The 122,510-nt window shown below is 40.4% G+C and overlaps 1 protein-coding gene and 1 long non-coding RNA gene across 7 annotated transcripts; one reads left to right on the top strand and one right to left on the bottom strand.

Annotated features, from left to right (window-relative positions):
* Nucleotides 1-1,241: 1,241 nt before the first annotated feature.
* Nucleotides 1,242-78,459, bottom strand: LRRC8B (leucine rich repeat containing 8 VRAC subunit B). 6 transcript variants are annotated; one of them, XM_069597147.1, is made up of 6 exons: nt 78,264-78,432; nt 67,765-67,866; nt 25,841-25,895; nt 17,121-17,225; nt 12,447-14,613; nt 1,242-5,116 (listed from the first exon to the last, which is right to left on the bottom strand). In XM_069597147.1, the coding sequence occupies exons 5-6, from the start codon at nt 14,586-14,588 to the stop codon at nt 4,844-4,846; spliced, it is 2,415 nt and encodes an 804-aa protein (XP_069453248.1). In that variant the 5' UTR covers nt 14,589-14,613; nt 17,121-17,225; nt 25,841-25,895; nt 67,765-67,866; nt 78,264-78,432; the 3' UTR covers nt 1,242-4,843. The 6 variants fall into 6 exon arrangements, with proteins under 6 accessions (XP_069453248.1, XP_069453259.1, XP_069453267.1 ...); XM_069597158.1 differs by lacking the exon at nt 67,765-67,866 and adding an exon at nt 54,204-54,250; XM_069597166.1 differs by lacking the exon at nt 67,765-67,866 and adding an exon at nt 27,125-27,215 and having other exon boundaries at nt 78,264-78,380.
* On the top strand, nt 11,143-23,984 carry LOC138443933 (uncharacterized). The gene is made up of 3 exons (XR_011258372.1): nt 11,143-11,221; nt 22,470-22,534; nt 23,881-23,984. It is a non-coding gene; the product is annotated as an uncharacterized lncRNA (long non-coding RNA).
* Nucleotides 78,460-122,510: the final 44,051 nt, after the last annotated feature.

The raw sequence follows: 122,510 nt of genomic DNA, 5'->3' as shown, positions 1-122,510 counted from the left end.
TATTTTAAAAACAATAAAGTTCACTCAAAAGTACTAAATCTCAGGCAGAGGGGTTTAATACCAAAATCCAGATTTACATGGTAAACCTGAGGGCCAAAAGCATTCAGCTCACAACAAAATCTTACATTTTCTAATAATTCATTACCAGAAGCAAAAACCAATTATGTACATGTTTCAAAATATATGACAAAAACAAAGTAGCAAATGCTAGGATTCCCTGTGAAGCTAACTACACAAAATGTTTCTTCTCAGAACTGGCCCTTTATTTTGTTGAGTGTGAAACATTTGAAGAGCTTGAAAAATATTTAAGCATGAATATGTAGGTTTATACACAATACATATATGTGCAAACACACCCATTCTAATTCTATGCCCCTTTGAATTTTTTAAATTGCATCATCTCTGTTAAGAGATAACATGTAACATGCAGGAGGCATTCCTAATTGTTTTTCTCAGCCGGAGTGTATTATACAAGTCAAACGCAAAATTTAAATATGAATTCAGTTCAATCGGAAGCCACCTCAACTCAGTACTTTGGGTCTTATATTCTATGCTAATACTTTAGGTTTTGATGGAACTGTTCATATTTTTAAAAAGGTGAAGAAAATGTAGTTCATTACCAAAAGGTACTTAGTAGATAGGTCTCAGTGGATGTAGAAGTGATGGACCAGAGGCAGGAAGAAATCAGTTAAATTAGTTTCTTTTCACTGCTTCAGATTTCAGATACAGCTGAAGAAATTATTATATCCAGGGCATTTTGCAACAGTTATTAGTTTAGGCCATTTCATGTATATAATGTCTTCATAATTCAAACCAGGGTACAAAATAACTCCTCCCCAGACCAGACTTCCTCTTGTTTCTAGAAAGAAATAAACATAGATTCTGATGCAATATGCAGTTCCTGAAAACAAAGTGGATTTACAGTTATATTCTCATTCTCTCAGTTATATTGGTATGGATGAAGGATCACTGGATCAGCTCTGAACACTGCAAGGTTGGGTTGAGTAGAACAATTCAATTAGGCATAATTATAGGCTTTGGCTTCCCCCCAAATAAATACATGCTCCAGTAGTATTTCAAGTTCTCTAGCACAAATATATTCTGTTACTATATCAATTTAAGGAGGTGGGTGAGCAGAGAGGGAAAACAAAATAGCTTATGTGGATGGGACGTTACAAGAAAGTGAAGATGGAAAGAGTATTTGATTGAAAATGTAAGGAAATAAAACTAAACCCACAGAATAATTGTTTGATTATTTTAATGGTTTTGAACCCATCAATATTATGCAATATTTTAATTCAACATACAAAATTTAAATCATGAGACACCTGAAGAACGGAAACAAATATTTCCACTATCAAACAATAATTTTATACAGATAACAGCTCCCCATAGCACATACACTAGAGCTATGCCACAACGATGAGATCTTGGCATCTCTATTTACCCTGTTTAACACAAACGTTTGCTAAGTGACAGTGAAACATGGTGATATCAGGAGAAAATGGAGACGAAGGATGAAGAATGAGAACACCTTATCTGTGTGCCATAGAGATGGACCTTGATGTACACATTAGGGTCAAAACCACTTAGGTTGCTGACCAAGTCTGATCATTTGGTTTTAATAAGTATTCTTGGGCTTCCCTGGTGGCTCTGCTGGTAAAGAATCTGCCTGCAATTGGGAGACCTGGATTGATCCTTGGGTTGGGAAGATCCCTTGGAGAAGAGAATGGCTACTTGCTTCAGTTTTCTGGCATGGAGAATTCCATGGACTGTACAGACCATGGGGCTGGAAAGAGTCAGACACAACTGAGTGACTTTCACTTTCATTTTTTCACTTTAATATTATAGCTAAGAGAACAGAGCACTCCATTATTACAAGTAAGGAATAAAAAAGAATTAATATTTTAGCATTAACCTACAACCACTTGCAACTTTGGAAAAATATTACACATATTCAAAACGAATAAATTTTGTACACATAGGGATGTGCATGCAAGCTAATCATTGTGTATCTGTGTGTACGTAAATAAAAGGCATCTAGTCTAGCATAAGCTGTCAACTTTGTTCTGAATAACATCCATATTTATTTTTTGGAAAATGCACTACACATTCTTGGAAAGCAAGTGTCAATTAGTCTCACAATTATAATTGAATAAACTTCATTTGCTTCTTTGAAAATCCTCTTCCAAAATGAAGATCTGCTCCAATATAGCATAAAGTTGGCAAACACCACAGTTTTGCATGTTAAGTGGTGGTGTCAGAGTTCATAACATCTGTGTTACATCATTCCCAAAGCTACCTAACACTGGTGTGTGGGATTGAAATAAAAATGTCAGCTTGAAAGGAGCTTGCACTAGTAACTACATTCTTGTGTTTGGAAAGCAGCTTACAAAACTCATTATGATAGTAACTTGCTTCCAGAAATGTAGACAGGTGATAAGATTTAGCTAGTGCCTTTTGCAGGTGAACAGAACCTGGTGACTAGCCTGGAGGGGCTATAGACTGTCAGGGGAATGGTGTGTGCGTGCTTAGCCGCTCGGTTATGTCTGACTTTTTGCGACCCTATGGACTGTAGCCTGTTAGGTTCCTCTGTCATGGGCTTCTCCAGGCAAGAATACTGGAGTGGGTTGCCATTCTTCTCCTCCAGGAGAGTTTCCCAACCCAGGGATCGAACCCACGGCTCCTGCACTGACAGGCGATTCTTTACCACTGTGCCACCTGGGAAACCCCAGGGGAATGGTAGTAAATCTGAAATTTGTTTTGAAAACTTTTCCTTATCAAAAGGGATAGGATTTTTCACACACATTATGAGTAATTATATGACCCAAAATGAACATATTTCCATCTATCATATTCATGTTCCAAACATAAGATAATCCTATCCAACACTGGAACTGGTACACACGACAATTCTACTGTGCAACACAGATGGGAAACATTAAAATGACAATGATCTCACATTAAAAGATTGAAAATAACAAAAAAACCTAGATAGAGTCAGAATCTGTTTTCTGAAGTCTAGAAGAAAGTTTCATCAGTTATGCCTGGGTCCCTGAGAGCTTGAATGTTCTGACTAAAGGCAAGTTTTGGTAGGAATTGCATTTTTACATTGTTCCTTCTCATTCAGAATAAACAGCAGTGTTTTAGGCAGCTTTTGGTGTTTTATGTTTTTTATAGCTATTACTCAAATTTTATTTGATGTGAACCGTTCTTTTCTCTGAATGTCAGCTCAAAGGTATGTGGCAGGTGAGGGAAGCTACATTTGGCCATACTTCAAAAACTCATTTTCATCCTTCTGGAAGGGACAAAGCAAGGGAAAAAACATACCATACATCACAATTCCATGTTTACAGTACTCTTTACCCATAGTGTTTTCCAGTTTTGTCGAGGTGCAGTTAATAGATTATTTCATAGTTTGAAATGGCATCACAATGCCTAGACACAGAGAAAAACACATCGAAAATGTACATTTCCCCAAAATGAGTCAGTCGGCTTTATTCATTTTACAATACGCATGATAATAAAAAGCCCAACACAAAACTCTTTATTGAAAAAAAAGAGCAAAATGTATTCCAGAAAAGTCAGACAAAGACATGAGATGAATTTCAGTTAATTAAATCTATTTCTTTGTGAGCTTTGAGAACTCATATTAAACAATGAATAGAGGCTGAATGTTTCACATTACAGTCCTATCTAGAGATCATGCAGATGGAGAACACAGCATTTTGTTTAACTTTTACTTAATTTCTACAGAGTGTTTGAAAATCAGTTTTATAGATCCAAATCTGTACCTCTCCCCTCCATCACAGTTTTCGAAGTAATTAAGAATGGTTACCCGTACAATAGCACAGCAACTAGGGAAGAGAGAGGTAGATGATGTGGCCATCCTCTTGGAAGGAAACCCCCAAATATTTTAGGGCATGAAACACAAGGCTTTTGTTATCCAGAAATAATTAGCTGCAGACTACAAAAACATTTTGGAGCCAAGTGCGCACAAACGTGAGACTCGTAAGCAGCCGAAACCGTGTATATTAATAGTAAGTGCTTAAAGAAAAGGATGTGTTCTCTGTACCTTACAAAAACTATTCTCACAGATTCTGCATCCAAGATTACACAATATAAAATATTTATGTTTTACATTTGATATAAAAATTAGTAGCAAATAAAAAAGGCTCTGATGAGATACAAGAAGAAATTGCAGAGGATACATTAAAATTTCAGGATGGCCAGAGGATGACTTGTCCTAAATACCCTGCTCCTGTTCTGTGCAAAGGCCACAGGCAGGCACTTTCTCAGGGTTCATCACTGTTGTTAAGAGAAAACCAGATGAAGGAAGACTCAAACAAGCTGGGGCAGGAAGTAAAAATTAAGCCAAGGAGGAACTCTGCCAAGCCCAATGCATCCTGCCTAAAAGTATTTAAGAACATAAATCAAAGACAGTGCTGAGTGTACCTCAAGGGAATTTATGTTGATGAGTTTATGGCCTAGGTGATAAATATCAAAACAGGAAGTCAGTTAAAACAAGTATGCAAGTAAGTTATATCTCATCTTCAAAAGATAAAAACTGCAGTGTAGAGATTCAATAATTTCATGGCCCCATTCTACCCTCCAAGTGTACACTTCTCATATCTCCATAAGTTAAAGATCAATTATTCACAAAACTTTGTTTCAGTGTTAATACTTTTTACCTGTTTAATTTAGACACTGAGTTGCCTTATTATAATAAGACATTTGGTTATAGTTAGTGATAATTATCCATTGTTCATCTTTATAACTTAGGAAATTTTAGTTCTCATTTAAAGCCCTGGAATGTACTTTTAAAAATTATTCTCTCTTTAGGTCAACATTTATCCAGGCATGTTTGCAAACGTTCTGTTACAGGGGGAGGAAGAGTATTGAGCAAATTCTCCTCGACAATCAGACAGCTCCGTTTTAGGGACTGACACCCTTCCAGTTCAGGAGGAAGTGTTTCCAGGTAATTACCGATGAGCTCCAGATGAGTAAGGTTCGACAGCTCACCCACGTGAGGTGACAAGCTCATCAGGCTATTTTTCCCCAAGAGTAAACACTGCAGCTTTTTGCACTGAAACAGCCCATCTGGAAGCATCTCAATCTGGAAAGGGAGAAAAAAAGAACCCAGTGAAACTGGTTTTTGAGGGCCTATTATACTACAAGTATTTATTTATACCCCTACCTTTCCCCCAAAACATTTCCAGACATTTTAAATAGGTACATATAACATTGATGATACATTTAAAGTAGATGGGAAACTTACAGGAAAAATAAGGATGTTCTGAAATCAGGACTGAGGCCACCAAGAACTTCAAAACCCCTGCTGTATATGGGTGGGCAACAGATTAGCTCTAGCAAAGCAATTCTCAACTCTCAAAGGAAACCTATCAGTTACATATTCATTTACAAACCAGTAACTCAGGAGAAGCAAATCAATCTCAACAGTCCTCAAAAAGAGTTTACTGTGTGAGGTAATGAGCTGTACCCTCAAAAACAAGACACCAGGCTATTTCTTAGGGTTTCACAGTATAGACTGAAAACTTCCTTCTGGTTTAAAAAAACGCTGACAGAAGCAGAGACAAGAAGATGCGATCGTATAAACATGTACGTTTCATTCTCCTCTACACGCACACTCATGAGTATTAACTCTTCTTCTACCTGCTCCTGAGTTTTAAGTCATGTGAAACAGAGAAATCATTTGGAATATGATAAATAGCCTGTGACTAGGTCAACGCCTAGAAATGCTCAACTGAATTGCTCCTCTATCTGGTGAGAAGGTTGCATGTGAGTTTCTAAGGGAGCCACAGTGTGTATATGAAATGGGCTTATTGGGGAAAGACACCTAGAGAAAGGGTTAGCATACTCAATGTGCTCAGCTCTCATCCTGCCACTGAACTGCAAGTTTGCTCCAGGCCAAGCTGGACTGCACATACACCATCCTCTAATGCTTCACAAATTTATACAGGCCTGGACCAGGCAACTCTGCAACTATGAAACAATGCAGGCTTCCTAGTTCAAGAAGTTGCTTTGTTAGAAAGGGGGATGAAAGGGGCGCTCTAGAGTTCAACTTCCTCCTCTGATGACCTAGTACAACCCCACTGAGCCAGTTCTCTGCAGGAACTTCCAGAGCCTTCCAGAAATATCTCTTTAAAAAGATAAACATTCCCTATACAGTGTAAAAGATGGTCAGACTGCATTAAAAGGCTTATTATGTTGGAATCTGCCCCCTCCTCTATCACTCATACATACATTCAGTACTGGATATCCTTGAAAATAAATCTAATGATCACTGCTTCTAAGACTATCATGCAATATAACTCATCATTCTACACCAAAATACTAGGTGGTATAAGCAAAGGAAAATAGCTACCCTTTTATTTCATTCCTTAAGAAGGTAGATACAAAACCACAGATATGTCAATTTTGGCATAGATATGGCAGAAAAATGAGAGAAAAAAACGTAACCTCACTCTGATCAGACATTATCTGCAGCTCAAAAATAGGGTCAGTGACATACAAGTAGAGGGAATGATCAGCCCTGTGCAATGAATATGCTCAGGGTTGAGAGAGCCTGCTGGCATAAAAGGAATGACTTGGGCGAACAGGCTGAAAGGAGGGCAGGCTTGTCTCACCTGTATTCAGTGGATGCCTGCTGAGAGCCTTGTTTTGTGCCAGGCTCCCAACCAGGTGCTGGGGATAAAATGCTGAGCAAGACAGATGGGGCTTTAAGACCCATGCAGGGTCTCTCCACCCTGGCACTGCGGACATTTGGGGTGGGATAATTCTTTGTGTGAGGGTGCCCTGTGCATTCAGCAGCATCCCTGACTAGATGCCAGCGCCACTGCCCTCTCTAGTTGTGACAACTAAACATGTCTCCAGACAGATGTCTTCTGCAGGGTGAAACTGCCCCCCTTTGACAAGCACTGGTCTGCTGGGGAAGAGAAGTATTAAACAGTTATGGAGATCATTAGCCTACAGTGGCTGCTATGAAGAAGAGTGCCTTCACTAGGGCTGCATCAAAGAATCCCAATCTCTCTTCTTCAGTCACGCTTCCAGACTCCAGCACGTATCTTGCTTAATTGTACTGATTTCTTTTATTAGGTGAAGACCCTAAGCCATTGTCCTCTCTGGCTATCAGCACTACCATGTCTCACTCATCTTCTTTCAGATCTCTGAATTTGTGATTTTAGCTTCTTCTCAGCCCCCAGTACAGGTGAGGGATTTCACCAGGCAATGAGAGTGAGCCTCTGGGGTTGGCCCCTCAGCAGTGTCACTGTTGAGAAAGTGAGTGAAAGGCTGTGGACAATGGACACTTCCTGAGCGCTAAGTGTCCGTCTCAGCCAAATGTACTGAAGCCCTCAGAACATTCAAAGCAGGCTGGTTCTCTTCCTATATTCATGGCTGACACTGACAATTAAATATTTCACTGTTTCCCAGAGGCTGGGACCTCACTTCAGAATTCTTCTCAATGTCAGCTTTCCTATTTTTCTGGCCATTGACACATGCTATTTCAGAACATGCCAACCTAAATCCATAAAGCCCAATCATTTCAAGAGACAAAGCTGAATATTTCCATATTTAAGTGATAATGTAAAAAACCAACATGGAACATTGCCACGTAAATGATCTTTAGAGGGGATTTCTACACTATTCACCTTTGGGCTAAACGTCTGAGTTAATAAAATTCATTTAAATGCAGAAAGAGAAATTGGAAGACCGAGGTATAAGTTGGAGTCATTTTTAAGATTTGAGCAAAGTCATTAAATCCTCCTCCTTTCCTGTGCTTCTTGGTCACATCCAACACCATCATAATCCAACCACACTTTGGCACTGGAGAGAGCTGGAGGTTGCCTCTTCCTACCCCATCACCCGCACACACCACTGCTTCCCACGGAGCATCATTTGGACAGATGCATCTGAGCTGCAGGAGAAAGAGCACTGGAGGAGGAGCTGAAGAGAGGTTCCGGCCCAGATCCATCACTGGGAAACTCTGGACCCCAGGCAAATTGCTCTAAGCCTCAGTTTCAGTATCAATAAAGTGAAGGCAGTGTTTTAGAACAGAGGTTGGCAAAGATTTTCTCAAAAGGAGCAAGAGGGACCTCCCTGGGGAGTGGGTTAGACTTCACCTTTCAATGCAGGGGAGCTAAGACACCATATGTCTTTGGGAACTAAGATCTCAAAAACCCAAAACAAAAAAATAGAAGCAGTATTGTAACAAATTCAATAAAGACTTTAAAATGGTCCACATCAAAAAAAAAAAAAAAGTCTTAAAAAAAAAAAAGGAGCAGGATAGTAAATATCTTGAAGGTTCTGCAGGCCAAATGGCAAAACGGAAAATACTATGTAGGTAATTACAATAATAAAAGAAAAAATTTTCAAATGTTTCTAAGTGATATAATGAAAAATATAATAACAATTATAATTTTTTTTGCTAATATAGGCCCACTAGGGAGAACAATGGAATTTATTTATGGACACTAAAATTTGGATTTCCTATAATTTTCAAATATGAGGAAGTATTATTATTTGATTTTCTTCCCCCAATCACTTAAAAATTTAAAAACCATTCTTAGGTCAGGCTGTGAGTAGATTTGGCTCCGAGGCTGTACTTTGCTGACCTCAGGACCAATGATCCATAGTATTCCTTTCATACGTGAGTCTCTTTTTAATCTATATTCCTACTTCTAAATCATAACTGACTAAAACTTGCCATGGGGTTCTGTTTCTTGACTGTCCTCTTCCAACCTTGAGTATGCCACAACCAGTGCCTCCTCGGAGGCACCAATTTGGGTTATCTAGCACTGTCAGGCTCAAGCCTCACCTTAGTTACCACCCAATGACTCAAACTTGAACTAGCCTGGCAGAATTCAAGGCAGTCTCCATTCGGACCCCCTGTCTAAAGGCTCTCATCGCTTATTACATCTGGGCATGCCAGTGACAATCTTCTGGGCATGACTTCTATCCTTCCACATTTCCCCAATTAGTGTTCTCAGAACACTCCTCTCAAGAGTTACCATAAAAAAGAACGCCTTGCTCAAATACATGTGCCAAATGTTGCACACCCTATCCTCCTCTTGGAGAAGCACAATGCATGTTCATATGATAAAGGCTCTGAGGAATCCTGCCGCAAAAACATGCTAAAAACTGTTTCATGGTTTTCGTGAGAAGACCTATCACTATCCTGTGGAGTAAAGTCTGGAGTGTCCTCTCAGTGAATGTCTGTCATCTGGGGGCTGCCCAACATCTGCGGTGTCTGGAGAATTCTCTACCTCATCTTCATGCGGCTCTTGGTGGGAAGCAGTGCCCATTTCCCACAAGAGGACTGACAACGCCAGATTCTTCTGCTCCAGATCTCTTGCAGCGCGAGGGTGAGCATTCATGAGCATGAGCGTGTGCGTTTTCTCGGTTGTGTCTGACTCTGCGCTACCCCATGGACCACAGCCTGCCAGGCTCCTTTGTCCATGGGATTCTCCAGACAAGAATACTGGAGTGGGTTACCATTCCCTTCTCTAAGGGATCTTCCTGACTCAGGAATAAAACCAGTCTCCTGCATCTTCTGCACTGGCAGGCGGATGCTTCACCACTGAGCCACATGGGAAGCCTGTGAGCATTCACAGGCTCTACCAGTTGCTTAGACGTGGGGCTCAGGGCATAAGGCAGAAACCATGAAGAACTGATTTTGTGGGAGAGCAAGGGCCACAGCAACAGCAGCATCGTTTTCAGGGCAGCACTGGTGCTCAGTGCTGATATGGTCAGTGTCAGGGTACATCTTAATTTTACTTTTGTACCATGATTTTGGCTGCTTTTCTCTTGCTATCTAACTTTGTCCCTGTTTCCCAAGCCTGATTGTGTAGCCTTTTCAGCAATGAGACACATGACATCTTTTCAATAAACCCCAGGGTTAGCATTTGTTGCCTATGAACCTGACACACTGCCCAAGTCTTAAAAAAAGTGTTCTTTCTGCAATCTTTACCAACCTCCACTCCAGAGAGAGGAATCAACTCACATTTCTGAGTATAAGCATATCTAAATATTTACGCTGCAGGTTTGATGTTTTGTTTTCTAAGTTTTATAAATATTTTGGTCTACCTTATAGAGTCATGAGAACCTTAAGGTTTCAAGAAGAACCCTTCAAGTTGGTTAAATTCCTACATAAAACATGAATCCTCAGTTCCCTTTACCACTATTCCTACCAAGCAGCTGACAATTGATATCTGGACAGTTTTATTAAGAAAATCACTTCTCCCTTCTCAGATGTTCATTCAGTCTCTGGACAGCTTTCTTGGGAAAGATGAGAAGTCTTCTCTTGCTTGTCTGAGCTCTAACACCAACAACAACTCCCAACAGGCTTTCCTTCCTAAGTAGGGCTTCCGAATATTTGAAGACCAATAGTATGGACTATTCTGTTTCCTTTCTTCCTATCACTAGGCTACACTGTCCCACCAGAGAGGAACCTTTCATCTCTCTGGCTGCTGTCTTCCAATTTCACCACATCCTTAGTAGGTAAGTCTCTTCACAGTTCTGAGAAGAGTGTTTCTCACCCAGTCCAAGATTTGCAGTCATTACAACGGTTCTGAGGATGCTCACAACTGCTGTTATGACTTCTGAGACAACACAACCCAAGAGAGTATTGTTCTTGGGCCATAAACTATCTTAAGCATAAGAATTTTCATATGCTACCAAGTACCCTTTCCTTAGTCAAGACAAAATATGTCTGATACTAACACCTAGTCTCCCTTTCAGCCACAAAAGAAGTCAGTAAACTTAGTGTCAACAGTACCAACAATCTCACAGTTTCATGACATTAAACTAGAGAAAACCATTAACTTGCTTATACACTTAGATAATTATGGTTAGATGACAATTTAATCAGCTATGACTTTCAAAACTCCATGGAGTGATTTAATTGGACAACAACTTGGTGAAACCAGTACCTTTCAAAATAATTATTTATATTTTTCAGTACAGGTTTAACAATGGGAAAACTGTGACCAAAATGCTAATATTAGTCAACTTTATAATTAAGCAACACTAATGCTAAATCTCTAGACCTGTAGTTTTCAAAGTGTGGTCATTAGACCAGGAGCACCAGCTTCACCTGAGATTTTCAGCGCTATACACTCCTGGATCCTACACCAGACCTACTTACTGAATGAAAAACCCTGGGAGCGGAGCCATGAAATCTGTGTTTCAACAAGCCTTCCAGGTAATTCTAAGGTACACTGCTAACTTTTAAAGGAGTTTTAAAACCTCATAATCTTATAATGGGTTCTATCCTTCTACATATAGTGAAGCCACAGAGTTCTAAAAGTCAGCATAAATTCTGTTCTTTCCCCAGCTCTGGTATTGGTCCAACAAGCTATGGTTTCTAAAAACACTGTCTAGTGATCAATATGTTTATTGGCCAACTCTGTGCTCACTGATATATTTAGCATGAAATATAAACTATTAAAAAGTCTAGGAGTACATCTATGGCTAATTCATGTTGATGCATGGCAGAAATCAAATTAATATTGTAAAGCAATTATCTTTCAATTAAAAATAAATAAAAAAGTCTAGGAGATAATACCTTTTTGGGTGGGGTAGAAGAAAGTAGTTCCCATTTTAACTAAAGGGGAATCATTTTAATCTTTTGGCAGACCTGATTTCTGACAGGTTTTTTTCTTCTTCCCATATGGATATTACCATCACTCTCTTGCCCTTTCAGCCAACATGATTTTTGTCTTTTTCTTCCTTCTTTACATTTTAACCTAGGAAACTACTCATTTATTCTGTTTTTTCTTGTTTCAGCTAAGTTAAGTTCTCCTTAATTTGGCTTTACTGTTGCAAATTATGGTTCATTTTTAAAGCATGGATGCTGGAAAAAGCTTCTAAGAAGCCCTAGTGCTGCATTATAGAACCAGGCCTTTCATTTTGAATTGTCTTTCTAGACGTGCATGGAGATTTCAAGTCTTTCTTACTGCATCACAGAAAGAACTTATGAATAATTCACAGTCCCAGAATTTTTTACAAGAAGTTGTCCTCTGTCAGACTTGGAAAGCTGAAAAATTTTATGAAACTTTATAAATATTGTACTCAAGCCTTTTCTGAAACGAAAGTAAGCTCTGCCATAACTTTTGTGATTTTTATGTTAAAAAACAGGGAAAAAGGATAAAGAGAATATTTGGGTACCTACTACGTGCCAGAAACTGTGCCAAATGCTCATATATACTTTTTTCATGAAATCTCTATGACAACTTGTAAATTACATTAAAAACTGACTCTCAGTGTTTTGATAATTCGTCCACAGTCACATGTCTAATAAGTGGTAGTCAGGCCAAGCTCAAGATGCTTAGCATGACTTAAAGTCCATTATCTTTAGTGACATCACATACTGCAACAGCAGATGCTCAAATGACTGGCCAAAAAAGGGGAAGAATGGATCTACTTACGTTGTTATTGGTCACAGCAAAGTACTGCAAATTACTCAGATACTGGATTTCTTCTGGAATGAAGGTCAGGTGGTTATAGCTTAAATCCAAATAATGTAGTTTGGTGCATAGGAAAAGCTGCAGGGGCAGGTTCTCAATGTTATTATGGTCCAAAGAGAGCTGCTCTAGATTAGACAATGCCCCGATCTGGGCTGGAATATAAGCAATGTTATTGTGCCACAACTTTAAGCAGGACAGATTCTGGAGGTGCTGAAAGCTAATGATCTCTTCCACAGTTTTAAGGTTATTTTCTCTGAGGTCTAACTCATGCAAATTGTTCAGACTGAAAATGGAGTGTGGAATACGTTCCAGGTCGCAGCTGATCAGCTCCAGGCTTTTCAGATTGACCATCTTTTTCAGATTGTTCAATACAACCAGCTTGCTCCCCTCGTTATCGAGGGACAACTTCTGCAGCGAAGGCAGGAGGTCCGTGATAACTTGTGGGATCCGGGACAGGCTGCTCTTCAAGTAGAGGGTCCTCAGGTTTTTCAGATCCTGAAAGCCCTCCAGCTGCATGGTGCTTACCTGCTCAGGCAGCACACAGCCTGACAGGTAAAGCTCCTTGAGATTCTTCAGGTGAAACACCCAGCGCGGGATTTTCCCCATTTCAGTAAATTTCAGGCGGAGGATTTTTAAATTCTCCTCTAGAAAGGCCAGGGCAGGGTGGTCGACCACCAGGGACGAGTGGTACACGTGGAGCTCCTTGAGGCTGACCAGCTGCGAGATCGCAGAGGGGAGCTTGACCTCAGGGATCAGCTCCAGGCTTAGCACTTCGATTTCTGTCAGCTCGAAGACATTGTCGGGAAGACCGTTTAGCATGAAAAGGTGCAGTTCTACCTTGTCCTGGGCATTTTTCACAAGCTTGCTTTTTAGCTTCTCGACCGTCCATTCATTGTTGAGGTTGATCTGTTTCAGTTTGTTCTCACTGACCTCTGACAGGAATATGGAGAAGCGTTTGGAGTAAAGCGGGTCGTACTGATCAGCCAGATGGAGGATAAAGGCAAAGTCGTTCTTGACATCTGGAATGTCGCTGTAGTTGCTTTTTTCTCTCAGTGCCTCAAAGGAATATTGCTTCAGAGAGCTCCGCAGCATCCACCACAAGCTGTAAGACGAGGTGAGACCGTAAAGTATAACCAAAATGACGTAAAACGAAGCCAGGACCTTGAATATTTCTGCCAAGGAGTACACACACTGGTAGCGCTTGTATCCAGTAAAAGCCTGCACATCCACTGAACAGTCAATTTCCAGAGTGATGTAGGTTAGAAAATACGGAACGTAAGTTATGATGAGGACAAACAGAATGACTTTGACTATGATCTGCTTCAGGTACACTCGATAGATGATGTCCTTCTGCTCCACGTGCAGGCGGAACCTCTTCACTTTTTCAAAGATGGCTTTGGCCTGTTCGCCCTCCTTCTTGTCCAGGACGCTAGAGGTTGGGCTTTCTATGCCAGCTGACTCTAAGCCAGGCTGTGGGTAGGGCAATGACTGCTTGTTGGAATCCACGTCGCCGGCTGAGCACCCTGAGGACGAGAGCAGAACCTTGGATTTGGAGAGGGTCAGGGGCCTCACTGACTGCTCAGCCACTGTCTCTGACAGGGCGCGGGTGGTCCACGGAGAATCGAAGCACTTGTGCAGGATGGCCACAAAATGCTCAAGCCTGGAACTGGTGCTGGGGTAGTGAAGCCAGAAGTTGCTGCAGGCTGCAAAGATGAGCGTGTGCAAGAGCACCAGGTAGGGGAAGAACTTGGCGAACCAGTGGAGCTGCTTCTCGTAACAGACGGCGTCAATGTAGGAGTACTGCTGTCGGTGGAGGTCGTTCTGGATTCTGAGGGGCAGCGGAAGTGGCATCCCGGCATTGGAGGATGCGTTCACGCTGGCTTTCAGGAAGTCCCAAGACACGGCGCAGTGATTGTCAAATTCCACCTTACAGGGAAGACAGCACAGAACCCTGCTCTGTGTCAGCTGGAGGGCTCCAGCCAGCACGGCCACCAGCAGCATGATCAGGGTGATGTAATACCAAAAGACGTCCCACCATGGCTTCAGGATGTGGTAACACGACTGGGCGTCTGCTAGACATTTTAACTCTGTTAGTGTGATCATGGCTTCCCTTGTAGGAGGACAGAAACTGGAAGAGGAAGATAAAAGAAAAACCACTGAAGCAAGTACCCCAAGTAAGCTTAAACTCTAATGTCTGTACATATCCAAGTAGGATTTAGCTCAGGGGCGAAACCTGGCAGGCAGGGGTGATGATCAAAAAGTACCAGTCTCCTGGCTTCATTCGAAACCTTAGGCTATGCCAACTGAGAACTATAAAGTCCCTTAGATGAGAGACTATTTGGTGACCACCAGACTGGATCTCTGCAAAGGTATTTGGGGTAGGACGTGAAGCAACTATCTACCTTCCTCCTGCATCTCCACTTCATGCTAATCTATTAAAAACCAGAAACTGAATTTTCTTCAATCAACATTAGGAAAATCTGTTCCTGTGCTACTGATTTCTAACAACCACATGTTGTACCTTCTAAATGGTCCGAATAAGGTCTATTTCACATCCCACTTCCAAGGCTGGAGCATCGGTTACAGTCCAGGAGCTGTGTTTCAACCACTACAGGAACTTCCTTTGAGCGAGCACTACTTTATATAATTATCCCTTAGGATTAGCAGGATCTACCAATCCTATCTATGTTCAGAAAAATTATGATTTAATATACTATCTCCTTTTCCCCTAAGCTCTAACTTTGTAACTTAAATTCACACACAACTTAGAATACTTAAAAGCTGACACATAATGGTAATGGCTTAAAAAAATGGATGGGGAAGAAAGCCCTAGTTACAACACCCTACTATGGGGACTCTCTTGTATTTAGTGTTTTGACAGCAAAGTACTAATAGTACAAATGACTAAGGGCATATACTATTATTATTTTTGCCTTCAGAAACAACAAGGTGGGTTTTTCATTTTCATACTGAAAAGTATTCAGAGAATACTCCTTACAGAAATGACTTACATGGTGTTCAGCCTTACACAGACCAATTGTTTAAAAATTGCTAACTGGCAAAATCCAGACCACCTATATGATGGCACAGAGTAAAGACAGATAAAAGGAAATACGTGGATCTAATAACAATTCTGGTTAAAAAGAATCACAGTAGTATGGTCATCCTTGCTAGAGGTCCAGCTACAACCTCCGTCCAAGGACTTCTCTTGCACTTTTTTGAGTCTAAAATCTTACTGTCTTCCCTGGGTCTGAGTTTCTCTCTCTAGATACCCTAGTCCTGAGAGCATCACCAAGAAAAACTTTTTGCTCTCATTAGTCCTCCTCTGAGGGACTGGTATCCTGCCTTGAACCCTAAAATCCCATTACAGAGGCTCTGGTACCTATGAATAAGTGTCTTTTCTTTTGCTGGTCAGCCTTAATATATAACGGGCCATCTGACTCTGACCCTATGCCTTCATGCTCTCCCCCCTTGCTAGGGTGTCCCAGGGCCTCTGATTTTAACTATTTGCCTGCAGCACGAGTTTCCACCTGCATCCTTTCTAGGCAACATCATACTGTATGGGTTTTACTTCCTCTTAGGACCCATGACTTGATTAAATAACTCTCCAGGGCTTCCCTCCTTTACTCTGGTTTACTGGATCTCTTTCTAACTCTCAACTCCTCCCTTTCTGCCTCACTCCACTGCGGTTAATTATAACTGTGTCAAGACATGACAAAAACCCCAAACAAGAGGATTATAGGCAACAGATAGAAAGTCTGGACTTGGGCCCCAAAATACGATAAATATGATGGGAGGGAAGGATGGCAGAAGACACTGCTGGGTCAACATGGGAAAAATACCGAAGGATTTTAGTCGACATGAATACACGCTTTAAGCTAACTGTGTCATAGCTATTATGCAACATATAGCTATATTTATGCTCCATATAGCTATAATATGACTGTAATCTGTGGCCATATTAATTCACAAACTCAGATAAAGGGGTAACAGTCCTTCTGTGCCTGCCTGGTAAGATCACACCTGGAACCCAACATTGAGTCACAGGTTAAAGACTAATTGGACACTGAAATAATCAGGAGCTACTTGTCTATGAACTATTTCCCTTGGAGGAACACAGGAATTGATGATATTCAGCTGAGATAAAAGATGACTAGGGGAATCTAAGAATTCATCCTTACCTTTTTGAAGGACTACCTCTTGGATTAAAGAATAAGTAGATTTCTTCCAGAGGCAGAACTAAGAGGGTGCACATTTTAGAAAGTGATATTTTAATTTGTACTGGGACAGCCACAGAAATAGTTCTCTGAAATAGTTTAGGCCCTTCTCCCTACCAGGACTGAGCTAAATAAGATGACCATCTGTCAAGGATGTTGTGAAGGCATTTCTTGTAATGGATAAAGAAAGTGAAAGAGATCATCTCTAAGGGCTTTGCCAGCTCAAAGTTTATAGCTTTATTTGTCCTCTCAAAGATCCTCAGAGTTAAATTCATTAAAGCTATACAATAAACTATAGAATAATATAAACAGAAACAGCTTTAACAATAAGGGTATTTGACAGAGAGAAAATATTTATTCAACAAAGAATACAAGTCAACATTGCCCCAAACAATATACTTTAAATGTTTATACTTACTATAATGAAAAACAAAATGAATCCAGTAAGTTGACTGTACTTCAATCAGGAGGCCTACACCTTTTGAAATTTCTTAGACACACCATCTCTGTGATTGTCTTCATTCTAAGAGAAAGTATAGGCATCTTGAAATAGCTGTGATAATTCAAACAAAATTGGAGATACTGTCTTTAGAGACCCTCTCCATCATAAGACATGGCAAGTGGATTTTCATAGCTCAGTTTACTTTTCACACTGGAAGACATTCTGGCAAAGCTACTTATATAAGACCCCATCCACAGACCAGATCACATATGGCCTCTGACCTCCCTTAATTTATAGAGATGTTTCTACAGAAATTTACATGTTACTAATAACATATTTTAAAGTGCCATAGCTACAACAATTGGGTGAACACAGCTTTTTCCAGGCAGTCTACATACTCTAATTTTGCTCATTCAGTTGGTCTTATTTGCATTCATCAGATGGCCTGTCAAATCATATAATTTCTGCACTTTATCGCACATCTATCCAAATGAGATTCAGTGCTCTTAAAATTCAGCCTACTAATTCATTAAATATAGTTACAAGTTAATAACTTACACAGCTCAGAAATAAGACTGAACTTCTCTGAAATTATATTATTAAGTGTAGCTATCCTTTACATTAATAGGTTTTTGTTTTGTACATAGCAAGTTAATAAAAGCCATTCTTAGCATCTATTTCAATCATTTTCAATCATTTAAGTTACACACATATATATACTGATTTGTTTGAAATGTGAGAACATTTTAAAACATACAAATTTTTTTTAGTTGGGTGTGAAAACTGTATTTTTTAGTGCCTATGTTTCCTCTGAAAAGTTGCTGAGAAGGCTTATATATTTGCCTGGAATATACAATCCATTTTTTGGCTTATTAAGTACTCGAAATTCAGCTCAGAGTACTGACCCCAAATTATACTTAAGGTACTTTTAGCAATACTCTTGTAACCTTGTCATTTTCAAAGATCAAAAAGTTAGCATGTCTGAAATTTACTTTGGATTTACCAATCCATGTGTAAAAGCTTCTTTACAACTACTACTCAGGATCAAATTATTTTTTCAGGCCAGAAAGCACAGTTAGTGTGTGACAACCCAACTGTGTATTAACTCAAACTTAGCACCACTGGAGTATGAGTTTCTTATTCACAATTCATTTTTAAAAGTCTGACAACATATGATAGACAACTGCATTTATGTGCAGTAAGTGCGATAAAGACATTTGATGTGTGAAACATTTTACATATTGTTCCACTGCACTGCAGCTGTAACGCGCCAGGAGAGAATTTATTGCATAGTTCGAAAATGCTGCCCAGACATCACGATACTCACTAGACAACACAGTTTCCCTAAAGACTGCAAGTACATTTTCTACTTTAGACATAAGAAGAAAAAAACAGAATCACAAACTTCCAACTACAGTAATGGTTTTAAAATAATCAGAATGAGAGATTACTATAACTAACCTGTTAGAGGACCACAATTCACTACAAATTTGTGACATTTATTTGTAAATAATTTTTCCTGTTCAACTTTTTAAGAATTATAAACTTTTCCTCTAATCACCTAATTTAGACCTCCTTGGATAAGTTCCTCATCAATAAGAGAACAAATAAATATTTGTTATTAATATCGGTTTTCTTACTGTCAAAGCACTTTCACTTACATTAGTTTTATACCTACAACAAGCCATTATAATAAGTATGATTCATTACATTTTATAAACATGGAAAATAAGGCAGGCCCAAAGGTGTTATCTTGTCCAACATGACAAGAACAGTAAGAAATAGTTACAACTAGAACCTAGGTCCTCAGGATAAAATCTCAAGGCTCGTCCACACCAGACCACATTGTCTAGGCCACTCAATCCACTTAACTATGCCAATCTCAGTTCTTTCAAAAGCTAAGAAAATGTTGAATATTTAACTCTTTCCCCCACTACAATGGACTGAATATTTGTGTCCCTGAAAAATATGTATTTTGAAATCCTAATGCCCCAACATGACAGGATTAGGAGGTGGGACCTTGGGAGGTAGGTCATAAGGATGCTGCTTTAGCGAATGGATTTGGTGCCCTTACAAAGGGTCTCCAGAGAGCGCTCTCCCCTCCACTTTGTGAGGAAACAGAAAGAATGTAGCTATCTACTGGCTAGGAAGTGAGCTCTCATCAGACACTGAGTCTGCTGATCTTAGACTTTCCAGCCTCCAGAAACTTTGAGAAATAAATGTTTGTTGCGGTAGTTTGCTGTATGGCAGCCTGAGGGACTAAGACATCAACTTACACCAACAGCTGCACTGTAAGTGGGCTCCATTTTAATCTTTGAAAAGACCAGGCTATAAATGTATAGCTTTCTGCAATGTCTCCAGTTACATACTATATAATCTGCTTTCCCAGCTAAACTTTTTCTACTAAACATGTTCCACTGAACTATTTAAGACTTTATATAAATATATAGCATCTGCATTTAATGCTGTATGAAGTCTCAAGCATTCCTATATATTAAATGATGTTAATTTTTCTAATTGAAGTGCTTAACTGGAGAGTTAGAACATAGCTGTCCTTTGTCGTTACAAAGCTGAATACTGTTTGTGTGTCCAGGAAATTTTTTCCAGACCATATTTTTGCAAACAATGAGGATTCAATCCAAATCAGATCTCTATTTCTAATATACAAATGCACTAAATCAGTTCAAAGAAACAATGTAAAAAGTAAAGGATTTTATGGTCTTAATCCCATTCCTTCAGCTTTTAAACCTCATTAAAAAATCATAAAAGCTTTTCAAAGCACATGAATTCATTTGACAATCTCACCCCAAAGTCTCTAAGACTGGAACAACAACATTCAAGTTAGACAGACGGTCTTTACTTCCCACTAGTCCTAATTTTACTTTGAAAGCATTTCCAAAATAACCAGTGCAAAAATAAACAAATGATGATCAGATGGTATTTAGAGTCATTCTATGCTGAGAACTGGACGCTACTTCAAAGATCTCTGTCTCTGGCTCCAGGCAGGGACATAGCCAAACAAATCAAAATGGGGTTTCTGTACACTACTCTCACTGATTATTAACTTAAACAATCACTTTATAGTCTTTCAAAATACTTAGTCTCCATCTTCTCATCAAGATGTTTCTTGGGTCTAACATATCTTTAGCTGAAATATAAATTCACTCTGGGAAACAATGCATTAGTGTCCAGGACTCATTTGCTCCTTTGCTTTATACTACATAATCCTCTGAACCACTATTCAGAGGTCTGATGACAATTATTTAGCATTCCTCAAGCACTTGCACAATCACTAGTTTTGCGATCTAGAAGGGAACTATAGGATTCATCTAGTAAAGTGTTTCTCTAACACTAATGCTCATAAATCACTGGAGAGCTTGTGAAATCACGTGATAAACCCCACTCTCGGAGTTTCTGATTCATTAGGTCTGCAGTAGGCCCCAAGAATGTGTATTTTTAACAAATTCCTAAGTAATGTTGATGCTACTGGTACAAGACTACTTTTTGAGAATCACAAATCTAAGACAGTGGTTCTCAACTTTGGTTTCACATTAGAACTACCTGGAGCACTTTTATCAGAAACTTAAACCCAGATGCCACTCTTACAGTTGGTGGAAGTGAGGTTGAGGGGAGAGCTCACAAGATAGACTGGCAACAAAATAACCGGGGAAATTGCCTATCTTTTAAATCTTCCTGGAAGTTTCAGATGTCTAGAGTGCTCCCTCTCCCCAAAGACTACAAAGTAACAGCTACCGTCAACCACAGGAACCTTCAGGTGACAGGGGGGAACAATGAGTCATTGAGCTACAGAGATTTTCAGGATGGATTTAAGGTGGAGGGGTTAGAAACAGGGGGGCAGCTGAAAGGTTATTTCAATCATGTGGGCCAGAAATAGTACTGAAAACCTTTGCAATATATTTGAAAAGAAGCAGTGAATAAAATAGTCACTGTAAGTGAAAATTCAACACCACTTAGCAACATCAAATATCCTAAGAGAAGACCATGCAGAAGCAGGGTCAAAAGAATTCTGATTCTGATCCTATGGCATTATAGAATCTTCCACAGTTTCTAGCCCATGGTGTACAGTAAGTATTTGTACAATAAATAACTGAATGTACAAAAATGCATAGGGCAGAAGAGTATTATGTTCACATGTTAGGCAGGATGTATCTAAGGGATTAAGCCTCTCCTTGGAGAAGCAAGATCTTGGAAGCATATAGATGGGAAAGATTTTGGCTAGTTAGTCTGTACATTCCAAACCTTAGTGGCTTAAAAATAAGTTTATTTCTTGTGATTCTGTGGGTGGTTCTTTCACTTCCTGGAGTTGGCTGGCACAGAGATGGCTGGAAGGTCCAAAATGTCCTTATTCATCAGGCTGGTACTTGGTGCTGACTGGAACTTCATGTGAGATTTCCTGTGGTTGTTCGAGTGTCCTCACTCAGCATGGTGCCTGGGTTCCATGATGGTGCTTTCCAGAGAGGTGAAAACTGCAGTTCTTTTATGGCACAGCTTTCAAATCACGGTGTCTTGCCTAGCATATGCTATTGGCCAAAGGAGTCAAGTACCAGCCCAGATTTACTCGAGAATAAATGCCTCCTCTCAGTGGAAGGACGGCAAAGAATGTGCAGACATCAGTCTACTCTCTGCCCACAAATGATTTACATTCCTCTCACAGGAAAGCCTCGCCCTCTCCCAAGTTCTGCCCTCCATCTAAAGTTTTATTCCACTATGGCATCAAGTTCAGGCTTAAAGTCCAGGATCTTGTCATCTAAATCATGTTCGGAATACTATGGGACAACACCCTTAAGATTCTTAGAAGCCTTTCTATCTAGCTGAGAAGAGGCACTGCCTTAAATCTTTCTGAAGTCTTAGTACAGGGCCCTATACCTGTGCCCTGGCCTTTATTCCTACCTTAAGACCAAGTTTTACTGCACTAGCACTGCTCCGGATCTCATCTTTGAGTACCTTTTGCTCGGAAGAGAAGCTAGGAATAAGAACAGTTTTATTCATGATCCCAGAAAATTCTGAATTGGAAATATGTCCTACAAGTCTACTTAAAATCCAAACTGTTTCTTCTGTAATTAATCTCTCTCTTACTTTAGTCATAAATGTTTTTAAGAAGTCAATTAGTACTTTGAACATTCTGAAGGAAAATCTAAGCTAGATATACAAATCGATTAGGTTCATTTTCTATATTCCATGTTACTGTGTCAGTCTTGTCAAGTTTTCTGCCAATACATAACAAGGGTAGTTTTATATCCTCCAGTAGGAATTTCCTTTCTGCCCTTCCAGCCACCATTAATAATCTTCTTACTTCCCCTTCAGGTTCACTGCTACCTGGTCTCAAAGCCAATGACAGATGTTTTGTTGTGGCAACACCTCACTTCCAGGTACCAAGTTTTATTTTGGTTCTTTATTGCTATGTAACAAACCAGCCCAAAACTTAGCAGCTGAAATAACCATTCATCATTTCTGATGATTCTTTGGGATGAAGAGGCAGTTCTGTTTTGCATGGTGTTGGCTGGAACATGGGGATGGCTGGAAGGTCCAAGATGCCTCAGTCACAGGGCTGGTGTGCTGGCTGGCTGCTTGGCCTGGACCTCAGCTTCAGCTACTGACCAGAGCCCTTGCCACTCCTCCACATGGCTGTTTAGGCTTCCTCACAGTAAGGTGGCTGAGTTCTAACTAAGAAAATTATAAGCACACAAAAGCAGAAGTTACAAATTCCTTTAAGGCCCAGCCTTATCCCATACGATTTCTGCCACATGTGACAGGTCTGGAAAAATAACAGGGCCAGCCCAGATTTAAAAGGACAGGAAATGGACTCCATCTCTTGACGGGAAAAAAATCACAGAGTATTTGCAGCCATCTCTAACCCACCACAGGAAGTCCTGAGCATTTAAGCAGCAGATAGTGTCAAAGAAATGAATTGTTTGGAAGAATTTGGTGAAGTAAGGCTAGAATCTCTCCCTTCTTTGTAACGTATCAGATGAGGAAGGGCTAAGAGTAAAGGTGGGTCGAGAAGCAGGTCAAAGAGCAGCAGTGTTTCTGGAGCACAGAAATAAAAGGATCTGACATCATAGTCAAAACAGAGAAACCAAAGGAGAATAGTGACAGGTAACTGTCATTCTGCAGCTTCTTAACCAGAGCTGTAGAGTGGTCAGGGATCTGTGAAACAATCAAATCATATGCTAAATATTAGAAAAATTACCCTAATCATCTGAAGCCCCAGGAGAAAGTTCTGAATATGACAATTGAGAGCATGTGACCATCTCTCGAAATCCTAATTAAATCAGAGTTGCTGAACTTTAAGGAACATTGCTTCACTTCTTGTTTCTGATGGTTATGAAATACATCATGTATTTAATTTACATGGTGATTGTGCTTTCAGAAAAAGACCTCTCAGTTCTTTGATGCTTTAAGTAAGCTACCAAATCTTCTAGAATAAAAAGAAGAGAAACTGCAGCCCTATTACTATCTTATTAACAGTAGAGCATAAGCCACCAGTGGCTACACAATTCCTAGAATGTGTAAATAGACAACAACCTCAAACCCTTCTCTACCATCTTCATTGTTTATAAAACTGTTTTCCTGACCCCCTCTCATCATCCTAGGGTCAGCAAACCACGAAGCTGAGCCAAACTCATTCCCTGCACAGTCCCTGGGGAATCTCATATGGGCTTCTTTTAAATGACAACAGCAGTCATCAGCCGATTTCCTTCTAATTCTTCCACAGGTGACCTACCTTTCATAGGAGCAGAATCATACGGGCTATTTAACCCAAGAAGAAACCATAGAGATCGGAGTCTAACTCTTTACAAATAAAGAAACTAAATTTCAGAGGTGTTTAAGTAGCTTCTCTAGGGTCACAAAGTAGTACAACATGGGTTTATTGCCTAATTTGAAAAGAACTGGGAAGTTGAGAGCATTGCTTCTAGTCACCTAGGCTAAGTAATAATAGGCTTTCTTAAACAGTTTTAGAACATGAGGCTGAAAAAATAGTCCAGAGTATTTCTCTGTTATAAATATTTTAAATCATAAATCAAAATGAGAAGGTTTTTTTTTTTTTTTTCCCTGCTCTAGGACACACAAACCAGAATTATATTTTGGTCTTAACCCTTTCTCTAAAGTTAACATTTACATGCATTCAATCATGGAGTTTAGGACTTTACAAAGGTATACTAAGGAAACATGAGGCCTTGTTTCTGCTTTCATGGGATTTAAAATCCTATTGTGGAGAGATGACATGCATAGTTGAGAGTTAGCAACACCATCTTATACTGTCATTTCAGTGCCAAAATGAGTAGGATGGTGGCCAAAAATAAGCAGTGCATTTGGTTCTACACAAACAAAATACCCAAACAGAATGGGTGAAACATTACGGAGAATAGTAAAGCAGTGCTTGTCAAAGAGAGGTCAGGATTTTAGTCTTATGCAACCAATATTTAGAACGTCTACTATGTGCCAGACAGAGTTCTAAGTGTTAGGGAAATACAGAAATGTGCAAGATGGACAAGATCTTGGCTCCCAGGGACCTTACTGTGTAGTAAGGAGAGATAGGAAATTAGATACATGCACATGATAAAATCCGAAAAGCTACGAAGAAGACGTGGCTACTTTAGACCAGAGAGTCAGGCAGGCCTCTCGCTTTAGAGGGACTGCCACTAAAATGTAGATGAGAATGGAGTCAACCATGTGATGATACTGGGGGAGATCATCTTAAGCAGAAGGCGCAAGAAGCTTAGGATGTGTGCAGATCGGAAGGGAGGACACTTGGCCTCAGTGTCAGAAGCCTGGGGAAAGTTAAGAGTAACAGAGGACGGCAGGCAAGGTAAACAGTTAGGATAGCAAGTAGAGGAGTGGTGGAAAAGCCACCGAAGCGTCATAAGAAGGGAAGTGGCTGACCTGTTATTAGCTTCTCAGAATTCATACTGAACTCGATAATTTAACAGTAAAATGTGGATATACTCAAGAAGTCCAAGTGTCTACCTTCATCTGTAAAAAGAAGGATGCTCAGAAAACAGTAGGAGACAGGTCCACTGTCCGTAGCACTGCTTTACCGGGACTATGTTCAGAGCCGGGTGACATAGCTTTAAGACATGCCATATTCCGAACACTGGAGAGCCATGCAATTTAACACATAAAAATTAATCATTCATTGTGTCCAAGTCAAAAGCTCTGCTTCCACAACTACAAAAGATGAATCATGCTTGCAGGAAGCAACAGGAAATAGGGCTTGTTTACGTCTGACTTAACTACTCGAGGAAAGCAAGGCCATCTTTTTTTTATGGAAACATACCAAACAAACCTATTCGATGCATTAGAAATGCTACCTTAACCAAAAATCAGAAAAATAGAGACATGGAGTCATGGAGTCTAAGCCTCTCATAAACATTTATTATATTCTTTAGATCTCTAACGTTAAAAAATTACAACTATCTAACACATACATACACATATATTCTTTCCTACATACAAAATAAGCAAAGGATAGGAAGATGATATTTTACCAAAATGCATACAGATTTAATTTTCTGTTTAATTGGTTTTAAAACATCAAAAGGATTTTACTCAAAACATCTGTAAGAATAGTAATCTTTTTACATACTAAGCATTCAGTACTTATTTGCCCCAAACTACCAATGTAAAAGTAATTATCTTTACCATGTGTTCACAATTCAGAATATTAATCTTACCCTATGAATGCTGGTCAACTGGAAATGCTGCAATTAGTTTCTATTTGAAAAATTCCTAAAGAGAAAAGCATAAACATACTGTTACATTTTATCCGTCACAAACTGCAAGACAATTTTATCCATTTTTGTGGTTCTAAAGTTTCAAACATCTATAACAACTTTCTGAAACATACAAAAGATAACAGTTTAATAAAGCAACTGCTGTTAAAGAGGTCACTTTTAACCTCTCACAAAAGTTGTCAACTAAAACCCAGGGAGGTAAATAAATCACAGGGTGGCACTAGTGGTAAAAACCTGCCTCCACTGCAGAAGACTAAGAAACGTGGGTTCAGTCCCTGGGTGGGGAAGATCTTCTGGAGAAGGGCATGGCAACCCACTCCAGTATTCTTGCCTGGAGAATCCCATGTTCAGAGGGGTCTGGTGGTCTATAGGGTTGCAAAGAGTCAGACACAATTGAAATGACTTAGCATGCATGCACGTCATAAGTTAAGCATTTAATTCCATCACCATGGCAATTTAAAAGGCATAAAATGTGAACTTTAAATTTTTAATGAAGAATGAGATAAGCATTATATCTAAGGAATCACTATAAGAAAATTGTTTTCTCTTAACTAAAAGAAAAAATCATTGAAAATATCTGTGCTTCTTACAGAAAATAAGGAAACATGGGGAGAAAACAACTTAATGTTTAGGATCATTTTCTCCTTCCAGTTTTATTTTTGTTTCGTTTTTTGCTGGCCTGCTAGTTATATACAATTATACCATTATAAAATTAAATGATAAGATATTGAGATCTTTTTGACTCATCACTTCTCATAGGCTTTCTTGATGTTGTAGTTTCTCTAAACATCATTTTTAAATCATAACAGTTCACACATGGATATGTCATAGTTTACAAAATCATTTCCCTACTGAATCATAGATTTTTCTCTTTTCATTACTAATAATGCATATTATTACTAATACGTAACTCTGTTCATGTGATTTCCTTTGCAGAGACTTCTGGAAGTAGTAAGAGTACTAGGCTAAAGAGCATAAACATTTTAAGGCTTCTGATATATCAAATTATTTCCCAAGGAGATTACACTAATTTTCTTTCCTGTAAACAGTATGAGTAATACCCTCATGAGGTGGGAATCATCTTTAAAAATAAAAGTCTTTGCTAATTCCATACATGAAAATAATCTCACTGTTGCTTTACTGTATATTTCTTTGAACTGGCATGAATGCTTCCCAACATGTTTCAACAATGAGTTTCATTACCCTTTTCTATTTCACATTTACCTAAACTGGAGTATTTTGCTGAGAAGACACAAATGTAGAACTTAATGCAAACTCTCTCACAGTGACAGCTTGTCATCTCAGAGTGAAGCCACTGTTGTCAAGTAAAAAACAAAACAAAACAAAATGTAGCTCAGTGTCTTTATCCAGCCTAAAATCAAATCACTCAAATTCATTTTAGAAACAACAGCAAAAGTTAACACCTCTCTTTCTCCTCAGCACCAAACAACAGTACAAGCTGGAATAATGAAATGTGAAAGTACTAAATCACAATGCTTCTAAGAATAGAAATAAATGTTCCATATTAGGCAAGATCAAAATAGGACTTGGATTGTCACAGTCATTGTGACAAACCCAGCTGCTGAGGCAGCATCACTGAGTTCCCCAGCTTGCTGTGCCGGAGTGTTACAAAACTGGCCTTATCTACCTCTGAAAAACATTTACTCTCCCCAGAGGCAAGACACAAGATGTTTATTTTCCCTGAAAAAAATAAATTCCAAGATAACCTTAAAAATGTATTCTGGAAGATTGGAGATGACAAACACTGAGAACTCCCTTTCTCAAATAAGAGGTTTTTTTCAGAAGGCTCCCAGGCAGGGACACAAAACAGAACACTCCCAAGGGACTGTGGATTAAAGAACAATAGGGGACAACCAGCTTTCTGATAGAAACACAAAAGGTCCCAAGGCTTTTACTTTGAAAACTGAGACATCCAGGGGCTCTTATTTCCTTCTAGTCCATGGAGATAGCAGAGTCTGAGGAAACACACTTCTCTGTAGTAATCCAAAGGCCTACTATAAAATTTTAGAATCTGAGAAAGGCCTTCCACTTGGGAGAATTTGTCTCTCAGTGATAGATTCCTTTTATGATGTAGCAAGGAGTCAAGAATCTTTCTTTACCATCTAAGCCACCAGGTCAATATGGCAAGAATCACTGCGATGTCACAGTTTCAACCTGCCTTGTGCAATCCCATAAGTTTAAGGCTTTAGGTTGCGTAAAATGAAAGTATCCTATTTTCATCCATTTGAAAGATTCAAACTCCGAATACCAGATTTACTTAAAATTAAGAAAGGGTATTTCACTTCACCAATGATCCTACCCTAGGATCACTGTCATGAATCACTGCCTTGAGCCACACTGACCTCCACAGGCTACATTCACTGTTCTTCCATCTGCTTTCCCAGAAGACTAATAGATCATGGCATCTGCTCCCATCACTTCATGGCAAATAGATGGGGAAACAATGGAAACTGAAAAACTATTTTCTTGGGCTCCAAAATCACTGCAAATGGTGACTGTAGCCATGAAATTAAGATGCTTGTTCCTTGGAAGAAAAGCTATGACAAACCTAGACAACATATTAAGAAGAAAGACATTACCTTGCCAACAAAGATCTGTATAGTTAAAGTTATGGTTTCTAGTAGTCATGTATGAATATGAGAGTTGGACCATAAAGAAGGCTGAGCACCGAAGAATTGATGCTTGTGAACTGTGGTGTTGGAGAAGACTCTCAAAAGTCCCTTGGACTGCAGGGAGATCAAACCAGTTAATCCTAAAAGAAATCAATCCTGAATATACATTGGAAGGACTGATGCTAAAGTTGAAACTCCAATACTTTGGCCACCTGATGGGAAGAGCTGACTCATTAGAAAAGACCCTTATCCTGGGAAGATTGAAGGTAGGAGGAGAAGGGGACAACAGAGGATGAGATGGTTGAATGACATCACTTACTGAATGGACATGAGTTTGAGCAAGCTCCAGGAGATGGTGAAGGACAGGGAAGCCTGGTGTGCCGCAGTCCATGGGGTTGCAAAGAGCTGGACATGACTGAGCAACTGAACAATAGTTCTCTCCCACTATTTTATGACATGTAATAAGTTACTATTTCAAGTTCCTTGAGGACTGGGGCAGAATCTTATTTACCTATATTCTCAGGATCTAGCCCAGTGTCTCTTTCTAAGGCTATGGCAGCTTCCCTGTACCAATTCATCAATGGGGTGTTCAAACATCTTTGGAAAGTTAGTGAAATTAAACTAAAATATGCCTTTTCTCAGGGATGGTACAGAATATGGCTGGAAGAAAAGGCAAGGAGTCTGCTACTTTTCTTCCGGTCAGTTGAGATCCTGAGAACTGGCAAAAAGGGGAACTAGAGGCGCTCTTTGGCTACCCTATTATCTCTCATACAGCTCCTGGCTTCTCTTAACAATGTTGTGAACAAATATTTAAAGAATAGCAGGGGGGCAGTCCTAAGAAGGTGGAGGAATAGGATGGGGAGACCACTTTCTCCCCCACAAATTCATCAAAAGAACATTTGAATGCTGAGTAAATTCCACAAAACAACTTCTGAATGCTGGCAGAGGACATCGGGCACCCAGAAAAGCAGCCCATTGTCTTTGAAAGGAGATAAGAAAAAATATAAAAGATAAAAAGAGAGACAAAAGAGGTAGGGACGGAGATCCGTCCCGGGAAGGGAGTCTTAAAAAAGAGAGAAGTTTCCAAACACCAGGAAACACTCTCACTGGTGAGTCTGTGGTGAGCCTTGGAACCTCAGAGGGCAACATAATTGGGAGGAAAAATAAATAAATAATTAAACCCCACAGATTATGTGCCCAACGGTAACTCCCGGCGGAGAAGCAGCGCAGACTCCAGCAACTGCCATTAGCAAACGGAGGCTGGGCAGGGAGGTACGGGCTGCACTGCTTAGAGTAAGGACCAGGCCTGAATGCCCCAAGGGCAGTCTGAGGGAACTAACGTGAGATAGCAAACCAGACTGTGGGATAGCTATCCCAGGAAAAGCCCTAACCTAAGACACCGCCAGGCCAGCTCAAAGAACAAAGGACTGAACGGAGCTAGCTGGCTGCGGGCTGGCCCATACCCTGCCAGAGACAGGCAGGCAAGGGCAGCCCGAGCAGGAAGGGGGCAATCGCAGCCCCAGAGAGGCATCATCTACCAAACTGCAAGCAGACTTCGTTGCTAACCAAGACTTCTTGGGATTCTGGACTGTTGTCATCCGCCTGAGAAGGTGCGCCGGTTGTACATCCAGAAAACCAAGCGGCAGGGATGGGGGAGGCGATAAGTCATAGTGACCACGCTCGCCAAGCACCTGGTCACCTGAGCTGCTCACACCTGGCAAGGGAGCAAAACGCAGGCCCAACTGAGTCTGTGCCTTTGTGGAGTACCCGAGTACCTGAACCTGAGCGGCTTAGACCTGGGAAGTGCATACAACCCAGGGCTGGCCTCAGACAGTTCCCGGCAGAGCAACCTAGAGCCTAAGCAGTGTAGACAGGGAAAGCACACATGCCAGGAGCTGGGGCAAACCCAGTGTGGCTGAGACACTGCGAGCACATGCCAGTGTTACTCGTTTGCAGTGTTCTTCCCTCCCCGGGAGAAGGCGATGGCACCCCACTCCAGTACTCTTGCCTGGAAAATCCCATGGACAGAGGAGCCTGGTAGGCTACAGTCCATGGGGTCATGGAGGAGTTGGACACGACTTCACTTTCACTTTCCCTCCCCACAGCACCACTGAACAAGTGAGCCTAAAAAAGTGTCCACCACCGCCCCCTTGTGTCAGGGCGGAAATTAGACACTGAAGAGACAGGCGAACAGAAGAAGCTAAAACAGAGGGAACAGCCTTCGAAGAGACAGGTGCAATAGATTAAAACCCTGTAGTTAGCACCAAAAAATGGCAACCCACTCCAGCATTCTTGCCTGGGAAATTCCATGGATGGAGGAGCCTAGTAGGCTACAGTCCATGGGGTCACAGAGAGTTGGACACGACTGAGTGACTTCACTCACTCACATAGGAAGGGGCCTATAGATCTTGAAAAGTATAAGCAGGATCAAGGAACTATCTGAAAATGAACTGACCCCAAACTGTCCACAACAACACCAGAGAAAGCCCTAGATATATTTTTACTATTATCATTCTTTAAATTAAAAAAAAATATTTTTAAGTCCTCTATTACTCCTTTAATTTTCATTTTTATAACCTACTATTACTTTGCAAAAAAAAGACCCCATTTTTTAAAGCAAACTTCATATATATATATTATAATTTTTGTGACTTTTTCTTTAACATTGTATTTTTGAGAATCCAACCTCTACTCCAGATTTTTAATCTTTGCTTGTTGGTATTTGTTATCAATTTTGTACCTTTAAGAACCCAATCTTCAGTACCCATTTTTACTTGGGAGCGAGATTACTGGCTTGACTGCTCTCTCCCCACTTTGGACTCTGCTTTTTCTCCACTGGGTCGCCTCTATCTCCTCCCTCCCCCTTCTCTTCTCTACCCAACTCTGTGAATCTCTCTGTGTGTTCGGACTGTGGAGAACACTTAGGGAACTGATTACTGGCTGGATCTGTCTCTCTCCTTTTGATTCCCCCCTTTATCCTTCTGGCCACCTCTGCCTCCTTCCTCCCTCTTCTCTTCTCTGTATAACTCCGTGAAGATCTCTGAGGCATCCAGATTGTGGACAGCACATAGGGAAGTGATTACCGGCTAGCTTGCTCTCTCCTCTTCTGATTCCGCCTCTTCTCCTCCTGGTCACCTCTATCTCCTTCTTTCCTCTTCTCTTCTCCATGTAACTTTGAACCTTTCTGGGTGTCCTTCACTGTGGAGAAACTTTTCTTTTCTTTTTTTTGAAACTTTTCATCTTTAACCTAGATGAGATGTTTTTATCATTGGTGCTATATAGATGGAGAAGTCTTGAAGCTACTGTAAGAATAAGACTGAAAACCAGAGGCAGGAGGCTTAAGTTCAAATCCTGAGAACACCAGAGAACTCCTGACTCCAGGGAACATTAACTGATAGGAGCTCATCAAATGCCTCCATACCTACACTGAAACCAAGCACCACTCAAGGGCCAACAAGTTCCAGAGCAAGACATACCACACAAATTCTCCAGCAACACAGGAACATAGCCCTGAGCTTCAATATACAGGCTGCCCAAAGTCACACCACTGACATCTCATAACTCATTACTGGACACTTCCTTGCACTCCAGAGAGAAGAAATCCAGCTCCACCCACCAGAATACCCACACAAGCTTCCCTAACCAGGAAACCTTGACAAGCCCCCCGTTCAAACCCAGCCACAGCTAGGAAACTCCACAATAAAGAGAAATCCACAAACTGCCAGAATACGGTAAGGCCACCCCAAAAACAGCAATATAAACAAGATGAAGAGGCAGAGAAATACCCAGCAGGTAAAGGAACAGGATAAATGCCCACCAAACCAAACCAAAGAGGAAGAGATAGGGAATCTACCTGATAAAGAATTCCGAATAATGATACTGAAAATGATCCAAAATCTTGAAACCAAATGGAGTTACAGATAAACAGCCTGGGGACAAGGATTGAGAAGATACAAGAAAGGTTTAACAAGGACCTAGAAGAAATAAAAAAGAGTCTATATATGAATAATGTAATAAATGAGATAAAAAACACTCTGGAGGGAACCAACAGTAGAATAACAGAGGCAGAAGATAGGATAAGTGAGGTAGAAGATAGAATGGTAGAAATAAATGAATCAGAGAGGAAAAAAGAAAAATGAATTAAAAGAAATGAGGACAATCTCAGAGACCTCCAGGAAAGTGTTAAACGCCCCAACATTCGAATCATAGGAGTCCCAGAAGAAGAAGACAAAAAGAAAGACCATGAGAAAATACTTGAGGAGATAATAGTTGAAAACTTCCCTTAAATGGGGAAGGAAATAATCACCCAAGTCCAAGAAACCCAGAGAGTCCCAAACAGGATAAACCCAAGGCGAAACACCCCAAGACACATATTAATCAAATTAACAAAGATCAAACACAAAGAACAAATATTAAAAGCAGCAAGGGAAAAACAACAAATATCACACAAGGGGATTCCCATAAGGGTAACAGCTGATCTTTCAATAGAAACTCTTCAGGCCAGGAGGGAATGGCAAGACATACTTAAAGTGATGGAAAAAAATAACCTACAGCCCAGATTACTGTACCCAGCAAGGATCTCATTCAAATATGAAGGAGAAATCAAAAGCTTTACAGACAAGCAAAAGTTGAGAGAATTCAGCACCACCAAACCAGCTCTCCAACAAATGCTAAAGGATATTTTCTAGACAGGAAACACAAAAAGAGTGTATAAACTCAAACCCAAAAATAAAGTAAATGGCAATGGGATCATACTTATCAATAATTACCTTAAACATAAATGGGTTGAATGCCCCAACCAAAAGACAAAGACTGGCTGAATGGATACAAAAACAAGACTCCTATATATGTTGTCTATAAGACACCCACTTCGAAACAAGGGACACATACAGACTGAGAGTGAAGGGCTGGAAAAAGATATTCCACGCAAATAGAGACCAAAAGAAAGCAGGAGTAGCAATACTCATATCAGAGAAAATAGACTTTAAAACAAAGGCTGTGAAAAGAGACAAAGAAGGACACCACATAATGATCAAAGGATCAGTCCAAGAAGATATAACAATTATAAATATATATGCACCCAACATAGGAGCATCACAGTATATAAGACAAATGCTAACAAGTATTAAAGGGGAAATTAACAACAACACAATAATAGTGGGAGACTTTAATACCCCACTCATACCTATGGACAAATCAACTAAACAGAAAATCAACAAGGAAACACAAACTTTAAATGATACAATAGATGAGTTAGACCTAATTGATATCTATAGGACATGTCACCCCAAAACAATGAATTTCACCTTTTTCTCAAGAGCACATGGAACCTTCGCCAGGATAGATCACATCCTGGGCCATAAATCTAGCCTTGGTAAACTGAAATTGAAAACAATTTAAATCATTCCAAGCATCTTTTCTGCCTATAATGCAGTAAGATTAGATCTCAATTACAAGAGAAAAACTATTAAAAATTCCAACATATGGAGGCTGAACAACACGCTGCTGAATAACCAACAAATCACAGAAGAAATTAAAAAATCAAAATATGCATAGAAACGAATGAAAATGAAAACACAACAACCCAAAACCTGTGGGACACTGCAAAAGCAGCACTAGGGGGAAGGTTCATAGCAATACAGGCATACCTCAAGAAATAAGAAAAAAGTCAAATAAATAACCTAACTCTATACCTAAAGCTACTAGAAAAGGAAGAAATGAAGAACCCCAGAGTTAGTAGAAGGAAAGAAATCTTAAAAATTAGGGCAGAAATAAATGCAAAAGAAACAAAAGAGACCATAGCAATCATCAACAAAGCCAAAAGCTGGTTCTTTGAGAAGATAAATAAAACTGAAAAACCATTAGCCAGACTCATCAAGAAACAAAGGGAGAAAAAGCAAATCAATAAAACTAGAAATGAAAATGGAGAGATCACAACAGACAACACAGAAATACAAAGGATCATAAGAGACTACTATCAGCAGTTGTATGCCAATAAAATGGACAACATGGAAGAAATGGACAAATTCTTAGAAAAGTACAATGTTCCAAAACTGAACCAGGAAGAAATAGAAAATCTTAACAGACCCATCACAAGCACAGAAATTGAAACAGTAATCAGAAATCTTCCAAGCAAACAAAAGCCCAGGACCATACGGCATCACAGCTGAATTCTACCAAAAATTTAGAGAAGAGCTAACACCTATCCTACTCAAACTCTTCCAGAAAATTGCAGAGGAAGGTAAACTTCCAAACTCATTCTATGAGGCCACCATCACCCTAATACCAAAACCTGACAAAGATGCCACAAAAAAGAAAACTACAGGCCAATATCACTAATGAACATAGATGCAAAAATCCTTAACAAAATTTTAGCAATCAGAATCCAGCAACACGTTAAAAAGATCATAAATCATGACCAAGTAGGCTTTATCCCAGGGACGCAAGGATTCTTCAATATCCGCAGATCAATCAATGTAATACACCACATTAACAAATTGAAAAATAAAAGCCACATGATTATCTCAATAGATGGAGAGAAAGCCTTTGACAAAATTCAATATCCATTTATGATAAAACCCTCCAGAAAGCAGGAATAGAAGGAACATACCTCAACATAATAAAAGCTATATATGACAAACCCACAGCAAACATTATCCTCAATGGTGAAAAATTGAAAGCATTTCCCCTAAAGTCAGGAACAAGACAAGGGTGCCCACTGTCACCACTACTATTCAACATAGTTTTGGCCACAGCAATCCGAGCAGAAAAAGAAATAAAAGGAATCCAAATTGGAAAAGAAGAAGTGAAACTCTCACTGTTTGCAGATGACATGATCCTCTACATGCTGCTAAGTCACTTTGGTCGTGTCCGACTCTGTGTGACCCCATAGACGGCAGCCCACCAGGCTCCCCCTTCCCTGGGATTCTCCAGGCAAGAACACTGAAGTGGGTTGCCATTTCCTTCTCCAATGCATGAAAGTGAAAAGTGAAAGGGAAGTTGCTCAGTCATGTCCAACTTTTCACGACCCCATAGACCGCAGCCTACCAGGCTCCTCTGTCCATGGGATTTTCCAGGCAAGAGTACTGGAGTGGGGTGCCATCACCTTCTCTGGATCCTCTACATAGAAAACCCTAAAAGACTCCACCAGAAAATTACTAGAGGTAATCAATGAATATAGTAAAGTAGGATATAAAATCAACACACAAAAATCCCTTGCGTTCCTATACACTAATAATGAGAAAATAGAAAGAGAAATTAAGGAAACAATTCCATTCACCATTGCAACGAAAAGAATAAAATACTTAGGAATATATCTACCTAAAGAAACTAAAGACCCATATATAGAGAACTATGAAACACTGATGAAAGAAATCAAAGAGGACAGTAATAGATGGAGAAATATACCGTCTTCATGGATTGGAAGAATCAATATAGGGAAAATGAGTATACTACCCAAAGCAATCTATAGATTCAATGCAATCCCTATCAAGCTACCAACAGTATTTTTCACCGAGCTAGAAAAAACAATTTCACAATTTGTATGGAAATACAAAAAACCTCGAATAGCCAAAGCAATCTTGAGAAAGAAGAATGGAACTGGAGGAATCAAGCTGCCTGACTTCACGCTCTACTACAAAGCCACAGTCATCAAGACAGTATGGTACTGGCACAAAGACAGAAATATAGATCAATGGAACAAAATAGAAAGCCCAGAGATAAATCCATGCACCTATGGACACCTTTTCTTTGACAAAGGAGGCAAGAATATACAGTGGAGAAAAGACAAACTTTTTAATAAGTGGTGCTGGGAAAACTGGTCAACCACTTGTAAAAGAATAAAACTAGAACACTTTCTAACACCATACAAAAAAATAAACTCAAAATAGATTAAAGATCTAAACATAAGACCAGAAAGTATAAAACTCCTAGAGGAGAACACAGGCAAAACACTCTTCAACATAAATCACAACAGGATCCTCTATGACCTACCTCCTAGAATACTGGAAATAAAAGCAAAAATAAACAAATGGGACCTAATTAAAATTAAAAGCTTCTCCACAACAAAGGAAACTATAAGCAAGGTGAAAAGACAGCCTTCACAATGGGAGAAAATAATAGCAAATGAAGCAACTGACAAAGAATTAATCTCAAAAATATACAAGCAACTTATGCAGCTCAATTCCAGAAAAATAAACAACCCAATCAAAAAATGGGCCAAAGAACTAAATAGGCATTTCTCCAAAGAAGACATACAGATGGCTAACAAACACATGAAAAGATGTTCAACACCACTCACTATCAGAGAGATGCAAATCAAAACCACAATGAGGTACTATTTCACGCCAGTCAGAATGGCTGCGATCCAAAAATCTGCAAGCGATAAATGCTGGAGAGGGTGTGGAGAAAAGGGAACCCTCTTACACTGTTAGTGGGAATGCAAACTAGTACAGCCACTATGGAGAACAGTGTGGAGATTCCTTAAAAAATGGAAATAGAACTGCCATACGACCCAGCAATCCCACTGCTGGGCATACACACCGAGGAAACCAGAATTGAAAGAGACACATGTACCCCAATGTTCATCGCAGCACTGTTTATAATAGCCAGGACATGGAAGCAACCTAGATGTCCATCAGCAGATGAATGGATAAGAAAGCTGTGGTACATATACACAATGGAGTATTACTCAGCCATTAAAAAGAATACATTTGAATCAGATCTAACGAGGTGGATGAAACTGGAGCCTATTATACAGAGTGAAGTAAGCCAGAAAGAAAAACACCAATACAATATACTAACGCATATATATGGAATTTAGAAAGATGGTAACGATACCCTGTAGGCGAGACAGCAAAAGAGACACAGATATATAGAACAGTCTTTTGAACTCTGTGTGAGAGGGCAAGGGTGGGATGATTTGGGAGAATGGCATTGAAACATGTATATTATCATATCTGAAACGAGTTGCCAGTCCAGGTTTGATGCATGATACAGGATGCTTGGGGCTGGTGCACTGGGATGACCCAGAGGGATGGGATGGGGAGGGAAGTGGGAGGGGGGTTCAGGATGGGGAACACATGTACACCTGTGGTGGATTCATGTCAATGTATGGCAAAACCAATGCAGTATTGTGAAGTAATTCAGTTCAGTCGCTCAGTCGTGCCCAACTCTTTGCGACCCCATGAATCACAGCACGCCAGGCCTCCCTGTTCATCACCATCTCCCGGAGTTCACTCAGACTCATGTCCATTGAGTCTGTGATGCCATCCAGCCATCTCATGCTCTGTTGTCCCCTTCTTCTCCTGCCCCCAGTCCCTCCCAGCATCGGAGTCTTTTCCAATGAGTCAACTCTTGGCATGAGGTGGCCAAAGTACTGGAGTTTCAGCTTTAGCATCATTCCTTCCAAAGAAATCCCAGGGTTGATCTCCTTCAGAATGGACTGGTTGGATCTCCTTACAGTCCAAGGGACTCTCAAGAGTCTTCTCCAACACCACAGTTCTAAAGCATCAATTCTTTGGTGCTCAGCCTTCTTCACAGTCCAACTCTCACATCCATACATGACCAATGGAAAAACCATAGCCTTGACTAGACGGACCTTAGTCGGCAAAGTAATGTCTCTGCTCTTGAATATACTAACTAGATTGGCCATAACTTTTCTTCCAAGGAGTAAGCATCTTTTAATTTCATGGCTGCAGTCACCATCTGCAGTGATTTTGGAGCTCCCTCCAAAATGAAGTCTGACACTGTTTCCACTGTTTCCCCATCTATTTCCACTATTTCCCCATGAAGTGATGGGACTGGATGCCATGATCTTTGTTTTCTGAATGTTGAGTTTTAAGCCAACTTTTTCACTCTCCTCTTTCACTTTCATCAAGAGGCTTTTTAGCTCCTCTTCACTTTCTGCCATAAGGGTGGTATCATCTGCATATCTGAGGTTATTGATATTTTTCCCGGCAATCTTGATTCCAGCTTGTGTTTCTTCCAGTGAAGTAATTAGCCTCCGATTAAAACAAATAAATTTATATTTTAAAAAATAAATAAAGAATAGCAGGCTGAAGTGGCATCAAATCACTAGCCTGCCCAGAGTGACAAGTTAATAGCCCACCTAGGGTGCTCCCATGTCTCAGTCCTGCCTTTGCCCTCATCATAAATACTAAGTAATTACAGAGTGAAACAATAATACCAGATCAGGCTTCCCCACCCAGTTAAGCACCAAGGGTATGGAGGAGCAGGCCTGGCTCTCTAAAAGATATGTGCACGCAGCTTGAGTACAGACAGTGGGCCTGGAAGGGTGATAAGCAAAGCAGTGGAGACAGGGCCTCGGGCATTTCCATCAGCTCTTGACAGGTGCAGAGATTCAGAAGCAGAGGCTAAGCCTTTACCCTTCAGAAAGAAAGGAGAAAAATTCATATTTGCCAGCTTACTCACCAAACATGACATCTCACAAATCTGAATAGAGAAGTGCTGTCAAATTCAGCCTGACTCGCTGCATTATAATGACAGTGAGTCAACTCGAATCAGTGATGGATCGCTGGATAAATGCCACAGCATTCTTAAATGACCTTAATATCTTATCAAACTATGACTTCACAATTCTTTTTTACGAATTAACAGTATAAGGCAATGAGAAAACGCGTGGGCCAGAGGAAGTATCAAGTTACCACCTAACAAGGATAATGTGCACCAAGTCATTCTGTGCCCACTTGATTCCCAGTTCACCTTCCCCCAAGACCATAGGCTCTGGGAAGGTAAGGATGTTGCCCAGGGCCTGCCACATATTAGGTGCTCTCTTAATTATTGTAGTTCCGAATCCTCTGTGCTATGATCAAGCTGACAATATTCATGTCCTGGGATGGATTCAGTCTCATAAAACCACTGACTTCTGACCATGATCACTGTAAAAAATGCTATATGTGCACTACCATACTGTCAACCCAATGAAAAAATAAACTGCCATGCACTGCAAATCAGACTCATGTTAAGATCAAGCTAATTTTCGACCACAAAATACAAACGTCTAATGTTCACCAAGTACTGAATGACCACTAAACATTAAACACAGAAGATGTTTAAAGTAAACACTGCTACTCACTCATCCCCCAAAACAAGTAGTGGTTCCATACCTGGTGCTTCTTCAGCATTGAGGGAGTGCTGAGTGTTGTACCGCTTCTATTAAACTGCATCATCAAGAGCTGGTCAGATGCCTTCCTGCCTCTCACTGTGAGCTCTTAGAAGAGTTCACGTGCAAGACAGGGGCTAACACACAAGATTCTCAGTAACTGTCTGCCGAATGGAGAAAGGTGGTGGAAGGTAGAAAGGAGAAGGCTCCTATTTAATGTGCATTTAGTGAGGTGGGTATTATGGTCTCAACTCTAATGGTGGGAAAGGTGAGAATGGGAAGAAGCAGCTTGCTCAAGCTCAAGCTCACAAAGTGAAGCCAGAATTCACACCAGCTCTGACTAAGAGCCATCTGCTACACCGCCTCCCCAGTGAGCTATGTTAAAAGGAGTTTTATATAGAATGTGATAATGCTTAAAAAAAAACCACCTACAATCTATCTTTTAGAGAAACTGAAAGACACAATCTAAAAATCAGATCTGTAAAGTTTTCCTGTTCATTACTAAGTATTCCATCCAGTGAAACAGAATCACCAACTGCTCCCTCCATCCTGCTTGCCTCTATTAAGTAATTAAGATCAGCATGACAGCCACCAGCGCAGGCACGTACATCCTGCTGCCACAGCCTCTTATAGAGAAACATGCACTCATCCCTGTAATGACTAGAGGAGTAACCCAAGTTTCATCTGTATTTAAATGATGTTTTACATGGCGTTTCTTCCTGGTCTTCCTATTAAAATAAGGTGGCTCAGTAGTAAATAATCTGCCTGCCAATGCAGGAGACATAAGAGACGTGGGTTCAATCCCTGGGTGGGGAAGATCTCCTGGAAGAGGCAATAGCAACCCACACTCCAGTATTCTTGCCTGGAAAATCCCAAGGATAGAAGATTTCAGAGGGCTACAGGCCATGGGGTCACAGAGTTGGACATGACTTATCAACTAAAACAACAAAATAAATTTATGCCATAACATCTAAATATGACCTTTCTGAGTGACTTAATAAAGAAGTATTGCATGTCTTAATCTGTTAGTTGCTTTGTTAGGCCTAGATCTTACCTGACACCCTTATGAGGAAGGGAGTGTAGCAGAATGGTTAAGATCAAGTTCTGTGTCATTTGCCACCTGCTTGATCTAAATAAACTAAGTATCAGTTTTCTCATCTGCAAAATAATGACAATAAGAATTAAATGTTTTAAGAATTAAATGAGGTAACTATAAAAATCAAATGCTTAGCATAGCAGGAGGTTTGCAGGAAATGCTCAAAAGTGGTAATTTACTAACTAATAGGTATATCTAAAATGGATTCTTTAAAGGTTGCCTTTAAAGCATTACCCTCTGGTAAAGAGAAACCAGACTGCATGTTACGGAGTTCGGTTCTCCACCCAAGTTAGTGATTTCCATGCCAGATTTTGCAATGTATCACATGACTTCAGTTACTACGAAGTGTTGTGAAATATAAATATAAATGTAACTTACCTCAGTTATTTAATATATGACACATAGGGAAGACCAGGTATTGTGAAGCCAAAACAACCCAGGGCGATGCAACATTTTTAAAAAGTTAACCTGTCCAAGTAACCTCCACTTTTATGCCTATCTTTCCAATCAAGGTTCATGCTGCAGACAAGTCAGATACAGCTAATGTCACCCAAGGCCATGTTTTAAAGTCTATAATCACAGATGCACACCAATGTGAATATATTTTATGCCACAGAACTACACACTTTAAAATGGTTAAAACTGTACATTTTATGTTATATATATTTTACCACAAAAAAAATCTCTCATGTAAAGAAAGTGAAAAGAAAGTGAAGTTGCTTGGTTGTGTCCGACTCTGCAATCCTGTGGACTGGACCCTGTGGACTGTAGCCCACCAGGCTCCTCCCTCCATGGGATCTCCAGGCAAGAATACTGGAGTGGGTTGCTATTTCCTTCTCCAGGGAATCTTCCTGACCCAGGGATTGAACCCGGGTCTCCCACATTGCAGGCTGACGCTTTAATCTCTGAGTCACCAGGAAAGCCCCTCTCATGTAAAACAGGAAAACTATTCTGCTTCATTTTTTTTTTTTTCTTCTTGGCCATGCCTCACAGCTTGCAGGATCTTAGTTCCCAGAACAGGGATTGAACCTACACCTCTGGCTATGAAAGCATGGGGTCCTAACTATTGGACCACAAGGGAATTCCCCTGCTTTAAAATGAGCATAAATGGATTACACAAATGAAATATATAGCAGGCCCCCATGTACCAGCAAACATAACACATAAAAATATACTGTGTCAAATTTGCTTTGTCCATAATTCACAAATTATTATAACACTAAATATTTCATTATGAATTTTTTGGTTTTTAATTGGAAATATTTGAGTTGGGGAGATATGATCTCACTAATTTGTCCAGAAAAGGCATGGGTCTCTTTTAAACTAAACAGCCTTATATGAAGAAGCTAAGACATTCAAAAATCTTCTAGTGACTAGTTAGGTAAACACACACATATGGGATCTTTTTTATTTTTTTTCTCCTATAAGAAATGAAGAACCCACATGTTTATAAAAATCATTAATAACTTATGATGAATTTGGAAAGTATTTGATCCTCCTGTTAATCTTCTTTTATTAATAGGTCAGTTCAGCAAAAAGCATCTAGGATAGCCTTATAGGGTGTGAGGCAGGGTGGAGAGGTTGGTGCTAAGGTGGAGAGATTGCATGTGTGTGTGTGTGTGTGTGGAAGTGGTTAGAGAAGATTCACCATAATCCTTTGCCTTAGTGATAGCAGACATACTTATTGGGCTCTTAAGAGTAGTCAATCAATTATAACAACACACGATTTTGTAGGACTGCCTTGTTACTTCCTTGGTCTCTGCATTATGTGTGGCAGAAATATCCATTCAAGGCCTGAGAGAATAAAGGTAATGGTCCATATCAAATGAGAGCCAATTTAAAATAAGAAATAGCTGCTCTGCCTCTCTACAGGGCTATATTGAAGAAGGATGAGGGGAATGTAGTAATTAGATGGATGTTTAAATGAAGGAAAGTAACCATCACCATGGCATAGGGAAGAATTAAGACTCTGAGGCATCGTGCCCTAACAGAAAGAATCCCTGACTAGGTATGGGAAAACCCAATTTCTACTCTTTACTTTATATCTAGCTGATCATATATTAGACAAGTCATCTCACCTCATCTGACCTGACTTCCCTCACTTGTCATGTTACAGAGCCAAATGATAGACCCTCCACTCCCAGCATTCCAGCATTCTAGCATCCTGTGAGCTGACTGACTGAAGCTGGAGCTAAGTGAGACCTAATCTGAAAAGACAACTTTGAAGGGATGAGAGTGAAGCAGGGCTTTAAGAGAAGAAAGCGATATGACCAGGAAAAGCATTAACCTGAAGGTAAATGCTGTGTTTTCTTGGAAAGAGAGTACACTGAATGGTATGCAATTAGAAACTAATAAATTGGTCTTGCCAAAATGAGAGGAAAAGTGGGTCACTGCAAGAAAGGAAGGTCATCAGGTCAAGCATATGATGAAAGCATTGATTTTTAATTGAGCTAGAAAGGTAAGTGGGAGCCATGGAAGGGTCCTAACACCACCATCCCTTAGGCAGCAGGGTTTGCCAGGATTCAGTCCCTGGCCAGTAGCTTCTCTATGCATGCATATGCTCTCCTAGGGGGACATCCTCTATTAAGAATCATCCACATCTCCCTGCAGATGAATCCCAAACACTACACGACAAGCCCAGCTCCCTAATCCTAAACCACAGAATCGCCTCCCCATTATCTTCCTGGCTACATACTGAGATGTGTGGAAAATTGAAACTTAGCATGTCCCAAACTGAACCTGTCACTTCTCAACACCCACATCAAACCTGCTCTTCCTGAGTGCCTGAATATTGGAAGCAACATTAACACTGATAGCTGAATGATGCTGAAGGCTGATGGCAACATCCAGAACTCTCATAACTAACCACAAACCCTTTCTTCTATTCTCTGAAATCAATTGGTTCTTTTCTTAAACTATTCCCTTCTGCATCCCCACTACCACTGCCTTGGATGAAGCCTGCCTCATCTTTGGGGAAGACAGCTGGAAAAGCCTCCTTTCTTGACTTCCTTAGTTCCAATTCCATACTGTAGCTAGAGACATCTTTTCAAAACATATCATCTCCTGATTTGGTTATTTGTCATAATGTCTCGGGGAGGTGGGAGGGAAGCTGGCAATAGAACAGCATGGAAAGGAGAGCCATCCAGCCCTTTCTGTGGTTTTACTAGCTCTTGCTATTTCCTTCCCCAAAGGCGGGGCAGCCTGGACCTTATTCTGTAGTCACCAGTCACTTGAGAACAGGTGCTGCTCTGTGAATGTTCTGAAGCTGCTTTAGGTGACTGCAAACTGCCCACGTTTTATTTATTCATATCTGTTGTTCCCCTAACCCTCCACTCTACCCCACAAGTGAGAGTAGGAGGTTGGGGCTGGTTTTCTCTGCTCATAGTGGAAAATGTACACTGGAACAATTCCCAGGCCTGCCTCCACCGCCATCTGCAGGGGCTAAAGCAAACCACTCACTTAGTCCAGGCCACCATGTCCTACGCTTTGAAATAGGGCCAATCTATACTGCCCCCATGACTTGACAGTAGTGGTAAAGAAACACTGCAGAAGCATGTTGCAATCAGTAAAGGTGTACATAAATGTAAAGGGGAACCCAGTAGAGAAAGCCAATTTTTTGCTGGTAAAGTAATTTTAGAGGAGGATGCTTCTGGCCTTAGAGCACTATCCTAAATTGAAACAAAACAGCCCATGAAGTGAGCCTTATTTATACCACCTTGGTTCCAGGGAAACAAAACAGCAAATGTTACAAAGTCACTGACGCCCCCTCACATTGAAGTCCTGCTACAAAGCCAAAAAGAATTTTTAAAAAAGGCACAGGGGTCTGGGTAGAAATATGTGACCAAAACACAAAACCGCAACGGTCTCTTCACTGTGAGAAAACAACTCGAGTACATGGGTCTTCTCCAAATTCACCTTGCAATAATGGACTGAAAATGGGCCATTCATTCTGTCAACTAGGCATGAAAGAGAGAGGGAGGAAGGAAGGAAGGAAAGAAAGAAGGAAGAAAGAAAGAAAGAAAACGAAAAAAAATAACATCCACAATCTCTGGTTCACAATGCCAAAGAAGTGCAGCCATGCCTGTCTGCCCAACCCAGAGGCCTTTTAAAACATTCTATCAGCCGACTGCTTATCTCTTCTGGCTCCTGTTTTCCCTGGAAAGTGTGGGAAGTAAAGGATTGAGCAAGAGCATTAAGAGAGAAGTAGGTCAGTTTTGAAAAGCAAGCTCTTATATCATCTACTTTTCAGAGGTTAAAAAGTCCACCTTCACCTTGGTGTTAAATCAGTGCTTCCTATATGCAACCCTGGTTAATGGCTGCTGGTGCTCAAAAACACTGGTTTCCATTCGCTCCTCTGCTAGAGCAGAGAAATGTCTGGTTTCCATTCAGGGTAAACATAGTGAGTTGTCTTTTTCTGACATCACCTTTTCCGACACCAACTGGGTAGCCTTCCACACAATCCTCTTCCAACACTTAGGTTAGTGCAAGATTCCACAGGTTTATGTGTAGAGTCCCACAAGACCGCCCCTACTTTAGATGCCAGTCTCAAGTCCCAGAGACTCGGATGATCCACACTTCTGTCTAACGTGACTACAAATTCAGGGGTTCCCCCAACCCCCTCCTCAAGCTTGATAATTCACTACAACGATTCATAGAACTCAGGGAAACACTTTATGCTTACAAGTTTATCGTAAAGGATACAACTCTGCAACAACCAAATGGAAGAGATGCACAGGGTGAGTATTTGATGGTGTGTGTGGGCAGGGTGGCAGAGGGTGTGAAGCTTTCATGTACTAAGTATGACACCCTCCCAGAGCCTCAATATGTTCACTAATCTGGAAGCTCCCAGATTCTGTAGTCTAGGCATGTTTCTGGAAGTTTCACTACCTAGGCATGATTGATTAAATCACTGGACACTGGCGATTAGAAATCTCTTGACACCCCCTCCTCCTTCCTCAGAGGTCAGTGGCTAGACTGAAAGTTTCAACCCTCTAATAACTTGGTTGATTTCTATGGCAATCAGCCTCTATCTAGAAGCCACCCCAGAGTCACTCTATTTGCATAAACTAGGGTAGGGTTGAAAGGGGCTCATCCTGTGTAACAAAAGATCTTCTGTCAGGAAATTCCAAGGATTTTAGGAGCTCTGTGCTATACACTGAAGGCAAAGACCAAATATACATGTATTTCTTATTATACCACTCATGGCATCACACTGCATGAGAAGAGTCTTACAGAAGGGCTAATTCTTATTCAAAACAGTTGCAGTCTGACACAGTGCCAAGTGGTCCAGTTAGAAAGTCAGGTTCACCTTCAAGGCCCAAACAGAGCAAGCAGTCACTTAAGCCATGGATGTCCTGAGTTAATGACTTAGAGAAGTTACTTCTTAAGGGAAACCTTTGACCAGGACCTTCACATCTGGCTTTTCCAGTTTTCTATTCCTTGCTTTCACAGCATTTATTACACACCCTTATGTAATCATTCAATTGAGTTTTACTTCTCTTCAACTAAAACGATAAGCTCTAGGAGGTCTGGTCTACCTGTCTCATGCTCATCATTGTATGCCCAGGGCTTAGCAGGCAGAACTGCCATTAAATATTAAATGAACATTAAAATAATTAAAATGAGAACCTCCCCTCCCCCTTGCTTGAAGCAGAAACCGGAACCATTTCCTACAAATACTGCATCATCTAATCTTCAAATCAACAGAATCCTTTAGGAAATTAAGTCTATATTCTAGCCCTGTCAGCAGAGAAAAGAGGTTTAGTTTAGGCATGGCCTTAAGAATAATGTGAGGCAGCTCTGGGGTTACTGAGGTGATAAGAGGAGGGTCAGACTTCTAAAAGAACCCATGAAGGACTGAAATAACAGGAATCAGGTAGGTCGTCCCCATTCCAAAGAAGGGGAGTGGTAGGGTTTCCACACACTGGGTTGGCTTTGGGCTTCAGAACTCAGAGGACTCTGTGGCTTCATGTGGTATTTTTTAGCAAAGGAGAGAAACCATGCTCTCTCTGAAAGTTTAGAGTTGTGATGGCTTCCAGGAAATAAAAGCCACACTCTCTGTCTAGAAGTTTAATACATGACTTCTAAATCAGGGTGGGGCTTTGCCTGGCTCAGTGACAAATTCAGCAGCATGACAGGTATCATCTTTGGTCAGTGACCTGGGTTTCTCCTCTGTGCACAGCACATGAATCTACTATTATTTCTCAGCAACAGACTTGAAAGTAGAAAGATTGTACCAAGAAAGCTAATGGTGTCTTTTTTTCCTATCTCTATTTTTTTCCCCTTAATCCATACACAATAAATAACATTTTTCTATTTCCGCCCGACAACATCGCACATTTCTATTGTGGAAAGTCTTTACTCATTGAAGGAAGACAACAACAAAGTCACTGTCAGTTGAACAGAGACAGAAATGAAGAGGGTCCTATGTGCCACCAACTTGGTCCCAGCCAGAGATGGGGTTCAGAGAGTGTTGGAGGACTGTCACATCTTTCATTCACTAGGCATCCTCAACAATCATGACCTAGCCTCTACTGGGTGCAAAGCATCATCCCAGGTGCTGAAGGGGACAGAAAGGTGTCAGGCTCAAGACACGAACTTCAAAAGGAGCTTATGCTTTGGTAAATAAAGCATGAATACAAGATCATACAAATGGATTACATAGTTGTGTTTTAAGGTAATATATACTAAGGAAATAATAGTCATTGCACAAGATTTATGAGTTGGACCAAGAAAAATGCACAGGATTTATATGAATGGGAGGTAATGGGATGAGGGATAGAAGGGAGGATTAATAAGGGGCTCATAATATTTTATGTGAAGGGATGGGGAACAAATAAAAAGGCAAAAGGATATTTCAGAAGTTAGTGAAGAGACTGGAGTGGATTTTAGTTAGTGCAGATGGAGTGGAATTTTTGAGACAACAATAATGGAGATGAGTGTAAAGTAGATTAGGGTTAAATATTAAAGTCTAGATTGTCAGGCTAAGAATTTTTCAAGATGCATCTCAGCCCTTGGTATGTAACAGGCACCTGAGAAATAATTGCTTTGGGATACAAATATCACTTAGAATTAATAGCCAAGTATTTTTATGAGAGCAGAAAGGAATTTAGATTAGAACATACAGGCAATAGGAAACCATTAATGGCATGTGAGCAGAGGACTGATGGAAAAAAAACTTTAATGGCATATTAGTATATATTAGGGAAGTTAGTTTTAAAACATAAGGAAGCATTCATTGGAAAGGATTTGAGGATGCGAGCAGTAAGCCTAAATCTGTATTAGGGTATACATCATGTCACCTTGTAAAATAAAACATATTGGGACTTTGAAATACCAAGTAGAAAAGCAGTTATGTTTAAAATTATTAAGCTTTCAGATTAGCCAGTAAAATGATGCAACTGGACATTTTAGATTTTGAGGGGACGGAGTTTTCCTAAAAGTCATAATTGATATTTTCAAAAGAGAAAAGTATTTGATTAGTTTCTGTTGTTGTTATTACTGTTTTGCTGCATCAAGTGGCACGTAGGGATCTTAGGTTCTGGACCAGGGATTGAATCCAGGCCCCCTGCAGTGGAAGCATGGAGTCTTAACCATAGGACTGCCAGGAAAATTCCTGATTAGTTTCTCTACACTAGATGGTACTTGAATACTTTGGTAGAAATTAGATGCTTTGAGATAAAAATAATACTTTTAGAATTAGTAGCCAAATATTTCATGCAATGTTATAACAGAGAAGAACAGTCGTTTAAAACACACACACACACACACACACACACATAATGGTGCCAGATACACAAGTGTTCATGTTAGACATGCCCGAGGCAAGCCATCCACCCAAGAGTATACTGGGCTTTTCTTCTGGAGAAATCGTTAGGCATTATGTCACTCACCATGCAATCAAATCTGTTTAAAATCAAGTTACAATTACTCTAATTATGGGCCAACATTTCATTTGTTTCACAACTGGTGCCTAATCAAACAGTTCTGTAGACTTTACCACAAGGTAACTTAATTGGAACTCCAGTACTTTGGCCACCTCATGCAAAGAGTTGACTCATTGGAAAAGACTATGATGCTGGGAGGGATTGGGGGGAGGAGGAGAAGGGGACAACAGAGGATGAGATGGCTGGATGGCATCACCGACTCGATGGACGTGAGTTTGAGTGAACTCTGGGAGTTGGTGATGGACAGGGAGGCCTGGCGTGCTGCGATTCATGGGGTTGCAAAGAGTCGGACACGACTGAGCAACTGAACTGAACTGAACTTAATTAAATTCAGTGCCCAAAGAGATTTTTAAAAAATTAAATTCAGTGCCAAAAGTTTTCTTTACGTAACTGGTTTACCAGTTTAGGCATCAGAAATCTTATTTCTATAAAAATTACTACAGGAACTAAATCTAAATCAAATCAAAACATATCCATTAAAAACTATATTCTTCTTTCATAAACACTTTGTTTAAATATTCCCCAGCAACAGGCTTGTGTGCACAAACCAGGAAGTGAGAACAAACATGATCACGTTGTGAAAGCAGAGTAAGATGAAAGAATACATTTGGAATCTGCTGAAGCACTATTAAGATTCCATGTAAAAATTCATTCCTATGGAAACATCAATTTATATGAAGTTGTAATAGGAGGAATTGCCAAAGGAGAAGTCTTCATTTTGTTGTTTGGCAATTCCCCTCAACCTCCTATGCAAATGCCTTTTCCTACAGCTGGGCTGGCTCATATGAAATGATGCTCACCCACCTGCCTGGTGAATGGAGAACAGGGTTAAGCTATCATTTTCATGATACAAAGTCAGTCCTAAAAACAAAACAAAACAAAGCAATCGCAGTCTTTAATGACTTACTTTGGAGAAGTGTGCCTTTTGCTTCTAAGGTAACAAGCAAATCCCATACCTCCTAATGGTTTTGCCGAGATTTCTGTCATTCCTTGTGATTTACTTTAAATGATAACTCCTTAAAAATAGGAACCATATTTTACCGTTTGATCAGTTTGTTTTTTCACTGAGTATGAAGACTCAGTGACCCAGACATAACAAGAGTTATACGTATCTAATGATTATTTTTATTGTTCAAGAAAAGTGTTATCAAACAAGACTTGTCAAAGATCACATTGCCCTACCAAGCAGAATCATAAGCACCTGCACTCAGAACCTTTTCCTTCATTCCTAGAGGTCTGCCTTGTGGAAGAGGCAGCTGGAAGGTACCTGTGCAAAAGCAGAAGGAATTCCCCACTTACTGACAGCGACTTTTATTCTTATTTTTAATTTTGAGCAGGATTTGACTAAGTTTACTATAGAAGTTGCAAAAAAGCAAAACGGCTGTCTGAGGAGGCCTTACAAATAGCTGTGAAAAGAAGAGAAGTGAAAAGCAAAGGAGAAAAGCAAAGATATTCCTATTTGAATGCAGAGTTCCAAAGAATAGCAAGGAGAGATAAGAAAGCCTTCCTCAGCGATCAATGCAAAGAAATAGAGGAAAACAACAGAATGGAAAAGACTAGAGATCTCTTCAAGAAAATTAGAGATACCAAGGGAACATTTCATGCAAAGATGGGCTCGATAAAAGACAGAAATGGTATGGACCTAACAGAAGCAGAAGATATTAAGAAGAGGTGGCAAGAATACACAGAAGAACTGTACAAAAAAGAGCTTCACGACCAAGATAATCACGAAGGTGTGATCACTCACGTAGAGCCAGACATCCTGAAATATGAAGTCAAGTGGGCCTTAGAAAGCATCACTGAACAAAGCTAGTGGAGGTCATAGAATTCCAGTTGAGCTATTTCAAATCCTGAAAGATGATGCTGTGAAAGTGCTGCACTCAATATGCCAGCACATTTGGAAAACTCAGCAGTGGCCACAAGACTGGAAAAGGTCAGTTTTCATTCCAATCCCAAAGAAAGGCAATGCCAAAGAATGCTCACACTACCTCACAAGTGCATTCATCTCACACGCTAGTAAAGTAATGCTCAAAATTCTACAAGCCAGGCTTCAGCAATACATGAACTGTGAAATTCTAGGTGTTCAAGCTGGTTTAGAAAAGGCAGAGGAACTAGAGATCAAATTGCCACCATCCACTGGATCATGGAAAAAGCAAGAGAGTTCCAGAAAAACATCGATTTCTGCTTTATTGGTTATGCCAAAGCCTTTGACTGTGTGGATCAAAGTGTTCCACAATAAACTGTGGAACATTCTTCAAGAGATGGGAATACCAGATCACCTGATCTGCCTCTTGAGAAACCTATATGCAGGTCAGGAAGCAACAGTTAGAACTGGACATGGAACAACAGACTGGTTCCCAATAGGAAAAGGAGTACGTCAAGGCTGTCTATTGTCACCCTGCTTATTTAACTTATATGCGGAGTACATCATGAGAAATGCTGGGCTGGATGAAGCACAAGCTGGAATCAAGATTGCCAGGAGAAATATCAATAACCTCAGATATGCAGATGACACCACCCTTATGGCAGAAAGTGAAGAGGAACTAAAAAGCCTTTTGATGAAAGTGAAAGAGGAGAGTGAAAAAGTTGGCTTAAAGCTCAACACTCAGAAAACTAAGATCATGGCATCTGGTCCCATTACTTCATGGGAATTAGAGGGAAACAGTGGAAACAGTGTCAGACTTTATTTTGGGGGGCTCCAAAATCACTGCAGATGGTGACTGCAGCCATGAAATTAAAAGACGCTTACTCCTTGGAAGGAAAGCTGTGACCAACCTGATAGCATATCAAAATGCAGAGACATTACTTTGCAGACCAAGGTCCGTCTAGTCAAGGCTATGGTTTTTCCAGTGGTCATTTATGGATGTGAGAGCTGGACTGTGGAGAAAGCTGAGCACTGAAGAATTGATGCTTTTGAACTGTGGTGTTGGAGAAGACTCTTGAGAGTCCCTTGGCCTGAAAGGAGATCCAACCAGTCCATTCTGAAGGAGATCAGCCCTGGGATTTCTTTGGAAGGAATGATGCTAAAGCTGAAACTCCAATACTTTGGCCACCTCATGCGAAGAGCTGACTCACTGGAAAAGACTCTGATGCTGGGAGGGATTGGGGGCAGGAGGAGAAGGGTACGACAGAGGATGAGATGGCTGGATGACATCACCGACTCGATGGACATGAGTTTGAGTGAACTCTGGGAGTTGGTGATGGACAGGGAGGTCCTGGCGTGCTGCGATTCATGGGGTCGCAGAGTTGGACACGACTGAGCGACTGAACTGAACCGAACTATAGAAACAATGCAATACTTCTATAGACATTTCTTAGATAAACAAGCTAGGCGTCAACAAGGAATCAGGTACTCCCTGTTAAACAGTGCACAAACACAATGCAAAGGCGAATAGGCCAGTGCTCCTCTGTAGACAAAGCAGACACTGCTGCTACACATGAGAATGAATTTAAAGGAAAAAAAAACCCCAAAACTATGAATGTCAGTGACATCCATGGGCACTAATACCTGCTTGTATAAACCATGTGCATATAACAATATACATAATTAATTCTGTGGATAGTGAATTCAATAAACATTTGAGAGCTTGTTCTATGCAAGAACTGTATTATTCCTAAGAAAATGAGGTAATTCTCTTGTCATGTCTAAAGACACTGCCTAGGGGTCTAATGAGCCCACCTGTAAACTGATAAAGTCAGTCAGTACTGAGGCAGGCCAGTGGCCTGGACAGTCTCCTTCTCTCTGGCATTTGTTGTCTGCCGGTTACTCTCTCCCTGTACTTTCCACTCTAGTGCCTTTTAGTTTTCGTTTGTATTCACTGGATTCTCTTGACAGGGGAGAATTTATTGAACATTTGCTATGTTGTAGGCTAAACAGGACAAGAAGGAATGACAGTCATTAAAGGAGAATTCATTTTTCTTTTGTATTTCATCTCATATCTACCCTTCAAACACTCTAAAATTAGGGTGACAGGAAATAAACACAAAATGGATAGGGAACAGAAATATATATAATCAAGAATTGAACAGGATAGTTGAAACAACAGTGAGATACACCTGCATAATGCTTTATAGTTTTTGGAGTAATTTTTCCCATAAGTCATTTAAATCACTCACTTGACTTTACTAAGGAGACCAGCTCAGAGAGAAAAAACAGCTGCCTAAGTCAGATGTATGGTGAACAAGAGCTTGATCTCATTACTGACCCCAAATATGGTGGTGTTCTCACTATTAATGCTGCCTCTCACAAAGGCCAACAGTAAGAGTTCAGGGAATGGAGAAAGCAGCATAGGTGATGTATATCTGAGACTTAGGGAATATGATGGAGCTGGATCAAGAAGAATTCCAGTTGGGGAAGGGCAAGATCAGGGAGGTCCTGAGTGAGGAAAAGCAATGAGTCAGCAGGTCCCACTGATGACTGATGGTAGTCTTCTAGCCAAACGGAAATGACTTCACAAAGATGTATAAGGACACTTTTAAGACTTAAGATCTCAGAATAAAGAATGTAGTTTGTCTTGACTCAGAAAAGAGAAACACTATATATTCTAAAATAGAATGCAAGGAATGTTTTAGGAAAATGAACCTAGCGGGGCAAGGGAGATCCCCTGGGGCAGGAGAAGGGAGGGGAGACAGAATGAAGGCAAGGGAAGCAGGTAGGATCCTACTGCAGTAATTCAATAACTGCGGAGTGGGGACCCAAACAGCGTAGTGTCGGTGAAAATAACAGGAGCGAATTTAAGTAGCAGTAACAGAAAAAAACTTGACAAGTATTGGCTGATGGGAGATAGGAGGAAAGGAAATAGGAATGAAGTTGGGTGAAAGGCTTTATCATGAAGTGTGAGTTAATATTCAATTATTCATTGGAAGGCCAATGAGCAATCTGGTGAATTTCACTTTCACTTTGATCAAGGATAATTTACTATCATAATAAAGATTTTATTTCTTTATTAGGGGTTTGGCTAGGCTAAGTTTTGACTGAGTATTGCTCTTGGGAATGAACCCTGCAGGAAAGTTGAAGAAGGTGGGGTGAAAAGGCCACAGGTTCAGATCACAAAGAGACTTGGGTACCATGCTATGGAACCATGAAGGTTTTTATACAAGGAAGTGAAATGATCTGGTCAGTGTTAAATTTCAAATTTAGAAATTTGGTATTTGCTGCTTTGGTAGCATGGGGGATTCATTAGAAAGGAGAAATGTACGAGACCAGATCAATAGTCCAAGGGATAAAAACAAAAAAGGTTTGAGGTAAGATGTGACTGAGTATGAGAAAAAGGGGAATAAAAGCAAATACTTTGAAGTACCATCACTCTTTCAAGCAGGTACTTTGCTAAACAGTTTATGGGCATGGATCCTAGGGCTACTCAGAACTAATCAGGACTAGTGGCAAACCCAATGTTAAGGAGAGCCAGGACTCAAGGACAAGTGACCACCCTTGTTTTGGACCCAGGGTCAATGGTGAAAATTGGTCAGTAGAGAACGGTTTTTAAAAATACTGAGTTTGCAGTACCTTTTAGGTGGTAAGCTTTGGTAGGCAGTAGGAAATAAACTGGAGCCCTGTGGAGAGGAGAACATATGAATGAGTTGTTAGACTGTTTTTGCCACTGACTTTGGCCAATGTTGGATTCAAAGGCTTGCACTTGGTAATCTAGAAAAAAATAAGTTATTTAAGATAAAGGCTCGCACTTGGTAATTTGGAAAAAAGTAAAAAACTAAATGTAGACTGAATCTATCTTCTATAAAAAGTAGCTCACTTAATATTTTCCTTTGTGAATATTTCTATTTAAAGATGAGACAATTTAATTTTTTATGAAGGCCATCAAGTTGACTAAAATATAAAGTCTGTATGTTATAAAACACACACACACATACATGCCTCTTAAGGTGGCTTTTACTTGTCTGCCCAAATGGAGGTAAACAGGATTAAAAGACTTTTAAATATGAACTTCCAGTCTCCCACTGCAGGTGCTCACTGCCTTCCTGATCATGAATGGACAAATCTCTAACAAAATGTGTAAGGGAAGATTTTTCATTGTATACTTCGGTGTAAAAAAGCTGCTCTCTCTCACGGTACTTAAACTTCATTTTGTGCTCTAAATTTACTGGTTGGTTGCAGAAATAGTGAATATATTTAGCTTATCAACAGAGTTAATAGGAATAGGAAGGAATTTAAGATGTGGTATGTTTTGTATATTTATAAATATCAATCTTTCCTTTGCTAGCTTTGATAGAATTGGGAAATGTACCCTTGGGGAATCCAATTCTGAAGAATACTTCCTGTTTTGTTCTTCTCTGTGTAATTTATCTCTGTTTAATGTACTACATAATTATTTTGTCTACTTTCTGTGTCTACCCACCAGGCCCAGTAGGCTCCAAGAGCACAGAGCTTTTATCTGTAAAGTTCAATGACATATCTCTCTCTAGCTTTTAACTCAGATAATAGGAGCTCAGTAAATAACTGCTGAGTGAATATATCACAGTCCTGTGATTACTGTACTTCACAGACTTGACATGTGTTTTTCCTTAGCAATCATGACTCAATTTCCATATTCTAACTTCATCTTGAACCGTGATTTCTATTTATATACTCCAAAGAAATTCTTGTAGGACCTATATCATCGTGAGATTCTGTAGGCCATTGAAGGTTACTGGTACAAAAAAATGAACGTGAGGGAAATGGTAGCCAAATATTACACGTTCCCAGATTCTCCAGGTGATTCCTCTGCCACACTCTGTCTTACAAGGAGTTATGATTCTTCTACCCTCCTACTCTGACTTCTTGTTTCCTGACCTCAGTTCCTGTTTTCAGCATCTGCTTCAACCTAGACTTCCTTTTGGTAATCTGACCCCAGGGTACCTGAGTTGAACATCTGTTATTTTCACTGCTTGACATTTTAAATTTTTTTGGTGTGTGTGGTTAAATCTAGAGGATGGTCTAAGCCTATATTTCTTACACAGCCTAGAAACTCACATAATTTAAAGTTACAAGATAAATATTATAGACTACTTTCCCCTAAAGGTTCTTATTGCCCTTCCCTGTCCCCCTCACATAAAACCTAATAATTTCCTCACCACTCTGCTTGATGGGATAATCACAGTGATCACATGCATTCCTTATTCTACATAAATTTTTTCCTCTGGTCAACTGCATTTGGTAAGTAGGAATTATTATACAATCAAAGAAAAGAGGAAAACTACCACCAGTCTCCAGATGCATACAGTGAATGAAATTAAAAAAGACCTCACACTTAGAAAAAAGAGAGATGTATTCTAAGCTACAAATTATCCAGTTGCTGTCTAGATATACGTTAGAAAAAATATTGTGTTTGTGCACTCTTTGTGAGATATAGTCAGCACATAACCTAGGCTATGTGTTTTAAGTCATTGGATTTGGCCTAATTTAATTCATAGGCCAGCAATTCCAAACACATCAATTTTATCAGCAAGGCAATGTTTAGGAAGCTCATCAGCTGCAGAGAAGACGATGCACTTGACAGCACTCCTTTCTTGAGCAATGACTCAAATCAGTTAGACTGAAAATAAATCTAGAGGGCACACAGCTGTCAGATAGCCCAAAGGAGTCCTCTGAGCAATAATGTGATTCATTTTCCTCTATCTGTTTGCTTCTGCAAACAGGATTGCAATCCAACAAGTACATTTTCATCCCACTATGAAGGGAGAGCTTTTCAGTGTCATAGAGAGGGCTCTGTTGGGTTCCTTCGTACTTACAGGTATGGGAAACTGTGCATAGTGATTTCTTGATTTTATTTACTATTTCGATGATCTACATCAACCAGTTACAAGAAAGGGCTCTAAAATTAGAGAATCATATTTTTTCAATGTTTGACGCACCAAAGTTTGAGGCATAGACAGGTACCAGACCATCTACTGGGTATAGGCCACTTATTTATATTGTAATATTCCTAAATTGGGCTTCCCAGGTGGAGCTAGTGGTAAAGAACTCGCCCACCAATGCAGGAGACAAGAGATGTGAGTTCGATCCCTGGGTTGGAAAGATCCCTTAGAGGAGCATGGCAACCCACTCCAGTATTCTTGCTTGGGGAATCTCATGGACAGAGAAGCCTGGTGAGCTACAGTCCATGGGTTGCAAAAAGTCGGACACGACTGAAGCAACTTAGCATATTCCTTAATTATTAACATTTTATTATGGAAGATTTGAAACATACACAAAAGTAGAGAGCAGTAGTAAAATAAAGCCTCTGTGTCCATTACTCTGACACAACAAACATGATACCCACTCCAATGGGATTATTTGAAACAAATTCTAGATATAATCCTTTATCAGACTTATTTTAGTCCTCATCTTCAGCAGGTAAAGAATTTTTTAAAAACATAAGCACAACATCATAATCATTCCCAAGAGTGTACTGGTACGTATTTAACAACCAGTTCTGTAGCCAGAGGAGGAGGGTAGTCCTTGCCAATTTCAGTGGGGCTGAAAACAAATATACAGCATATATATATGGTACTTCCACTATGCAGACACATTGTATATGTTGTTGTTCAGTTGCTCAGTTGGGTCTGACTCTTTGCGACCCCATGAATTGCAGCATACCAGGCTTCCCTATCCTTCACCATCTCCCAGAGTTTGCTCAAACTCACATCCATTGAGTTAATGATGCCATCCAACCATTTCATCCTCTGTCGTCCCCTTCTCCTCCTGTTTTCAATCTTTCCCAGCATCAGGGCCTTTATGAGTTAGCTCTTTCCATTAGGTGGTCAAAGTATTGGAGCTTCAGCTTCAGCCTCAGTCCATCCAATGAATATTCAGGGTTGATTTCCTTTAGGGTTGACTGATTTGATCTCCTTGCAGTCCAAGGGACTCTCAAGAGTCTTCTCCAACACCACAGTTCAAAAGCATCAATTCTTTGGCGCTCACCCTTCTTTATGGTCCAACTCTCACATCCATACATGACTACTGGAAAAACCACAGCTTCGACTAGATGGACCTCTGTTGGCAAAGTAATGTCTCTCTTTTTAATATGTTGTCTAGGTTGGTCATAGCTTTTCTTCCAAGTAGCAGGCGTCTTTTAATTTCATGGCTTCAGTCACCATCCACAGTGATTTTGGAGACCAAGAAAATAAAGTTTGTCACTGTTCCCACTGTTTCACCATCTATATGTCATGAAGTGATAGGATCTGATGCCATGATCTTAGTTTTTTGAATTTGAGTTTTAAGCCAGCTTTTTCACTCTTTTTTTCACCTTCATCAACAGGCTCTTTAGTTCTTCTTCACTTTCTGCTATAAGTGTGGTGTCATCTCCATATCTGAGGTTATTAATATTTCTCCCAGCAATCTTGATTCCAGCTTGTCCTGGATCCAGCCCAGCATTGCACATTAAGTACTCTGCATGTAAGTTAAATAAACAGGGAGACAATATACAGCCTTAACGCACTCCTTTCCAAATTTTCAACCAGTCTATTACATGTTCAGTTCTATCTGTTGCTTCTTGACCTGCACATGGGTTTCTCAGGAGACAGTTAAGGTGATCTGGTATTCCCATCTCTTAAAGAATTTTCAACAGTTTGTTGTGATCCACACAAGTCAAAGGCTTTAGCATAGTTAATGGAGCAGAAGTAAATGTCTTTCTAGAATTCTCTTGCTTTTTCTGTGATCCAATGGATGTTGGCAATTTGATCTCTGGTTCTCCTGCCTTTTCTAAATCCAGCTTGTACATCTGGAAGTTCTCGTACTGTTGAAGCCTAGCTTGGAGGATTTTGAGCAGACCTTGCTGATATGAGTACAACTGTATGGTAGTTTGAACTTTACATATACATTATACATGTAAAAACCTTAAGTAGTTTACACATTTATAAATAACCTTAAGAGCACAGATAATAGCAAATTATTGAAAAATAAATAGGAAGTAATAAGTTTTGAGTGTTACTTTAACACTTTAAGTTTGTGTAGTTTTTTGAAGGCTGCGTTTAACAACTGGCTTGCAGAATTCCTGAAAATATAATAATTAACTCTTGTCAACTCCATCATACCACTGAATCACAACCAACTAATTAATAATTCCTTCATAGTACCAACTATCAAATTTCTCTCTCAGCTCTTTCCTCTTAGCAACAGAGAAACATATTAAGGAGGAAGGAAGAGGGAACTTTGCTTCAGAAAGCTACACCAAGGTGTCTGGCTTTCTATCGGCTTCGGTGCTACTGTATGTAACTCAGTCTGCTGTTAAAGGCTGCTTCCAGGAAGCAAAATTACGGGCTGTCAGGCACATGTGCTGCAAAAGAGCTGGACACAACTGAGTGACTAAACAACAACAGCAGTGCTTTTATTTCGCTTTGACTGCCCATTCTCAGGCACACAGGACAGAAAGTTTTAGAAAGAGCAGAGGAGGAACTTGGCAGATGGGAAAATAAGCCCTTTTCAGGTAGACAACCATAAACTGATGAAATGTTCTACAAGAAAGATTCCTGAGATGTGACACCTTCTGTCACACAACCATCGACTCTGTTTGTAGAAGCCCTTTTAAATGTGCGCTCCAGAGTGGAAAATGGCATGTCAGATGTGATGGGGCCAAATAAACCCCCAAGTGGGGCTGCTGTCATCCTTGATGAAGAGGCAGGCTGTACTGCAACTCCACTTTTAAGTTCACAGTCAAGTGAAACTCAAGTCTAGAAAATGAAGTGCTGTCTATCAGTACCACCCAGACTCCAGAGAGTCTGGACTTCGGCACAGATGCCATTAGAACATGATGAGTCCTGGCCTTCATCAGGACTCCAGAGAGTCTGGACTTCAGAGGGACCCAGACTTCATCAACTCCTCCCAGCACTAAATCTGTTCCCACACTGCCTTTCCAACATCCTCTCCCACTATGCCTCTGAACACGCCCTTAATTTCAAATAGGCAGCCGACTCATTGTCCAAAAATATGTACCGTTGCTATATTTTAAGCTTTTTATTATGAAAAATCCCTAATACATACAAAAGTACAAATAATAGTACAAGGAAGTCCCATGTACCCTTCCACTTAGTTTCAACAAGTAACAAACTCTTACCACACCCATGCTCAGGATTAATTTTGAAGCAAATCTTGGACATCATTTTACCCACAAATATTTCAGTACTGTATACTGAAATATACAGTATTTCAGTTCTGTCCTGTACATCTCCAGTCAGATATTTCCCTTCTACTCCCTTCACCTTTCCAAATCCTGTCTCATCTGACGAGGCTCACTTGGGTCTCTCTTCCTACACTGTTTCTCCACTGAAACTGTCACCTAGTTGTATGTCTCCTTGGGTGCCTCTCTTATTATCGTCCGGTTGTTCCTGCCCTCCTAAGCTGTACACTCACAATGTCATTAGCTTGCAAAGCAGGAAACTGCTCTACACTGATAGTGAAATGATGATGCTCAGTAGGAAGCAAACTGAGTAGCAACCTGGTTTTAGAAAGTTTATAAAAACTTAGCACACCAATCTCACACAGCATATCGACTCAATTACTTGTATGGCAAACATCTCATGGCATAGAAGAGGGTGTGCCCACGAAGTATGATAAGCCAGAAAGAACACTAGACACAGAGCTAAAAGAACTAGTTCTTGTTCTGGTCCTACTGTTTGTATGTTATTCTGGGGTATGTTGAGTGACTTCTTGAAGTTTTCTCATAAAATAGGAATTAACTATAGCCATTTTCTCTCTCTTCTCCTCACTAGACTGTCAGACATGCAGGCGTACATGCTCAGTCATGTCGGACTCTTTGCAACCCCAAGGACTGTAGCCCGCCAGGCTCCTCTGGCCATGGGATTTCTCAGGCAAGAATACTGGAGTGGGTTCCTATTTCCTTCTCCAGGGGATCTTCCCGACCCAGGGATCAAATCCGCATCTCCTGTGTTTCCTGCATTGGCAGGCGGATTCTTTACCTCTGAGCCACCTGGAACTCTCAGAATCAAATGCAATCATATATGCAAAGATGGCTTTGTATTTACAAAGCATGTTGTTGGCCATCTGACTTGATAACAAGGACAGCTATTGCTTTAGATCTTGAATACATGAGAAGAGATTTCAGCTCTCAACAGGGGAAATGGGAATGTGAAAAATAGAAGGCAGATGAGATTCAGAGCTAAACAAGTTAACCCCTGGGGGAATTTAAAAGCATACCTAGAGTCTAGTTGCAAAAACCACTGCCTTGGCAGTACAGTGGTTAAGACTCTATCCTTCCATTGTAGGAGACATGGGTTTAGTCCCTGGTCGAGGAGCTAGGATCCCCCATGCTGAGCAGCACAGCCATAAAAGAAACAAAAAACAAGACAAAAACAACCAACCAAACAAAAAAACCCACCCCCCCCCCCCCCGCCACTGCTTTATAATTAAAACAGACACATTGAAGGATCTCTAAAAACAGACTGCAAGGGAAGCAAGATGTCAGCTATTTAAGAAAAATTCTTGTTACTTTAATTAAATGAAAAGTCAAAATTCAACATTTGATGCCCTCTTTCAAATAAAATTGCAGAATTGTCCAATAAAATGGCTATAATTCTGAGTTTATTCTCTCCTAGGACATTTTCAAAGCCTTTGACTTCTCAAATTTTCCTTTTGCTTTGCCAGAGAATAATCATTACTATCAAACTGCAAATACTTATCATATTACACTAAACACTACTTAAATTACAATAGAATCAAGGTCTCTCCCTCCTCCAGTAAAAAAAGAGGATAGACAGCTTTATCCAAAAAATGCTGTTCTACAAATGACACTGCAAGCTATCACTGGAGGTCTGGGAGAGACAGCTTCAGCCTATCTAAACCATCCATTAGAATATTAATATTATAAGTTTTCTTGCAACTAAATGAAAAGTACAAGGAATGAGGGAAAGGCTGAAATTTTATAAAACTCTGGATAATTTAGGCCAATGTAGAAAACAGGGTTTTTCCACTTTGAACATTAACACAATTTAGCAATAGTTGGTAAAAACAACAGCTGCTAAGCGTGGTAAACCCAAATGAGATTATTAGGTCAAAAATCACAGAAATACACAGAGAACATTTCAAAATTCCCAGCACAATGACAACAAAGCACCAAAATAAATCTCATTAAGAAACAAAATGTTTTCAGAAAGAATTTTTTTTTTTTGTAAGACTGCACCATGTGTAACATCTCGGAGGACTTCACTTGAGAGGAAAAACACAGAGTCAAAAGGGAGAACTAGAGTGGTTTCCTTCCTCTACTCCCTTTCCCCCTCATCATCCTCTACTGCACACACCAAGAAACTCTGCATCCTTACAACTTATTCTCTGTTCACACACACACCAATAGAGACTGAAGAAAACAAACAACAACAACAAAAAAATCATTTTTCAAAAATGAGATCATATTGTTAGAATAAACTTTCTCTTATCTAGATGCTTTAAGGAAACTACCAGTCACTGATTCAGTCACCTTCATGCACAACAAGACAAGAAACAAAGGAGTTCCAAGGCTTCTAACAAATAACAATGGGGATTTTATACCATCTAGACTTACGTGGCTTTCAGGATTGTTACCCATGCTGATCAATTATCATGAAAGACTTTTCAAAGTTAAAGTTTACATATCACAAAAAATATGCGTTAAAAATGTGAAGGACCATAATATTTTTACATGTTCATTTGCGGGATAATTCAAGGTTGAATTTCAGAGAATGTGAAAATTGAACAAAACTCAGGCTAAAACAAAGACACACAGGCTTTTCCAATCTGCTCCTGGGACAGCTATAATTTCTTCTAACACTGTAGTGTTTTTTGCACAGACAAATTCTTTGTCTGTAGTGTTCCTGTACAATCAATAACTATCCAAAAACCTAATCTTCAAGGCTTAAGTAATTTGAATTACTAACTAGTATTTGAATTAAAAATAACTAGAAAAAAGTCCATCTAAAGCCTAGTTAGGTGAAACAACTTATTATAAATCATCAAAAGACAAATGAAACAGGACTGGCCCTAATAGCTCCTACTAGGTAGATAAGACAAAACAAGCCCAGTGTTCTATGAAGCGCTTATAAGTAGCTGATGTGAGGCTGAAGTAGTCAAATTCACTATGCATATTGTAACACTCAGTCATGGAAGCTGATGCTCACCAAAGATAATTATATGTTGCATATTCTACTAAGCCCTTCATATCAGTGAACTTATTCATGCTCCCAACAACGCCATGAGGCTATCTCCACTTTACAGATGAGGCAGCTGAGACAGTTACGGAATTTATCTATGTCAGCACAACTGGCAAACTCAGAAGACCAGCCAGAATGTGCATAATCTTCAAAGAGATCTTTGAGAGGAATAAAAAGTAGCTCAGCATTAACCTAGACAGCATCTTAAAAAGCAGAGACATTACTTTGCTGACAAAAGTCTGTCTAGTCAAAGCTATGGCTTTTCCAGTAGTCATGTATGGATGTGAGAGTTGGACTGTAAAGAAAGCTGAGTGCCGAAGATTTGATGCTTTTGAACTGTGGTGTTGGAGAAGACTCTTGAGAGCCCCTTGAACAGCAACGAGATCCAACCAGTCCATCTTAAAGGAAATCAGTCCTGAATATTCATTGGAAGAACTGATGCTGAAGCTGAAACTCCAATACTTTGGCCACCTGATGGGAAGAACTGACTTATTGGAAAAGACCCGATTCTGGGAAAGATTGAAGGCAGGAGGAGAAGGGGGCGACAAAGGATGAGATGGTTGGATGGCATCACTGACTTGATGGACATGAGTTTAAGCAAGCTCTGGGAGTTGGTGATGGACAGGGAGGCCTGGTGTGCTACACTCCATGGGGTCACAAAGAGTTGGACACAACTAAGTGACTGAACTCACTAACAACTCAACAAAACAACCAGTAGTAAACATGCATTCATTCACTCACCTCTTTCTTCAGTCATGAGTGGAGCAGTAGAGGTCAGCAAAATGACGAAGGAGAGTAAACTCTTATCCTGCCTAACGTCTTCCTTAACTGGGAGCCAAGTGACACAGTGTCTCAGAACGCCAGCTTGATTGTAAAAATAGAAATAGTTTAGCTGGCCTACTTTCTACCTTCTCACTGATGATAATATCAAATGCAATGGATACTGCCTCCTCCCAGGAGGCATCAGAGAACAGCTGTCCATGAAGGGAGAAACTCCTGGCAAATACAAGCTCTGTTCTCCCCACAGAACCTACCCAACGAGCCCACAGTTTCCCAGCCTTCTGGGAAACAAGGAGCTGTGCTGTGTGGAGTGACTACCTGGTTTCCACAGACCTCTCCTCTGCAAAAACAGTCATTATTCTTCCCACAGAACCCACACTACTTCCCCCAAGTCTTCTCTCGTTTCTAGTCAGAGGACACGCAGGTTTTGAAGCTGTCTTAATGCATCTGGGCTGCTATCCCAAAGATTGGGAGGCTTAATCAATAAACATTTATTTCTCATAGTTCTAGAAGCTAAGGAGTCCAATATCAAGTGCCAGAAGAGTCAGTGTCTGGTGAGAGCTCACTTGCTGGTTCACAGACAGACTGCTTCTGTGCCCACAAATGGTGGGAGGGGCAATGAAGTTCTCCTGAGTCTCTTTCACAAAGGCACAACTCCCATTCTTGAAGGTTCTACTCCTGTGATTTAATTACCTCTCAGCTGTCTCCCCAGCACCATCACCTTAAGGGTTAGGTTGTAACATATGACTTTGCTGTAGCAGAAGCTATGATTTTCAAAGTTCCAGCTCCCACTCTAGTCTCTGGTGCTCTCACTCTTCTGCTCACGACACAAAGGGGAAGAGCTGACTTTGGCAGGGAGGGCCACACTGGGTCTATACTTAAAACACACATAGTGTGAGGCTGATTTAGAGTTTATTTTCACATCAGTGTAAGAGCCATTATAGCAGATAAAAATGGCAAAATACTATTTCATCAGGCAAAAGGAAAGGAGCCATGTGACCAAAGAAGCAAGAATTTAGAGTCAAAAAGAACTTCAGGCTTTCATGCTACAATGCAACAGAAAAACAGAATATTCATCTTTGTTAGCTCCAAATTTCATGATTCATGTCCTATGACTTTATATACTAAACCACTGCTAAATTATTTCCCTTGTATATAGAACACAGACATAAAATATGAGGAATGTAAAACTTAAAACATAATTTAAAAAAATTTAGAAATAACTGTCCAGAAGATGGAACTGATTAACTGGAATATTTTATTTAATCTTTGGGTATTTCACTATGGATGTCCAAGAATCTGATACATGAAGATGTATTAAAGAATGATCATGCATGCAGAAGGTTTAAAGGGAAGCCCAAGAGGGAGGGGATACATGTATACTTACAGCTAATTCACATTGTTGTATGGAAGAAACCAACACACACTGGAAAGCAATTATCCTCCAATTAAAAATAAAAGTAAATACCTGTGGGCACCTTCTCCCAGGTTTTATGGAAAATACTAGTTTCCACAATGCAGGGAAAATATTTAATTGTAATTCTAAAACAAGCAAAATAAGTACACATTAGTTTAACCTCTTATTTTAAAAAATTCAAACCAAATGGGACCAAATACTGCAAGCTATCAGTAATTAAGATAAATCTTATTCATTTTTTTAAAAAAGTCTAACACAGGCTAAGCATCTTGAAGGCAGGAAAACCTAGGCTGGCAAATCTCTAATGGCAGGTAAAGCTGAACAATGCTAACTCAGGCAATAGGACTGATGACTGGTAACCCTTAAAACCAGTTTGTGATTCCGTCCCCTGTAACATGCTTCAGTAGATTTGAGTTTTGCAGTGCGGTGACTATATGGCATTGGTATCTATACTACATCCCCCCACAAGCCCCCACTACTCTTTGCTCACCTTCATGACTCTGGGTAAAGAAAGGTTTGGGGAAGAGGAGAGCAATGGGAAAAGCAGGGCCTGAATCAGCTCAGAACCCCAGTGCCCCTCCCAGTTGGGCTGGTCCAGTTCCACCACCAATAAAGAACAAGCCTGAAAAAACCTAGGTCCCTTTTCAGCACTGTGAACCACGCAGGAGGTGCTTATTACATCCGCTTTGTTCTCCATTTCTATGGTGCCCATCACCATAGTAACAAGGCACACAGATGGAAAAGTAGGCTAGAAATACCCAGAAATGGAGGTGGGGATGGGGAATATGGGAGAAAGGGCTTTTCACTGGTTAAGAGAGAAGAGGATACAATTCTTCTATTAACATAACATTAAGGGGAACTTCTAATGGAAAAAAAGTAGGTTTTCTTTAAGAGAGCAACAATAGAAAGCAGCCTAAAATTTCAGTAAGTATCAGTATTTTGTAGGAGATGGAGTTGGAAAGTTTTGAAGGTTTTAAAAGCCAGATGTATTTTATTAGAAAATCTTGCATGCAAATCAAAACCTTTACACAGCATCGAATTTTGAAAATTATACACTTATTCCGATTACTACTTAAAATTTTTGGTTATTTCATAGTACTAAAAGTGGAGACATCTGTGACGGAAGTGTGGCTGGGAAGATAAGTTGACACAATGAATATTTTCCTGAAACTGACAAGTTTATCTTCGAAGTTTTTGTATAAAATGTCCAAAGGGGAAATCATTGGGTGGGTTGGTGAGGGTGACTGTTGTGTTACCCTAGGAAGTCACTGTGCCTGTTGAAACTGGGACAAGGCCTTTCCCACCACCAATCCCTCTGGTGTCTGTACACAGACCTTCAAAGGCACTGCTAGTCCCTATTAGGTCTGTAAGAAAATATTCCCACTCCAAGATCTCCATTTTTGTTTTTTCCTTTTCTGCTACCAGCCTGAGTTCTCCTCACCGAAAATTTTCTAAGACATTTGGAATACTTGGGATATTATTTATGTTGTTATGGGTCAGGAAATGGGAAAAGGAGCTACACTTAGCCACATAAGCTACTTGGGGAGGTTTTCTACATAAATAAAAGCAGTATACACACACACACAAAGCAGGAAAAACTTCATGGACTAAATTGAAAGAGTTTAACAACCTAGCAACTTTGTTGTTGTTTAGTCGCTCAGTCGTGTCCGACTCTTTGTGACCCCAAGGACTGTAGCTTGCCAGGCTCCTCTGTCATGGGATTTCCCAGGCAAAAATACTGGAGTGGGTTACCATTTCCTTCTCCAGGGGATCTTCCTGACCCAGGGATCAAACTCAAGCCTCCTGCATCTCCTGCACTGCAGGCAGATTCTTTAATGCTAAGCCACCAGGGAAGCCAGCTAGTTGTGACACTGGATGATTTTCACTTTGCTTTTTTCAAGCTTACTGTCTTATCAGTAGAAAGAAAAACTGAGAACAGAAATAATGAACCTGAAGTGCTATAAGGATGATTTCAAGGCATGTTAAAATGTTATGCATATGTGTTGTATTATTCTGGAAAAGACCCTCAAGGATACCTACAATATAAACAAGTTAAAAAGAGATACTCGTTAAAATCAATACTGTATGTCAGATTTGCTTATTGTCTATCTTCCCTCCTCTAGGATGTACACTCCATGCAAAAAAACGTTTTTTATGTTTTCTTCATTGTTGGATTTATCTCCAGGGCTGGCATAATGCCTGGCAAATATTAAGTGCCCCCAAAAATACTGAATAATTTTTTTAATCCATAAAATGAAGAAAAGCAGATTCAAAATTCAAATACATCTTTTTTATTTTTAAAAAAGCTGAGGGCCTGCTAAGAACAATGTACTCTACTAAGCATTTGTGAGCATATTTATCTTAATTTTTATACGACCACTTTACAGCAAGTTTTCCAATCTTTACAGCCTTCTATAAAACGACTCTGGGAAAAGGAAGCAGCCAATATACATTAAAAAAAGTTGCTTTATCGGGTACCAGATCTGCAGCTAACATGTGGAGTGCACTGAAACAAGCCACATATCCCCTTATAAACCCAGTATGCATATTTGTATCATGGGAATAATACTTGACCTGTCTTCCGCAAGTCATCAGGAGAATAAATGTGAGTATAAATGCTTTAGTATTTTAGAAGCAACGTCAAAAAATATAGTAAGTAATGCAGTGGGGGATCTCTAAGTGTTTCGGGAGAGATTTGCTATAAACTGGTGGGAGAAGGCAAGGGCACAGCAGACCTCTGAACAGTGTCTTTACATACATGGTGTTGAAAGCATCTAGGATCAAGAGGACCCCAGGAAAGACTTCTTAATCAACGGGATTATGGCCAGGCTCAACTCCTCTCCCTTCAGAATGCATTAATCTGCAAAGAAAAAAAATGTCCTAAATCTAGCTTGGGACCAAACCTTTTGGCATGTAATTCACAACCTCCTCTTTGGAAAAAATAAAAAATAAAAACCTAGTATTCCTGATAAAATGCTGCAGAAAAAAAATTTTCAGTGGGACTAATTAGAAATCAGTCACCTACTGACCTATGCGACTGTCAGTCAAACATCTGTTGATCTTTACCAACATTCTTTTTTTTTTTTTTAATTTTTTTTAGTTTTTTATTTTTTAAATTTTAAAATCTTTAATTCTTACATGCGTTCCCAAACATGAACCCCCCTCCCACCTCCCTCCCCATAACATCTCTCTGGGTCATCCCCATGCACCAGCATTCTATTTGTATCTAGTCTACCTAACAATGGGTATAAAAAGTATTTCTAAATATTCTAGGAGAGTTTGAGTATACTTTTTAAAATTAGCTTCCATCAAGTCTTTTTAAAACAGTGATTCACTCTAACCATGTTCTTTCCCTACTGAATATTCCTGTCCACCAAGAAGAAATTTTTATATTGGCTTATTAGGGGCATTTTCCCTTAGAGTTGATAGCTAATTTGACAGGGAAAAGTTTTCTCCAGCACCCAATCAATTGGTCTACAAAGTGAGGTATGGGATTTGGAGGGCCTTTTGTTTTCAGAAGAAGGGGTAATCCGGTAGAATCTACATTCAGATCACCAGTTAACCCCTGTCTAAAAGTACCTTCTTCTGGGACTTCCCTGACTGCCCAGTGGTGAAGACTCGGTGTTTCCACTGCAGGAGGCACAGGTTCAATCTCTGGTCCGGGAACAAAGAGCCTGGGCATGCCTCGCAGCATAGTTTAAAAATAAAGTATCTATTTCAGAACACCTGACGTCCAGTTGGTTCCTTCCGGTCATCTCCCTTTTCCCTTTTCATAGTCATCCTCTCCCCACACTCCATAAGAAAGGCAAACGTTTCATTTCTGCTTATGGCACACTGCCTTGGGGAGTAAAAATCTCCAGACCCCAAGCTGAGGGTCATTTGAGATAACTGTAGGGTTATAGATGTTAAGAAAGTGAATGACTTTGAAGACTGAAACATCCTTTTGGGAGTTAAGGAAAAGTATTCATTTCTCTGCTTCAAACAACACGGGAGGGAGATATAACCAAGTCAGACAGCAGAACTTGGAAAATCATTTCTTTGATCAATTACTAAGTAATTTTGGCATACACCTCAGAAGTTTAAAAAACAGAGTGGAATTATAGTGCCTTCATTTTCATATACATATGGGAAAGTGTCTTAAGCATTTACATTTAAAAAGAAAACTTGATTATGAAGCCTATCTTATCTTAGCAATATGAAATATTTACTTATGCACGAATATTTTTAAGTCCAGGGCATCTCATCAAGAAGTTATTTCCCATAAAATTTTACCTATGCTTAATAATTATTTATCAAAATTCTAATATACTTGTCTGGTCAACTGTATATTAGTCAAAATCATAAAAACTCAATCCAAATGAAATTTTATGTAACATTTAGAGCCTTATAGTCACAAGAACTTCAAAAAATATGTTGTGTGTATATGTGTGTTACAAGAGTATGATAAGGAATTCAATGAAAGATTTTCAAACATAAGAATGTTACATGGGGAGTAAGTTTTTTTGGGGGGGAGGGAAGTAAGTTTTATAGAAGAAATGCATTCCACAAGGGAAATAACTATGTAAAATTTCCAGCTTTTCTAAACAAGCTTGTTTTTGTGTTTTTTTTAATGGATGGCATGGTAGATACAAAATCATTTTAGTGTTTAACTTAAACTGGGTACATTAGAAAAGATGTCTTTCTAAATCAATATTTATATATCACAGGTGCCACCTTTTACAACTATAAACAATTTAGACAAAACTTTTAAAACACATGAAGAGGAGAGATAGTGTTTCAAAATCCTTTTAGGGGGTACTGGATGAAAAACATTCATGTACTTTGTTCTAAACCGCCTGTAAACCAAGAACTTGTGCTGACCATCTACAATTCTGACTTCTGATAGAATGATATAGCCAGAGTTGTTTTAGAAAAGTTCCAAGAGCCGACTCAAGCCTGTCCTGCAAATGGCCAAATCCAGAACTCTGAACACAATAAATGTTCAGTAAACACTAGCTCACTGACAAAATATTTCGGTCATTCAATTGATACCTACTACCAGCATATATCAGAGAAGGCAATGGCACCCCACTCCAGTACTCTTGCCTGGAAAATCCCATGGATGGAGGAGCCTGGTAGGCTGCAGTCCACGGGGTCGCTAAGAGTCGGACACAACTGAGTGACTTCACTTTCACGCATTGGAGAAGGAAATGGCAACCCACTCCAGTGTTCTTGCCTGGAGAATCCCAGGGACAGGGGAGCCTGGTGGGCTGCTGTCTATGGGGTCGCACAGAGTCAGACACGACTGAAGTGACTTAGCAGCAGCACCACCACCACCAGCATATATATGATAATTCTTCTTCCTACTTCTAACCTTCAAGGAAATCTTTCAAATTTTCAAATACCAGTCAGAAGAATGTTATTGAAACAAAGCCCTGGACTAGATAATAAGTACACTGAGTTTTATTGCCTAATTCTTTCCCAGATATCAATTTACATGCCAAGTATAATGCCTGGCTCAGGAAGCTCAATCAGAGGATGAACAAAATAATCTTTATAGGAAGTGTACAAGGCTCGGAGGCAGCACAGAGAAGGGAATCAGGATCTCTTGGAAGTAGTAGGCAGAGGGAAGGATCTGGAATGGTCTTCCAGAAAAAGTATGCTTGAACTGACTCCTGAAACATGAGCAAGTGACAAGGGGATATGAACACCACAGATAGAGGAAAGGCAAAAAAAGAAAAAGTGCGGGGGGCCATGGAGTGGAGCCACCTGGCTACCTCTTACCTTCCTCCTTGCACTGCAAACAGTTTAGGATGCCTGGTGCATGGGCTGTGACTGCATGCTGCGTCCACAGTGCACGCGTTGGTGATTTAGAAATGATGAGGGGTGAGAGGTGAAACTGGAGACCTGAAGACGCCGGCAGAGGAAGACTGTACTATATGGCTCTCCAAGGCATTTGGACTTGATGCTTTGACAAAGCAAGTCATTAAAGGATTATTAAACCAGGCAGTGGTGGTATGAAATTTACCTTTCATAATCATTATTTTCCTCTTGTGCGGACAACGAATTGGGGTGGGGTGGGGTAGAAGACTGGAAAGACTATAAACTGAACTACTGGTTGCAGGCAATAAGCAGCGGGCCTGGAAAAGACTCAAGGCAGTCAAGAGACTGTGAAGGAAGGGTGCTGATGGGAGGGACCCGAAGGATACGGCCTCTGGACAAACTGGTTACCAGAATTTATAGAGCAGTTTAACAGGGAACAAAGCAAAGAGAAGCCCAGAATGAGTTCTAAGTATTTAGGGCTATATAATTGGGCAAATGGTATTGCTATTTGCAAAACTATGAAATCTAAAGATGAACAGCAAGTTTGGGGGTGGGGAGAGTATCTTTAGCATATACAAACTCCAGCTCCTCATTGTTCTGTGAGGCAGGTAGCACAGATGCTATTATCCCCATTTTATGTTCAAAGGGCTAATTTTTTTGCCCCAAGCCATATGTAGCAGTCTGAGGAGTTTTACTACATACCAGGCTTAAGAGCGGGTATACTAGGGAGACAAGGTCCTTGCTTTCACAGAACTTATATTCTGGTAGGGACAAGCCAGCAAACAATAAACCAAAGCCTGAAAGACTACAATGAGGGCAGGCAGATGTATTTTATCCGAGGTGATCAGGGAAAGGATCCCTGAGATCACTGAAGCCAACTATTCACTGAAAAGGAAGCAGTCAGACAGACTCATAAAGGAAGGGGGTCCAGGCAATGGAGAAGTCCCTGGTGCAGTAACAAGGCTGGCATGTCCTGAGGGAGGAATTCCAACTACCAGGCTAGTGGTTAGCCAGAGGAAGTCCCAGCTCCAAAGGCATTCCTGGGAGGGTGAAGTTAAAAGGCTTGCGGCCCCTTAGGGCAGTGCTAGCAGAACATAAATTCTCTGGGAACCTGCCCACCAAGCACAGCACTGCACATCTAGAAACTGCATCATGACTCACCCACACTTTTCAAAGACAAATCACTTGCTCAGTTGCCTATCTGGGCACTGAAACAGGGGCCAGGAACAAACTCAGTTTTGCCTACAGAGATGAACTTTAAAGTTTTTAGATGGACGAAATTCAACATAAATGGTATCTGCTCAGAGCAAGACACAACCTGAAGTCCAATGGCAGGCAGCTCTGTCCCGCAGGCTCAGTCACGCCTTAACATGTTACGTGGGAGCGGAGACTCCCAGACACTCTCCAAAGCCCTCAAAGGGACGAGAGACGCAACACTTCTCAAAAGATGCCCCCATTAGCTCAGCTGGAAAGGACAAGGAAAAATGGTATACCATTGTCAAGGTGCTAAGCTGGGTCTACCTATGCAAGCCTGAAAGCCTTGGAGAGATGGGATGGTGGGCAGCCTGTGGGCCGTGAGATGGGCCATCCCAAGCTCAGTAATGCAGCCCACTCTCCAGAAAACACTGCTTTTGCCTCCCAGCCTGTGGTCATCATCCACTGCTGCTTCGCGGGTTACCTATTCGTCTGTCAACATTCATGTAACCCTGTCCAGCCAAAGGTCTTCAAATTCCACTCACTAAGGGTGATGCAGATGAATCCTCTGACCCTCTCAAAAGACCCTATATTACCGCCTATTTTCTCAGATGCATCTGCTTGGTGTATCAAAAATAAAAAACATATCTGAATTTAAAGCTTGTCACTAAAGCATAAATAAATTATAAAATAATTAAATTATTCTTGAATTATGTAGCCCCTTCCAGAGACTCACATGGAGAAGTTATATATTATGTACACGTATTTTAATGACGGCTCCAAATGATATGCCTTCTCTGGTACGGTGCTGGAAACGTGTGGGACACTCTCATCTGTGCTCGGACTATGCTCATCTCATGTCAGAGCTCATTTCAAACCACACTCCCACAACAATTCTTTGCTTCCGCTCACTGGACGACTTTTTCCTAAAGATACCATTCAACTTCTGACCATAAGATATTTGCACATACTTTCATAGCACCTGTACATCTCCTTCCTGACCATGTTAAGTGGCAATTTTTTTCATTTATTTGCAGTGATTGATTCTTCTGTCTCCCCTAGTACCTTGCAACCCCCACGGTGGCAGGGACCATGTATATTTTTGCTTACTGCTGTGTCCCTAGAACCTGGCATAGTCATATCTGGTACACAGTAGGTGCTTAACAAACATGCTGAAAAAAAAAATACTATGACATATACTCACTGGTGGGAATGATTCTGCTTCTGAAAGTGGATCTGCCAAAATCACTCAAATGAAGGCTGAAGAAGGTTAAGGCTGAGCTATTCTGGTTTTTGTTTTTTTTAAAAAAGCAAAGACTTTGTTGCTATTCAAGGTTTAAACTGATTTTGGGGACAATTCTCAAAAAGTCTGACTAAAAATTTAACAACACTCATTTAGATATGTATGGAGATGACCAATTTTAAAACTTCTTTTTAATGGAATAAGAGTTTATTTTCTGAAAGGTTCACCTAGATTGGGCCAAATTTTAAAAGAAAAGCTAGCACTTTATCACGCAATTTCTTAGGCACTCTAAATACATTTTTTCCATACTCCTCATAATCTGAATCTTAACCCAGGTTTCCAGATGAGGAAAGGAAACTGAGGGTGCAAGAGGCTGAGGTTACATACTGAGTGACAGAGCTAGGATTTATATCTAGCTATATTTGATTCCAAGAGCTATATCTTAAATTTTAGCCACCCTTTAAGCTAAGAAGCAGATGCTGACATTGAGTCATAATGTGTTACTGCCTCCCATGATAAGGAACCTGACTATAGTCTAGTACCATCAATTGGGGCCAGTATTTAAAATGGGATTTGGATACCAATGATGTGGTAGCAGAGAAATGAGATAATTTATGAAAAAGGAGTAAGGAGGAACATGAACTAACATTTACTGAAAGCTTGTTTTATGCCAGATACTGTATTATATGCTTTCACATTAATATTTCTTTTAATCTTAAGACTCCTGTGAGATGGGTAGTAACAGTCAAGAAAAAAGAGGTGTAGAATAACAGTGGTGTTTGACTACTCCAATATTTCTTTCCCTCTATCTCACTAAGGATGCAAAATTCCCATGTTTTAGCTTGTCTTAAGACTGTCTCAAATAAGGACAATATTTCCTAGTCTCTATCTATCCTAGCTGCTGCTGCTAAGTTGGTCCAGTCATGTCTGACTCTGTGCAACCCCACAGATGGCAGCCCACCAGGCTCCCCCGTCCCTGGGATTCTCCAGGCAAGAACACTGGAGTGGGTTGCCATTTCCTTCTCCAATGCATGAAAGTGAAACGCTAGATGAGGTCATATTACTCAAAGTCTGGTCAATGAGATGTAATAAGAAGTGTATGACAGCCTCCAGGAAATTTCCTTAAGAGACTCTGGGCTCTTGCTTTTTCGCCCTGTCTTCTTTCCTTCCTTCCTTCTTTCTTCCTTTCTAAACTTGGAACCTAAATGTGATGGCCGAAGCTCCCCTTTGGATCACAAGATTGAGGGTCTGATTTGATGTCTGAGGTTCTAAAAGGTGGAACCAGCATAGGTCTGAAAAGATTTGCAAAATCATAATAGGAGCTCTAGTCTATCTCTGAAAGAGAAACAAACATCGCTTTGTTTAATTAAGCCATTGTTCTTTGTGGTCTCTGTAACTGGCAGCTAATCTTAACTAATCCAGTAACTCATCCAAAGTGATACAGTGTAGGGTTCAAATCCAGGCCCATCAATCTGCATAGCTTATGCTCTTAGGTGGAAGCCTGAAGAATTCTTGATTATAATCTGCAATAGATTTGAGGGGGAAGTGTAAAAATGCTGAAAAAAATATGACAGAAGAAAAAAAGGTTTGAATATGCTCTCAAATCTTCCTACCTGAGAGACCATCAAAGGGAATATGCTACTTGACAGTAAAGAATTTAGTCTCCATCAGAGATGGGCAGAGAAGATCTCAATCACCTGTGTGGAGCTGGAAAGATAAGTGAAATACAAGCTTTGCAGCTGATGATGTCTCTGACAGATACTGCTGACCAAGGAGTAGGCATTGTAGAACAAAGCCCTGAAAATGGCCACAGGATGAAACAAACACAACAAAGAATTAAAGGAACCCTGAAACTGAAGAAGCAGGAGATGAAGTTCAAAGATACAGAGTCTGGAAAGAACCAAGGAGAACCATGTGACCCATATCAAGGCTTAAGGGCCAAAACGCAAAAGGAAAGGTCAAGGTTGAAGCTCTGACAACTCATTTTTATTCATTTCCTTTACACGCGTTCACAACAGCATTGAAGAAGTGAATTTAAATTCTGTTGCAATTGAGCAGAATCCTAAATAAGAGGAAGTCATAGAACAGGGAGTTTATTATTTCCCTTTGTTCAATTTCTAAATGAACAGCACTGATAAGAACTTAGCAGACAGATTTCAGTGACTGCAGACAGGACCAATTTTATTTACAATCAATCTTAATGATCCAGAAAAGGAAAAAATAAGTTGTTATGTTTGCCAAAGACATTAGTTTAAACACCTTGTAAAAACCTGTCATAATAAAGGCACATAGGAAGTTTAGAAAATATAGATGAGAAATAAAATGCAAGTGGCATAAAGGAAAAGGCAGCAATTTGAAAACAGACATGACAGAAATTAGAATACACTTGACAATTCATTAAAGAAACCCTTCACTATAACTGGGCCTGAGTGGTCATGGGTTATAATGTTTGCAGAACAAGCAGTACTCCCTGAGTCAAGAAAGCAGAGGGGACACGCTATATAGAAGGCACCGGAAACCATGCCATTGAGTCTGGGGTAACAGGACAGAGTCAGCATATATTTGTTTCTGATAATACCAGTGTATGCTAGAAGGATGCTGGAAAGAGAAAAAAAATTTGGAAATTCAACTTGAGAGACACTACATGAACACCAGAGATTAGATTAAATAGGCTATTTTTATGGGCAGTTAAAATCTAAAAGAAAATAAAAATATTCAGATACTATCAAAATAGATTCATAAATTACAAAAACTTGTTTATAAATAAAAATTTCAGCTCAAACAAGAATCTTTCACATATTAAAATATTTCCAACCTTCCACACCAGAAAATAAAAAATCACAAATTTCAAGCCACTTACAGGAAAATACCCACACAGTCTAAAAAAATCTAGAGCCATAAAGTAATATTATTCAGTGCTTAAAAAAAAAGTTGTCAAGCCATGAAAAGACATGGAGGAAACCTAAATGCATAATATTAAAAGTGCAAGAAGCCCATCTGCAAAGGCTCCAGGCTGATTCCAGCTATTTGACATTCTGGAAAAAAGGAAAGTGTGGACACAGTGAAAATATCAGTGGTTGCCAAGGGTGAGGCAGGCAGCAGGAATGAACAGGAAGATCACAGAGGATTTTTAGGGTAGTGATCATACGATACAGGATCATACTTGACGGTATTATAATGGCAGATACACGTTGTTACACAGTTGGCTAAATCCACAAAATGTATGACACCAACAGTGAACTCTAAACTATGGTCTTTGGATGATGATGTCTCAGTGTAGCTTCATCTATTGTATCAAGTGTCTCACTCTAGTGGGAGATGTTGATAATGGGGGCAGGGGGTATATGGGAACTCTCTGCAGTTACTCTCAGTTCTGCTGTGAGCCTAAAACTGCTTTAAAAAATAAATTCTCTTTAAAAAACAAAAAACAAAAAAACACCTTAGAAGACCTGATACCTTTTTTTCAGTGATATTCAATAGAACCCTTTTCATTCCGAGGCTTCAGAGGAATGAAACAGCACTGGGGAGGGCAATGGTTTTTATAAAGCAAATCTTAACAACTAGTCAAATGAAATCATTCTCGACATGCGAATCTTCACGCTAGGCTGGATGTGCTGGGACACTTTTCCAACTTAAGCAAAAAAGAACAAGTTTCAAATAATAAAAAATTTAATTCTAACATGTAGTAAATGGATAGTAGGTATCATGACTCAACTGCACACTCAGAGACAACTCTGTCCCCCTCATTACCTGAACTAAGAGTAACATCAGACATGCTAGGACGAATATTCTTAAATCACAGAGGCCCAGTCACTTGTGGGATTGGTTGTCATTTCACATTCCTTCAAGGGTGAAGCTGTTGACTAGGAAACCAGGAGTAAAAGGAAGTCACCTTGACACTCACAAATCAAAGAGCACTTGGGGTTCTCTCAGGAGGCTCTACCTCAGCACCTGGAAGTTATTATAATTAAATAATTAGACTGCAGTTTGGTTGCTTCTATGTACTACAACCTAACTAGGAGGTTCAGGAGACCTAAAGGTTAGGAGACCTCATAGTCTGATAAAGACACATACCATTTCCTCTTAAAAAAAAAAGTGAATATTGTCTATTTTAAGTTGGTAACCTATTTGCAAATTAAATTTTCATACCGGTATCTTTTTATGGATTTTTAAAAGTTTTTGGCAAGGCGAATTTACTCAAGAAAGTTGAAGTGTAGGTTTTTGTTTTTAAATTCGGGTTTGACCTTTTTGGGGGGAGGTGGGAAGGGGGCTGCCTACAGGGTCTTCCTGACCACAAAAAGTCTTCCACACACGTCATCTGACTAAAGGCAACCTATGGACTTTGGGAAGTCAGCGGAGGACATAGTGATGAGCCAACACTGAGCCTCCTCCCTTCTGACCTCTCGGCACCCGCTTAGCTGCAGCCTAGGTAGGCGAAACTCAGATTCTCTCTCGAAAACGGTAGAAGTTGCTCCCTTCTCCCTCAAACAAATGAGTGCCAACACCACCATCAAACAGTAGGTGAACAACTGTATAATAGGTTTCCCAAGAGCAGAAAAATGTGTGCCAATGAACAGCACCAGGGCAGGGGGCAAAGGAAAGCGACCCAAGCGCGGACGCCCTCCGGACAGGTCTGCTCACCTAGGGAGGGCGAGACGCCAGCCCGGGGAAACCAGAACCCGGTTCCCGCCCCGCCCCGAGGGCTCACACTCAGGTGTAGCGCCGCGATTATGGGGGAGACAGCGTCCATTCCTCCTGCCCCGAATGACCCCAGCACTCCGGAGGAGTCACGGGCATCACTCCCATTCTCCCGGAGACAAGGGAGTGGCAAAACCGCTTCTCATCTCTCCCGCCCAGCCACTTGCCCACAGGCCCGGCTCTCAGGTGAGGCGAGAACAGGTAACCGCACCTGCTCGGCCAACCCCACCTGCTGCGTCCCCTCGCCCTGCTCTCTGCCTCCATCACCTGGATCGGCTCCGCTCCTCCTCCGTGACCGGGGGCGTCCGGCCCCGACCTACCTGCGCGCCTCCGGCCCCGGGCGCCGGCGCTCCCCACGGCGTGCGCCCCGCGCCGCTTCGGGCGCGCCGGCGGCGGCCCCGCGCCCGCACTTCCTCGGCGCCGGCTGCTGCGGGCTCAGCGGGAAGCCCCAGCGCTGCCCGGCTCACCGCCTCCAACCGGCTCCATTGTGACGCGGCGAGTTCCGCTGGCCAATCGGGGCGCGGCGGCGCGAACCGCTGACTAAGTTCGCGGGGGAAGGAGGAGGGGACTGGGCGGAGGCAGGAGGCGGAGGTGGCCGCGGCCGAGCGGCAGTGGCGGTGGAGGAGGAGTAGGAAAAGAAGAAAAGGAATGCGGCTGTTTCGGTAGTTGCTCCTGCTGTTAAATTCACAGCAGCCTTGGCCCGAATGGTTTGCCCAGCTTAGGAACTGCGGGAACCTGTGACTCACCCCTTGCTGATGGAAACAAAGCGCAGCTGCCATCACCCTGGAGCGCGCCATGTGGCCGTCCGGCCCGCTCCGCACAGCCTCCGGTGCGCAGGCTGCAGTGCCCTGCGCCCGTCGAGCTGGGGCTAGGAACGCGGAGGGCTGGTTTCAAGAGACCAAAGAGGGGCTTAGCACTGTCTAGGTGTACGTGCAAGGGGCTTTGGAAGTAGAGTATTTATGTGTCGGACCAGCGCCTTCTCACGTGCACACCCAGAGTAACTTATTTACATAATGTGTTTTGAATCTTCAGGGAAGCCTGGGGTGGAGCTTGCGGGAAATCCCTTTACCTTTCCTTACGCTGTGTCCTTAGGCTGCTGGGCCGAGCCCTGTGTGGCAGTTTACAGTTGTACCAAACTAAGCGGCTTAAGTTAAGATTCTGGGCCTCCAATAGCATCCGTCTTTCTCATATATGTCCTTATCCTCCGCATGGGGAGAGAACAACGCTGTAGAGTACTCATCACCAGCGTTTTACTCCAGTACTCTTGCCTAGAAAATCCCATGGACGGAGGAGCCTGGTAGGCTGCAGTCCATGAGGTCGCGAAGAGTCAGACACGACTGAGCGACTTCCCTTTCCCTTTTCACTTTCATGCATTGAAGAAGGAAATGGCAACCCACTCCAGTGTTCTTGCCTGGAGAATCCCAGGGATGGGGGAGCCTGGTGGACTGCCGTATATGGGGTCACACAGAGTCGGACACGACTGAAGTGACTTAGCAGCAGCAGCGTTTTACTGCTGGTAAACTGCAGGCTCACCCCATCTACTGCCCCACTGCTTTCCCACAATTAGGTGGGAAAAGTTAAACAAAAAGTAAATCCAAAGCCAGGAACTCGGGGGACAAAATTTTTTTGATTCTCATCACCACCCCAGATTTAACTCAGTCTTTTTGCAGACTGTCATCCTTAACACTGATTCACTTAGGCAACATTTATATCTGAGTTGCTATGGCAGTCACATTTCCATTAAAAAAATGTTTGTACAGGGACCTCCCAAAGGAATTAAATAGAGACTATAAAAGACTCACAGTTGGAACATATCTGATCGGCTTGTATAAATGGGAGTAAAGAAAATGGAACAACTGAGTTATGTGAGACTGGGTTGTGTCAGACAGAGACTGTTGAGACAAGGACTACTATTTGAATTACCCCAGAAAGGAATAAGAGGGTTGGTTGTCTTTGTGATGACACTACTCTTTTCTCTCCTGGTCCATTCCATTCTGGGTTGGCAGCTGTCTTGGAGAAAAAGCCAAAAGAGCATTCCTTCCTTTGGTAATTGATAGAGTTTTAATATAGCTTATGAGTGTGAGACCCTGTGTATGTACAGATGTGTTAAGCTAATTTAGGTTTGAGTTTGGTCATCAAACTGCTTAAAACCTGGAGAAGAAGATAAAATGTATTCAGAATTACGTATGAAACAGGAAAAAAGCAAGTGCTGTAAGAAACACTGATCGATTGTAAAGTCATGACATTAAAATTGTTTACTAATTTTCCATATGTATCTTTGAATGTTTGGAAAGGAGTATTCTCTCCCCTTCCAAAACCCATGAATATCACTACTTGTATGACTTGGAGTAGTTATACTTAACCTTTTTGGAAGTCAACCTCTTCATCTATAAAATAGATTATAAACTGAATGATCATAACTGAAAATTATGTTTTCAATTCCTATGAGAGTATGAATAAAAAAGTGACTCCCATGCTTGATAACCCAAGTCACCATCAGCAGGAAGTTAAAGTGCTCAAGTTCATTAAAACTGTATTAGCTTTGGGTTCATCTCAGATATGTGGCTTATGAATTCATGTATTCCAGTTCTCGTTAACAAAATCACCCTCCATGGGACACATATATTACTGACACTGGAGAAAGTGGGCTTCTGAATTTGTGATATTGCTTCAGAGAATACTTCTCTGAAACTGTGGCATCAAATAGATGCTTCTCTTGTTTCTTCTTTCTCCTGTTTCACTTCATATAAGCTCCTGCTTACATTACAGGAAAAAAATTAATGACCTCAAATGCTATGCTATTCTCGAAGAACTTTAATACTGTGTGCATGATTCAAGCCCATACAGAGGAATATTTAGTAACTAGAGATTATTGGCATCCCAGGCTAGACTTTATAATGAGAAATACAAATACTGTTTGAATTTTATGCCTGTGCCCAGTTTTTCTACTACATTGTAATCTCTTTGAAAACAGGATGCATGGAATCTTGAAATATGCTCAGTCCTTAAAGAAGAATCTAAAATCCTCTAAGGGACTCTGATCAATTTATTATGATGAAAGAAAATCAATCATTCTGATCAAAGAAAATTCTAAAAGATTCAGTCACTATTTCCACAGCCAAATTTGTCAAAATCTATTGCCAGTGGTAAAGAACCCGCTTGCCAATGCAGGAGACAAGAGATGCAGGTTCAATTCTTGGGTTGGGAAGATCCCCTGGAGAAGGGAATAGCAAACCACTCTAGTATTCTTGCCTGGAAAATCCCATGGACAGAGGAGCCTGGCAGCCTACAGTCCATAGGCTCTCAAAGAGTTGGACACGACTGAAGTGACTTAGCATGCAGGCATGTGTATTAATGCACTTATTATGTGCACGTAAGTATGCTAGGAGAAGGCAATGGCAACCCACTCCAGTACTCTTGCCTGGAAAATCCCATGGACGGAGAAGCCTGGTAGGCTGCAATCCATGACTGAGTGACTTCACTTTCACTTTTCACTTTCATGTATTGGAGAAGGAAATGGCAACCCACTCCAGTGTTCTTGCCTGGAGAATCCCAGGGACGGGGGAGCCTAGTGGGCTGCCATCTATGGATGGGGTCGCACAGAGTCAGACATGACTGAAGCGACTTAGCAGCAGCAGAAGTATGCTAGACATGGTGGGCAATACCAAAAGAGCATGAGACTCAGTCCCTGACCTCAGCAGCCCATAGTTTAGATGAACACATTGAAAACAAGTACTAGTTAGGCTCCACTGAAGAGATGGATCAGTGCAGATGGTAATAGACAAAGCCTCGCGAAGAAAGGGGAACTTTACTGAAAGGGAAGCAAAATTTAGAAAAACTGAATCCTATATCCTTGTCTTATCTACCCCGTATATTGTCTTAAAATAACCAATCCATTCTCAGGGCTCAGTCGATCTCTTTCTGGTAAGTTCAGAGTTTCTAGAAGAAGCAGAAGTTGAAATTCTGTTTTCTACAACATCCCATTGAGTAAGAGACTAGCAAGTGAATGATAGGTTCGTCATATTCATGACAAAGGGGATGACTATAGATAGCAAATTTGGCTGGTTCCTCTGCCCAGTGACATAAATAATAGAAATGAAAGGAGCACTATGATTTGGTATCTGGTTATTGAACTACATGACCAACAAGAAGTAATTAAGTAACTTTTGGGTTTTGCAGGCCCCTTTTGAGCTGACACCCTGGGAAAAAAAATCTGAGTGACATCAGCATTAAACTATGCTCCATGTGGCTGCCTTGATAAGAGTTTTTTCTGTGTCTTGAGAATTTTCATGATTAATGTAAGACGGAATATTATCCAGGATTAACAGTTCTTTTCTAATTCTAAAATTATTTCTGATAATGAAAAATCCTTTATTTTTAAAATTAATTAAACATTGAATGCCTACCGTGTATAAAAGAAAGCACTGGAGATCTGACAGAGGTGAGGGAGAATACCGAGATAAATATAATAATTCCTTTTCTTAAAAGATGTGTACTCTAATGGAGAAGGTTTATCCAGATAGCATATAGCTTCTTAAAGGGGAGGTGAGGTTGGTGAGCCATACAGGTTGGAGGAGAATCAAATGAACATGGGTCTGTGGAAGTTTTGCTAGCTTTAAGTTTCTAAATTAGAGTATTACTTTTAAATACTGTGTCACCATCATGGTTCAAGTTTGTTAGTTTTACCAAGACATCAAGTCAGAAGAAAAGAAAAGATAGAAAGCATTCATGGTTTTGCATTCTCAGAAACTTTGCCAGAACCCCCCTGGTCCAGCTGTGTATAGTTGGGCTTATTGTCACTGACAAAGCTTTTATCTATTTTAACCAAACACTTCACCATGTTTTCCTGATCTTTTCAATTTCATGGTTGCAGAGGGGTTTGTTGTTGTTGTTGTTTTTAAGTTATTCGGCTGCACTGTGTGTGGGACCTTAATTCCCCAACCAGGGATCCAACCCATCGCCTCTCCCTTAACCACTAAACCACCAAGGAAGTCTTTACAGAGGTTTGTCATGAGCTTTCCTTGGGCCTGAGGAAAATGCTGAGAATGACCCCTGAGAATGAGCTCAGGGGTGAGAATTCCAAAGGTAGAATGAGTGGGACATTGCACATGTTTTTGGAATAAGGGAGCTTGACTAGAAACTGTGCAGGGCCAGCTGTACACTTCTGTGTGAGTTGACCCTTTATCATGGTCCCAGGGTGGAATACTCATGACTAGTTACACTGTGTTCTCACATCCCACTGTATTGACTGCCCACTCTGTTTTTATGCATTTTCATTTCCTTACGAGACAGGGGCTAGAAAGGTGAACTTCCAGCCTCTTCTCCAAAGGAAAAACATGAATTCCTGCAGCAGGATGCCCAGCATCCCCAGTTGATCTATCTCCTGGGAAGATGTCCAAATGTTTCTTTGAAAGTTTCCCTTGCATCCCATTTAAAGAATATATACCGTCATCTGGATCACGTATTGGAGTCTGCCACACAGCAGCCATCCAATTATTGACTCTTGTCCCTTTCCTATCCGTAAAAAGAAGACTTCTAAGAAAATATTTACAAGTGAAGCCAGACTGAAATCTTAGAATTAAAGCAGAAATTGTGCTCCTGCAAAGTAGTCTAAAAAAAGCCCTTAGAGGTTCTGCTAGTCACTGAGTGTTTACTGGGATCCTTGTGAGGATAGAGTCTGTGTTCCCTGAACCATGTTGAAATCTAGGCAAAAAGTCTCCCGCTACTGGAAAAAGCAACTGGTTTGACTGGTTTCTGAGGTTCTTCATAGTAGACCCTTCCATTTCTTTGGTTTAAAGTAGTTCAGATCTAATACCAGCCAGCCCTTGATTCTCCCCACCACCTCCCACCATTTGTTTTTCTCAACAGCTGTGGATGTGTGTATTTGTGTGTGTGGCTTCTTGGCCTAATATAAGGCCATCTTTTAATTATAATACACTTCAAAAACTAGACTTCAATTTTCATATAAAATGATTCTCTAAGAGTAGGAGCTAATATGTATATTAAATATGTAGTTTATTAAGAATTCTAGAAATCAAAATAAATTTATTAATAAAAGAATAAGATTCAGAACATTTCAGAGATGCAGGAGAAAAATTTATGCCAGAAAGAGCACAGGACTTGGTGTTTCTTAAGCCACTAACAGTCTAGGCTAGAGTTTCTAATTTCCCATGCGTTAATATATGTATCCTGGACTATATAAAAAAAGATAGGTATAGTTCATCCTTCATATATCTCAGATTTCATTTTATTTTACTCAAACATTGGCTATTGTTATTGTTCAGTCACTATGTCATGTTGACTTCTTGCAACCCCATGGACGGTAGCACACCAGGCTCCATTGTCCTCTACTAATTCCTGGAGTTTGCTCAAATTCATGTCCAATGAGCCGGTGATGCTATCTAAACGTCTTATCCTCTGCCACCTGATTCAGCTTTGGCCTTCAATCTTTCCCAGCATCAGTGTCTTTTCCATTGAGTAGGCTCTTCATATCAGGTCACCAAAGTATTGGAGCTTCAGCATCAGTCCTTCCAATGAATATTCAGGACTGATTTCCTTTAGGATTGACTGGTTTGATCTTCTTGCAGTCCAAAGGGTTCTCAAGAGTCTTCTTCAGAACCACAATTCAAAAGCATCAATTCTTTGGTGCTCAGCCTTCTTTATGGTCCAATTCTCACATCCATACATGACTACTGGAAAAACCATAGCTTTGACTCTACGGACTTTTGTTGGCAAAGTGATGTCTCTACTTTTTAATACACTGTCTAGGTTTGTAATAGCTTTCCTTCCAAGGAGAAAGCATATTTAAATTTCATGGCTGCAGTCACTGTCCACAATGATTCTGGAGCCAAGAAAATAAAACCTGTCACTGCCTCAATTTTACCACATTCTTTTTGCTATGAAGTGATGGGGCCAGATGCCATGATCTTAGTTTTCTGAATGTTGAGTTTTAAGACAGCATTTTCACTCTCCTCTTTCACTCTCATTAAGAGGCTCTTTAGTTCCTCTTCACTTTCTGCCATTAGAGTTGTATCATCTCCATATCTGAGGTTGTTGATATTTCTTCCAGGAGTCTTGATTCCAGCTTGAGCTTCATCCACCCTGGCATTTTGCATGATATACTCTGCATAGAAGTTAAATAAGTAGGGTGACAATATACAGTTTTGACGTACTCCTTTCCTAGTTTGGAGCCAGTCCTTGTTCCATGTCCGATTCTGTTACTTCTTGATCATGATACAGGTTTCTCCGGAGACAGGTAAGGTGCTCTGGTACTCTCATCTCTTTAAGAATTTTCCGCAGTTTGTTGTGATCTACATAGTCAAAGGTTTTAGTGTAGGCAATGAAGCAGAAGTAGATGTTTCTCTGGAATTCACTCGCTTTCTCCAGTACCCAATGAATATTAGTAATTTGATCTCTGATTCCTATGCCTCTTTGAAACCCAGCTTGAACATCTGGAAGTTCTTGGTTCAGGTACTGCTGAAGCCTAGCTTGAAGGATTTTGAGCATAACCTTGCTAGCATTTGAAATTGGTGCAGTTGTACAGTAGTTGAAACATTCTTTGGCATTACCCTTATTTGGAATTGAAAGGAAAATTGACCTTTGGCCAGTCCTGTGACCACTGATGAGTTTTCCAAATTTGTTGACATATTGAGTGCAGCACTTTAACAGCATCATCTTTTGGGATTTTAAGTAGCTCAACTGGAATTCCATCACCACCATTAGCTTTGTTCATAGTGATGCTTCCTAAGACCCACTTGACTTCACACTCCAGGATGCCCAGTTCTAGGTGAGTGTTGTCCAAGTCATTAACACCTTTTTTGTATAATTCTTCTGTGTGTTTTTGCCACCTCTTTTTAATCTCTTCTGCCTTGTTATATCCTTACAATTTCTGTCTTTTATCATGCCCATCCTTGAATGAAATGTTCCCTTGATATCTACAATTTTCTTAAAGAGATCTTCAGTCTTTCCCATTCTACTCTTTTCCTCTATTTCTTTGGATTGTTCATTTAAGAAGGCCTTCTTATCTCTTCTTACTATCCGCAGGAGCTCTGCATTCAGTTGGGTATACCTTTCCCTTTTCCCCTTGTTTTAACTTTTGTTCTTTCCTCAACTATTTGTAAAGCTTCCTCAGACAACTACGATGCCTTCTTGCATTCTTTTTTCCATGATTTTAGTCACTGCTTCCTGTACAATGTTATGAACCTCTGTCCATAGTTTTTCAGGCACTCTGTCTACCAGATATAATCCTTTGAATCTATTCATCACCTCCACTGTATAATCATAAGGAATTTGATTTAGGTCATACCTGAATGGCCTATTTTCTTTCCTTACTTTCTTTAATATAAGTCTGAATTTTGCAATAAGAAGCTCTTGATCTAAGCCACAGTGAGCTTCAGGTATTGTTTTTTACTGACTGAATAGATCTTCATCTTTGGCTACAAAAAAAACATAATCTGATTTTGACATTGACCATCTGGTAAAGTTCGTGTGTAGAGTCACCTCTCTTGTTGTTAGAAAAGGGTGTTTCCTATGACCACTGTGTTCTCTTGAAAAAACTCTGTTAACCTTTGCCCTATGTCATTTCATATTCCAAGGTCAAACTTGCTGTTATTCTGGGTATTTCTTGACTTCCTACTTTTGCATTTCAGTCCTCTATGATGAAAAGAGTATCTTTTTTTCGTGTTAGTTCTACAAGGTCTTGGGCTTCCCTGGTGGCTCAGTAGTAAAGAGTCTGCCTGCAATGCAGGAGACCTGGGTTCGATCCCTGGATTGGGAAGATACCCTGGAGAAGGAAATGGCAACCCACCCCAGTGGTTTCTTGCCTGGAGAATTCCATGAACAGAGGAGCCTGGTGGGCTAAAGTCCGTGGGTCACAAAGAGTCAGACACAACTGAGTGACTTTCAGTTACTTCACTACAAGGTCTTCTAAGTCTTCATAGAACTGTTCCACTTCGGCTTCTTTGTCATTAGTGGTTGGGGCATAGACTTGGATTACTGTGATGAATGATTTGCCCTGGAAATGAACCAAGATCATTTTGTCATTTTTGATATTGCACCCAAATAGTGCATTTCAGACTCATGTTTTGATTGTGAGGGCAATTCCATTTCCTCTACGGGATTCTCGCCCACAGCAGTAGCTATAATGGTCATCTGAATTAAAATTACCCATTCCTGTCCATTTGTGTTCACTGATTTCTAAAATGTTGATGTTCACTCTCACCATCTCCTGCTTGACCACATATCTTTATTCTTGACCTGAAAAGTCCAGGTTCCTATTCAATATTTTTCTTTATGGTATCAGACTTTATTTTCACCAGCAGACACATCCACAACTGGGCATCTTTTCCACTTTGGCCCAGCCTATTCATTCTTTCTGGAGCTATTTCTCCACTCTTTCCTGATAGAATATTGGACATCTTCCTACCTGGGGGGCTCATCTTCCAGTGTTACATCTTCTTCCCTTTTCATGCTGCTTATGGGGTTTTCCAGGCAAAAATATTGGAGTGGGTTGCCATTTTCTCCTTCAGTGGACCATATTTTGTCAGAACTCTTCACTATGACCCGTCCTTCTTAGGTGACCCTGCATGGTATGACTCATAGCTTCATTGAGATACACAAACCCCTTTGCCTTGACAAGGTTGTGATCCATGAAGAAGACTCAATCATTTATCATCCAACAAATATTTATTGATTTATTTATTCTGTGCCTACTATGTGTGAAAGACTGTACTAGATTTGGGGGAAACACTGGGTCATGTGATAGATGTGACCTTTGCCCTCCCGAAGTCTACAGTCTCCCAGCATTCCTCCAGGGAATGTTAGGCTGGCTGTGATATTAATCAATCAATGAGGACTAACTAACCAAACTCCAGTGTTTCTCCACATCACCATCCTCTCTGGCTTTGTCTCCTGAATTCTGTGTACCCAAATGCAGACACACATTTAAATTATCTGCTTATTCTTCTACTAATATATCTCTGCAGACTTCTTTACATCCAGTTCACTATCTCCACCAAATTGTTGTTTGGGGAGCATATAAGAGCAAAAAAACATGTGCCTTCGAGAAGCTTAAAGTTTTAAATCTTAAAGAAATAGAGGCAAATATATAGCTGGTTATATGAGCAACTGTGGGGCTAAGTAACATCTCCTAATGCAGGATATTGATATGGTTCAGAACCTACAACTCAAATACACTTCATAATAGCCATTATATAACCAGGTTACCTTATGAAAAGAACAGTAATAAACCAGGTGTCCTTTATCTCATTTCAAAATTGAGGGGCAAAGGTAGTCAGGTCTTACACTAGTAGAAGAAAGAGTGGGTTAAAGTAGGAAAGACTTCTCAGAGAAATTCAGACCTGGAGATCAGCCTGGTCTGGAAGGAATTATGCTAAAGCTGAAACTCCAGTACTTTGGAGGGCCACCTCATGCGAAGAGTTGACTCATTGGAAAAGATTCTGATGCTGGGAGGGATTGAGGGCAGGAGGAAAAAGGGATGACAGAGGATGAGATGGCTGGATGGCATCACCAACTTGATGGACGTAAGTTTGAGTGAACTCCGGGAGTTGGTGATGGACAGGGAGGCCTGGTGTGCTGCAGTTCATGGGGTTGCAAAGAGTCGGACACGACTGAGCGACTGAACTGACTGAACTGAATGGGTAAATGACTAAGGGCATAAAGGAAGCCCATTATTTTGGTGAGTGGAACAGCTTTTGGTGCTGACAAAGGTCTCTGTGTAGGTGGAGGAGTTACAGACAGCTTGGTTACAAGTAAAGATGAGGCAAAAGCATACTGAAGGATGAAAACAGATATACGAGTGGGTGGAAATTTATAGTTTTATCTTCTTTCAATGAAGTCGATTATCTGGTAAAATTCCTAGATTTACTTAATTTACTTACCAATTCAATAAGAAGCTAGAATATTTTGTTCTCCAAGGTCCTTGAAGACAAAAAGGATGTTGCATTCCGACAAAATATAATCATAATGCAAATAATTTCTGTTTATGGACTGTTTTATAATTCACACAAATCACTCAAATAACATATTACAAGCATTTCTAAACAATATGCTCTTCCTCTAAAGTCTGTATATCTAGGAGTGATGTCATCTATTAGCAGTCCTTAGACTTGCTGAGTCACTCTATTAATCCTCTTGCACCTCAGCCATCACTCAGAGCCCCAGTAGGCTGAAAGTTGGCAACTACTTAACTCTACATCCCTAACATCCTCTACAGGAATGCTGCAAGACTGTGAACCTCAGGAGGGCAAAGGTCATATCCATCACAAGGATTCGTGCAACCTCAGAAACAGGTGCAGTGTTTTGCACATAGTAGGCACAAAACAAGTATTTGTTGGATGATAAATGAAAGAGTGAAATGAAATGAAGTTTGAGGCTTCTGAAATGCACATCTTTTCTATCTTGTGTACTTTAGGGTCATCTCAGGATTTAATTCCTAGATTTATTCACTTTAGTTCTCATAGTTTAACTTGATCTTACTTGACTGAAGAATTAGCAAATTTACAATACTGGGATTTGGGACTTCCCCGGTGGTACAGTGGATAAGAATCCACCTGCCAATGAAAGGGACACAACATTCAATCCCTGGTCCATGCCACAGAGGATCTAAGCCCTTGCACCACAACTACCAAGCCTGTGCTCTGGAGCCCAAGATCCACAACTACTGAGCCCACGCACCTAGAGCTTGTGCTCTGCAGGAATAGAAGCCCATGCACTGCAACAAAGAGTAGCCCCAGCTCACTGCAGCCAGAGAAAGCCAGTGCATAGCGACAAAGACCCAGCACAGCCAAAAAGCAAAGACTGGGATTTGGAAGTGGGGAGGAGTACATGGGGGTGAGTCAAAAAGAAAAAGCAATGATATACAAGTGGCAACATTTGTCAAAGGTAGTTAAAAAAATTGCCTATTACAGGATTACTTATTATATTTCTCATAGATTCAATCCCAGGGTCAGGAAGATCCCCTGGAGGAGGGCATAGCAATCCACTCCAGTCTTGCCTGGAGAATCCCATGCACAGAGGAGCCTGGTGGGTTATAGTCCATAGGGTCGCAAAGAGTTAGACACTTACTGAAGCAACTTAGCACTCACGCACATGTATGCCTCCATCTCTTCCCCATGGTAATGTATACAACCACATTGGATTAGGTTGTTTTCCCCATCTTGAGTGTCTTGTGCCTTTGAAGTGCCATAGCATCTTCATATTTCTTTGATAATTTTTGACCAAAAATTTTGCTTTAGAGATGCTGGAACGTAACAACACAGTGTAAAGATATGAGTCAGAAAATCATGGTTAACCTGTAGAAATAGCTGCTTGAATATAGCATAGTTTAAAAGCATGGATTCTGAAACAATAATGCTTGGATTCAAATCATGGCTTTGCCCTTATGAGCTGTTTGATTTCTGTCATTACTTAATTTCTCCATGCTTTAGTTTTCTATTCGAAAATGGGTTGTGAGGATTAAATAAATAGTATGGTTAGAGTCGCTCCAAGCACATAGTAAGTCCCATGTTAATCTTAGCTTTTATCCTGATCGTGGGTAAGTCACCTACCTGGTTTAGAGTTTCTATGTATAAAATGAGAGGCTTTGACTAGACTCTAAGGCTCTCCAGGACCTACTTTTTTCAAGCAATGATAGTTCATGCATTTTTCTATCATATATGTGTGGGACTAGGGATGGAGAAATGCATGATTAGTTAGTAAATGCTTTCCTTGATTGATGGAAGAGGTTGGGAAATCGAGATAAGCTTCTTCACTAGACACTAAATTCCTTGAGAGTAAGAAGTGTATCTTTTCCTCTTTAGGATCCCAAGGCCTAACATGGTACCTGGAAATAATGAGTATTCTATAAACTGTTCCTGTTACCTAGGAAGCTCTACAAACTGTTAATAAATGTGGAATAAATGCCTGTGTCTTATGTTCCCGGGTATATGGGAATGGAAAATGGTAGTAACTGCTTCCTAAGCCTTTTCTAGCTTAACATGACTTACACAAAATGTTCAAGAAACATTAGTGCTCTCTACTGGAGATATTAGTGCAGGAATTCATGATTGATTGCTTTTCTTTTTTTTTTTCTTTGATGACAGATACTGATTTGAGTTCAGATGTCCTGGATTTTAGGAATAGGATATGGCAGATAGACATATTTTACTGTGCTGCAAGTATAGATTTGGTGTTACTGCCTTGAGAATGGCATGATTTGTGATAACATCCCAAGTCTCACTTCCTTGCCTTGTATTTCTGCCTTTCCTCCAGAGCATTTGGAGGAATATTTTTTACAAATATTGTATTCTTTCTCATTCATTTTAAATAAAAAGAAAAGGGTGGTATTAAATAAAATATTAATGTTAAGAAAGTGAAAAGACAACCCACAGAATGTTAAAAAATATCCACAAATCATATATTTGATAAGACACTTGTATTCAGAGTATATAGAAACAAAACTTAACAAAAAGAAGAAAAATAACCCAATTTTAAAATAGCAATGTGTTTGAATCAACATTCCCCCTCACCAAAAAAAGTACTGATGGACAATAAGCGCATGAAAATATACTCAATATCATTAGTCATTAGGAAAATACAAATCAAATTCACAGGAGATACTGCTTCAAACTTACTAGAAAATGACAAATCTTGGTAATGATGTGGAGATATTGGAACCCTTATGACATACCTGGTGGAATTGTAAGTTGCTGAGTCCACTTTGAAAAATAACCTGGCAGTTTCTCAAAGTGTCGAACAAGAAATTACTATTAAAGTCAAAGTGTTAGTCGCTCAGTTGTGTCCAACTCTTTGCAACTCCATGGACTGTACCTCGCCAGGCTCCTCCGTCCATGGGATTTTCCAGGCAAGAATACTGGAGTGGGTTGCCATTTCCTTCTCCAGGGGATCTTCCCAACCCAGGGATCAAACCCTGGTCTCCCACAATGCAGGCAGACTCTTTACCATCTGAGCTACCAGGAAAGCCCATAAGACCCAGCAATTCTGTTCCTAGGAATATATTCCAGAGAATTGAAAATACATGGCCACACAAAAAACTGTACTGTACATGAATGTTCATAGTAGCATTAGTCATATTAGCCAAAATGAAATAGTCCAAATGTCCACCAATTGATGAATGAATGAACAAATTGTTGTATATGCATACAATGGAATATTTTATAGCCATAAAAATAAAGATTTGATGTATGCTAAAAACTATAAAGGAATGAATCTTCTATCAAGTATTCCTAAAACTGTGCATTGGGGCCTTATAAGAAATGCTGACCAGGGCTTAAGGATGCTATGGTAGGGGGAACTTTATGTAAACATAGTCACCTGTCTGTATCCACAGGTTCTGCATCTATGGATTGAATTTCAATTGGCTGTTGATTGAATTCACAAATGCAAAACTTGCAGATATGGAGGACCAACTGTACTATACCATTTTATATGAAGGACTTGAGCATTCATAGATTTTGGTGTCCATGGGTAGTCCTAGACCCAATAATACACTGTGGATACTAAAGATGAGTATACAGTTCTCTTTTCATTTCTGTCAGTTTTAGTTTCATATCTTTGGTGCTCTGTGGTTACATGAAAATATATTTATAGTTGCTATATATTCCCAATGGACTGATAGTTTTAGTATCATATTATGTCCCTCCAGGTTTATGGTTGTTTGCAGGATGCATCTTTTTCCATTATTTTGCTTTTAAACTATTTGTAATTTTGACAATAACCTGTGTCTCCCATAGAAAGCATATGTTTGCTTTTTAAAAAACTTTTTATTTTATACTGGAGTATGAAAGATGATGCTGTGAAAGTGCTGCACTCAATATGCCAGCAAATTTGGAAAACTCAGCAGTGGCCACAGGACTGGAAACGGTCAGTTTTCATTCCAATCCCAAAGAAAGGCAATGCCAAAGAATGCTCAAACTACTGCACAATTGCACTCATCTCACATGCTAGTAAAATAATGCTCAAAATTCTCCAAGCCAGGCTTCAGCAATACACGAACCATGAACTTCCTGATGTTGAAGCTGGTTTTAGAAAAAGCAGAGGAACCAGAGATCAAATTGCCAACATCTGCTGGATCATGGAAAAAGCAAGAGAGTTCCAGAAAAACGTCTACTTCTGCTTTATTGACTATGCCAAAGCCTTTGACTGTGTGGATCATAATAAACTGTGGAAAATTCTGAAAGAGGTGGGAATACCAGACCACCTGACCTGCCTCTTGAGAAATCTGTATGCAGGTCAGGAAGCAACAGTTAGAACTGGACATGGAACAACAGACTGGTTCCAAATAGGAAAAGGAGTACGTCAAGGCTGTATATTGTCACCCTGCTTATTTAACTTCTATGCAGAGTACATCATGAGAAACGCTGGACTGGAAGAAACACAAGCTGGAATCAAGATTGCCGGGAGAAATATCAATAACCTCAGATATGCAGATGACACCACCCTTATTGCAGAAAGCGAAGAGGAACTAAAAAGCCTCTTGATGAAAGTGAAAGTGGAGAGTGAAAAAGTTGGCCTAAAGCTCAACTTTCAGAAAACGAAGATCATGGCATCCAGTCCCATCACTTCATGGGAAATAAATGGGGAAACAGTGGAAACAGTGTCAGACTTTATTTTTGGGGGGACTCCAAAATCACTGCAGATGGTGACTGCAGCCATGAAATTAAAAGACGCTTACTCCTTGGAAGGAAAGTTATGACCAACCTGGATAATATGTTCAAAAGCAGAGACATTACTTTGCCGACTAAGGTCCGTCTAGTCCAGGCTATGGTTTTTCCTGTGGTCATGTATGTATGTGAGAGTTGGATTGTGAAGAAGGCTGAGCGCCGAAGAATTGATGCTTTTGAACTGTGGTGTTGGAGAAGACTCTTGAGAGTCTCTTGGACTGCAAGGAGATCCAACCAGTCCATTCTGAAGGAGATCAGCCCTGGGATTTCTTTGGAAGGAATGATGCTAAAGCTGAAGCTCCAGTGCTTTGGCCACCTCATGCGAAGAGTTGATGCATTGGAAAAGACTCTGATGCTGGGAGGGATTGGCGGCAGGAGGAGAGGGGGATGACAGAGGATGAGATGGCTGGATGGCATTGCTGACTCAATGGACGTGAGTCTTGAGTGAACTCTGGGAGTTGGTGATGGACAGGGAGGCCTGGTGTGCTGTAGTTCATGGGGTAGCGTTGAGTCGGACACGACTGAGTGACTGAACTGAACTGAACTGATGCTAAGTTGCTTCAGTTGTGTCCAACTCTGTGCAACGCTATAGACTATAGCCCACCAAGCTCCTCTGTTCATGGGATTCTCCAGGCAAGAATACTGGAGTGAGTTACTCTGTCCTTCTCCAGGGGATCTTCCTGACTCAGGGATCAAACCCGGATGTCCTGCTTTGCAGGCAGCTTCTTTACCATCTGAGCTACCAGGAAAGCCCAATAGCCGATTAGCAATGTTGCTGCTGCTGCTGCTAAGTCACTTCAGTCGTGTCCGACTCTGTGCAACCCCAGAGATGGCAGCCCACCAGGCTCCCCCGACAGCATATATTTGGATCTTTTTTTTTTTTCTGAACCCAGTCTGACAGTCTCTACCTTTGGATTGGATTGTCTGAGCCACAACTCTGGCCCTAGAGTAAGAATAGCTCAAGGGATTTCCCTGGTGGTACAGTGTTTAAGACTCGGTGCCTCCAATGCAGGAGGCCTGGTTTCCATTCCCGGTGAGGAAACTAGATCCCATATACCTCAACTAAGAGTTCACATGCTACAGTGAAGGTCAAAGATCCTGTGTGTTCCTACTAAGACTTGGCACAGTCAAATAAAAGAATATATATATATATATATAAAAGAAAGAAACAGCTCAATTCTAAGCAACACCCCAGCTTGAGGAACTAAGTGCTCAGTGGATGTGGGGCACAACACCAGGTGGCCTTGGCTTGTCTCCCTTGTCCTATGAGCTGAGGCAAGATTAGTTGGGATCTCAGTGTCCTACGTAGGTAGAACCTTTGTCTCATGAATGGGAGAATGGAGCCCTTGCCTCTTGGCTACACTTATCTAGAACATTCCCTCAGGAACAAGTAGCTGGGTGCAGCATGAAAAATGCTGATGTCTGGAGGAGTCAGAACCTTGTGTTCTTGGCTGCACCAGTCTGGGTGGAGTTCCCATCTCCTTGAGCTGGTAATAGGGAAGGACAGTGTGCATCTTGGTTCAGATACCACAGACTCTTGTAGTTTTACGGAATTTTAGTAAATATTCTTGAGTAAATATTTCCTTTTATGCTATAGGGCCATTTAGATTTTTATATGCCTATATGACCAACTATTTTATTTTTTAATAATTAATTTAAAATATGTTTTTTTGTTTGTTTGTTTGGCTCTGTTGGGTCTTAGTTACAGCATGAGGGCTCTTCATTGCGGAGCTCAAGCTTCTCTAGTTGTGACGTCTGTGCTTCTCTCTAGTTCTGGCTCGTGGACTTAGTTGCCCTGCCGCATCATGTGGGATCTTAGTTCCACAACCAGGGATTGAATCTGCAGTCCCTGCGTTTAAAGGTGGATTCTTAACCACAGACTACCAAGGAAGTCCCCAGCCAACTATTTTTATATGGCTGTTTAAAAAATACTTCTCATCAGTTTTGCTGAGGAGTGAGTCTGGGTTGCACACTGCAGTGCCAGAAGGGGAAGTAGGAAGGAGAAACTGATCAAGTATAGATTGCCATTGTCTTTAGCTGAACGCTTGAAGTATTTTTAGTTGCTAGTGGGAGGCATGAGATATATTTGCACTACTACTGCTGCTACTGCTACTAATGGGCTTCCCAGGTGGCGCTAATGATAAAGAATCCATCTGCCAACACAAGAGGTGTGGGTTTGATCCTTGGGTCAGGAAGATCCCCTGGACTGGGAAATACCAACCCACTCCAGTATTCTTGCCTGAAAAGTCTCATGGACAGAGGAGCCTGGCGGGCTACAGTCCAAAGGGTCACAAAGAATCAGACGTGACTGAGTCGCAGCACTACTACTACTACTAACAATAATTTTCTTAGGTTAGTATCCCAGAGGCAAAGTCTAAGGTCATAGTTCTTATAGACGATTGGTTAATTAAGTCCTCTTAGAAGAAATCTTTAGAGAAGTGGTGACATGAGAGCACGCAAGTTCCCAGGCATCTCAAGGGAGATGACGTGAGCCTGTCTAGCAGCCAACACTCATAGCATCTAGGGATGGATATTCTGTAGTAAAGAAACTCAGAGTAGAGTTCAATGTACCTGGTATAAGAATCTAAATCAACCTCCTAAAAATAGCTGTAGTAATATTAATAAAAGTAGTATAATAGCTACTTTTATTGGCTACCTGCTATCTTTTAAATAAGTTTACACTTACTATCTCTAATTCTTATAGTACAGTAAATTTAGTATTATTCTTTCATTTCTGCAGATGAAGAGATTAGATCTGATCTATCCTAGGTCACTCAGCCTGTCCTCTGCCCGTTACCTACACAAAATTGTCCAGGAAGTAGTAAAGAAATGAGAAATGAAAAAAAAAAGGGGGGGGAGGTGAACAAAGAGAATAAAATAGTAAGCAGAAATGCAGCGGTATCCATGGGAGTACACAGCATCACTTGCCCCAGTAGGTATTCATTAGCACAAATACCCTTGGTTTTGATCAAATCTTCTAGGGTCAGCCTTGTTAGGGCTCAACAATGCTGAAATCTGTTGATTAGGATCCTCCAAGGAGTGAAAATTTTGGGTAATATGCTTCTGGGTCCATTTCCCACTCAATATGCTTAAATTACTTGGTTTAGCAAGGAGCAGAGCTTTTTCTCTAAAGCGAGAACCCCACATGGCAATATTTTCCTTCAAATTAATTGGCAATGGAGAGACTTCAAGTGGTGCTACATACCCACTAAGCCTCATTGTGGTTCAAGTGCTAAAGGTTTAGGTGCTCCATGAATATCAATTTAAATAGCATCCTGCAGTGATTTATTCCAAAGGAGCCAGATTTTTTTTTAAACAGAGGATGCAAGCACCTGGTCTCTCTTCAATAACTGACAGTGTGATATTTCTTAGTAAGAATAATGTAAAGGAGGATTTATAGGTTGAGCCATACTCATTGTTAGAAAGAAAGAAAGAAAAGAATGTGAAGTCGCTCAGTTGTGTCCGACTCTTTGCGATCCCATGGACAGTAGTCTACCAGGCTTCTCTGTCCATGGGATTTTCCAGGCAAGAGTACTGGAGTGGGTTGCCATTTCCTTCTCCAGGGGATCTTCCTGACCCAGGGATCTAACCCAGGTCTCCTGCATTGCAGGCAGACATTTTACCCTCTGAGCCACCAGGGAAGCCCATACTCATTGTTACATACAATAAATGCTTTCTTTTTACACTGAAGATGTTTTGTGAAGTAGATGGTAGAGATCATTTCAAAACCTTTGCTCTTTTAGATTAGGTTAAAAGAAAAAGCAAGAGAGTTCCAGAAAAACATCTGCTTCTGCTTTGTTGACTACGCTAAAGCCTTTGACTGTGTGGATCACAACAAGCTGTGAAAAATTCTTAAAGAGGTGGGAATACCAGACCACCTTACCTGCCTCCTGAGAAATCTGTATGCAGGTTAATAAGCAACAGTTAGAACCAGACATAGAACAATGGACTGGTTCCAAATTGGGAAAGGAGTATGTCAAGGCTGTTATATTGTCACCCTGCTTATTTAACTTATATGCAGAGTACATCATGAGAAATGCTGGGCTGGATGAAGCACAAGCTGGAATCAAGATTGCAGGGAGAAATATCAATAACCTCAGATATGCAGATGACACCACCCTTATGGCAGAAAGTGAAGAGAAACAAAAGAGCCTCTAGATGAAAGTGAAAGAGGAGTGAAAAAGCTGGCTTAAAAAAAACCTCAGCATTCAAAAAACTAAGATCATGGCATCTGGTCCCATCACTTCATGGCAAATAGATGGGGGAAACAGTGGGAACAGTGGCTGACTTTATTTTTGGGGGCTCCAAAATCACTACAGATGGTGAGTGAAGCCATGAAATTAAAAGACGCTTGCTCCTTGGAAGAAAAAAGCTCTGACAAACTTAGACAGCATATTAAAAAGCAGAGACATTACTTTTCTAGTTGTCATGTATGGATGTGAGAGTTGGAGTATAAAGAAAGCTGAGTGCCGAAGAATTGATGCTTTTGAACTATGGTGTTGGAGAAGGCTCTTGAGAGTCCCTTGGACTGCAAGGAGATCCAACCAATCAACCCTTGAGGAAGTGAGTCCTGAATATTCACTGAAAGACTGATGCTGAAGCTGAAACTCCAATACTTTGGTCACCTGATGGGAAGAACTGACTCACTGGAAAATACTTTGATGCTGGGAAAGATTGAAGGCAGGAGGAGAAGGGGAAGACAGAGGATGAGATGGTTGGATGGCATCACTGACTCGATGGACATGAGTTTGAGCAAGCTCTGGGAGTTGGTGATGGACAGGGAAGCCTGGTGAGGTCCGTGGGGTCGAAAAGAGTTGGACACGACTGAGCGACTGAACTGAACTAAACTGAAAGAGAAATTGCTATACAGCAGGACTACAATTCTACTTGAATGATAAATTAGGCACCTAACTAAACCGTGAATGTTTAGTTGAAGTTCAAAATCACTTTTTCACTGTGTCTTGCTAATTCAGAATATATTAACATATAAATTTCTCTCTCAGTAACACCTGCAATTCCAAATGGTGTGCCATGTGAATATCACAGAAATATTTGAAAGTGGTGATTTTCTTCACAAAACTCTCTTAATATCCTAATAGAGAAGTTATGCTTTCAGACCTAGAAATATCAATGCAATCTGACAAGTTAATAACCCCAACAACCAAATTTTACAGAGATTTCATTGTCATATGAATAGGGTGGAAGTTATAACAAAGACATTTGAGGAAAATTTAGATCTATTATATTCTAACGAAATGCTTTAAAGTTTAGTCTAGTATCTGCTTTCTCAAAGCCAGCCAAGATAGGTAACATGATTGAACCATATTTCTAATCTCTTGGGTTTCACATTGTTTAAATTTGTCATGCAAGAAAATTTTTTAGCATAGGACATTTCAATTTTCTTTAAGGTTTCTGATAGAATTTTCTGGGAGAACTTAAAAAATTTTCCTTAAAAAGTGATTCCTTATCCATATCAGTAGAAGTAGGTTCAGAAATCAGAGCTGAATTAGATAGAATACTTGACACAATGATACTAATGATTGATTAGATGGCCACTTCTGATATTTGATTTCTGACAAAATCAGACCCACCTATAATTCACTATTATTTTGTATTATTATTTTGATTTTATGATGCAACTAGAACAATGGACAAGTACTTAAGATGTAATGCAAAATAACGTGTACTCTGCATATGCCAATTTTTAATATTTCTATGGGTTTTCTCTCAGATATATTGCATTTGCAGTGAATTTTTATCTTCAGTGACCCTAAACTCTCAGTGGAGGGGAGAAGACCTTTTGCATCCTTTCAGTCTTATCTCTTCTCTTGTTAACCCTTTAAACTCTGCTCCAGTTAAATCAATTAAAGACGTGTTAATGGCTGATGATGATTTGTGTGCTAAGTTGCTTCAGTCATTGCACCCTTTGCAATTCAAAGGACTGTAACCTGCCAGGCCCCTCTGTCCACTGGATTCTCCAGGCAAGAATACTGGAATGGGTTGCCATGCCCTGATCCAGGGAATCTTCTCAACCCAGTGATCAAATCCATGTCTCCTATGTCTCCTGCATTAGCAGGTGAGTTTTGCACTGGGCTTCCCTTGTGGCTCAGCTGGTAAAGGATCTATCTGCAATACTGTACACCTGGGTTCAATCCTTGGGTTGGAAAGATCCACTGGAGAAGGGAAATGCTATCCACTCCAGTATTCTGGTCTGGAGAATTCCATAGACTGTATAGTCCATGGGGTCTCAAAGAGTCGGACATGACTGAAAGACTTTCACTTTTCTTTACCACTGCTGCTGCTGCTGCTGCTGCTAAGTTGCTTCAGTCCTGTCTGACTCTGTGTGATCCCATAGATGGCAGCCCACCAGGCTCTCCCGTCCCTGGGATTCTCCAGGCAAGAACACTGGAGTGGGTTGCCATCTTTACCACTAGCACCACTATTTGCCAAAACCAACAGTCACTAGTGATCTACTATGTACTAGGTAGAGTATATGCTTATATTCCATGTTATAACACACGTGCACACGCACACACACAAACTCACACATCAGGCAGGCTCTTTCCATGGAAGACTGAAATATAACAATGGCCCTATTATTCCCCAAAATTGAAATATTACTCTTGAAAAGAGTATGTTTTTAAATACAAAATATAATAAACATTATGCAGTATTCCTTTTCAAATTCTATTGGCTTTGATGAGTAAATATTTAATTATAGGCTTACAAAGAACTAAGAAGAGACATATCCCATTTTAGGCAAGGTCATCATTTAGGACCAGAAACCCAGAATTATAAAGCAAATTAATTAGGGGTGATTATTTTTTCCAAGCAAAGTTTACTACCTCACATGATTCTTTTTGAAGTGTGAACTCTGATTTAAAAATCATTGGTTTTTTATTTTGTTTGTTTTTACTATTTAAATAAACCTTTTTTCTGTTCTCTAGATTTTTCTTTAAAAAAATCATTGTTAATAATTTGATTTAAAAAATTCAACTTGTGCACTAGCTTTACCTGTAATCATTATGACTGCATAGATTCCTCTGTGAACTACTTCCTGAAAAATACATCTATCTGGGTAGAGAGCTAAATTTAGGTCAAATTTAGGTCAAATTACTTTTTAAAATTTAAAAACATTGCATTTGTGTCAGAACGCTGAGGGTAGAGAAGAAAGAAGCAGAGGTAGTTAATATTTATTTAATATTTAATTTCTCCAGACTCTTTGTGAAATGCTCTGTGTCCCATTTAGCATCAACAGTTTTGAAAAAAGCCTTCCTATTCTTACTTTGAACATCAGAAACAGAGGCCCACAAATAACCACAGTAATACAGCTAGTAAGGACTGGAAAGTAGTTTATAATCTATATCCATAGGACTCCATAGTCCTTGCCTTAAAAACAAAACAGAACCAAAAAAACTTAGTTCATCAACCAAAAAGAAAAAACTTTAAAAAAACCCCTTGATTTTGGAAGGAAATAGAAAAAACATATATTTTTTAGTACAAAGGGCCACATAGTTATATTCCAACAACATGTAAAATAACTTTTCTAGTTAGCTTGCTTTAAGTTAAAACAATTTAGGCCCTTGTAAATTGTAAATTTAGATTCTTGAAAAATACTGAAAATTTACCATGCATGAAGAAAACAATTCATAGAACCAATTATAGCCCACTGGCATATTACATGCTCAGTTTTTATGAGCAAACCATGCCAAACATAGAGTAATTTTAGCTGTTGAAATCTGTCTTTATGTAAATAGATGTCTGCTCTCATTGGTGCCATCTCAGCAATACAGATGGGCTATTTGTTGCCTGGTGCCAGGCTGTAGAAAGATATTAGAGTGCCACAGATTGGTCTGCTGTTTGAGTTGGAACTGAACCAACTGCTGTATGATAGCTCCAGTCATCTATTTTGCTAGCCAGTTCTCTTCATTAGTATTCATTTTTGCTCTGGGGATTCAGCTCTCACACTAAGAGTGGGTCCCTAAAAGCATCTAGTTTCTCCCTTCCATATCACTGGCTTTGGATATACTATTAATTACAGTGGAACTTTGCATCATTTACTAGTTTCAAATACTCTTCAAATGCCATCAATATAAATAGTCTGTTGTTCCCTTCTTCGTGACAAAAAAAAATTACAGGGTTCAAAGTCTTCGGTCCTTTATGATGCTGTATTTTATTTCATTCTTGATATGGAGTGAGTGTAGTCAATCTCTTAGAATGTGGTGAAAGATTTTTGCTACGTGACTACATTTTTCTTGTATGATTTCATTCCATGCTGACTTTCCTTTAATCCACCCTGCCTACTCTTGGAACTCCTGCTATTGCTTCTCTCCAACTTCCAATTCTTTTTCAAAGTGACTGATAGATGTCACATCTATGTACTTCAGAACTTTCAAGGATCTATATTCAAGTGATGCTCTTCACCACATTTACACTACTATCTGAAGGTGGTGTGTGTGTGTGTGTGTGTGATTGTGTGTGTGTGATTGTGTGTGTGGTTGTGTGCTCAGTTGTGTCCTGCTCTTTGCGACCCCATGGTCTGTAGCCCACCTGCCTCCTCTGTCTATGAGATTTTCCAGGCGAAAATATTGGAGCAGGTTGCCATTTCCTGCTCCAGGGGATCTTCCCGACTCAGGGATTGAGCCTATGCCTCCTGGCTCTCCTGCACTAGCAGGTGAATTCTTTACCACTGTGCCACCTGGGAAGCCCAGGTGAAGGTGGACCAAGAGGTTACTCAGGCACCTGAAAAATCTAGGCTATGAAATGTTGCTGTTGTTGTTCAGTCACCCGGTTGCGTCTGACTCTTTGTGACCCCATGGACTGCAGCACGCCAGGCTTCCCTGTCCTTTCACTGTCTTCCAGGGCTTGCTCAAACTCATCCATTGAGTGGGTAATGCCATCCAACCATCTCATGCTCTATCATCCCATTCTCCTTCAATCTTCCCCAGCATCAGGGTCTTGTCAATTGAGTCAGCTCTTCGCATCAAGTGGCCAAAGAATTGGAGCTTCAGCTTCAGTCCTCCCAACGAATATTCAGGATTGATTTCCTTTGGGATTGATTGGTTTGATCTCCTTGGGATTCTCAAGAGTTTTCTTCAACATCACAGTTCAAAAGCATCAATTCTTCGGCTCTCAGCCTTCTTTATGATTAAACTCTCACATTCATACATGACTACTGGAAAAAACATAGCTTTGACTAGACGGATCTTTGTTGGCAAAGTAATGTCTCTGCTTTTTAACATGCTGTCTAGGTTTTTCATTGCTTTTCTTCCAAGGAGCAAGTGTCATTTCATTTCATGGTATCTTTTAATTTCTTGACCCACTTACCTCCAAAGTAAAAGTAAAGCCTGGAAAAATACTCAAATTAGACTCATAAAAATTCTGAAGTGATTTAGATGTGGCACTATTACTATGAATGAATCTTATATATTAAAAACATCAGAGTATCCTACAGCACACCAGTTGCCAGCATGCTGGACCCTGCCTCAGAGCCTGCAATACCCAGAAGCCCTTGAGATACCGTGAATGACAGAACTTTGGATGACACATCAGATGTCAGCACATGTACTGCCCTATCTGATGCAAACAACTATGTTCTGGGTCTCGAGATGGAAACACTAAGATTCATTTATTCCTTGTTTTACTCCTTTATTTATACAAATGTTTATTGACTGCCTACTGTGTGCCAGGAACTCTGTTAGGAATACAGCTCAGAATGCTTTTCTTTGTATCCTGTTGGTCTTTCCCCTTCTCTCTCCACAAATCACAATGGTACCACTGTTAAATATTTGCTGAGCCTCTGGGTTGTGCTAGGCACTGTGGTGGTTATTTACACAATGTCTCCAAACATTGTCATAATCCTGCAGGGGAGATCATGATGTTCCCATTTTATAACTGGGAGAATAGAGTCAGAAAGATTAGTTATCTTCTCAGAGTAAGTGGTGGGACATGGAATCCAAGAAGCCTAGTTTGGTTGGACTCTAAACAGTTGTACTACAGCTCTTTTTCCCAATAGGTGGTAGAAAATTCTCCTGGACTGATAGTTAAAGTGCTCAGCATGCCAGACTTGACACCTCTCACAGCACTTTGGAGCAGTTCCAGCTCTTGTCCAGCCGGGACAACGTTCAGGCTTCCTTCTCCCTCCAGGGTTTTGGCAACTGAACGTTCTTCTCCTGAAACCAGTCTTTTTCTCTTGTGTCTCTTGCCAATGGTTGTCCAATTGCCCAGTTAGCAAATTCAACTTTTATTTCCCCCTTTATAGCTCAACTCACCTGTGTAGCAACAAATTTAAAGTCATTCATTTTCACTTGTCTTTACTTTTTCTAAAATGCACTTAGTTTTCTCTTACATGTGGTTAAAGTTTTCCTGTGTCATTTCTACTTAGTGCTTTATTTCCTGGTGAATGTGTATGTATCCAGTTATCAATTCTTCCTGCTCCTATCCTATGCTGCTTCCTTGCAGTCTCACTTAAGTGGTCAAATCTGGTCTCTGCTGCTTCTGAGCAAGTAATATTAGGCAAACATTCTCATCAGTAAGTGCCTCGGTTTTCTCATTTGCATAAGGCGATAGTATTTACTATATACAGGTCAGGAAGCAACAGTTAGAACTGGACATGGAACAGCAGACTGGTTCCAAATAGGAAAAGGAGTAGGTCAAGGCTGTATATTGTCACCCTGTTTAACCTCTATGCAGAGTACATCATGAGAAACGCTGGGCTGGAAGAAGCACAAGCTGGAATCAAGATTGCCGGGAGAAATATCAATCACCTCAGATATGCAGATGACACCACCCTTATGGCACAAAGTGAAGAAAACTGAAAAGCCTCTTGATGAAAGTGGAGAGTGAAAAAGCTGGCTTAAAGCTCAACATTCAGAAAACTAAGATCATGGCATCTGGTCCCATCACTTCATGTGTAATAGACGGGGAAACAGTGGAAACAGTGTCAGACTTTATCTTTTTGGGCTCCAAAATCACTGCAGATGGTGATTGCAGCCATGAAATTAAAAGACACTGCTCCTTGGAAGGAAAGTTATGACTAACCTAGATAGCATATTCAAAAGCAGAGACATTACTTTGCCAACAAAGGTCCGTCTACTTAAGGCTATGGTATTTCCAGTGGTCGTGTATGGATGTGAGAGTTGGACTGTGAAGAAAGCTGAGCACCGAAGAATTGATGCCTTTGAACTATGGTGCTGGAGAAGACTCTTGAAAGTCCCTTGGCCTGCAAGGAGATCCAACCAGTCCATACTAAAGGAGATCAGTCCTGGGTGTTCATTGGAAGGACTGATGCTAAAGGTGAAACTCCAATATTTTGGCCACCTCATGTGAAGAGTTGACTCATTGGAAAAGACACTGATGCTGGGAGGGATTGGGGGTAGGAGGAGAAGGGGACGACAGAGGATGAGATGGCTGGATGGCATCACCGACTCGATGTACGTGAGTCTGAGTGAACTCCGGAGTTGGTGATGGACAGGGAGGCCTGGCATGCTGTGATTCATGGGGTCTCAAAGAGTCAGACACGACTGAGCGACTGAACTGAACTGAACTGATAGTATTTACTGCATAGAGTTGTAAGAAATAACTTCAGAGTGACTGGAACTTAGTAAGATATGTGTAATGTTTATTATTATTGAGTTTTAGTATAGCACATCAATTTTTTCCAGAAGAATATACTCATAGGAAGGCCTATGACCTGGCAATAAACCCTCCTACAGGGGAGCTGGCATCTGATGCATGTGCTGGGCTGGAGGTTTAAGCTGTTGGGTAAGCACGCTTTCTGACTTTCTGAGGGCTAAGTCAGATTCAGTCAGGAAAATAGTTGGTAACAGAACTGATGATAATGTAGCAGGGAGTTCTGGCATTTGAGCAAGACACAGCAATGAAGACTTGAAGATTTGTCAGGGATTACGAAGGCTTGGTTCTCTAGGCTGATTTCCAGGACAGGGCCCCAATCCTTTGGAAAGGACCTTTGGAAGACATCCCGGTAAAGAACTGGAGTATAGGTGAGTAATCAAAAACTTGGAGATGGGTAGAAGCCAACTGTAAGTCACAGAGGTAGATGCCAAAATTTGGGAATGCAGATGTCACAAGTAGGGACTCAGGTTAGTTTAGAATAGAATAGGATAGGTAGGATAAAATAGAATGGAATAGAATAGAATAGAATTGAGCAACATGGGACTCTGGGATGTGGGGCTGGGGCAGTCCTACGCCAGGACTAGGGACCCAGCTGATACGGACTTGGATCCAGACCCAGTGATTCTGGGTAGGAAAAGATATAGAGATGAGAAACCAGGCTAAGCTGGTTTCCTGTATAAATTTAATATATTATTACATTTATAAACCTCCAAGTCTATATTAGATTTATAAAACCCTAAGTGTATGTAGGTATCTTGATGCAGTATTAATATCTTCTTCTGCTACTGCTTCAAATAATTGTAGAGATAATGAAAAATAGATGCGATGGTGATTTTTAAGTTTTTTCTTAAAAAGTTTTTTAAACCTAAGGCATTGTGGCTGTTATTCTTAATAATAACTTTTCATGATAGCAATGCAATTTTCTATTTAAATTCTTTTTTTCTTCATAATCTAGCAATACAACTGGTATATTGAATAAGCATGGTTTGAGGGATATAATAAGAAAAGCAATTTTATTGTTGCCTCCCACTGACATTTTAAAGTGTATTCAGTAAGATAAATGTTTCTCCTGCTGCTAGATAAAAGCTCAAGGGGACTTAATGACAGAAAGTCCCATGGTTGCTTTAACTTGCAAAATAGAGCTTGATTCAAAAATTAGAATGTCTAGACTAAATTTTAGTTTTCATTTATACATAAGAGTTCCTTCCTCCCTCCTTCCCCCTCCCATCCCTAGCTGTCTCCTTGCAGCCTTGTCAGAGAGGTACTATGGGTGGCTTGTCCCACCTAAATTAGCCTCAAGGATGAACAAGGAGAAAAAGAACAGAAGGTTCTTACTTAACTGGTCCTTTCATTCTGTCTCTTTACTCTCTGTGTCTGGTTGATGTTTAAAGCTGACTTTCTCCTTCTGGAGTCATTCTGGATTATCTGACAGCTCACCTGCTGGGCCCCTCTGATTTCAACTCCCAGTGTGGGCTGTGCCCCTCATTCAGTGACTACTGGCTCCTGCTTAGCTTCTAGGCTTGAGGCAGTCCACCCAAGCCCAGATTCTGTTGGGATCTCTTGCCATCAGGCCAAAGTTCTATTTGAACAGCAATTTTAAAATGACTCTAGGACAAAAGTCAGTCAGTGATCAGTCTCTGTTGATGAGCCAGCAGCAGCCAATCTCTTGGATGTCTGTGTCCTTGACACCTCTGCCAGTAGCTCTAGAATCCAGCCATAGTCCTCAGACTGGTCACATCCCGGTCCAGCCTGCTCCTGCAACTACAGGGAACCCAAAGTCTCCCTCAGGATTTCCTTACCTCACTTGGAGAAGGATAAAGCTCTTCTCAGTAGGTTAAACGCCTTTATAATTCTACTGTCTCAGTCTGCTCTCAACCTTTTATATCATCAAAGTGGGTCAGGGGTTTTAAAGGAACCAAAACTAATTCTCATAATTTTTGTTTGAAAATTTACATATGGCCTGGCATCTCACTTTGAAATTAAATATCTATTGTATTGTGATGCATGAGACGAAATTTCCAGTTTGATATCTTATCATGTAAGTAGTCCATGGGATCGCAAACTCAGACATGACTGAGCGACTAACACTGTCACTTTCATACAAACAAAAATGCATCTGTCAGAAAAGCTTCTCAATTATTTATGTTTAAGATACCGGGAATTTAGAGTTCATTGGGCTAAGAATCAGTGGGAAGATTAAGACTCCTTAGAGTTCCAAGTCCAAGTACCTCCTGATCATAAGAGAACAGGGAGAATGCCTTCCCCTTGCTGTCGCTGTTCTTGGTATATCACTATTATCATTGCTCTCACCATTTCACTTTTACGTTTATTAGATTTTACGATTCTGGAGAATAAGTGTATGTACCAACTTTTTCTTGTATTTTTTGGTGTTTGGTTTAGTATTTGGAACATTCGTCATAAAATAATAAATGTTTATTAAACTAACTTAAAGAGATACAGATTTGTACTTGGGCTTCTATGATAACTGGGTGAGTGGCATAGGAATGCAGTATTACTATTTACCAGGGCCTTTATAAGTAAAATCAGTTCAGTTCAGTTCAGTCGCTCAGGACTGTCCTACTCTTTGTGACCCCATGGACTGCAGCACACCAGGCTTCACTGTCCATCACCAATGAACTCCCAATGAACTCCTGAAACTTACTCAAACTCATGTCCATTGAGTCAGTGATGCCATCCTCTATCTTCCCCTTCTCCTCCTGCCTTCAATCTTTCCCAGCATCAGGGTATTTTCTAATGAGTCAGTTCATTCCATCAAGTGGACAAAGTATCAGAGTTTCACCATCAACATCAGACCTTCCAGTGAATATTTAGGACTGATTTCCTTTAGGATGGACTGGTTGGGTCTCCTTGCAGTCCAAGGGACTCTCAAGAGTCTCCTCCAACATCACAGTTCAAAAGCATCAACTCTTCAGCACTCAGCTTTTTTAAAATAGTCCAACTCTCACATCCGTACATCAGTTCAGTTCAGTTCAGTTGCTCAGTCGTGTCCGACTGTGACCCCATGAATCACAGCATGCCAGGCCTCCCTGTCTATCACCAATTCCTGGAGTTTACTCAGACTCATATCCATCGAGTCGGTGATGCCATCCAGCCATCTCATCCTCTGTCGTCTTCTTCTCCTCCTGCTCTCAATCGCTCCAGGCATCAGGGTCTTTTCTAATGAGTCAACTCTTCGCATGAGGTGGCCAAATATTGAAGTTTCACCTTTAGCATCAGTCCTTCCAATGAACGCCAAGGACTGATCTCTTTTAGAATGGACTGGTTGGATCTCCTTGCAGTCCAAGGGACTCTCAAGAGTCTTCTCCAACACCACAGTTCAATAGCATCATTTCTTCGGTGCTCAGATTTCTTCACAGTCCAACTCTCACATCCATACATGACCCCTGGAAAAACCATAGCCTTGACTAGAAGGACCTTTGTTGGCAAAGTAATGTCTCTGCTTTTGAATATGCTATCTAGGTTGGTCATAACTTTCCTTCCAAGGAGTAAGCGTCTTTTAATTTCATGGTTGCAATCACCATCTGCAGTGATTTTGGAGGCCCACAAAATAAAGTCTGACACTGTTTCCACTGTTTCTTCATCTGTTTCCCATGAAGTGATGGGACCAGATGCCATGATCTTCGTTTTCTGAATGTTGAACTTTACGCCAATGTTTTCACTCTCCTCTTTCACTTTCATCAAAAGGCTTTTCAGTTCCTCTTCACTTTGTGCCATAAGGGTGGTGTCATCTGCATATCTGAGGTTATTGATATTTCTCCTGGCAATCTTGATTCCAGCTTCTGCTTTTTCCAACCCAGCGTTTCTCATGATGTATTCTGCATATAAGTTAACTAAGCAGGGTGAGAATATACAGCCTTGACATACTCCTTTTCTTATGGATCCAGTCTGCTGTTCCATGTCCAGTTCTAACTTTTGCTTCCTAACCTGCATACAGGTTTCTCAAGAGGCAGGTCAGGTGGTCTGGTATTCCTATCTCTTTCAGAATTTTCCACAGTTTATTGTGATCCACACAGTCAAAGGCTTTGGCATAGTCAAGAAAGCAGAAAGAGATGTTTTTCTGGAACTCTCTTGCTTTTTCCATGATTTAGCAGATGTTGGCAATTTAATCTCTGGTTCTTCTGCCTTTTCTAAAACCAGCTTGAACATCTGGAAGTTCACAGTTCACGTATTGTTGAAGCCTGGCTTGGAGAAGTTTGAGCATTACTTTACTAGCGTGTGAGATGAGTGCAATTGTGCAGTAGTTTGAGCATTCTTTGGCATTACCTTTCTTTGGGATTGGAATGAAAACTGACCTTTTCCAGGCCTGTGGCCATTGCTGAGTGTTCCAAATTTGCTGGCGTATTAAGCACAGCGCTTTCACAGCATCATCTTTCAGGATTTGAAATAGCTCAACTGGAATTCCATCACCTCCACTAGCTTTGTTCATAGTGATGCTTTCTAAAGCCCACTTGACTTCACATTCCAGGATGTCTGGCTCTAGGTGAGTGATCACGCCATCGTGATTATCTGGGTCATGAAGCTCTTTTCTGTACAGTTCTTCTGTGTATTCTTGCCACCTCTTCTTAATATCTTCTGCTTCTGTTAGGTCCATATCACTTCTGTCCTTTATCAAGCCCATCATTGCATGAAATGTTCCCTTGGTATCTCTAATTTTCTTGAAGAGATCTCTAGTCTTTCCCATTCTGTTGTTTTCCTCTATTTCTTTGCATTGATCGCTGAGGAAGGCTTTCTTATCTCTCCTTGTTATTCTTTGGAATTCTGCATTCAGATGCTTATATCTTTCCTTTTCTCCTTTCCTTTTCTCTTCTCTTCTTTTCACAGCTATTTGCAAGGCCTTCTCAGATAGCCATTTTGCTTTTTTGCATTTCTTTTTCTTGGGGATGGTCTTGATCCCTGTCTCCTGTACAATGTTATGAACCTCTGTCCATAGTTCATCAGGCACTCTATCTATCAGATCTAGGCCCTTAAATCTGTTTCTCACTTCCACTGTATAATTGTAAGGGATTTGATTTAGGTCATACCTGAATGGTCTAATGGTTTTCCCTACTTTCTTCAATTTAAGTCTAAATCTGGCAATAAGGAGTTCATGATCTGAGCCACAGTCAGCTCCCAGTCTTGTTTTTGCTGACTGTATAGAGCTTCTCCATCTTTTGCTGCAAAGAATATAATCAATCTGATTTTGGTGTTGGCCATCTGGTGCGTCCATGTGTAGAGTTAGTCCCTTGTTTGTTGGAAGAGGGTGTTTGCTATGACCAGTGCAATCTCTTGGCAAAACTCTATTAGCCTTTACCCTGCTTCATTCCATACTCCAAGGCCAAATTTGCCTGTTACTCCAGGTGTTTCTTGATTTCCTACTTTTGCATTCCAGTCCCCTATAATGAAAAGGACATTTTTTGGGGTATTAGTTCTAAGAGGTCTTGTAGGTCTTCATAGAACCGTTCAACTTCAGCCTCTTCAGTGTTACTGGTTGGAGCATAGGTTTGGATTACCGTGATATTGAATGGTTTGCCTTGGAAACGAACAGAGATCATTCTTTCGTTTTTGAGATTGCATCCAAGTACTGCATTTAGGACTCTTTTGTTGACCATGATAGCTACTCCATTTCTCCTAAGGGATTCCTGCCCACAGTAGTAGATATAATTGTCATCTGGGTTAAATTCACCCATTCCAGTCCATTTTAGTTCACTAATTCCTAGAATGTCGACGTTCACTCTCGCCATCTCCTGTTTGACCACTTCCAATTTGCCTTGATTCATGGACCTGACATTCCAGGTTCCTATGCAATATTGCTCTTTACAGCATCAGATCTTGCTTCTATCACCCGTCACCTCCACAGCCGGGTATTGTTTTTGCTTTGGCTCCATCCCTTCATTCTTTCTGGAGTTATTTCTCTGCTGATCTCTAGTAGTGTATTGGGCACTTACCGACCTGGGGAGTTCCTCTTTCGGTATCCTATCATTTTGCCTTTTCATACTGTTCATGGGGTTCTCAAGGCAAGAATACTGAAGTGGTTTGCCATTCCCTTTTCCAGTGGACCACATTCTGTCAGACCTCTCCACCATGACCTATCCATCTTGGGTGGCCCCACATGGCATGGCTTAGTTTCTTTGAGTTAGACAAGGCTATGGTCCATGTGATCAGATTGGCTAGTTTTCTGTGATTATGGTTTCAGTGTGTCTGCCCTCTGATGCCCTCTTGCAACACCTACCCTCTTACTTGGGTTTCTCTTACCTTGGTTGTGGGGTATCTCTTCACGGCTGCTCCAGCAACCATGAGGCTGCTCCTTATCTTGGATGAGGCGTATCTCCTCATGGCCGCCCCTCCTGACCTTCAACATGGGGTAGCTCCTCTCAGCCCTCCTGCGCCCATGCAGCCACCGCTCCTTGGATACATCCATACTTGACTAGTGGAAAAAACATAGCTTTGACTAGATAGACCTTTGTTGGCAAAGTACTGTCTCTGCTTTTTAATGCTGTTTAGGTTGGTCATAACTTTTCTTCCAAAGAGTAAGTGTCTTTTAATTTCATGGCTGCAGTCATCATCTGCAGTAATTTTGGAGCTCAAAAAAATAAAGTCTGTCACTGTTTCCACTGTTTCCCCATCTATTTGCCATGAAGTGATGGGACTGGATGCCATGATCTTCGTTTTCTGAACATTGAGGTTTAAGCCAACTTTTTCACTCTCCTCTTTCACTTTCATCACAAGGCTCTTCAGTTCTTCTTCACTTTCTGCCATAAGGGTGGTGTCATCTGCATATCTGAGGTTATTGATATTTCTCCTGGCAATCTTGATTCCAGCTTGTGCTTCATCCAGTCCAGCGTTTCTCATGATGTACTCTGCATATAAGTTAAGTAAGCAGGATGACAGTATACAGCCTTGGCATACTCTTTTCTCAATTTGGAACCAGTCTGTTGTTCCATGTCCAGTTCTACCTGTTGCTTCTTGACCTGCATATAGATTTCTCAGGAGGCAGGTCAGGTGGTCTGGTATTTCCATCTCTTTCAGAATTTTTCACTTTTTTTTTTTTGTTCCACACAATCAAAGGCTTTGGCATAGTCAGTAAAGCAGAAGTAGATATTTTTCTGGAACTGTCTTTCTTTTTCGATAATCCAGTGAATGTTGGCAATTTGATCTCTGAAACCTCTGCCTTTTCTGAATGCAGCTTGAATGTCTGGAAAAAAATGAGGAAATTGCTATTATACTTAAAAAAACATGAAAACATTAAAAATGACTCAAGAACTGTTCTTAAAGCAAAATGATTTATAAATATTCATAATCACTTCTATTAAGCCTCATCTCTTGCTGCACCATTTTGACAAATGTGCTGTCAAAATGTCCTGTTAATAGAATCACAGATTTTGCCCAGTCTGTTCTGTTGGTCAGGGAGATGAACTCCATGTTCTTCTTTTTTTGGGGGGCCATACCACAGTATGCTGTGGGATCTTAGTTCTCGAACCAGGGATTGAACCTGTGGCCCCTGAAGTGGATATGCAGAGTCTATAACTACTGGACTGCCAAGGAAGTCTCAATATAGGATTTCTTGATTAAACAGTCCTTAATAATTCTTTATTTGTAATGGATAAAGTGAAAATAGCTAAGGGAACTTTTGAACTGAATTTTACTTTTTGTTTTGTTAACCATGAGAGGTCGTAGAGTGGTATCAGAAGTAGTAGGAAAAGCACAGAATCAATTTGCAAAGCATCTTTTTTAGAAAAAAAAAAACCCCAGTCTGTTGTTCTTTTATGCTCCTATGAAATATGCACATCTGATTCAGCATATGTCAATGTATTTCTCATCTAGTGTTCCATAAAAAACTACCTTAAACCTTACCAGCTTAAAACAACAAACATATTTATTGTTTCACAGTTTCTGTGGGTCAGAAATCTGTGAAAGGCTTGAGTGGGTGGCGTTGTTCAAAGTTTCTCATGTGGCTTCAATCAAGGTGTCTGCCAGGGCTGGAGTTATTTGAATCTTAACTGGATCTGGAGAATCTGCTTGGCTGACAGTCACAGCTGTTGGCAAGAGCCTTCAGTTACTCTCCATATGGGTCCTCCATAGGATTGTTCATGACATGGTTTCCACTAGAGTGAGTGGTCTAAGAGACAGAAAAAGAGGCAGGGAGAGGGAGTGAAGGGCATGAACACAGAGGAGAGGAAACAGTTCCTAGAACAGAAGCTGTAATTCCTAATAAGCTAAATTTGGAAGTAACATGCCGTCACACAGACCAACCCTGGTACAGAATGGGAGGGGACTCCACAAAGGTCTGATACCAGGAGATGGGGGATCACTGGGAATTCTAGTAATTCTGGCTATGGCAGTGTGTCCTCTGGCCCCCACTGATTCATCTCCTCTCCTACTCTTACCTCCTCCCATGGCCCTCATTGCAGTGTCCGGAATCTCATCATTTAAATCAGGTACAGGTGTGGATGAGGCTCCTTGGGTGTATTTTCTTAGGTATAATTACCCAGATCTGTACATTTGTGAACTAAACTGACAAGGATCTATCCCTCTCAGTGTTAGTCATAAAAAGGAATGAAATAATGCCATTTACAATGACATGAATGGATCTAGAGATTGTCATACTGAGTGAAATAAGTCAGACAGAGAAGGACAACTATTGTATGTGAACATGCATGCCAAGTCACTTCAGTCCTGTCCAACTCTGTGATGCTATGGACCGTAGCCTGCCAGGCTCCTCCGTCCATGGAATTCTCCCGGCCAGAACACTGAAGCGGGTTGCCATGCCCTCCTCCAGGCGATCTTCCTGACCCAGGGATTGAACCCACATCTCTTATGACTCTGGCTTTGGCAGGCAGATTCTTTACCACTAGCGACACCTGGGAAGCCCCCAAATATTATATGATATTGCTTATATGTGGAATCTAAAAAAATATAGTACAAATGAATTTATTTACAAAACAAATGGAATTACAAATGTAGAAAACAATCTTATGGTTACAGGAGGCAGTATGGCGGGGAGAAATAAATTGGGAGATTGGAATTGACATATACAGACTACTATATATAAAATAGATAACTAATAAGGACCTATTATATAGCACGGGGTATTCTACTCAATACTCTGTAATGACCTATATGGGAAAATAATCTAAAAAAAGAGTGGATTTATTTACATGTATGACTGATTCACTTTGCTATACAGCAGAAAGTAACACAACATTTTAAATCAACTATATTCCAATAAGCTTCCCTGGTGGCTCAGATGGTAAAGAATCTGCCTGCAATGTGGGAGACCTGCGTTCAATCCGAGTCAGGAAGATCCCCTGGAGAAGGCACTGGCAACCCACTCCGGTATTCTCGCCTGGAGAATCCCCTGGACAGAGAAGCCTGGCGGACCATGGGGTCGCACAGAGTCAGACATGATTGAGTAACCACTTCATGATGATGGTGTTACTCCAATAAAAATTAGAAAAAAAAATCATCCCTCACACACAATGACTACTCGTGTGAATGGCACAAGATACCTACTATAGACATTCTAGTATACAAAAAAGGGGAGTGGGGAGTCACTGATCAGAGCAGTTATAAAATCCAGTCAGACGTATCGGAAGTGTCTTGATTAGGTTGCCAGGCCTAGAAATACTTCATCGTGGCTCTCCATGCCTTTCTCTGGGCTCCTGGCATTGCCCTCTGAGAAATCCTTCCTTTTTCTACAACAGATAGTGTGTGTTTGCAACTGAGCAATTTTCTCAGCCTGCTTCATTCCAGTGAAATTTTGTAGTCCAAAGTCTACTTTTCATATTGTACTGTTTCTGTCCCTCTCAGGCCAACCTGATAATGTTTCTGAGTGTAATTCTTTTAAAGATTGTGGATTTTCCGTGAACCTTATTAAGTTGAACTGTTAGACGAAAGCCATACCTACAAATCTTTTCAATGTAGCCCAATCTCTTCCTTGGGCTTTTTCTGAGAAGGCTGAGAAACAATAATACACTTAAGCTTTCCAGAGGCCCCGTTTTTTTTTTTTTTTAAATTTTTATTTATGGCTGTGTGAGTCTTTGTCGTTGCGTGTGGGCTTTCTCAGGTTGTGGTGAGTGGGGACCACTCTCTAGCTGTGGAGTGCAGGTTTGCCATTGTGGTGGCTTCTCACTGTGGGGCATGGGATCTAGGGTGCTTGAGCGGGCTCTAGAATGTGGACTCAGTAGGTGTGATACATGGGCTTAGTTGCCCCTTGGCATTTAGGACCTTCCTGGACCAGGGATCGAACTAGTGTCTCCTGCATTACAAGGTGGATACTTAACCTCTGAACCACCAGGGAAGTCCCAGAGGCCCTATTGTTTGATTGAGAGCATCTGTGATACACACTTTAAATCTCCTCAGTCTTTTTCTGATTAGATCACCCTCTGAAGAAACACCTCGATGATCCTGAAGTCTAAACAAAAGACCATTCAGGCCTTGTTTTCTTACTAGACCCATTTATTTTTCCTTTAGCAGTGCCTTGGATTTGTTCTTTGCTTGGAAGACATTTCTTGATTTTAGGATCATTTGTCATCCTGAAAAGCTAAGAAGTTTCAAAAACATTGATTTCTGGCTCTGGCTCCTTTTGTGTTTAATAATTCTTCCTTAGTTTATTTCTCTCCTCTTGCATTCTACTGTAAGCAGCAAAAGAAGGCAGGTGGCACTTTTTAACACTGTTGTTGGAAACCTCTTATGTCGCCCTGTTCATTGCACTTTATATTTTTCATATAACTACATGCAACAGTGTTGCTGAGGTTTCTGCTATTAAAATGCAAAGTTCTTCTTGATTCTGGGTTCCAGTAACTGTTACTTCACTTTCTTGTACGCCTTCACTCACTGCCTTATCAAACACTACTAGGCATCTATTAACAGCTAATTTAATGTACTTTAGGTGTTCATTAATGCCATCTTCAGTGCCCATTGCCCGGTTTCTAAGCCACTCCCACATTTAGATTTTTGTTATAATAGCATCCCATTTCCAGATACCAAAACTATACTAGCCATCAATTGTGTAACAAATTACTCTTAAATATAACAACTTTAAATAACAAATATTTCTTATTTCACAGTTTTCAAAGGCAGCTTGGAGCAGCTTAGCTGGATGGTTCTGACTCAGGATCTCTCATGTGGTTTTAGCTGAGCTATTGGCTGGGCTGCAGTCTACGGAGGCTTGGGTGGGGTTGGGGTTCCATTTCTAACTCATTCCAATGGCTTTTGGCAAGAGACTTCTGTTCCTCCTTACATGGGCCTCTCCACAGGGCTCCTCATGACATGGGTTCCCCAGAGTAAATGATCCAGGAGAGAAAAAGCACATTCCCAAGGAGAAAGCTACAGATTTTTTTATACTCTAGCCTCAGAAGTAGGCACCATTACATTTACTATATCCACATCATTAGAAATTAGTCATTAAAGCTAACCTACACTCAAAGGGACGGAGATTAAGTTTTACCTCCTGAGGGAGAAGGTTCAAAGAATTTTGAGGCATACTTTCAAAATCACCACAGGCAACATGCTGACTAGGAAAGACAGTTTTAGATGGTTTTAATTTTTTGATTCCCAGTAGTCTGATTTTAAGATATAAAGTATCTTAAAGTAACCCAATCCCCTAAAAAAGAAGACTTAATATTAACTATATGAAGGTATTAAAGCAATTGGTTATTAAATTTCACAATCTATTAATAGTTGTGGAAAAAAGAAAAGGAAAGAGAAATCTTGCATGTGTAGCTAATTTATAAAGCATTGACATAAATGAATTGAGCATGTTCTTCTATGAGTAAAAACTGGGCAACTCCTACTGATGGCTTTATCTTGTGGTTCAGATTTGTGGTTAAATAATATGTGGTGAGAAGGTTTTAATCATTTATCTTGCCATTATATATACTTCCTCTTTGTTGACTTCTAGTTAAATTGAACAATCAATCCACTTGAATCTAAATTAGTCTTTTTAGAGAAAACTAATGAATTTGAAAAAATATATAATAAAGATTTAAAAGCCACAGTTAAATACTATTACCATTATGGAATAGATATAGTTGTACTTCTTAGAGAGTTACAGAATTGTTATAGAACCCTGCCAACTGTAATTTTCATTCATTCACCTTTTACATTTTTCTACATAGATGCAAAGTAGGGTAGTGTTAGTTCAGTTAATATAGGTTGGAATCATATTTAATATTATTAAATATTAATATTTAATAATAAAGGTTGGAATGGTTCTGGAACAGTTATATTTTCATACATTGTTCTTTTAAGAATTGGAGATCACTAGGAAAATCAGAGAAAGAAGTTTATTCTACTCTTTCCTAATATATCCACATGAGCTGGTGTATTCAACATCAGGTCCTAAAAATAGGAAAGAGAATTATATATTAAGTAGAGTTGGCAAACAGGAAAAAACACCACCATTCATTACCTCTTTTTCTTAATTTTCCCTCCTTGTCCCTGAACCAAAAATTGTACAGAATTTGGAACGGCTAAAGCTAGTGATGAAGATGATGTTAGTGATTTCTCTTGTAACTCTGGAAGGCCATAGATCTCAAAACCTTGAAATCAATGCATTCTGTATTTCATATCTCCCTCTTGTGGCCAAAACTTAATCTTCTAGCAAAATTTCTGCTTTTTCACGGACCCTCTTCCAAAGTTACATCAAAAACAAGGGATTATTTCTCACCATTTACTTATTCCTACAGTCAACTCATTAGAAGTAGGAACCTAATTTCTATGAATTCATCTGCTTTATGTGTTCAGCAGTTATAGAAATCAAGATATTCTTGTCAATACTGAATGGTTGGATTGTTGCTGTTGCCCTCTTGTAGCTGGAATCCATACAAGACTTCAAGGCCTGTTCTATTTTTGTTTCCTCAGTGCATGATAATTGTAGGCAGAAATTTAAGAAATCCCTGAATATGTATGTTGACAAAGTTATACTCTTACAGAAGATGATAAAATGAATAAAATCTCAATAATTTCCATGATTATGATGTTTGGGTATAAAGAACAAATTGCAACTACCAGGAGTAGATAATGCCATTGGAAAAGTAAATTAGAAAAGTATTAGGAAATACATGTGATGGTGATTTGTAACAGTAATGAAAGAGGAACTTCTTAAGCAGCAAACTGAAAAAGCTGTAGTGTGCTCATTTAAAAATAGATTTCTATGATTATCATAGCAGGTGCTGTTTATCATCATTAGCATTTTGTGATATAAAAATTTTAAATGAACTCATACTTTCCATGGCACTACTAAAATAAAACTAAAGGAATACTTCCCCCATATTTTTCCATATTTCCATTTTAAAAATAAAAAATAGAATTAAGTATGACAATTCAGAAAAATGAGCAAATTATAAGTATTCAGCTCAATAAACTATCATAAAGTAAGCACATCAGGTAAACGCCAACCAGGCTAAGAGACAGAGTACTGTCTTCATTCCTCTCTCAATCAATGCTTCCTTCCTTCTTTCCAAGGAGGATACATTATTCTGACTTCTAGCATCATTTTGGCTGTTTTAAAACTTTATAGGAAAGTAGTTACAAAGCATGTATTCTTCAGTTTTTGGTTACTTTTGCTCAACGTTAAATTTGACAGTCATCAGTGTTGTGGTGAGCTACAGTTTTAAAATTTTAATTGTTATATAGTATTCAATTTTATGAATGTGTACTATGTGATAACCATGATGGTGGGATCACTCATCTAGAGCCAGACATCCTGGAATGTGAAGTCAAGCGGGCCTTAGAAAGCATCACTACGAACAAAGCTAGTGGAGGTGATGAAATTCCAGTTGAGCTATTTCAAATCCTGAAAGATAATGCTGTGAAAGTGGTGCACTCAATATGCCAGCAAATTTGGAAAACTCAGCAGTGGCCACAGGACTGGAAAAGGTCAGTTTTCATTCCAATCCCAAAGAAAGGCAATGCCAAAGAATGCTCAAACTACTGCACAATTGCACTCATCTGACACACTAGTGATGTAATGGTCAAAATTCTTCAAGCCAGGCTTTAACAGTACGTGAACTGTGAACTTCCAGATGTTCAAGCTGGATTTAGAACAGGCAGAGAAACCAGAGATCAAACTGCCAACATCCGCTGGATCATCAAAAAATTGAGAGAGTTCTAGAAAAACATCTACTTCTGCTTTATTGACTATGCCAAAGCCTTTGACAAAATGTGGTCCACTGGAGAAGGAAATAGCAAACCACTTCAATATTCTTGCCTTGAGAACCCCATGAACAGTATGAAAAGGCAAAAAGACAGGACACTGAAAGATGAACTCCCCTGGTCGGTAGGTGCCCAACATGCTACTGGAGACCAGTGGAGAAATAACTCCAGAAAGAATGAAGAGACGGAGTCAAAGCAAAAACAACACCCAATTGTGGATGTAACTGATGATGGAAGCAAGATCTGATGCTGTAAACAGCAATATTGCATAGGAACCTGGAATGATAGGTCCATGAATCAAGGCAAATTGGAAGTGGTCAGACGAGATGGCAAGAGTGAACATCAACATTTCAGGAATCAGTGAACTAAAACGGACTAGAATGAGTGAATTTAACTCAGATGACCATTATATCTACTATTGTGGGGAAAAAAATCCCTTAGAAGAAATGGAGTAGCCATCATAGGCAATAAAGGAGTCCAAAATGCAGTACTTGGATGCAATCTCAAAAACGACAAAATGATCTCTGTTCGTTTCCAAGGCAAACCATTCAATATCATGGTAATCCAAGTCTAAGCCCTGACCAGTAATGCTGAAGAAGCTGAAGTTGAACTGTTCTATGAAGACCTATAAGACCTTCTAGAATTAACACCCCCAAAAGATGTCCTTTTCATTATAGAGGACTGGAATGCATCAAGAAGCACCTGGAGTACACAATGAAGCAGGGCAAAGGCTAAAAGAGTTTTGCCAAGAGATCGTACTGGTCATAATGAACACCCTCTTCCAACAAACAAGAGACGACGCTACACATGGACATACCAGATGGTCAACACCAAAATCAGACTGATTATATTCTTTGCAGCCAAAGATGGAGAAGCCCTATACAGTCAGCAAAAACAGACTGGGAGCTGACTGGGGCTCAGATCATAAACTCCTTATTGACAAACTCAGACTGAAATGGAAGAAAGTAGGGAAAACCACTAGGCCATTCAGGTATGACCTAAATCAAATCCCTTACGATTATACAGTGGAAGTGAGAAATAGATTTAAGGGACTAGATCTGATAGAGAATGCCTTATGAACTATGGATGGAGATTTGTGACATTGTACAGGAGACAAGGATCAAGACCATCCCCAAGAAAAAGAAATGCCAAAAAGGAAATGTCTGTCTAAGGAGGCCTTAAAAATAGCTGTGAAAGGAAGAGAAGCACAAAGCAAAGGAGAAAAGGAAAGATATACCCATTTGAATGCAGAGTTCCAAAGAATAGCAAGGAGAAATAAGAAAGCCTTCTTCAGTGATCAGTGCAAAGAAATAGAGGAAAACAATAGAATGGGAAAGACTAGCAATCTCTTCAAGAAAATTAGAGATACCAAGGGAACATTTCATGCAAAGATGGGCTCAATAAAGGACAGAAATGGTATGGATCTAACAGAAGCAGAAGATACTAAGAAGAGGTGGCAAGAATACACAGAAGAACTGAACAAAAAAGATCTTCATGACCAAGATAATCATGATGGTGTGATCACTCACCTAGAGCCAGATATCTGGGAATGTGAAGTCAAGTGCGCATTAGGATACATCATTACAAAAAAAGCTAGTGGAGGTGATGGAATTCCAGTTGAGCTATTTCAAGTCCTAAAAGATGATGCTGTGAAAGTGTTGCACTCAATATGCCAGCAAATTTGGAAAACTTAGCAGTGGCCACAGGACTGGAAAAGGTCAGTTTTCATTCCAATCCCAAAGAAAGGCAATGCCAAAGAATGCTCAAACTACTGCACAATTGCACTCATCTCACATGCTAGTAAAGCAATGCTCAAAATTCTACAAGCCAGGCTTCAACAATATGTGAACAATGAACTTCCAGATGTTCAAGCTGGTTTTAGAAAAGGCAGAGTGATCAGATAGCCAACATCTGTTGGATCATCGAAAAAGCAAGAAGAGTTCCAGAAAAACATCTACTTCTGCTTTATTGACTATGCCAAAGCCTTTGATTGTGTGGATCACAACAAACTGTGAAAAATTCTGAGAGAGATGGGAATACTAGACCACCTGACCTGTCTCTTGAGAAATCTGTGTGCAGGTCAGGAAACAACAGTTAGAACTAGGCATTGAACAGCAGACTGGTTCCAAACAGGAAAAGGAGTACGTTAAGCCTGTAATATTGTCATTCTGCTTACTTAACTTATATGCAGAGTACATGTTGAGAAACACTGGGGATGAAACACTAGGGATGAAGCACAGGCTGGAATCAAGCTTGCCGGGAGAAATATCAATAACCTCAGATATGCTGATGACACCACCCTTATGGCAGAAAGTGAAGAAGAGCTAAAGAGCCTCTTGATAGTGAAAGAGGAGAGTGAAAAAGTTGGCTGAAAACTCAACATTCAGAAAACTAAGATCATGGCATCTGATCCCATCACTTCATGGGAAATAGATGGGGAAACAGTGGAAACAGTGACAGACTTTATTTTTTTGGGCTCCAAAATTACTACAGATGGTGACTGCAGCCATGAAATTAAAAGACACTTACTCCTTGGAAGAAAAGTTATGACCAACCTAGATAGCATATTAAAAAGCAGAGACATTACTTTTCCAACAAAGGTCCACCTAGTCAAAGCTACGGTTTTTCCAGTAGTCATGTATGGATGTGACAGTTGGACTATTAAGAAAGCTGAGCGCTGAAGTATTGATGCTTTTGAGCTGTGGTGTTGGAGAAGACTGTTGAGAGTCCCTTGGACTGCAAGAAGATCCAACCAGTCCATCCAAAAGGAAATTAGTCCTGAATACTCACTGGAAGGACTGATGTTGAAGCTGAAACTCCAATACTTTGGCCACCTGATGCAAAGAACTGACTCATTCAAAAAGATCCTGATGCTGGGAATAATTGAAGGCGGGAGAAGAAGTAGACAACAGAGGATGAGATGGTTGGATGGCATCACCAACTCAATGGACATGAGTTTGAGTAATCTCTGGGAGTTGGTGATGGACAGGGAAGTCTGGCATGCTGCAGTCCATAGGGTCACAAAGAGCTGGACACAACTGAGCGACTGAACTGAACTAACTGAACTGATACTTTGTAAATATTCAATTACTGTTGATA

This window comes from Ovis canadensis, chromosome 1 (genome assembly GCF_042477335.2).
Source record: "Ovis canadensis isolate MfBH-ARS-UI-01 breed Bighorn chromosome 1, ARS-UI_OviCan_v2, whole genome shotgun sequence".
Lineage (NCBI taxonomy): Eukaryota > Metazoa > Chordata > Mammalia > Artiodactyla > Bovidae > Ovis > Ovis canadensis.
This window is presented reverse-complemented; position numbering and strand designations above follow the sequence as displayed.

Bases quoted from the DNA above. Each gene is read 5' to 3' on its own strand.
- LRRC8B (XM_069597128.1), bottom strand. From the start codon at position 14,588: ATGATCACACTAACAGAGTTAAAATGTCTAGCAGACGCCCAGTCGTGT. The intron at 5,117-12,446 runs GTAAGTAGATCC...CTCCCTTTCCAG, and splicing joins TTGCTGTGACCAATAACAAC to ATTGAGATGCTTCCAGATGG.